Source organism: Drosophila sulfurigaster, chromosome X (genome assembly GCF_023558435.1).
Source record: "Drosophila sulfurigaster albostrigata strain 15112-1811.04 chromosome X, ASM2355843v2, whole genome shotgun sequence".
NCBI classification, from domain to species: Eukaryota; Metazoa; Arthropoda; class Insecta; order Diptera; family Drosophilidae; genus Drosophila; species Drosophila sulfurigaster.
In genome coordinates, this window is record NC_084885.1 from 6,826,768 (window position 1) to 6,952,178 (window position 125,411).

At 38.9% G+C, this 125,411-nt stretch overlaps 3 protein-coding genes across 3 annotated transcripts; 2 read left to right on the top strand and 1 right to left on the bottom strand.

Moving 5' to 3' along the window:
• Positions 1-220: 220 nt before the first annotated feature.
• LOC133847595 (uncharacterized) lies at positions 221-92,721 on the top strand. The gene is made up of 7 exons (XM_062282753.1): positions 221-1,084; positions 20,600-20,718; positions 38,563-38,648; positions 51,117-51,158; positions 74,684-74,810; positions 89,642-89,957; positions 90,034-92,721. Exons 6-7 carry the CDS (start codon positions 89,705-89,707, stop codon positions 91,494-91,496), a joined length of 1,716 nt encoding a protein of 571 aa, XP_062138737.1. The 5' UTR covers positions 221-1,084; positions 20,600-20,718; positions 38,563-38,648; positions 51,117-51,158; positions 74,684-74,810; positions 89,642-89,704; the 3' UTR covers positions 91,497-92,721.
• Positions 92,722-103,683: 10,962 nt separating this feature from the next.
• Positions 103,684-104,981, top strand: LOC133848458 (succinate--CoA ligase [ADP/GDP-forming] subunit alpha, mitochondrial). Its single transcript, XM_062284022.1, has one exon. The coding sequence runs from the start codon at positions 103,796-103,798 to the stop codon at positions 104,783-104,785; it is 990 nt and encodes a 329-aa protein (XP_062140006.1). The 5' UTR covers positions 103,684-103,795; the 3' UTR covers positions 104,786-104,981.
• Positions 104,982-116,231: 11,250 nt separating this feature from the next.
• On the bottom strand, positions 116,232-117,342 carry LOC133848456 (27 kDa glycoprotein). The gene has a single exon (XM_062284020.1). It carries the CDS (start codon positions 117,312-117,314, stop codon positions 116,358-116,360), a length of 957 nt encoding a protein of 318 aa, XP_062140004.1. The 5' UTR covers positions 117,315-117,342; the 3' UTR covers positions 116,232-116,357.
• Between the last annotated feature and the right edge of the window lie 8,069 nt (positions 117,343-125,411).

Here is a 125,411-nt window from a genome sequence, read left to right on the forward strand (position 1 = left end):
GATTATATTATATTTATAGCTAAGCTAAATTTATGAATTGCCAATGTTGAGCAACATTTGGACAACAAGTTTGCGTGCAGCACAAATCCACTGTTCAAAGTGGCGCGCCAGCAACATGTTGCGACAACAGAGCGCTGTTAGCGCTGAACTGTTGAGTTAACAGCGCGTCGTCAACGTAGCGAGTGTCTGTTAGTTGCTGATGTTAGTCTTTTGCCGGCATTCAAACCGAACGCGCGTGTTAACGTCCGTCGTTGCCGTTACTCAGCATTATTTTCCGTAAATGTTTCGCAGTTTGCGTAAAAATTAACTTGCGTTACTTTTGCGCGCGTGTTTACTTTTTTCCGTTGCTTTCGATTCCCTTGGTGTGTGTGCGAATGTAAAGCATTTTTTTGCTGTGAGCCTAACATTTAAAAATTGTTTGACTTGCCACAGCCACCAGGATACAAAAAAAAGTAACATACGTTTTTTTTTTACGTGTTTTTGCTCACACTTCTTTTTTTTTCGTTGGCAATCAAAACATAGTGCATAAATAATAATTCAAGTGCAAATTGTTGCTACACGTGAAGTGCTACGCACACGCATGCAAATAGTGTGTGTAAAAGAAAACCCAAAGCCAAAGGCAGCAACAGCCAATTTTTGATATAAAAAAATATATACCAAGTTGAAAGAAATTTAAAACCGGATTCAATACGGCAACAACAACACAAATTACAGCAGCAACAACAAATTGAACGTTGCCGCTACGCACACAGCAGCAGAGCAGCGACGCCAACGTAAGCGTACAACGTAAAACGTTAACGTTAACAACAACTATCCTCAGCCAGCATCCCGCGAGCAGCTGGCTTAGCCATTGTTGTTTTTTTAGTTGTAGCTGCGCTGTTCTGTTCTGTTGTTAGACACGACAGGCAGCAGAGCAAGCGCAACAGGAGCATATATATATATATAGAGAGAGAGAGAGAGAGAGCGAGAAGGAAAGAGAGCTCGATCTGTGGCTGTGCAAGAATTAGACGAAATTGAGTGAAGAGAGAGCGGCAGAAGTTCAAGTTGTGCGCAGAGCAGTAAAAGAAGAAAACGCAAAAAAAAGGTAAGTGCAATTGTATGTGTGTTATTTTTGTGTATGTGTGTGGGCAGCAGCTCTTGAAACTGATCGAGGATAGAAAAGGCAAAAGGAAATGCGTGTAAATAGTGTTTGGTAATTGTATTGAATGAGAACACTTGCAAATAAGATCTGAACAGAGCATAACAGCGGGAGACTGAGAAAGAGCGAGAAACATATGCGTGTGTGTGGGTTTTGTAAATCGCAACATATGCTTATTGAATATTTGTTCTCTCTTGGGAACAGTTTTATGCGCTACTTGGGCCACTTGATGAATGCCCTTTAAAGGGAGGGAACAGTGAGCACATGTCAGTAGATTAAGATCAAATCGATCAACTTCATAAATAGTACTATGAAAATAGGGAAAGTGACGTTTTTTTCTGCATGTGGCATGAAAAGCGAAAATGCTGTTGTTGTGCCAACAAAGAGACAAAAAGAAAAACACGTTGAAAGCAGTGCAAAAAACACACAGAAAAAAGCGTGTGGCCCAATGCTCTATTGGCCCGGCCCGGCCCGGCCCAGCTGAGACCTGACTTGTGTTGGCCCAGTCATAATTGTAAATCAATGGGAATATCGGTCAACATGTTTATGGTCAACAGCATTATTGGCAGGTGTCTGGTCAAATGGCGCCATAAAAACCGCTGACATAATGAGCTAAAAACCCTAAACAAGCAAGAAGAAGACACAGCACATTGCGCATAGAAAACTGAACAGATTTCTCGTTGGCATTGCACTCATTGCACATTTTGTCGTTGTTGTTGTTGTTGTTGTTGTTGTCTGTCTCTCTTTCTGTGTACCAATACCCTGTAGTTGTCAAATCATTCAAAGCGAGCATTATCATTCATCGTTGAAGTGAAAATATTTGGGTGTTAGCCTTGGCTGTGTATTTTAAGCTGATAACATCGAAGGCAGACTCCCAGATTAGTCGGAAAACATAAAAAAACATTAACAAATAAAAATATGTTAAGCTGTTATCGCTGCCGAACTGACCTTAGTCAAATTATGTTGTCTATTAAAAATATAGCTAATTGATTACGAAATTATTTAATAGCTATATTTTATAAATTCGTTTCGAGAGATTATCATAAATAATGCTGTGAAAATGAAAATCTAAGGGTATTTAACAATCGCTAATTCTATGTCGATTTTCATGGGTTCGGTCCATTTACGAGTTTGTTGCTATTATAATTATTATTATTATTATTATTGTTGCTGATGGAATGTAACACTTAACGGCTTTGCGTTAATTTCATACGAAAAATATTGGATCACCGAAAAGCTAAACATTGTATTCATATGGCTGGGAAGAGAGAGAGAAAGAGTTGACAACGAGAAATTCGCCGGCGTCTCTTAGAGGCGCTAATTAAATTAGCACCCCATGGCAAAGGGATAGAGAAAGGGAAAGGGCAAAAGGCGAAAGGAATGGAGCAGCAGCAGTAGTCAACAGTAAATTGGATTAATGCAGATATAAAGAGCGAGAGAGAGAGAGACGCGTAGAAAGTCAAAGCAGAAAGAGCAAAGAGAGTGACAGCAATGGAAGAGGAAGAAGGAGATGAGTAGTCAACACACAAAAAGAAAAATAGAAAAAAAAACACTGTAATAGCTTTTTGGTAGCACTTTTTATGATACGAATGTTGAGCATTGTTAACAAATAAATGTCCATAAATACTGATACACATTTAATTCACGACTAAATGCTTCACTTGACGAAGGAGAGCGGAAGGTAGAGAGGGACAGGGAGAGGGAGAGGGTCAAGCGCCGGCGTCAGAATGAAGATTCCATAATCGAAATACAAATAATTGTACCACCAAAGTTGTGTTTTCTCTTCTTTGGTCTCTTTGCACTCTTCACCGCTGTTTGTTATTGTTCTTTTGTTTCTTGTGTGTCCCTTTTTACGGGTCACGTTATCAATATTGTGATTAGAACTTTTTACTTTCGCTCTTTGTAATGGAAATGTTTTAATTTACCAAATCGAACAACAGAGGACGCGATGAAAATACTGGGAAGATGAAGAAGAACGTGGGAAGCATTTTTTTTTTTTTTTTTTTTTGTATTTTGCTTTAAATTTCAGGTGTCGTTATTTTAAGGAAAACTAAAGAAAATTGAAATGAAATCTTACGCTTGAAATTCATTGATCATTCGAAAGTCGAAAATGTTTGCTAATCTATCGAAAATCAATCGATCGCTTTGTCTGTTATTCGCTTCAGTGATTCGCAATTAGCAAATTTTGCTTGCGTATTTGATTATCGAGTGTTTATCGATTCGCATGCTAATCAAATTGATTGGACATATGTATGTTTTAATTTCATTTTTTGGTTTACGACCCAAGAGGTTATCGACAATCAATATACTACGTGCTACGTACGATAATATTGATAATGTTGTCGCTGTTATTCGGCATTATTCATGAAAAACCCGTTTTGTCCAATCATTCGTTTAATTGTTCGCGGTTTCTGGAGAATTAACGTTTAGTTACTTTGATTGCATGATATATTTTGATTTGCGCGATCAATTGTTTCGGTTTTTCAACATTTGATTTTTGGGCAAAAAAGAAAGTATAAATCTTGCATTGCAAAATGCAAAACCAAACCCCAAAACTCAAATATAGCAATAGCAAACCGCAAGCAACATCATTAACAACATCGTCTCCACTCCCTCGCGTCATGTTAACTAATTAAAAAGCTGGCAAAAAAAAAATAAAAATATAAATAAAATAATACACACAAACATGTTTAATCAGAAAATCGACGAAAAAAATAACAACTTGATGTCTTTTTGAGCATCTCCTCTCTGATTAATGTCTTTATGGTTGGCCAAGTTATTGGATTTGTTTATCTTCGTAGTTCGTAGTTCGTAGTTGGTTTGATCCGATAGTTTGGCAACAGCTGTCGATATAATGAGTAGTCATTGGACTTATCTCCCTTGATATCCCCAATCCCCACACACACGCCCCATTGAAAAGTGTCTGTGTGTGATTTTTATTCAATTTGTGGCATTTTGGCTAACGATACCGAGTTGATGATCGAATCTCATATTCATATTCAATTGTATTTTCTTTGCTTTGTTTCTAACTTTTCTTTCTTTTTTTTTTCGGGGCTACAATTTCGCAAAGTTTTCGGTGTGTAATTGAAGTGTTTTTTTTTTACTTTTTTTTTGTTTAAGAGACCCGGAAACAATAACGAGATACTCATTGCACTCACTTCTTTTTTTGGTTGTGTGTGTGTTTGCTAATGCTTATTAATGAGTCTCTCGACTTACTTTCGGAAATTGAACTACATTTTGAGCTTCACTTTCGATATATGTTTGAAATCGCTATTTGATCCATTTCTCATTATCGCACTTGAAAGTCAATCGTCAGCGTTTTTATGCTTTACTCGCTGATAACATGAATTTATTGATACGCTGTGAGTGTGTTTGTGTTTTCCGTCCTTAGATAAGATGACCATTGTGTGAAGTGGAAATGTATGTTGTATATTTAACAACTTTGTTCCCGTTCCATGCTCAGATCAACGCGGCTCAGCTCAGGTCTTTTTTTTTTTTTGTTTTTTGTGCCTAATCGTGTGAGCTTCACGCTCAGTTCTAATTCCCAGACCCCGAAAAAATAGAAAAACCAAACTGAACGGTGAAGAAAAAAAAAACTTGGCAACCGCAAAACCGAATTAAAAGCAAAAATGAATAAAAAAAAAAGACTACGAAGAGCAACAGAAACAAAAACAACAACAAAAAAGACATTTTTCGTTAGCTGATTTATTGTAAAATGTGCCTATTATCATTTTGGCTTGTTTCATTTTCATTTTCATTTTCTTAGTGCATTTTCAATTGTCTGACGTTGCATGGTTTTTGGCTCGAATAATTTTATATTTAGCTGCTGGCTTCTTGGCGATTTTTTGGTCTTTTTTTTTTTGCTTGCGCTTCTCTCGCGAAGCGCACGAAACGCATTCGATAAAACACAAGAAAAACCGAAAAAAAAGAAAAAGAAATAAAGACTAAATGAAAAACCGTTGAAATGAATGCATGGGGTTTCGTGTGGCACGATGTGAGAAGTGGCAACAAAGTAGAATGCAGAAGAGCTGCAAGGCGCGTTTTACTCTTATATATATATATATATAGAATTTGCGATTTTATATCCATTCTCATTCTGCAGTTGCGACAAACAAAAAACAAAGCAACTAGTATGCTATAGATACCCTGAAGTAATCTGAGGAAACCAGCTACTGAAGCTACTGAAATTATCTATCAAATATTGATAATTGAAAAATTAAATCCGTTTTGTGATATTTTTAAAGTATTCGTTTTTTTTTTTAAAGGCATACTTGATAAGTAATCTTATAATATTATTAGTATTTAAAATGTAATTCTAATTTTATCTTTTCACAATTGAGCTTTTAAATATATTTATTCATCCCATTCACTTATCAAAACTTGAATAGAAATTGATAATTATAAAATGAAATAATATTTCGCTGATAAATATTCTAATAATATTTTCTTGGTATTTAAAATATGACTCATAAGTAGTTTTATTATATTTTAGTATTGAAAATGGAATTCGAATTTAATTGAACTTATTGAAATTGTCCTATTAAATATTAAGTAACACAAAAAGTTAATTAAGTTTTAGTGTTTGTTTTATTTGGTATTTAAAAAGTAAGTCAAATTTTATCTTTTCAAAATTTAACATATTAATATAGTTAATCTAAACTTTACTTATCACAACTTTAGTCAAATAAACATAACATTTACTTATATTTAAAATTAGAAAATTAAATCATTTGTTGGCTTATATGATATTTCAGTATTATGATACTAGTATTTTAGTATTTAAATTGTCTGATAAGTAGTTTTATAATATTTTAGTATACAAAATGTAATTCAAAACACATCTTTTCCCAATGGAACTTCTAAACATATTTACTCTTATCTTAAACTTTATTTATCAAAACTTTAGCTATGTAAACTTTACTTTACTTTACTTATTTATATATGTATATTTAGAAAATTAAATCATTTTAGTATTAGAATACTAGTATTTTAGTATTTAAATTGTCTGATAAGTAGTTTTGCGATATGTTATTATACAAAATGTTATCTTTTTACAATTCAACTTAAAATACCTTAATTGTACGTCCATCAATGAACTTCCTGCTTCAATAAACTAAACGCTATATATAGATAGCATATCTGCAGCGATTTATCGATGTTTAAGATGCAGATTGAGTAGCAAACGAAAATAAACATTTACCAGCAAATTGAGGATGTGAGCACATTAACAGCCATCGATAACTTATAGAGCTAAAATGTGCAACAGAGTTCTTGGCGAAACAAGTTTCGCGAGCATCCTGCGAGTTGCCTCCTGGTGGCACTTTGCAAAAGTCCCCACATTCATCTGTCGTCAACTCTGCTGTTGTTCTGTCTGCCACATGCTTCCACCTCCTCCTCCACCTTCTTGTGCAACCCTTCGCTGAGTGAGGACACCAAGGAACAACTCTGGCGAGTTGCAAGTGCAACTCGTTTTTTTATTTGTGTAATTAAAATAATAATAATGCGGCGGCAACGTCTGCACGTGTGCGTCTCGAGTGGGCGTGGTAACCAAGAGGGGGCGGTGGAGTGGGGAAAACACTCTGTGGTTGGAGGTGTGAACAATTTGGTGGAACATGTGTGTGCCAGCAATTGCGGTTGCTTTTGCTGTTGTTGTTGTTGTTGCTGTCGATGGGATTGTTTTTTTGCTTTTGTTTGTTCTTGCATTTGACTTTTTCTTGTGTTGTTCTTTAGCATTCGTTGTTGTTGTTGTTGTTGTTGGCATTTCGAGTGCATTTAGAATGCAGCTTTAAAAGTATGCGAGTTCGTCTATTTATTTATTTCGTTGTTGTTTGATTTTTTTTTGTTTTTTTGTTGTTTTTGTTTTGGGGCTCGTCGACAGCTAAATTTATCGAAGTTCTGTCGAAAAAGCGTCAAGACATTTGCATTGAGATCACGACAACAAACAACAGAATTTGTTGGCGTCTTAAATCGTTTAATGTGTTTTTTATTTAATTGGAAATTGCTTAAGTAGAAAAGAGTTTAGTTCGATTGTAACTGAATTGTAAAAAATGTATTTAACAACATATTTTTAAAGCAATATTTTACTAATTTATTACATTCGATAAGTGTAAACTTTAAATCAGTTAAATCATGTCATAAATTCCATCATTAGAAATGCATCAGGATTGAATATCTTATTTTAAATTATTTTATGGCAAATAAATTATTAGAATCTTAATATCAATTTATAATGATTTATTTATGCAATGATTTACCTGATTTAATGTAATTAAATTCAAATTAACTTAAATATTTACATTTATCTAATCTAATCTGTAAAACCAAGTAATAGACTAGTAAAAATATTACTTTAAAACAAGTTCTGAGTTATATATCCAAGTTATTTAAATATAATCCATTCTCGTTGCCACTTTTACGCATCATTTCAATTGGAACTATCAATTTCACATTGTCTTCTGAACAATGCTTCAATGCTATTTGAGTTGCATGAACTTTCGGCACTTTCTTTGCCCCGTTGCCCCGTTAGAGCCGAGCAACCAGAGCAACAGCAACAGCAACAGCAACAGCAACAAGTGATTGACAGACTGCAATTTTTGCTGTTAACTGGGCTCAATTCTGGGCGCATGACAAGTTTGGTTGGTTGCTTGGTTGGTGGAGGCGCCTAGGAAAAGTGAATATGATGGATGAGAGGATGGGCTGGCAAAACCGGCAAAAGAAACCAAAGCTGCTGTTGCTCCAATCGCCAGCCAGTTGAAGAAGCAGTCAAGAAACCAAACCGACGAAAAAAAAAACGTAAATAAATATGCAAAGACAACCGGTTTCTAGTTGTTAGTTGTTGTTGTTGTTGTTGTGGTTGCTCGTGTTGTTCATGTTATCGTTGTTGTTGTTGTTGCTGCTGCTGTTGGTGTTGCTGTTGTGTATGCCTTAAACAAATTCCTGCAGCAGCAGCAGCTAAGCAGAGAATAAAGAAAAATCCCAATTTGAGGGTAGGCAAAACGTTGACGTTGAGGCGGGTGGCAGCGGCAGTCAACCAGCAAACATACAACGTGCAACAACAATAACAACAACAGTAAGGAGTGGAGATAGCAGACGACGCATGTTTTGGCCCAAAGACAAACACAACAACAACAACAACAGCAACAGCGACATGTGATGTTGAACGAGTTATGTGCAGCCAGAGGCTTCATCTTCATCATCATCATCATCATCATCGTCAGCAGCAACAGCAACATCATCATTATCATCGTCAGTCTGTGTCTGTGTGTGTGTGTGATGTTAATGAGAAGCACTCTTGAATTAATTCAGCGTTGCTGCTGCTATTGTACAGCTGCTGGCCATGTTGCATGTAGCACATGCAACGAAAGCCACAAAGAGAGTGAGCGATAACTTCATAGACACAGACACAGAGACAAAGCACGATAGAAAGCGCTGCAACTTGAAATAATAATGTTGATTCAAGAGCTGTCTTGCTTGCTTGCTGTTGTTGCCAACGATGCAACTTTTCCACCACAATTGAAGCGAAAAGCTGAAAAATCTTGCGCTTAAATGTTTCAGGGTCAGCAAAGAAAACATTTAAAACCAACAAAAAAATAAACATTCTTTTCTCTCGCGAGCGAAAGAACGAAAGAGAGAAAGATGGAGAGAGAGAGAGAGCTGCAGCCACATGTTGTCTGCAGCAAGAACAACTTTGGTGCAACAGACTCGTTTGGCAGTGCCACTTGCCATTCCTTTACTGCGGTTCCTATTGCCTGCGCATGAGTGGCCGACTGACTGCCTACGGGGCCGACCCAGGCGAGCTCGTTCCTCACACACTCAGCCACACAGATGCAGATACAGATACAAAAGTATATATATGTATGTATCTTGAACATGTGGAACAGGTACCCATCGAGTATTGCTGTTGTGCTGTTGTGGTTGCGCTTGGCGGGAGGATTTCAACTCAGTCTCTCGTTGCTGTTGCTGTTGCTGCTGCTGTTGTCGGTGGTTTCGTTTCTTTTCCTGTTTCGTTCCTGATGCTGTTACTCATTCTCTTTCTCTCTCTACCGCTCTTCGTCGCTGCCCCGTGTGGTGCATAGGTTTTTGTGGTTGCATGTCAGCTCTAGAGCACTGAAAGAAACAAAGTTCTGCAACAGCATTTATTTACTGAATTGTTTCGAGATGCTGCTGCCTGCTTCTGATGCTGCTCTCCAGCTACGTTGCTCCTCTGGCCATGTCAGCTAAATGGATTAACTGCAAATGAAACTGGCTTTAGAAATGACCTAATCCCCAATTGAATAGATGTTTCAACTATTTTCTACGTAAAAAGTAAAGCAACATTGCGTTGCCTCAACTACTTAAACTGATTAATATATTGCAATGCGAAAGTAAAGCACTAATTGTAGCTTAAGTGCATTAAAGTATTGCAAGTAAATTGAAACAGAAGAGTGTTCTGAATAATTGATATATTTCATTTTCATTTACTTGCAGCGACTATTGTAACTGTAAATATATTTTTAAAGTAAGATTGCAATATTATTAAATATAAATTTTTAATTATTAAAATAAATACATTTAAAAGAAAGTTTACATTTTAATAATATTGCAAACTTTCCTTAAAATTTATTTTTTTCAACACACCAGCACTCTGGTTAAATTATTTGCATTAATTGTGCTCTAATTTTTTGGATTTCTAATTGTCTTTCCTCTGTTTTTTTTTTCTTTTGGAAGTTAGAGACTTGTTTTCTTTTTTCACTATGTTGAACGGATTCTTTTCTTAAATTCATTTTAAAGATGACTTCTTTTTGACTAAATCTAATTATGTTTAACACAAAATATGCAATCTTATAATTTTTCATGAAAATAGAATAACCTTATTTGAATATTGAAAATTATTGATTTCCAATAGGTTTTATAATTTCTTGTCTGAAATTCTTTTCGAAGTTTAGCATAATTTTTTTTTTTATTATTAAATTGAAGTCTTTTGTTTTTGAAAAATTCGTACTTTGTGTTATATTTATTAAGCTTAGAACTTGGACTAATACTATTTATAATGTTGTGTTGATTTTATTTATTATTGAGATTGAAGATTATTTCTTTTTTGCAATTTCGTACTTTGCCAACGGGTTTTTTCCTTTTTAGCATTTGCTTGATGTACCTTAGGTACTCAGGGACTCAGCTTGGTATTAAGGCCTGGCTGGAATTGCATTTTGGTACAGCAAACGGAAATATTGTGTTGATCATTTTGCCATGTTGTCTGTCAATCCCCCGCTCCCCGCCTGAAAATGCTTTTGTGCCTTCTGGCTAAACGTTAAAGCTGAGCCAATATTTCCATCAAGCCAAGCACTCATCTCAATGCTGGTGACGCCCCCCAACCAACCAAAAAAAAAAAAGCAGCAAGAAGAAAAATAGAAAAACGTGAAAAGAACAACACAAAAATAGAACCTGGAGCGACAAACACAAAAAAAAGAACGTTTTGAAGGCAAATTGCCAAAAAGCTTTTTGCCAAGCGCTTTCGTGTGTTGCTGTTGTTGTTGCTGTGGTGCAGTCGCTTCAAGTGCAGCAGCAGCAGCAGCAGCAGCAGCAGCAGCAGCTTCATGCCTGTCAATGCGACACACGTCTCTGCCTCTCCCAATGGAGCCACCCACCCGTTTATGCAAATGCACGTGAAAATATTCAAAATATTTCAATTCTTTTTCGGCTGTTTTTTTTTTTTTTGGTTTTGTTGCGCCTCTCTCACATCGTTGTTGCTTTCAATTTCATGGCGTACTCTGTGAGACGCGAACAGGGAGCTGCCACCGATGTTGCTGCTGCCTAACTGCATGCTGCATGCTGCTCCCCAATTGTGCAGCTGCCCCTCCCCCTTCCCTCTCACGCCCCCGCCAATTCATCGTTTGCCGACATTTTTCGATTATTGCGCATACTTTCGCCTCCGTCGCGTTTGCGCTGCTGCTTGTTTTTTGTGTTTTTGTGTTTTGTTTTGGGGGCTCAAAATTTGTCAACGCCTGAAAAATGCAGCGACAGAGACAGCAATAGAGAAAGAGAGGGGAGTCAGTGCTGTGGCTCCCTCAACTGTGTGTGCAGAGCGAAACAAAAAAGCGAAGAAAGAAGCAGATTATATTGACAACGTCAACGTCGACAAACGACGAACGACGAACGACTGAGAGAAGGGATAAGCCAGTCACTGAGAGACAGAGAGAGCGAGAGAGAGAGGGAGACGGGGAGCTGCGGTAATGCAGGTTACTTCACTGGAACACCGAGGCTCGGTCTGAAGCGGCCTTTTGTGCAATGAAGCAAAACGGTTGACGCTTTTTGTCCGCTTCTTTGCGGCTTGCTTCGCTTGGTGCTTCTTTGAAACTGCGATGCCATGCGAATACACTTCTCTCTCTCTCTCTCTCTCTCTCTCTCCCTCTCTCTCTCCCTCACTCGTCACGTGGGCGGCTGCCACTGCACCCATGCAGCGCTTTAACTTGCAACACTCCCTTTGGTTACGAGCTTCGCCGCGTCTTTATGAAGTCGCACAGCCAACAGTTGACTTATTTACTCCTCTCGTCTCGTCTCGTCTGTGTTACTCTCTTGGTCTTGGCTTTGTTCGCACATCTTTTGTGTATGTGAAGTGAAAACTGCAGAGCCATCGATTAATGGTTACAAAATGCAATGAGTTTCATGTTTCCGTTCGCAGAAAATCAAATGAAAACGTTGTTCAAAGGAAACATTGAATGATCACAAATTTAAAGCTGCCATAAACTATTATTTAAAACTAAAATATCGCAGAGTTTAGTTAATAGACTCTTGAGAGTAAGAAGTAGGCAGATAGTCTATCGACGATCACTAAATAACACCTTGCTTATCGCTTAATCAGTGTGATTATTGCTTGCTGATGATCATTTAGTGCGATCGCATTTCATTCCGAGACACTAAGAGCTTCTTTAGCTAATTTATGGACAGTTGTTGCGGCTGCTTCCAACTAGGCTTTAAGATTAAGATAAGTAAGAACAAATCGATCAAACTGATCAATGAATAATTTATGGCCATCATCAGTGGCGATCACTTTGGCAGAGAACACTTAAATATATATATTTTAAGCCTCATTTAAGAGTGCTATCGATCACTTAAAGGCGATCGCACTTTGAATAGTATTGCCCCACAACCGATTCGAGAGCATTCGAAATTGAATAATCGATCGATTCGTATGCGTATTCGTATTCATTTTCGTATTCATTTGCAATCTTTGCACTTGGATCAAGATTCATATCGCATATCGCATAAGCGTTTGACCTCCAATTTACATACTTTTGATGTACGCATTTTGTTGTGCCGTCCTCCGGCTCAATTGCCCAATTACACTGACTGCGGATCTGCCCCAAAAAAAAAACTAAAATAATATGTATGTATTTTGGAATTGGCCAAGCAGCCACCCAAAAAGTATCTCTCGTATGAGTTTTGTTATTTCGTTGAAGACTTGGCTTAATTAACGCACGATCCGAGGCCGAATTTCATGTGTTGTTTGACCAACAGCCCAAAACGAAATACAACAAATAGAAAACGTAGCTGTATCTATATCTATGTATCTTCGTATCTTTATCCAATTATAAGGCAAACGCACTCATAAGTGTATCATTGAAAGCGTTTTCATTGTCTTTTTAGGCGCATGCATGCAGCAAATACAGCTACAGATGCGAAGATACGTACTTGTAGATACATAGATACATAGATGTTAAGCGTTGCACAAGCGACTGCTTCTTCAGCTTGATCATCATCATCATCATCGTGGTTGTTGTTATCTAGTTCATTTTCTTCTTCGACAATATTTCGTAGTCATAAAAGAAACTTTTACTTTTCGTTGCAAATAATGCAAAATAATTGGAGGAGCAGACAATGCCGACTGGCTGAGATTGCTGTTGTTGTTGTTTGTTTGTTTGTTGTTGTTGTTGTTGTTAACTATTGTGTTACCATTGTTGTTGGCACGACCCAAAACGTTTAATTTGTGGACAACAACGAAGACGACGACGACGACGACGACCAACTGCAATTGCCAGTTCGATTTTTGCAATGCAAAAATTGTAAGCAAACCAACCGCAACGCAACGAAGTCTTCTGTCCCCTCTTCTTGCCCCTCTTCTTATGCCTATTGCCATGCAATCCTCAAAGTTTGCTCTATAGGTACGGGGCAGGCATTTAAAGACAACAACAATGCCCCCAAGCCCGATGAAGACGAAGCAGTGTTTTTTTTTTTGATGTTGCTGCTGTTGTTGTTGTTGTATCGTAGCGTGCATCAACGTCGTCTTGCGGCACTCCTCTGTCTATGTCGCTGCCGCACGTTTGGGGCCTGGTTGCAACTTAACGCTCCTGCCGGCGAAATGTCAAAGTGACAAGCTTTTTATTTGCACAACAACAACTGCGACTGCAACTGCAACTGGAGCTGGAGGCGTGGGCGGTGGAGAGGAGAGTAAATGGCAGGGCCACCACATAATCTTTGCAGCTACTACGTAATTTGGCAGAGGCGGCAACCTTGCCGCGGTTCAGGAAACTAATCGAAAACAATTATCGATGTGTGGGGAAAACAATGCAAATCGATGAACGCTTTTGCTTGTTGGCCTTTTAACCAAGCCAACAAATAAACGAAAGAAGTTGCAGAAGGGAAGCTTTACAATTTGCTCTAATCGATAAATATTTCGAGTCGATGGAACTTCTTAAAAAGAAAAACGTCGCTATGCAAATCCACAAACGCTTTTGCGTGGCCCTTGAACGAATTAAAAAAACAAACCTGCAATAAAAGCAAAACAGCACTATACTATATCAAATGATAATACTGAAAAAATACTGAATCGAACTGAAAACTTTATTTTGGTATATTAATATACTAAAACATTGAAAATATATTATAGAATTAACGTAGCACAGCAGCCATATCTGGCGATATTATACCAAATAATAATACTAAAAAATACTTAATTATACCATAATATTTAATTGGTATATTTATATACTATTGTATTCAAGATATACCATAGAGTATTCAATCATACCAGATCCAATTGCAATCATAAACCGATTTCTTAAATAATTTCTACAATTTTTAATGCCTAGCATTAAAATTGCGCTTTTAATTCAATTTTTTGGATTAATAAAAATGTCGAATCGTTGGAAATGCTTGGAAAATAAAACTCGCTCAGATCTCGCGGTATTATACCAAAAGATAATACAGAAAAAATACTAAATTATACAATAATATATTTATATGTATACTATTACATTCACAATATACCATAGAGTATTAAATTATACCAAAACCGACTGAAGCCCTCTAAAAATATTTCTTAAATAACTTTTACAATTTTAATTTGCTTTTAATTCAATGTTTTTTGTGATTAATATGATGATAAATATGTCGAATCGATGGAAATGCTTGGAAAATAAAACTCGCTCAGATTTCCAGCGCAACGCATAACGGAAATATTTTTACTGCACAACAGCTAAGCGGCTTATCAGGAAAAGCAGCAGCAAACGACAACAGCGGCAGAGCAGAATAGTTTCCAAGCCGCGTTCAACGCAATTGCAGCCAAAAGGCAAACACTGATGAGAGGGGATGAGGAGGAGGAGGAGGAGGACACATAGCTGAGCGAGTGGCCGAATGTCCGATGGTCAGCAGAAGAACGATTTAGCACCGACAACAACAACGAAGGCGAAGGCGGCCAACATGCTTTTAACATTAATTCAACGTTTTGTATATGACTCGCTCTCTCTCTCTCTCTCTCTTTCACTCTCTTCTTTTGCTGTCTCTTTCTTGTGGTTGTGTTGCTTTGGCTGCGTGTAGCTACAAGATGTTTGTTTGCCCTGCTTATGAATAATTTGCATTGGACGTTTGTCAACGCTGGCAGAGCAAAGCAGAGCAGAGACTTAAAAGCTGAAGCTGAATCTGAATCTGAATCAGAAGCTAAGGCCCATTTTTCCCATTTTCCATTTCCCATTCGCCTTCCCTTTCTCTCTTTCTTTTTTGGCTACAATTATATTCAGCTGCGGCTGCGTTTTGTGGCTACCAAAAATGTTTCCTTTTTTTCTGGGTTCTTCTTCTTCCTCTTCTGTTTGTGTGTGGAATTGAGATTGGGATTGGGATTCGGATTTTGGTTTTGATAAATCGCTTTGAAATTTATTTTCGACCTCGAGTCAAGAGTGTCAGACATTTGTGGACTAAACCGGACTGTGATTCTATCAAATGTCTGGCTGGTCATTTGTCTGGCTAACAGTTCTTTTCTACTACATAGCTGTAGCCACGCCTTCGCCCACGTTCACGCCCATCACAGCTAGCTCAACTCAAATGTTGCCCTGTCAACCGGTTCAAAATCAGGTTTTCTCTCCCCTCCTTTTCCCCTTTCTTGCTTTAGCAGCCGGGCGAGTTTAGCTTTTCACTTGGCAAATTGTCCAGATTGTGTTTTATTTTTCATATTTGCCTTGTTTTTGTTTTTGTTTTTCCCCCCCTATTTTGCATACTATTATCAACTTGATAAGGGCAAATGAGGTTGCCATTTAATTTGTTTACAATTATGCATCGAGATGGAGATGGGGGAAAAAGGGATTAACGGGATTCGAGAATAGATTGCCGACCATTGGGCAGCCCATAAATAAGGCGGCAGTCCGCAAAGATGTCTTCAATAACAGTTACATAATGATTTAAACGGCAACCAGGCAAAACCCTAAACAGGCTCCCATTGGCACATCAACTAAATCGCCTACGCATGCTGCATGACAACAGATACAATATCTCAAAGATATTTTCTTTAGCTCCCCTCCCACTCCCACCACCAATGGCAAATAAGGAAATATCTATCAAAGGCAAAAAAGCTAAAAGACAAGCACAAAAAAAAAACGTGAAATGTTTTGGGAGGAAAAAGGTCCAAGACAATTTATAACAATTCCTTTTCATTTACATGGACACAGACATGGGATATGGCCACGCCCATTGTCGTAAAGTGGCTCGATATTTGCACTATTGAATACTTTATAAACGATTTTGCTGGGGCAATAATAAATGTGTTGGCGGTCACTGAGGGTAATAACAAATTGCCTAGATATGTTTTACAAGCTCATACTGCGATATTATTATTTTTATTTTTATTATCGAAAATGGAAATGTAAATGAAAAATACTTGAAAATCTGATTGCGCCCATCACAAGACACCAACCCACAAAAAAAAGGAGAAGAAGCACACTCCCAAAAGTCGAAACTCAAGGCCATTTTGTGTTCACGTGTGTGTGTGTGTGTGTGTGTGTGACCCTCATTCGATGTCCGATGGAGCAGAAAGGGAAAAAAGGGAACAACTTGCGATGCCAGCAGTCGAGAAGATAAACAGCCTTTGATTGTGTATTGTAATACCCTCGGAAAATGTGGGAAATGTATATTACCTTGATGACTTTTTACTATTAACTTTATTATTGAACTTTATGCCAATTTTGTTCATTTGTCTTGGATGAGTACAACCAACTTTTCATACAGTATTCTATCGCATAGAGTATTTGCAAGTCGATCACGCTCGCTTATCATTGTCTCACATGCTTGGGTCGGACTCTAGGGTGCTCGGGTCTTCGTTATCGCACCCAGCTCAGGGTCCATTCACTGTGAGCGAGACTTATGTGTGTGTGTGTGTGTGTGGTTTAGGTCCAGCAACTGGGGATCAGCCTTGTTTGTTATGTAATTGCATAAGTGTAAAACAGTACACAGGAAAAAGCAACCTTGGTAAAATCAAGAATGAAAAGCTTCAAATTAAAATAAAAAAAGATTAAATTTAATTTCTTTAAAATAAATCAACTATTTTGGCATAAATATAAAGTTTCATTTTTTTTTGTTAATTTTCAAATTAATTTAATTTACTTGCAATTGCCAAAAGATTTTATATCCTAACTGTTTAGAAGACATAGAGCCCAGGTAACATCGACAACACTAAATTTTTGGTGCAAACAATAGAGAAAGAAATTGACAACATTCGTTCTGTTTATAATCAGGCTTTTACTTTGTATCATACACTATATTTTATAGAGAAAATAAAACAAAAACAAAATAATTGATTTTAAGAAATTTTTGAACTTAAAAAATCTCAAATCTCAAAAACATTGATTGAAGATTGAAATCTGGTTTCAGGAAGTTGTTTAGATTGTAATCTGGTTAGAAGAAAGCCTTTTTTAATTCGAAAAGATTTAACACAATAGTTGCATTCTAGTTTTCTCTCTGTGTAAACAGAGCTTGCTTTCTACTGTTATGGGAATTGTGTTCATTGAATATAAATTGGATTTGTCCCCTACCCTTTAACGTGTAGAGAAATAAACAAAATCTATTCTATGTAATTACAATCTACGATAATTGCAGCGATGGTTGCTGGCATGTAATGATTTCGATTGTTATCGGCAATCGTTATCGATGTAATCGTGTCAAACACACACACACACATCAAAAATGGAAAGTTGCGTTAATTTCATCACTTCTCTGTTCCATATCATTCGCATTTATTAAACCCATTATTCGGTAGTCATTAGTCGACTTTTGTATCTGCTGTATCTGTTGTTGTTGTTTTTGTTGTTTCGGTTGTTATTTGCTTTTAGCGGTTTGCATTTTAAATGTTGACGTTGTTGCTTTTTGTCAGTTTATCACAAAATGCCGCCTAATCAATTTGCAGCACCCTTCCACCCGCTCTGCTTCTCTCCTCTCCTCTCCACTCCTCTCTTGATTCATTCATATGCCTCGCTGCATCGCATTCAACTTCAATCTCGTCCCCTGCAAATCACCCGCAGCGTATCATTGGGCCATGCGTCTGCTGATGCTGATGCTGCTGCTGCTGTGCTCGGCTGCAGTTTTAATTAAGTGTTTAATTAATGATGATGGTTCTGGGTTCATCGATGCCGATGCCGATGACGATGGCGATGACGATGGCGATGGCTGTGCCATTGGCATTGCCATTGACCACGTGATGTGGGCACAGTGGGCAGCCAACGAAATGCCAATGAGTTTTGCATACGTGAGTGCAATGAGATTAACAGATGAGATCGCCACTTTTGGCTAATATTATGATGATGAGTGCCCAATTGATTGACATGGCTCGAAAATAAAACAATCTGCTTATACAACTGTGTGTTGCAGTAATGAACTATTTAAATGTGCATTCAAATTGAATACAAATTTTATTAGGATAGTCTTAGTAGATTTGCCCGACAATCTGGTATATTTTGTCTTCTATGGTATATTTTGCATGTAGTATTATATTCATGTATCAATGTAGTACAAAATCGTTAAAAAAGCATTAATTGTTTTTTTAAATTTTTACGAAATCAACAATAGCAAAACACAAAATAATTTGAAGCATTTATGCTTTCAAATTCGAAATCCTTTAAAATGAATCAAGCTCCCTTTAAGCTGTAACAGTATATTATTGTTAAATCGATTATAAAGTCAAATCAAAGACGACTTAGAAATATCGAAATACTGCTACAAATCAAATTCAATGGAAAGATTTGCGTTACACGAGTGAAAAGTGAGTTTTTGTTTGAAATTTTCCCTCAGCTTGGGAGAGAGATAAAAAGCTGTGGCAGATAGGCCGAAAAATATGTGAAGTAGCTGCAGCAGCTGCCACACAACCTTGCCACACATATTCGACTTCATTTTGCAGCTGCATTAAAAACAAATGCAATTTTCACTTTTTATATGGCTCAGTGGCTCTATTGGCTGACTGCCTGACTGACTGACTGACTGGGCCAACTTGTAGACATATATAACACACACATAAACCGTATATGTATGTGTGTGTGTGTGTGTGTGTGCTCATGTTGTTTGTTTGTTTGTTTGCTTATCTGTTTGTTGGCGTTGTTTGCTTTCTGTGCGCACACGCTCCATTCGCAAACATTGCGCATACGCCGCGTTCGCAAAAGTAAAATTAAGAAGATGTCTGCGTGTGTTGCGTGCTTGTCTGTGTGTCTGTGTGTGTGTGTGAGTTCGCGGGGCTCTATGAAAATTGTGAAAAGCGTATTTGGAGCAGAAAATGTAATGTGTCTGTGCACCGCGAATGCACTTCGTTTCGTTTATGCCGCCCACCTTCAATCCTCGAATCCAACTTCTAATTTTTTTTGAGGCGCCACATTCATTATTTATGTGTGCATGAAATTTCATTTCATACGTTCATTTTTTTGCAATTAACGCAAAGCTTGTGCACATCATTCACGTGATGCTCTTTAAAGATACAAATTTTCCCGTTCACTCTGCTCCCCTGTCTCGCTCTCTTCATCGCATTTAGGCCCTGTTCCGTTGTTGCCGCAGACTGTCGTCGAGCAGCCGCTGTCGCTGTCGCGATCTCATCCCAATGCTAATCGCGATAAGATTGGAGCTACTCAAGTGCTGCTGCTTCACGTTATGCAAATAGATAAGATTATATAAATATATATAAGAAACACTAACAAAAAAAAAAACAAATCAAGGTCAGACAGTAGCTAGAAATTTCATAGACTTTGTTTTGTTTTTATACCCGCTACCCATTGACTAGAAGGGTATAACTTTGTGCCTCCAGGAAGGAGACATCTTCGACCCCATAAAGTCCTGCAAATTTGGTTGCGATCAGATACAAATATTATTGGAAAAACCCGTTTACTTGCTTTGGCTGACAATCTAGTATATTTTGCACTCAATGGTATAATTTCAATGTAGTACTATATAAAATATACCAAATACTATACATTTTTGGCGGTATATTAATTTGCTATATTTTAAAATTAATACCACACTGTTTTGCTTTTAATCACAACAGGTATTTCACAGTCGGGCACACTCGATTGTAGCTTTCTAACTTGTTTTTTTTTTTTTGTTGTTGATGTTTATGAATTGACGCTGATTTTTTTTATCAGACTTTCAGTTATTTTCGCGTATATAGTATTCTTGGATTGTTATTTTCGAATAAGATTTTGAAGATATGAGAGGTTGAGGTTTGCGATAAGATCGCGCAGAATTTTCCGTGGAAAATAACTTGAAAAGATTAGCGAGCTTTTATTATGATATGCGACGAAAACACTGATCAAATTGTGACTCAGAATGTGAGAATATACTGAATACTGAATAACTGATAATACAAATTTGAATTGAATTTAATAGTTGTCACAAATATTTGTCAAATAATTTGTCAAAGAGAATTGAAGTACGCTTAATTAATAATACAGATCATAGTTACAATGCTGAGATTAATGTTTTTCCCATTTGTTTGTTGGTTTTATTCCTTGACCCCAGCGACTCTATATCTGAATCTGAAGTAATTTTTGAGTTTCGTTGCGGCTTTTGCTACTCATTAGTCGAGTAGTTGAGCTGTTGTAAGTGCTCCTCTGATTAGTATCTCATTGAAGGCTGACAATAGAGAGCTTCGAGAGCTGTTGCAATATATAATTATAATTATCGTTAGTTGTTTGTTTATTTATTTCGAAACCGAAATTCAAATATCTAATATCGCTTGTCTTTTTACAGATCGTTAAGAGGGAAAAACTTGACAATATTTTACAAACGTCGTATATAACACCCAGGCTTGCATTAAACAATAGCAGCGACAACGAATAACAACGAGTTGCAGACGTGGCTAATTGCAAGTAAGTCGTCAAAAGTAATTTCTTTATAAAAAGCCACATTGTTATACGTAAGCTATATACAATATATATAGTATGTGTGTGTGTGTGTGTGTGTGTGTGTGTGTGGGGGCAGATAGACATCTCGCTGAGTTTCGGCATTGCCTTGGAAAGAAAGACAGCGACAACTAAAAGGAAAATGGCCAAGACTCTGAGGCAGCTGTTGCTGGCGGGCGGGCGGGCGTCGTGAAAATTTTCTTGCCATCGCCAACACTTCATGTAAATCGCATAACACGACACAGCCCAGCCAAGGCGATGGCGACAGCTTGCTTGACTAGCTCAAAGTCCAACAACAACAACAACAACTAAGCAGCAGCAGCAGCAGCAAGTCGTCTAACTTGTCAGATCGCGTGCCAAGAAATAATAATAAAGAAAAATCGTGTTACTTAGACTTGGGCCCAAGCAACAGCAGCAACAGCAACAGCCTCAGCACTTTATGCCTAATAATCATAATAACAACAACAACAACAACAACAACTGCAATTGCAAACCTTCTTCGAGTTTTATATGCATGCTATATCGTAGTATATATAGAATGAAATCATGCTGTGTGTTGAGTTGAGTTTCATTTTACTTTTTTTGTGTGTCATGCGCCTGCGTGCCGTCTAATTAGCGTGCACTGTAAAAATTCACTTGAATCACCCACTTGAATGGAGGTACTTGCGACTATGGCGATGACTTCAAATTACATCGCTTGACATTGCACTGCATCCGTTCATTCGTTCATTCGTTTATTCGTCTGTTCGTTCGTCATGCCAATGAACTGTCTAATATGGCCAATTAAGCAATGCTATTGACCATTGGCTAAATGCCAGGCCATGTGGCATCGTCATTGCAATCTAGCATCTAGCGCAAAATACTTCCAAGCAATTAAGTAATATAAGAATATAGTAGGTTCAAGACTGCACTTAAATCTTTATTTGCACGCTTTGCAATTTTTAAGAAGAAATTTAAACGAGCTTCAATTTGATTATTGCTCTTATTCAAATTTGATTCAAGAATTAAATCTTTGCATGCACTCTTAAAAATGATAGAGATGAATACAAGAATTTTGAATTTAAATTAAGCTTTAATGAAGTTATTGCTCTTATGTTAAAATGTATGCATTGTGAACTAAGCAATTTATTGAACAATTGTATCGGTTGAATAATGCAATTAAATCTTTATTTACATGCTTTGCAATTTAGAAAAAACAAAGCTTAAATTTGATTATTGCTCTTATTCACATTTGATTCAAGAATTAAATCTTTACATGCATGAATTTAAAGACTTGCAAAATAGATTTGTGAATGTAAATGAAGCTTAAATGAAGTCATTGTTTTTTATCCAATTTATTAAAGAACTACTTCTTGATTAGATAGGTTTAATCTAGGTTTAAGACTGTAATTGCAGGCTTTCAAATTGAATAGAATGTAAACAAAGCTTAAAGTTGATTAGTGCTCTTATTCTAATTTGATTGAACACTTAAATCTTTGCTTGCGTCCTTGAAATTTAAAGATCTGCAATTGGGAATTCTAATATGATGTGCAGCTTAATTGAAGATATTGCTCTTATTCACATTTTTTATTGATATTTATACAATTTTTGCACGCTTACAAATTGAAGATACTTTGAAGTCTTACATTTTTACAGATTTCTGCAATTAAATGAAGCTTAAATGAAGCTTGCTATTGAAAATGATTTGCTCTTTTAAGATTTGATTTGAATCGGCACAAGTTATTTCAGCGCTTTCTCAATAAACGCTAAAGAATTCTTGTATTTTCATGATAATTTGATTGCAACGCTAACAATTTCTTTTGGCATACTCGTAAATGCAAATTTCGAACATCAGTTTAATAAGCTTTTAATGTGCTTTTTAATGAGCTTTCGGATATGCAAGCACTGAAAATATTTCAAGCATAGTAGAAAACATTTTCTTTTTTTTGCTTTGCGTTTATGAGTAGAAAATATAGTACTATATATAGCATAGAGACGTTCTGTTGTTAAACCCATAATAATGTAACATGAACTCGTAATTGTTGCGTTTCACTTCATTTGAATTGTGCGTGACTGCAATTATGTGTGTGTGAGTGTGTGTTTGTGAGAGTGTGTGTGTGTGAATGAGAAGAAGCACGCGGTCAACTAATTGGCTATTAAATGACTACGGATAAGTGATTCACATACTATGTAGTATATACTACATAGTATATTGTGCATGTTTATATCAAGAATCGCAGATAAAGCTAATGACTTTTAAGTACCCGGTAGTTAATTGCCATTATTAAAACGCAGCCAGTGTCTAGATTATAAATCCATATTAATATGTGATTAATTTTGAATGGGATAGAAAGAACAAAAAAAACAAACAAAAAAACAAACAAACAAGTAAAGGGCATTTAAATAATTATTTAAACAATTTGACGTGGCATTTGGGTTTAATCTTTCAAGTTAATCTGCTTCGCTCTGTCGCATTGCTAATTAGTTTCTCAATGCGATCGCATTGTAGAAAACCTTTAATTAATCCGCGCGAAGACTTACAATAAAAACATTTGCCAACTATTGATATATAATTAGACTTAAGTTTTGTGTACAACCACCCTCCCCCACCCCCCTGAAATGCAAATCCGCTCAGTGAAACCGCAAAACGTAACCGCAAACCGGGCGCTTAAAACCCTTAGAGCCGCGGCATGCCCCATGTAGCAAGAACTACTTAGTGCCGTCGACAGTCGACAGACAGCACCTGTGCCTCTCTCAACTCAACTCAACTCAACTCGTAGCGTAGCTCAGCTCGCCAGTCAACCAAAAAGCCATTCAGAAACCCCAAAAACAACTTGCCACATAGAGAGAAGTTGCCTCGCGTTGCGTTGCGTTGCGTCGCGTCGCGTGGCCCGCAGACAACATGCTAATTAAAAGCTACTTTTGCCAGCCGCATTAATATACACAAAACAAAACACCGCAAAATTCATGTGTTGTTGTTGTGTCTGCATTGCCAGCGGATTAATGAACATTTACGAGGCGGCACAGGAGGACAAACGAGTGGCAGTCAGTTTGCCAGCTTGCCTGTGCCTCTGGATTCAATCCAATCGAGTCGTCTGTTTGTGTCCTTGTTGTCCTCGTTGACGTCGCTCAATGACAACAATTTGCATTTGTTTCATTTGAAATGTGTGTGTGTGCGATACAGTTGGGGGAAAGGGAGCGCTGTAACTTCTGTCTGGGGCCCCTTTCAAAACCGCAAACACTGAGGCCCCCAACAGGGCGCATGTGAGGTGTGAGTGTGTGTGTGTGTGTGTGAGGCAGTCTGGGGCCCAGGTTTGTGCCTGCTGCTGCTGCTGTTGGGGCGTCATTAAAAATGTCTTGATAGGTTTGTGGCTTTGATTTTCATGCGCTTGTAATGCAGACGGGGCATTGACAGCAGACCGAAGGATAAGGCTGAACACAAAGGACAACCGAGGCTTTTGCAAAATTATTTTCAAATCGACAAGAGAGAGAGAGAGAGAGAGAAAACGAACGAAAACAAACACTTTGAAAATCCACATAAAACAGCTGTCGAGTGGTGATTTAATGCAGCTGAGCGAACGCAAGGACACAAAAAAAAAAAAAACTTGGCACAGTGCGTAAAGTGTAAAGTGTAAAGCCTAACATAGTTGCATGTCCTTTATGCTTTCTTCTCCCTCTCGCCTCCTTTCTTTGGATTCAAAGTTTTTGACAGTCATAAATTTGCCTGCAACATGAATTCGACAGCGGCGTAAAGAAAAAAAAATATCGAAAATATTTTTCCTGTTTTCATACATTTTTCTTTTACTAGTTTTTATTTATTTATTCTTGTTCTTGTTTTTTTTTTTCTTCTGTTGTTTGTATCGCGCATAACTTTTGCTCTCACTGTGGATGCAACGGGCAACGGGCAGCGTGTGGCAAGCTGCAACTTTAAGTTGAAAATCTGTTAAGCGAAATGGCAACTTAGAGCGTCGTCGAAACTTTTGCTGCTCAGCTCTCTGATCGGTTGCAAGACTTGCGATGCCCTTTTCCACTTTTCCACTTTTCCTCTGGCCATTGATTGGTTGCTTGGTTGGCCACTTTGTTGATTTTAAATGTAGTCAAAACACAGCAGTCCATCACGAAGATGGACTCAACTTGTGCAATTGTTTATGTGTTGAACATGCAGATACTCTATAACAAATCATCGAATACAAATGTAATTTAACCTTTTTGGAAATCAAAGATTTTTTTGTTTATTAAAATGAATAGTACAAATCAAATGAAACAAATAAGAAAGCCACATTTTAAATAAAAGCAAAGTAGTGCGGTATTATTCTTACGAGATAATACCACAAAAAATACGAATATGCCAAATGTTGTATTTGATATATTGATATAGTACATTCAAAATATACCATACAAGATTATGAGAAACACAACTAAATTAAAATGTATTTTTATCATAAAAATTGCAAAATATGAATCATATTCGAAAAATCTCTTAAACGAAGAGAAACATGTAATTTTGTAGTAGCTTTCGATTAATTTATTATCGTTGTAGATAACATAGATATCTGAGCACATTCGTTCAATAAATGTTTGATTTTTTTTTGCATTAACTTCTTTGTTCAATTTAAGAAATTTCTTATTTGATATTATCATAAATATTTCTAATTCAAATCAATTATAACAAAAAATATTCTATTGCAGTTCTTTTAATAATTACAAATAAATATTCTACGCTGCTCTTGCACAAAACAAAATTTATTAAATTATTTCTAAGCCTTAAATTGATGAGTAAAGCTCTGACTTGCCAATAACGTGTAATTAAATAATCGATAACACAAAATTGAAAAAAAATGCATAATTGCAGATTGCAACACATTTTTGTGAAACATCTTGAAATGATTCTTGCAAAAGATTTCCAAACTAATTTGTGTGAAGCACTCGAGGGAGAGAATGAAAGCCAATTCAACTGCAACTGCGTCTTGCTTACTTTTACCTGTCTGTCAAACATACATATGTACATATGTTTATATATAGTATATCTTATTTCTGCTCTTTCACAACTCTTGACGTAGTTGTTCTTTATGCACATGGTACATATCATTTATTCAGGCCCTGTTGCCATTTGCTGCTGTGCTTCAAGTCGACTTAGCACAACTCAAACTCCAACTCCAATGCCAACTATTATGCTTGTCTCTCTCTCTTTCTCGACTGGTAGTCGACTCCGTACTTGGTGTGGTGCTTCCTTAATACGTTTAAAAATAAGTACACAAGGCGCTCGTTGCATGAATGGGAGGCTCAGCGCTATGCTACTTCAGCGTACAATGTTCCCCAGCTGAGGTTGCTTCAATGCCTCAATTGTTGTTGTGCTCCTTGTCGTCGTCGTCGTAGTCGTAGTCGTTGCTGCTGCTGCAGCAAATGCCATTGACTGCTTGAGTAATTGAAGCGCATCAGGATTTTGTCTGCTCTTCACTGCTCTGTTCTGCTCTGCTCTGTGCATAGCAGAATCAAAAGCAAAATGCATTCGATGTGCAACAGAGCGGCAACGCAAGCCGCCACCGTCGTCGCGTCTTGTGGCACACACACACAACTTTGAGGTTTCGTCAAATTAATAAGCTCGCCAGCTTTGATGATATTCCTGAGCTTGCTCTCTCTGATTAAATACTGCCAAATTAAGCTTACATATTGAATGCAAATATCAATTGAATGCACTTCCTTTTTATTTGTTAATAAAATATGATAAATGCCAAGTTTATAGCTGGCAACTGAAACTGTTTCCTTATTTACATTCAAAGAAGTTGAATTGAGAATCGATTCTGAATATCTTACGGTTTGTTTATTATTGCTACAATGTTATTTACTATCTGTAAATAGAATACAAATCATAGAAAGAGTATTAAGAATATTCCTTATTATTAAAAATCACAGCGCATATAGAAGTTTATTTAAAAATTGTTTCTGAATATCTTTCGTCCATTATTTTGCTACAATTTTATTTCATATAATATATAAAAACAATACAAATTAATAAATGAGTAGAACGATTTTTCTTATTGTATTAGTTGCTACAATTTTATTTTGTACAAAAATGAAAGAAAGAGCAATAACATAAGTTTATTCCTCGAATTTTTATTAAGAATCGTTTAACTTTTTAGTTTAATTTTTAGCTGACAACTGATAATGTTTCTTTTGCACATTTATTATTAATATGTTTAACAAATTGTTGCTGTTTTATTTTGTGCACATTGAAAGGAGATTAATTGTATGTTGATGCTTTGCTTTCAGCTCAATATCTTTCATCAATTATTTGTTATTATTGCACACACTCGACTTTTGCTTTACGCTAGCTGTAAATAATCGAGCTCTTAGAAAATGACACCTGACATACCACACACACACACACACACACATGCAGAGACGCACATAATTCAGAATTCGGAATTGGTCAGGCGAGGGCAGCCAACATGGAATCAATATTTATTCATGCTCCGATGCCATAAAACTTTAGATACAAACGGTAAACAATAAATGCCACAGTGTGAAGCGGCACACAAATGCACGTGGCTGCCTCTTGTGGGTTGCGGCTGTTGATGTTGCTGTTGTTGTTGTTGCTGCTGTTGTTGCTGTTGTTGCTGTTGCTGCTGTTGTTGCTGTTGCTGTGGTAGAAGCTTCAACTGTGACTGGGACTTTGGGCAGACAATGGACAACAACAATGCCACCGCAAACGTTTAAATAATCAATGAGTGTTGTCTGTGAATGTGTGTGTGAGTGTGTGTGTGGGTGTGTGGGTGGGAGAAATGTGTGTGAGTTGCTGCTGTTGCCGAAACCAGCAACTAGACAGTTGAATCCTTCGTTCGTTGTCGGCTGTCAGTTGATTGGTCTGCCCTATAGGCGGTGCTGTTCATTATTCATTTGTTATTATTTGCTTAGTGGCCAGTGTTGCCGTAAAACATACACACACACATACACAAGCACACACATACGGACACACACACACAGAGAACTCTTTGGCTTAGTGGCAAAATCATCAAATTGACATTAAAAATGCTGCGCATGAAACTGAAACGTTTTAAATTTGCCGTAAATCGAAATACACACACACACACACACACACAAAATCTGCAACAACTTTTCCCATTTCCCCAAACAGAGTTGCATAGCGTATCACGACGATCATGAAAGGTAATTTCGTTCAACATTGTTGCACACACTCACACACACACACGCATACGCACACAAAATGTGTTGCCTACTTTTTAGCGCTGCAATTGGCGGCGAAATGGCCAGAAGTAGAAAACGAGCCGGAGTCGGAGTCGGAGCCGGAGTGAAAGGTGGACAGTTGTCCGGCACTGTGTGAGACTTGATTAAAACGATGATGATAAAATCTAATTAAAAAAGTTGAACTTAAAATGTCAACTTAATTTACAAATGCCGCGCTTCTGTTGCTTGCTGCCACTTGAGTTTCGGTTTCAGTTTCATTTTCAGGTTGGCTGCCAAAACCCGTTCGACAGCACGTTTTTTTCTTTTTATGCTTTTTTGTTGTTGTTGTTGTGCCTTTTCACTTTCTTGTGGAATCGCAACGCAACGCAACGCAACGCAACGTTTTTGCACATTCCTTTTGCCCCCCTCTGACTGTCTGTCTTGCTGTCAGCACAAACATCCTAATTACCAAGTTTTTGCGCAAGTCTCAGCACTCATCAGACGACGGCAAAGACTCTCCGACTCAGTCGCCGACTGAGACGGGCAAATATGCGGCTGGATTCGTTTGGGGACGGGATGCGGTTCATTCATTTTCGTGGCGATGAGAAGGAGGGGGAGGAGGGGGAGGGCATGGCTCGTTGGGTCAGTCGAGCGATATTCGCCCTACTTTACATGTTTTGATGTTGTCGTCATCTTTGTTGTTGTTTTTGTTGCTGTCGACTAATTACGTTTGCGCCCATGGACAAGCGTCACCTAATGACCCAAAGCTGCCAACAATGGTAGATAAGAGTGAGACAGAGGGAGTGAGACGGAGAGAGAGAGAGGTAGAAAGAATCGGGCCAAGTCACGACGAGAAAGAAAACTTTTGCTCTACTGTGTTTTACGCACTTTTTGATGGCAAACCCTGCAACTTGGCCAAGTGCAAATGAGTTGTGCGTGCGCTATGCTGCCCTCCACCACCCTCCATCTCCTCCTCCTCCCGCCGAGTACATTTCTAATGACCTTCATTACATTGAGTGGCCCGATGCCGTTTCGCTCCGTTGACCCCCTCCCGCAACGCTCCGCACCAAACGTGTTTTTTGCCCTTTGGCCAGACAAAAGGCAGCGAGCGCCGCGCTGTACAAGAAAAGTGTGTGAATAGCTGGCGGTGGAAGGACGTATGAGTATCATCATCCTGTCGTTGAGAGCCAACTGAAGAGAGCTCACACACAAAGTGTTCTGGGGTTCTGGGGAAAGGGGAGGAAAGGGGGCGGGGCTGCTCGCACGAACGCCTTCGCTGAAGAAAATTGTAACAAGGCCTGAAGTAGTTTAGTTGGCTCTGACAACGTTACGATTTATCCTATAATAGTTGCTCTCATTGTCTTCTTGTTTTTTTTTTCTTTGCTTCTCTTTCATTTCTTCGACTTGTTTTTGCTTTTGCTTTTGCTTTTTTTTTTGCGCTGTGCAGTTTCCGACTAATAGCTTTGAAATGAGTTTCGCTTTTTGGACCCAGTTTGTTTGACTGTTGTTGGTCAGTTGTCGTTGTCGTTGTCGTTGTCGTTGTCGTCTCATAATGCAAACTTCATTAAAAAAAAGACAACATTAGCGATCACATAGTTTCAGTTGTTGGTCACACAGAGTCAAGCTCTTTAAGTGGAATAAATCATTATCATGAAGGTTTCAGAATAGACTTGCAATGAAATAAATAATGGGCAACTACGTATTATTACGTGCAGTATAAAATATATTTTGTACATTTTATTGAGAACTTTTTCCAATAGATTTTCTTTGCTGTTTAATTTGTATTCTTCAGCTTTCCTGTTCGGTGGTTGCATTATTAAGCAGACAGTCAATTTGATGGTGAGTGAATGCGATGGATGCACTTCGATTTCAAATGGCCTGTGATCAGCTGGAATAAAACTAGAAACTGTCGAATGTAAAATGCAAATGTCGCTTACACAGAGCAGAGCACATTGCTCATACGCCATGTGAACGTCCAGCTGTGCAGTTGTCTCGCTCTCCGTTACGCTCTCATTCTTCTTACACTACTTTGTCCCTCCATCCTTTTGTTTTGCTCTGTGTGAATTGGGTGCTCGTTGCTGTTGTTGTTGGTGTTGTTGTTGTTGTTCGTTGTTCGTTGCATCCTTTGGCTGAGGTCCATTTCCGAGCGTCGACCACTTTTCGTGGTCGTTTGAAGTTTTTATCCTTATTTATCTTCATAAAATATTCATGCACTTTGCTTTCGGTTGCTTTATATGCGACTATACACATGTCTGTGTATGTGTGCGTGTGTGTGTGTGTGTGTGTGTGTGTGTGTGTGTAAAGCCACTTGATGTTCAGCACTCTCAGAGCACTTTCCAGGTGCTTGGTTTGGTGCCGGTCAGTTGGGATTGCTCTCGGTTCTTCGTCTCCTCTCTCACCCTCGTGTTACTTTCATCTCTGGGCACTCTCGAATGCTTTGGCTGCTTTTCAATTAAAAATTGTTTTTCACTACATTTGAGTTGATTGATTTTTAATTGATTGCAATTGAGTAAAAAGGCAGGTCGAGACAAAGAGTGTGTGTGTGTGAGGGAGTTGAGTTTGGGGGCTCTTAAGAGCATCGCAAGCGCACAGCCAAGAAAATACTACACTTAAAACACACAACACAGAGCAAAGGTACAACGAATGAGCAAAAAGATGGATAGGGAAAACCTTTTAAGAGGCATCACTGAGCCAGCGAATAAGTTTCTTTTGCCGCAATGCTTATATATTATTGACGAGGCATTCGCCAGCTGGCAAAGCAGACTCATTCCAACCAATTGCCATCTGCATTCTCAGTCTGTTTCTCTTATCTTCCATCGTATCGCATCGCATAGTATCGCCTCGCATCTCATCTCCATATCTCTGTGCTCTTTCTTCCGCTTATCTCCTCAACAGAATGCAAATTGCATGGGTCACGTCTGCGGCTTTAGTGGCTCATAAATTCTTAACAAGGGTTTTGGGCATTTAGGTAAAAAATTAAAATAAAATGGGGAAATTTTTAAATGAAAATTAAAACTAAAACGAAATGTTGTTAAGTGAATTTTAATTTGCCGTAAACAAAAGGCAGGCTGTCTGTGTGTGTGTGTGTGTGTTGGGAGTGTGAATGTGTTGAAGTTTTTAAAAGCACGTGAATGGGGGCTCTGGGCACCGGATGTGCACAAGGGTTGAAACAGCGACAAACTTGTTCAAAGTTCGTAAAAAATACAAAACAAAAAAGCACATAGAAAACAAAACAACAACAGATTGTTGTTGGAAAGAGGTAACACAAGGTACAGAAGGTGGTTGCTACAATTCGAGAGTGTGGAATGGGGGGAGGGAGTCTGGTTGGACAACCCTTTGTGTGATGAAATATTAGCAACAAGCTGGCAAAATTGAAGTTATACAAACAAAGTAATAACAACCATCGGCTGACGCAAAAGCAAAAGCAAAGGCACCAGACACAGCGACAGAGGAGCGCTTGGGATTTAGCTCTTTCTCTCTCTCTCTCTCTTTCTCTCTCTGAGCTGGCTTAACGGGCCATCATCATTTACACACAATGCTCGAAAGCATTGGGAAACAGCCAGTCCTCATTCCCCCAAGAGGTGTCAACTGCGTGAAAGGTGCTTAATACATACGTGTGCCTGTGCGTGTGTGTGTGTGTGTGCTCAACATAAGCTGCCGCTGTAAATTTCCCTAACTGTCATCTCAAATTTGAATGCACAATGACAATCAATTTGGAGCAAAAATTGTAAATTGCCTGCGGTTATTATGATAAAGCTAAAGACGCTAAAAATTCAATACGATCCTGCTTTTTCAAATATAAAAAAAAAAGGAAAAAGAAAAAGAAATACTAATTCATAATAAATTGATACATGAAAAGCATGCATAAGCAAAAGAATCTCTTTCCAAAGATCAGTATAGCTCAGTGCGCTAAAAGTTCATTACGACTTATTAAGAATCAAAATAAAACCAAATATATACCAATCAACGTCAAAATTATAGAAAAAGACATACAAATACTTTTTAGAAATCATAATAAAATGAAGAAATATAAAAAAGATAAAGTTCGAAATAAAATGAATGCAATTCAAACCTTAAATAAAAAGACATACACACAAAATTCAGAAGCATCTTTCTTAAAATAAAAAGGAAATATCCAAAGGTAACTTCTTTGTTTCTAAATGCGCTACGAATTCATTATACTATACTGCATTTTAAAATCGAAATAAAATTAAAACTGAAAAAATAAAGTTAAGCACAAAATAATAGAAGAGAACAACAAATCTATTATAAAATTATATAAATAAAAGTCTAAAAGCACCTTTAAAATAGCAGTTCAATGTCACAATTCTGTGTGTTAAATTCGTGAGATATATTTCCCACACTTATGCTACATCATTATGGCCAAGATGTCAATGCAATTGATCTAATGCCTGAGCATCTATTGCACTTGACTTGTGCACTTGACACTTGAGCTTGAGCTTGAGATTGAGCCTCTCGCTTCCCCTTGATTTTGGGGCACGTCTATTTGGCTTTTGGCATATAACATTTGCATACATAAACGTAATCTTCTTATGGCATCTCGGACAGTTTTCGTTTTGTGTCTCGGCCGTACCACGTGTCGTATGAATGATACGCAAAATGAGTGCCACACTTGGCAACCGACCTAAACCGAAAAAGAAAAACAACTATAACAACGAGGTGTTGTTGCTGTGTGTGTGTGTGTGTAAAGTATGTGTCTGCTTGTCCTTGGCTGTCGCTGTTACCTGAAATTTATGGCAAAGCTGTCAATATGTGTGCGTGTGTGTCTGTCGAGTGTGTGTGTGTGTGTGTGTGTGAGTGCGTATATTTCTGTGATTTTGTTGTTGTCGTTGCTGTTTGCATTCCTTGCCCTGAATTATGAAAGTCGAGACCAGGCAGCTCCCCAGATAAGTTAGGGGACACATGTCTCTGTCTCTTTCCTCTGATTGTTGCTGCTGCTGTGTTGTTGTTGTTGTTGCTGTTGGAAAATTGTTTTTGAAATGGCTAACAAGCTATTAGCAAACAAACAAAGGGCTCTTCATGTTGATGACGATGAGTTTTTTTTTTTTTGTCATTTTCATTTTTGGGGAATGCTTTGCAGTGAGCGATTTTGAGGCAACGGATGACTTGGCACTGGCATCGACAGCTGTTGCATGCCACGCCCACAGCACGCCCACAGAGATCCTCACGCCCAACGATAAACGACATTTAAGCGATGTAAAAAGCAATGCTGGAGCGTAGCCTGAAGCATCAATCAACTACTACTGTGAAAAACAACAATTCATTATCAGCTTGACTGCTGGGAGACGTTCTTATTGTTGCTTGTGCTTTATACGACTATATGCTTTAGTTACCGAGCCATGTCACACCTAGCCAATGATTTATGACTCAACGCACGAGAAATCAAAAATGTGAGATGCCATTTAACTTGTTGTCTGCCTCTCAGATTTATGCTATATCAACGAACAACAACAACAGCAACAGCGCAAATAAATAGAAAGCAAAAAGGAGAACAGAAAAAAACTGTCAAAACATATCAAGCCACATGTTGCAACAAATTAAATTCATTTGCTCGAGCTGCCCGTATTCATAAATCAAGTGAACATAGTCCGTGCAGTTGCAAAGTAGGCAACAGTTTTGTTCGTCGTTGTTAGAGGCACGCGCATTACGCATACGCCACGTTGGCTGTGCATCGGCTGTAAAACTGCTGCACATCGAATGCGCAACAAATCGAATTTGGTTTGCCATAAGCTTTTAAATTCGCAAAATATAACAACAACAAAAAAAATACCAGAAAATATGAGAAAATGAAAATGTTACACACACACACACAGAGACGCATGTTAATCAGCGCTGTAAGCACACACATGGCAAACACGAAAATCAATTAATATTTTTAGCTTCTATTCGTGCTACTGCTGGAATACTCCATCTCTGCATCGTCTAGCTATTTCCTCCCCTTTTACGCCGACAGGCAAAAAATTTAATAAAAAGGCAAACAAGCGAACACATCAAGCAGCAAAAGCTAAGCAAAAACAATACAAAAGGTGCTTTCGCTCTATGTGCTGTGTATGTATGTGTATGTATGTATGTGTTCCTTTTGTTATTCCCCCAGCGTCGAGCACAACCCATGTTTGCCTGCTTTCTGCTCTGCTCAGCTCAGCTCTGGGCAACCACTTACAGTTTATTAGCCGCCTGCGTTTGCCTGCTTATTAAAAATCGCAAATGGTAAATGGTAAATGGCAAACTTCCCCCTGACCAAGGCAAGGCAAGGCGACAGTCAAGTCAAGTCGAGCTCTGCTGCTGATTATGAGCTTATGAGTCAGAGAGTCCAGAGCATTCAGCATCCTCTGCACTGTGTGGAGTCATTCACACACACACACACACACACATAGATACACCCACAAAACACACACCGCTGCTTATATGGCTTACCTTTCTGGGTGGCCGACAAAACAAATGACAACCCAAATTATTTTGACACCATTACCGAAAATGTTCACCACACACACACACACACACACACACATACGCTGGCATACAAAGCACACACTCAAGTGGCAAGCTAGACGCGAGGCGTGGCCTGGGGGCGATGAAGGCGTGGCAGACATGGCAACATATTGTGCCATGTTCTATGCAACAAGAACAACACGTCAGACATAGACTACTACAACAGCGACAGAGAAAGAGAGCGAAAGACAAGGAGAGCGAGAGAGAGAGAGAGAGAGACAGAAATGAGAACTCGCTCATGGAAATTGTTGGGGACGTTGCTTCTGTATGTCTGTTCTGTCTGTCTGTCTGTCTGTCTGACCGTCTGTTTGCTCGTCCGCCTGTCAGATTGTCCTTTTGTGGCTCCTGGTTGCCCCTTCCCTTCTTCCCCGACCACCCGCTCTCCACGTGGCCCGTCTGGCCGTCTGCTCGTGTTGTACGTGCGTGGCGCGCGTTCTGCTGCAAATTGCCAGTTAAAATTTCTGACATGTCAGCAAACGGCGACGGGGCAGCGACGCCAATTCACCATGGGACCGAACCCAGGCTAGCTGGCTGGACAGGATAGGACTGAACTGAACTGAACTGAAGCAGGATGTAACTGAGGATTATGCATGAATCGAGGCGAAACGACAAAATGCAATTCCGGGTGCCTCGACAAATTTTTAGGGGTCAACAATTATTGTGAATTCCTATTAGTATTCGTTGCTACCTGTATATATAGAGTAATACTATCGATAATCGATAAAAAATACTATCAACAAATATTTGTATTATCTTTCTTAAAGAAAAAAAACTCAGGATCAATTATTATAGATCAGCAACTTGGTTCAAATCAACAGAAATCGTAAAGAGTAGATAGAAATCGTGTAGTGTAGAAATTTGGTGTATTGTCGATAGTTGCTATCGATACGAAACCTAAAGTCATCTCTAAGCTAACTTAAGTGATAAGCCGATATATAATATTAACATCACATGCTTAAACTTTGATTCTTTTTATCAAGAATTAATAAATTTTTAACGATTTAAAATTTTTTCTCAATATGTTTATATTGTTTTGCTTTTGATAATATTACTTTGTTATTAAACAAGTCAAATACTATCGATTTTTACAATTTACTCTATACATATATCGATAAACATCACTAGCTGAGCTGCTGCACTCCATTGTGCTCTTGTGTGGATAGATGGCTGCCTGGTTAAGTGGTATCCAACCCAGGTATGCAGCAGAAGCAGAAGCGACGTAGGCAACGATAGCAACTGATGCTGCTGCAGAGGGGACAGAGAGAGAGCGAGAGAGAGGGAAGCAAGGCTTGGCAGCGGGTGTGTGACAGGAAATCAACAATGGCACGCTTTGTCATACGAAAAATGGATGACATGCAGCAGCAGCAGCAGCAAGAGGAGCGTAAAGAGTGGGAAGCCAACATTGAGAGAGTGGAGAATTGCTGACAGAGGAGTGAAAGCACAACATACTATTCAATAGATGTCCTATAGAGGAGGTCCTTTTAGTCCAGGGCTCGCTGACAGACTGCCTGTTAACAAGGGGGCAGAGAGCAGGCAGAAGGCAGCAGGCAGCAGGCAGTAGGCATTGACAAGATTCTAATTGAAAGGCTGATGACAGAGTTGCAACATTTTGTATAATATGTTGAGTGACCTGGGATAAAGGTGTTGCCTGCACTTTGTAACGTTGTGTCAATGTGTCCTTTGGCTTGTAGTTGATACCGTTGCAACAATGCTGCCTCAATGTATAACGTATAATTTGGACATGTTGTCTTCTACCTCTGCCCTCTTAGGCACAGATATTTGAATGGTTCAAAACTAATTGCTCAAATGTGCATACGGTGAGGAACATTAAATCCAAATAATATTGCATTGAATTCAATGGAATTGAATTTGAACATTACACATCAAGGTGTAAGTACTTTATGGTGATTTGTGATCTATTTGAGTGCTAAACAGCAGTGCCAGTGGCAGCAGTAGTTCATTAAATATTATCGATTGTCGACAATTACTTATGGTAATGAGTGGAGCTACATACAATTCGGGTTATGGTTTTTGGTTCCGGGCTCAGGCCAAGAGGTAATTTGTTGTCAACACATACGCCTGCGCACGGCCTTCAGCTACTAGCTAGCTATAAATAATAATAATTGAAATTGAAAACTAAATGCTGTGAGTATGAATTGTGAGTGTGCTGTGAGTACGAGCACAAACTACTCAATTCGTAGTCGAAATTCAAGGGCACATTCGATAAACACTACTCGAGGGTGCTAAAGAAAACGAAACGAATCGAAACGAAACGTGTTGAGGCCAAAACTGCATTCCAAAGTGTGTGAGTGTGTTTGAGGGTGAGGGTTAAACGCGAGGATGGCCATTGCATGACCCCCTCTCTCTCTCTCTCTCTCTCGGCTGCTGCTCAAGTATGCAAAGCACACATAAAAATAAAATAAATAAACACAACGGAAAAAAAGAAGAGAGAGAGAGAGAGGGAGAGAGAGACTTAAAACTCGGCGACTGAAAAATTGAATCGGAAAGCCGAAAAACCCAAAATAACGCGATCAAAATGCCATTGAAATGTCAGTTGGCCACGTTCGAGTGTCGAATTTTGGTTATAGCTTGGTTCAAGTTAGGTCATACAGCGTTTCAGGTGGGAATTTGTATATGAATACGAATACAAAATTTGAATCTGCATTTGGAATATTGGATTGAATGTTGTGTGACCAGCAGCAGCAAATCAAAATCTCTCTTGACTTTGGCCGGGGCGACAAACTGACAACACTGGCCAATTGACAAACGACAAACGACAATCGAGAAATGTCAATTGTGAATCGACAACTGAAGTGTGTGTGTGTGTGTGTGTTATATTTGAAGGCAGTTGGCAAAAATTAGTTGAACAGCTGACACTTGAACATGGCTAGATAAGAGATATTCATACATACGCTTTCCCACTCGAAGCTGCCACTTCACTTGAGAAGAGATTGTATCTAATCCGAATGTATCTTTCACTTGATATGCATATGAATGGCACACACACACACGCAGACACTCTCTATGCTAATTATTTGTCATATTAGACCATGTAAATCTCTCAATTTCACGACAATACAAATATCAAACAACGAAACCCAAAGGGGAGGAAATGGAACTGTTTTATCCATAACATTTTCGCTGTCGTTGTTGTTGTTGCTTGTGTATACCGGTTAGATATATGAAAGAAGGGTATTATAATGTAATGGAAATGTATCTAAATCACCTAAGGAAGCATATTTAATTTGTGGTATACACAATATACAGTTTTAATGATTACTGAATCTTATTAAAAAATTAGAAGTTAGTAAAAAATCTGGTTTTATTTGTACTTTATGGTATATTTGAAATGTAGTAGTATGTATATCGATATACTAAATATAGCTTTTAGTATATTTCATTATATTGTGGTATAATCATTTACGGGTTATGAGACTTTTGGTATATAACAGTATTTGAATTTGGTATATTTCAATGATAATACCGCTTTCACACAGCTTTTCATTTATTGAATAGGGCCATTGGGTATCTTACAGTCAAGCAGACTCAACTTTATCATTCTTACTGGTTTTGTTTTTATTGTTGGCTGTCACTGGGCGATTTGGCGCAAAACATTGATAAATGATGCGCTTGAAAATCCAACTAGACGCGCGTCTCACGCTTTAGCTCTTGCTCTCGACTTGACTCTATTCGATTGTCGGCATCCCTAACGCTAATTTTGTGTGACAAATTTCTCGAGCTACATGTCAATTCTTATGGATTGTTGTCCTGTGCACCACTCAAGTGCTCAGCGCTCAGTGCTCAGAGCTTTGCGCCTTGCTGCTGTCTATTCAATTTCGAGTGCCCCACTGGGGAGTCGACTGCCTTGATTGTGCCACTTAACTCTGTGTGAATGTGTGTGTGTGTCTTTGTGTATTTGTGTGTGGCACGCACATAATGCCAGCTTGACATGCAACTGTGGCATTTACTTTACTTTAGTGTTACGATTATAGTCCTCATCGTTGTCGTTGTCGTTGTTCTATGCAAATCTGTGGCCAAAAACACCTTCTTAGACGTAAATCCACAAATATTTATTTACGTATATTTTACTTTGATTAATGCTAATCTATTTTGCGTTTCCGCCGTTACTGTTTGCAGGGCTCTCTGGAAAATTAATGGTAATTTCATGCTGTCATTGCGCAAAAATCAACACGGCCCCAAAAGCGCCAGAACAAAGCATAAAGGTAGGTAATTAAAAGTCTATTAAGGATTGTGCCTCCTCCATCAAACCAACCAAGAACAAGAACACTCGACTGCTCCACTTCGAGTTACCATCAAAATTTCGCATGCTTAAAGCTTATAGACTTTTATAGTCTTAAAGAGGTGCGTCTTTTTGTTCAGTTTGAGAGTGTTGTTGTTGTTGTCTTTACTGATGTTGGTGAAATGTTTGCCAATGAAAATAAATTGGCGAGACAAGTGAATAAAAAGAACGAGCGAGCGACGTTCATGCTATTGAGGCAGAGCCAAAATTGAAAAGTTGTCGTTGGCATTACACAAAAAGCGAAAGAAAACCCAATCAGATCTTGAAGCTAATGTTGTACTTTACACAAGATTTAATTAATATCCACTCTCATTTGCATGCCAATGAATTTTGCGTCAGCCTACTAAGCTCCAAAGTTCCAAAGACTAAAAGGTTTTTCTTCTTACAGCATAGAAAATGACTTTTGCAAAATCAAAGTCGAAATTTGCTGACAAAATTCGAGTAATACAATTAGATGTGCCGAGTACAAAATGTGCTTTGACTTTAAAGGTGTTGAGTAGTTGTTGAAAAGGCAAACTACAAGTGAAGTGTACATTTCTATATTTATATTTCTATATGATATTCAAATAACTAACTTTGTTGCTTTTTGCGGCTTCTTGGCCATTCTCAATGTCAAATAGAAATAATAAACAAAAAAAAAAATAACATTAATCAGTGATTAAACATAACTCTGAGTTGGCTATCTTAGATCAAGTCAATCAATTGCGCGTCGTAGAAATAATAATAATAAAAATGAAAAAAAAAAAAGAAAAAAACTTCTAGCACAAACATTTCATTAGCATAATCTTGAGATGCCCATTGTTTCGACTGTGATTACATCATCTCGTGTATTTAAGTGCATATCATATCTCTTCATCGATCTTATATAAACTCTAAATGCTTTCTCTACCACTTTAGTAGTAGATCTAACATATGATATATAGTATTAGCTACTTCTTTAGACAAGAGCTTTAATTGAAATGCAGCTTAGCGCGTGCTTCAAGTTGTGCTATTGCATACCTCCTTCATCTGCGCTTATCTGATTTGTCATGGAGCCGACTCTAGTGCCCATTGCCTGGCGCTAATTAATTAGTTTTATGCGCATAATTAAATGTTATTCGCAACAACAGCCACAGCAGCAAAAGCAGCAGCAGCAGCAGCGACAGCGACAGCATAAATAAATAAATTTTTATTTGTTTTCGTCATGTTTGCACTTGCTGCTTGTGCTCATCGCAAAAGATACAAAACGATACAGCAACAACAACAACAATGAGAAACTGCCATTTTTCATAGATCTTGGCCAGGCCATAGATAATGGCCAGCAATTACGTCTTCCATCCGGCTGGGCGGGCGGCTCTCTGGCTGCTCTCTGGCCTGATGGAAACATCGTAATAATAATCATGAGCATAATCATCAAACTCATCATAATGATAATAATAATGATAGTTTTTGGTTAAATGTAGTCATAGTTCGCTGTCGTCGTCGTCGTTCGCTCATCTGCCGGAAGTGTTGTGGGGCATACGAAAAATGTTTCAGGTAATTGATGCCTTGATGCCCTGGCTTGGCCTGGCCTGGCTTGGACCTAACTTCAGTTTATTTTTGATTATTTGCTTTTCATGGTTAGTTGAAGTTAGTTTACTACACACACAGCAAATTTCTCAACAATTTGTTGGCTGATGTTTCTCGTTTTGTCGTTTTGTTTTCCGCAACTGTGAAAATTGTTTGCTGCCCTAAGATTGATTATACTTTTCGGGTTTTTTTCTGTTTTGGAGGGAGATTACGCGACGTATTGCGTTTGCAGCCGCAGCAGGAAATCAGGCAGCAAACTCTGTGTTGTTTTTTTTTTGGTTTTTTGGTTTTAATTATGAACGAGTCTTAAATATAATCGCATGATATCATCAATATACGCATTACCATTGCCATCATAGTTATTATTACCATTCAACCAAAAAAAAAAAAAAAAAATTGAATGACATGCGCAGAAACCAAAAACAAACACCATTGAGTATTTAACCAATCTATTAACAGAATCAAAACTGAACCCACATCAATTATGCAGCGAACCAATGGCATACTCGATTATTAACTTATTAATGTTTATATTGTGTATTAAAGACACAAATGAATAAACAAATGACAACTTTAAATCTGTGCATGCGTGTGAGTTGTGTTATCTCTGTTGAATGCATTATTTTTATAGATACGCAAACGTATAACTAGTGTTAATTTTGTATCCCCCTCTCTCGCTCGCTCTCTCTCTCGATTTTTTTTTTTTGTTATTTATATTCATTTGTTTTTTTATATCATTGTATCGCTGATGGATTTTTTTTTTTTTTTCAATCGTTCGCTTTGTTAATTGCGTTAAGCCCAAGTCAATTATCAAATATATACACAAGCCGCAAATGATCATCAACTACAGCATACTGATGATAATGACGAGGATGATGATGATTATAATGTTGTACAGTTGCCAGGTGGGGTGTTCACTGTACAGTGTGTACACACAGGAGAGGTGGAGAGGTCGTTGCCAGAGAGCCAGCCGACGGCTTGTTCAGATTTTTAATTATAATTTCATGACGTTAACGACTTTGCTTTTGCTTTTTTCTTTATAATAGTTGTGCTATTGTTTATTTGTTGCTGTAGTTGTCATTGTCGTGTTGCCGTTGACGCAGTTGACAAGGCGGCATTTTAATTTTTTTTTTCGTTTGTTGGTTTGCTGGTTGCTGCTGTTTTTTCCAGTAGCTGACATCATAAGTTGACCAAAGCAAATACAGAAATAGCAAAACGATAACCACATATGGACAATTGCAAAAAACGTTGTTCGATGCCAAGGAGCTGCTGGCAAAAAGATCCTAAATGGAATGCATCAGCATGCGATGATTAAGCTCGTCTGAGATAACATGATACATATAAATAAAAATACAGAACATGACTCAAGAGCGAAATGCATCCAAGTAAAGACACTCAAGAAATTTCTATGCAATGAATTGTATTTTTAGAAAACCAAAAGATTTCTCGATTCATTTGCTGGCAACGTAACAAAAAAAAAAACAAAAAGCGAGCTACAGCTACAGAGTTCAAAAGCCTTAGCTTGGGACCTAAGGACGTTGGCGGAAATCAATCAAATTACTGAACACACTCAGTGCAATGATCAAAACAGATAAAAGTTAATCTCGTGGTAGGGAAAGAGCCAAAGGAGGAGGAGAGGAGGTAACTGAAACTGAGCACTGAACACTGAACTGTGATCATGGGCAACAACCTTAAGCTTTAGCCACAAATCTGCGCCGCAAATCTCTTCGCTTGCTTTTGGCTATTCGAAGTTTGAAGTTTTTTGAACCCAAGCGGAAGTCTGAGCACTTATGACTCATTTGATGGATAGACAAGATCTCCACAAAGCACAGCACAGCACAGCACAAGGCACAAGGCACAAAACGTCGCCCAGCCTCATGAATGAGACAAACAATTTACAAAACTGACTTGTGATGATGCTTTTCATATTTTTCCATTATATTTCTATCATTTATCTATTTTTTTTATGTTGCTCCCTCTCTTTTGTGTATTTTGAGATATTTTTGGGGAAGAGAGTCGAGTGTGTATGTGGGCGGGAAATTTTCAGCCACTTCAACACTTCATTTAATAAATGTTGTAAACACGCACGAATTGAATTATTTATGCTTAGTTGTCATAAATTCATTTGGCAGCCTGACAGACACACTGACAGACAAGACCCACGCACCATATACCATCGAGGGGAGGTGTTTGGGGTCGTGAGGTGAGCTAGAGAACGCGAAGGAGGAGAAGTGGAAAGAACTGATCCGACACGCTCAACCTAGCAGACAGATGTGCGGCAATTAAGAGAGAGAGCGAGAGCATTGACTGACAATCGCATTCAAATGTCAAAGGCGCCTATTTTTAAGCTAACATGATTTACGACACCTCAACAAAGAAATGCAGACACCAAAAGAGAGCGGGAGAAGGAGAAAAGAATGTGTGAGAGAGAGAGAGAGTGGGGAAACTGTTTTCTGTAATTGGAAAATGCATTGCAGCTTGCCATAATGTTGGCAATTAAATTATGCGCCCTGTTTTTCGCTGACCCATTTCCCAGGGGCAAATGGCCAAAAGGCAGAAAAGCTCAAGATACAACGCAAGAGTGAGTGGGCGAATGAGTGAGTGAGTGAGTGAGAGAGAAAGGCATTACTGAGGCACTGGGCTAAAAGGATGCCTCAAGAACACAAACAAAACGTCGCTGAAATGAAAATGAAAATGGAATTAAGCACACACAACTTTTTGCCTAAGTATGTAGCAAATGTGCAACACAGCGAAAACTTTGTGTGCCTCTGCGTGAGTGTGTGTGTGTGTGTGTTTGCTGCACTCGTGAGATACTTGCCACACATGCCACAGCATGGCGCACGGCCAAGTTAAGTGAAGGAGAGCGAAACGTAACAACGCAACGCAACGCAAGCGATACGAAAACGAAACGAAACGAAGCGAAGTGCAAACAAAAAGTTCAAGTATCCTAACAGTGTGTCTTATGAGTGCTTTGTCTGATTGTGAGTGCATATGAGTGTGTGAATAAGTGTTTAAACAGTTACTCGTCGACTTGCTGCTGCCGCTTTTGGTGCTGCTCTTCTTGCTGCCACACACACACACACACACACTCTCACACACAACAAATTCACTTGCATTCTCATTGCAAGCAGCAAAAGTCTTTGGTCTGTGCTTGCTCTGTTTTCTGCCTTTTTTGCGGCCTTAAGTCAACTCAAGCTAAACTGGGCCGTTTATCTATAATGTTTATACGCTGTATACACACATATAAATACATACATATACTCATATTGCCCCACACTTGACTTGACTTTCAGCTCCAACTCTTCTTTTTTTTTCTCTCTCTTTCGCTGTGTATCTTTTTAGCTCACGCTCTTATCGAAAATTTGTTTACTTATCAAACTGAACTCTGAAGTTGTTTTTGCTTTATAAGAAGTTCGAACTCTTTATCAATTGGGCCAGGGCCAGGTGCTGGAAGCTGCAGTAGAATTATGTATTTATCTAGGATGTATCTTTTATTGTTGTGTTTGTCTAGGATACGTTTTTATTGTTTGCCTGGGATTACAACACATCAGTGTATTTTTGTAGCATTTTTTGCATTCATAAACCGATCACAAATGTGCCCCTCTTATTGTGCTGGCAAAACTACTATAAACAAGCTGTGAGCAAGACAAAGGCAATCAGTAGACGGGCACAAGAAGCTGCCACTGAAAGCGGCAGCGAATTAATCTCTCCTTCTCTCCGAGCACAAGAATGAGGCCGCCGGGAAGCATATGCTGCTCTGCTGCGTGCCGACAGGACTTTAATCATTGAGAGCAGAGCAGAGCCGAGCAGACGAGCCGCCTTAGCATGTCAGTGCCTCGATCCGCGTCACGGTCTCCGTCCGTCCGTCCGTCCGTCCGTCAGTCAACACGAATGTGTTTTGAATTATTGCGCTGTAAATTCAAAAAGGATGATGCGCCGTGCTACTCGAGCAGCAGCAGCAGCAGCAGCAGCGAATTCGCTTGGCAAAAATGGGCAAAACAAAAGGATATTGTGACAAGGATTTATTAGTGTGTCCTCCACGATGTACTGAGGGTAGCAGCAGCAGCAACAACAACAACAACAACAACAGCAGCAGCCAGTCAGTCTTGCCCCATTGTCTTGTCCCTTTTCTGCTCGTTGTCATTTTATGAATTTCAGGGTTGATTTGAGCCTGCACAACAAAACACAGAGAACCCGCTTTTCACTCTCTCTCTCTCTCTCTCTCTCTCTTCCTCTTTATCGCTATCTCCATCTCTGCTGTTGAGGGGGGTCAGTCGCGTTGCCCGCTCGAGTGTCAAAGCGCAATTATTGCTCATTGCAACGCACATACTCAGCTTCTGTTGTTGTTGTCCTGCGACGTCTGTTCTTTCACTGCTTTGCTGCGGCTCAGCTGCGATTTATTGCATTCAATCTGCTTTCCTCCTTTTCGACTGCACTTGGCTTTAATTACATAGAAGATTTTTATCTTGTGACAAATGTTTTGTTTTGTATTCGTCGAGGGAGTGCAGGTGGCTTAAATGAAGCATTACTAATTGAGAGCGCTGAGATCAGCTTTAAGGACAGCCAGACAACTCTTTCGACTAGAGAAAGACCCCCCAAAAGAAAGGAAAAACAAAAAATCATAGCGTGGCAACTTCAAAAAGGCCATTTGAGGCACGCGAGGCAGACGCCCCGAAAATCAAACCCTTAACTGGCAACACACAAAAACATTTGACTAATTTATTTAATGGCCTGGTTATTACACGAACATCCCGTTGAGTTGTGAAAGAGAGAGAGGGGAAAAAGGAAAGGGGGCATGAGCGCGGGATCCATTCGAAACCCATTGAAACCCCCACTTCACAACTCCCCCGGAAGCTGCTGCGTGCATTTACCAGGCATTGAATAATGGCCAAATCTGCTGCAAAAGTTTTATTGCACTTGCCAAATTAATTTGCCACAAAGTAAAAGTAGAAGGCGCCAAAAACCTTCTCCCTGCTCTTATTGTTGTTGTTGTTGTTGTTGCTGTTTGCTAATGTGGACTACTTGGCAATGGCAATGGAAATGGAAATGAAAATGGCATTGGCAAGGGAAATGGAAATGAGTATAGAAAGCACAAATAAAGAAACAACAACAACAACAGCAGCAGCAGCAGCAGCAAAAGTGTGGAAATGGTAGATGAAATCTGTTTTTTAGGGTGTCAGGGAAAGGGAGGCAATGGAATGAATCTCCATCCGCTCTTAAATGTGCGTTCATTAATTTAATTTTTCATTATGCAGCGGCAAATGAAAAGTGTCATAAGACCATTTTAGTGAAGCCCCCAAGACCAAAGACCCCCATAAACAAAAAGGCCACACGGCAAAGACGTTCAGTGGCGCTGAAAACAGTGAAAACCGAAAAACCTAAAACCCAAAACCGAAACACAAAATGAAAACGATGACTGGGGAGCACCTTTTATTTTAATATTTGGTCATTAAAAACAGTTTCCAGACTCACTAAGACGATGAAAATGTCGAAAGAGATCCGCAGCCGAACCCAAAAAAAAAAAAAAAAATAACAAAACCTCCATGACTTCAAAATTAGAGCAATCAAATGCGACTGCACAACCGTTAAATACCCACTAAATTGATTATGAATGCCGCACCCATTGATGAATGAATATAGGAAATGAAATAAATGAGTGCATCTCATTGTGATTTGGTTTTGACGTTTCTTAATGAAATAATAATAAAAGTGAATTAACCTTATTTACATAATTTTCTTTTAGAGATAGTTCATAATTTCACAAATAATTCATAATAATTGAGTAGTTACAAATAAAATATTGTACGTCATTTAATACACAATTGCTTTGCAGTCTCTTATTTAAATATTTCGCACAACAAATTGGAATTTTTTTTGTCAAATAATTGCTTTATTTTTAGTGAGTGGTCCCTTTTAGTGAAATTTATAGACACAGGGTATTATGAATCCAAGTCGACGACGTTTTTGATTTTACTTTTGTGCGCACACCTCTCTACAATACGAGACAAGAGTTTTTGTTTTTATGATGACAGAGCAAAATGCCGAGAAAAATGCGTTAAGGAAAAACAAATCGTTGCACACGGCAGCAGCAACAACAACAGCAACAACAACAACAACAACAACTACAGCAATAACCTTTAACGCCCCAACAATTAAGGCTAAACGCTTTTATAACATCAATTTTGGGAGGGTGGGCAGGAGGAACTGGAAGGGGGGCGGGACAGTCTGAAACTTTGCCCTCTGCAGTGGTAGATGTCAAAGGAGGCGGAGGGCTGGAAAGTCCTCAGATTAATGACACTGCGCGATTTTTACGATTGTTTCTTAAGTTACGCAGCAGCAGCAGCAACAAAAGCAGCAAAAAAAAAGTTACGACGCAATGCTCTGTTTTATTTTTTTTTTCCTTTTTGGATATATTTTTTTTTGCTGCTGCTGCTCTTGCCTGGAAATTTATGAAATTTTACCTTTTGGCCAAGCAATTTGCTCCATTTACATTCTTTATTAGCTGACGCCAAGTTAGCGGGGCTGAAAAGTTTTTCTCTCTTTATTTTCTTTTGGTGTTTTGTTGCCCAAAGAATTTCCTCATCGTATGCAAGTTACATAAAATCGCCATACAAAAGATTAAACCGACCAAAAGGTGGGGGGGGGGCATAACAAAGTTTTCATTCTTCTCAGGTAACTGGCGAGCTAAACGACCACCGAACACCAGAGGGGTACAACAAGAAGAAAGCTGAGCGATGGGAAAGGGGGGGCAAGGGAATGACAACAAATGCGAGTGATGGCAGTCAAATGAGTTGAATGGGAAAGGGGAGTGTGAGGTGAAAGGGGGGGGGGGAAACACTCGTCGCTCGCTAAATGGAAAATGGAAATGCAAACTTTGTCAATTTGTAGGTCATATATACTCGGTGTGGCATATGGATAAAATCTGTCAATGAAGTTGCAGGGCGAAAGCATTACGAAGTGCGAGAGAGAGGAGGAGATTGGGATAAATGTAGCTCAACTGTAAAATTAATTAAATAACTAGTTCGAAGAGAGAATGTCTGCTGCAGCTATTTATAAAGACAGAATGTGCAGAGGAGAATAATAATTAAAACATTAAGACTAATGAAGTATATTTAATAAATTATTTGAGAAACATGTTAGTATTAAATACAGTATTCAATAAAATTTTAGTATTTTGTATTTTTAAAAAATTATTGGTCGAAAATAAAACAACTTTATTTGTTTTAAGAAAATAAATTCATTGCTTAAGTCAATAGAAATAAAATACAAAAGTTGAAATTAAATTTGACAAAATTGAAAACAATTTCAATTAATTAATAATAAACGAAAGGAATAAGGCAAATAATACAAATTAATATTCGAAATATAAATAAATTAAAGAAAATAATAAAAGTTCTTGCTCTCAATGAGTTTAAATTATAATGATAAAAGATCGAAATTCTGTAAAAGTACATACATACATACATACATACATTTACAGTTATATAATAGAGCACTAATTATTCCCCTATTTCTTTGCTCATCGTATTAGCTGCACATTTTCACTGCCGATCATACTACTCCTCCATTTAGTAAGCTCTTCAGCCAGCTTATTGTTTTGCCGGCTCTGCAGCAAGATATTGTTATTATGCTGGCTGCAAGATTTGCAGTGGCTGCCCTAACTCAAAAGTGATTGCATTGCCGGGGTGGCACTTTAAGAGCATACTAGAGTTGCATGCCATATATATATATATACATATAAATATATATATATAACATAGATATATATGTATTTATTAAGGCTACAAGTCTCAGCTGTCTGCCCCTTTTGCGCCCTGCATCCACGTGGAGAATTTAATAAATTCATCATCTTTCATTTAGTTGCTGCATCGCAAGTCTGTTACATAGCTTGCCTCTCTTACCCCGCTCCTGTCTCGAAGTCAACGAAGGAAAATTATATAAATGTATGTAGCATAAAGAAGGGAAATCATAAGAAGAAAAGAAATGTATATAAAAAAAAAAACAAAAAAAAATTGAGAAAAAAATTATGAAAAGACGGAAAAAAATCTCGCAGACAACGTGCACTGAAGATGCGAAATTCGGAGTCAAAACCCCATGAATGGAGGGAGGTAGTGAGGGGGGGAGTGTAGATGGTAGATGGGTTGATGGGTTTGGATGACTTGGATGGGTTGGATGGGAGGTAGTGAGCTGTGTAGTTGTTTTGGAGGCGTGTCGGCGACGTCGGCATCGGAGTTGCCCAAAAAAAGCAAAAGCAAAATCGTGACTGTCATTTCAACGAAGCGGAGTTATTTTTCATGACAAAGCAGCCATGGAGGACTCTTCTCCTTGCCCTCCTCCCTCCTTGCACTCCTCCCACATTTCGCAGACACAGACGGCTCAGTGTGCTAGCGGTAAAGCAGATAATGGCAACATCGCCGAGGACAGTGGTGGAGAGTGATAGGTGCGGTGAGTGGCGGGTGAAAAGGGGGAGCAACAAAAAAAAAATAAAAGAAAAGAAAAGAGTGCAGAAGAAGAAGAAGATGGCAGGCAGGCAGGCTGGCTGAGCATTCCAGCGTTAAAATACCTTTTACTGGCACATTACCAGCGACGCGTTGTCCAATAGATCCCCCCTTGCCTCCCACACTCTCACTCGCTCTGAAAAAAAAGAAACCCACCATGCTCCCTTAGACGGCCAACGTAACTGCAGCGCAGTCAACGTCGACGGCGACGTTGCTGCGTTTTTCATGAAATTATTACGACTTTGGAAATGGGGTCGTACAAAATGTCGTTACGTTCCGTTCAGTGAAAGAGCAAGCAATAGTGAGAGAGAAAGAGAGAGAAAGAGAGAGAGAGAGAGAAAGAGAGAGTGAGAGTGAGAGAGAGAGAGAGAGCCTGCCGGTTTATTGTTGAAAATTTCTTGATTGTATCTGCGGAAAATGTTTGGAAATTGGTTAAAGTTGCAGCCATGATGCAAGCTGACAAGTCTTGTTCCTTTCCTTGTCTCTGTCTCTCTTTCTCTCTCTCTCTGATCTTCAATTAAGTGGAAAATAAAGAGAGAAACAGGAAGGGAGTGAAAGAGGTAGAGACTGCGTGTCGTATGTCGAGTTAGCAACATTCTCAGGCAACTTCTCAAATTTCTCAGCACGGCAATTGATGTTGGCTGCTGATGAACTGACCCACAAACAAGCAAAAATTGAAACCAAAACCAAAAATCAAAAACGAAACGAAACCAACAACAACAGCAAGAAAAAAAGCGTCTAGTCGCTGGCGAGAGATCTTTGTCGCAAAGCTCGTAAAGATCGCATTAAAATGCCATAAAAAGCGAGACATTACTTTTATTTTTTATAGTCTACCTGAATTGTGAGTATGCGTGTATGTACCGAAAAAAAAAATATGTGTATATATGCTCCATACTATGTATTACATTTTTCACTTTTCTCTGGGGTTTTGTATTTGTCACCGCGCTTTGGCTTTCTCATTGTCTCGCTGTCTCGCTAATGAAGTTTCTGCCCCCCATCATCAGCATCCAGCCATAGCATCGTTATGGCCATCATCATCATCACCATCATCAACATTGAGAATCTAATAAGCGTGAAATAATTGACATTTAAGCAAAGCGCACGCACATAGACAATGGCCAAGACACAACTGACGACCACTCTCTGGACATGACCATCCCATGACTCTTCACAATCTTCGCCTCCTCCTCTCTAAAACTGTTGAGCTGCTTCGCTTTGTAGGCCAACTCCGCGAGGCGACCAAGTTAAAGACGAAGACGCAGAGCAAACCAAACGATAAGTCGAGAATCATGACAGATGACCGCACGTACTCACTACGGAGTACATTTTACGTCTCACGAACGAAACGCAGTCGAAACTTGTACATAAAAAATATATATATATGTATGTATGTATAGCGGGAGGGAGGGGCATATGGAGAGACAGACTGCGATTCTTTGGGGCTACGTTTCTGGGTCATGAACCAAAAATGTAAAATAATGAGTTGGTTTTATAAAAATGTCGTCGTGCCAGCGATACAGCAGACAGGCGGACAGACAGACCGACGGACGGACAGACAGACAGACATACAGACGGACGGACAGCGAGACAGACCCATTCACTCCCTTCGCTTGCCTATTTTGTGGTTGTTGTTTCTATATAAACACAATATTTTTTGAGGTCTTGTCGATTTGCCAAACTGCTTTTTTTCCTTTGTTTTTTTTTGTTGGCATTCAACTGCGAGTGTCACCTGTGCGTGGGCGGGTGGATTGAGTGGGTGTTGGGGGAGAGGGAATGGGAATGGGGTAGATATGGAGCATGGAGCATGAAACATCTGTCAATGCGACACGTGATGTGTTTACTAAATTTTGCACACCCGCAAATTGTCGTTTAAAGTGTGATAGTTGGGTGCCAAGGTAATCAGATTAGATGCACAAATGATAGAGCTGACTTATAGTACATGATAAAAAAAAGAACAAAAAGAATGAAATATATTAAATGGCTCTTCCAACATTAGAAGTATTTGCTTAAAATTTCAATATTTCAAATTAATAGGAATATCATTTAATTCGAAAGCGTTTGCCATAAAATAATCTATCTTTACTTAGACAAAACCTGCTCTTGGCATCTTGAATTTTCGATACTATTCATTTGCATAACAAAACCAACAACGGTAAAAACAATTTCTTTAGCTTGTGAATAACTTATTTTCCAATGAATAAAATGCATATTAAAAAAAAATCGAAACGAAGATATTTGCAGCTCTAGCTTAAGTTCTTGAATCGCAAACACATGCTCATGCATAACTCTCATTTCTCACTCTCCAATTACATTCTCTTTCTCTCTCTTTGCTTTTCTCATTGCAGTCGCCGTTGCCGCCATCAGTGACCTCAACTCGTAAATGGTAAGTGCAAAATTGTCTGTAAAATGCATTTTAAACTCGCAATCACAACCCAGGGGGTGCAGAATGTGTGATAGGCAGGGAAAGAGCCTTCTCTATTTGCGTCGTTGTGCTACTGCAAAATGTTCCCCCTTTTGTGGGGAGAATTGTGCAAAGAATAAACACCCTCGCCTCGCCTCGCCTTGCCTCGCTTAGCCTCTCGCTCTCTCTCTCTCTCTAGACAACGCATCGTTGGCATCGTCGTGTGCACTGCCCTCGACCTTAACATCTAACGAATGGTCGGACACGCCCAACGCCTCGTAATGCGGCGCCAACTAAATTGCTTTGCAGCTCAACGTCGGGGGCAGCTTTACCTATAAACCAAAATGAATGTCTAAACGAGCAAAGGGAGTCGAGTTGTGTGCTACTGCAATATAAACGCCTGTGAATGCAAATAGATGCTATGCGATGCGATGCGATGCGATGCGATGAGCGAGCGTAGACAGATGTTTCGATGCGAGTATGCAAAAATTGCATGCTGACTGCAACCTCATCATCGTCATCGTCATCGTCATCGTCATCGTCATAGTCAGAAATAGCAACAGCAACGGCAACAAAACAGATGCCGTAGAGTAGCCGCCGGAAAATGCAATCGCCGGGAAAGTCGCAACAGAGAACACGAGCCAACGGTCAGCATGGAAGCTGCATTCACTCCACATCATTATCAACATCATCATCATCGTCGTCGTTAGTAGCGTGATCATTATTAAGCGTGCAACATTTTGTTTACCCCCATTAACTTTGACCACGCGCTAAATTCGCAGCCAGCAGCAGCAGCAGCAGCAGCAGCAGCTTCCCCATATTGGCCTGCTTTTCCTATTTTTATACCCGCTATCAAAAGGAGAGAAGGGTAACTATGTGTCGATGGGATATGAAGGAGCCATCTCCGAAGATAAACTTACAAGTCATTTAAGAATCAAATTGTATAAGGAAAAACTCCTTGCAGCTGTGGTTCACAATCAATGAGATATTTTTTATGAACTAGTACATCGATATACGAAATGTAAGTTTCGGTATTTTATGATGTTATTTCGATGTAATATATTTTAATATTCGATACTCAAAATATAGTTATTTTCAATTATTTTTGGAATTTTTTCAGAATATCAATTCAGTGTGTTGATTTTATGAAATGAAGATGATGAATATCGATAAATAAAAATTGACTTGTTTCATTTTATTCATTTGGTATACTTTACTCTTTTTTTTTATTGAAAATTGTTAGCGGGTATCTCAAAGTCGAGCTCACTCGACTGTCGCTTTCTTACTGGTTTTATTAGACTTTTCTAAAATGGGGCGAAAGTTGCGGTCCTTGCGTGCCGTGCTTATGTGATGAATCAATCCATCCCGACTATATGTGCAATTCTCAGTTCTCATTCAACTGACGTCATTGAACAGCCAACTGTGGCTAAATGAGTTAAACAGGCCCGAGATAACGGATGTCAGCGCAGCCCGAGCCCGAGCCGGAGCCGGAGCCAGAATTAACAAATTAACTTCGTCCACTTTGTGTGGCATGAACACTAACACAATTATCAAATACACCGGCAACTGCCAAAGGATTCGACATTGTGCTGTGTGCTGTTTAAAATGTGCTTGGAGCATGCGAAAAGCTCGTTAGTTTACAGCTTTAAGTGTAAGCTGCAACTGCAACAATGTAACTCTTTTTTTTATAGTACTTTGAGTACTTATAAAAAATAGCTCAAAGTTGCAGTTTACATGACTTGGATTAATCTGTAAACTAAAGCGATTAAAGGTAATCCATGATAGTTGAAACTTTAAAGTAGTATTTTATGAAAGCTTTGATTGCATTTTGGAAATTAAGCTTAGCTTTTTTCTATGTAAATTAAATCAAATTCTACCTTTCTAAAATATCCGTATAATTATGATTAAAAGTAGCTTAAATAGTTAAGTGAAAAACTACGTTTACTTTACTGTTGAATTAGTTTTAGCAATTTTAGTAATTTGCCAAGTTTTGCACTGCATTTTATGGCTAGTGTCATATCGAGCTAAGCTCAAATAATTCATATGCGTTGAAGTGTTTATGTTTGGCTTAAAATATTACGCGCAAAAGCCTAAAAACGTCGTCCTTCATTAGCGTCGACCGCTTTACCTCACTTTGCCTGCCACGTGCTGCAATTTAGACGCTGTTGCTGTTTAATTTGTTGCGGTAGCCGTTGCCGTTGCCGTTGCTGTGTCTGTTGTTTTAGCCATATTTGCACAACAGAAATACCAGGGCCATAAACATTGTGCGTCGTTGTCTTTAATATGCAATAAGCTGTGTTGTATTTGTTTACACAGCTCAACAAAATTCCAATGATTTTGTTTTTGCCTTTTTTTTCTCTCTCATAACTCATTGGCATTAAACATACCCCGCCGACCGACCCATTGCCCTCAACCCACAAATCACAAGCTCACAAAACGCACAACCCACAATCGGTCGGCCGACTTGCGACGCATTTTAAATCATGACATAAACACTTTCACACTTTTGGCGAAGAGCAAAAAAAAAAAGAAGAAGAAGATAAATATCCCATGCGATGCGACTTGGTAAATCGGGCCAGGCTAATGTGGTCAGGGCCAGAAGCAATTGCAGGCATATGAACTCATTAACAGCTTCACAAGAAACTCAACTGATATTTGATATGTGCTAACAGGCAACTGATAGCCGGATAGAGGCTTGTGTGTGTGTGTGTGTGTGACAAGCAATTAGTAATGCATTCGAAGGTTCATAGAATGTTAGATACACAGTACAATAGAGTTGAAGCAGTAGTAAAATAATCTAATCGGCTTTGCCAGCAAAAGACGAACGACAACCGGCGACCGACGCCCTTTTGCCCATCCTTTGTAGACAAATATTGTCGCAAGCTGCCAACGAAGACGACAACGACGACGACGACGACAACGATGAAGGCAAAGACGATATCGAGTATACGACGCGTCGTTTTGTAGCTAGAAGTAATCAGAACGGTAGAAAGACTTTGCTGTAAACCGAACTATGCAATTATTTGCACAACTAATAATTCACTTTAGTGTTTCAGTCAGTTCAAATATTGGTTAAGCTCAGTGTTTCCTCTCCGTCTATCTAGCTTGAAGGATGGATGACATAATGCAGCATGACTGTTGCCTTAGCTTATCACTGAGGCACACAATAGCACCACCAACAGCAGCAATAAACTGTGCAGTAAATAATCAGATGCACAACGTTTCCACTTTTTCTGTTTTCTGTTTTTTTTTTTTTTTTGTGTACTAAATATTGTATGCATACATTTTTTTATGTGCACTTTAAATTGTCATTAACATGAGTTCGCCAAATTTAGCAACTCTTATCTGAGGGGGAAAAAACACAAACATAAAATAAAGGCTGGTCGAACATTAAATACGCTTCCAACAATAAGCTAAAATTAACAACAAACGCGTTGAGTGATTTATTTTAGAGATACTGAGTAACTGCTTAAAAATACTTGTATTGTTTTATGCCTTAAAAGGATCTATAAGATACAAACGCTTGTAAATCAAAAGACTCCAACACAACAATGCCACAACACAGTTCACAGTTCTCGGTTCTCAGATCTGAGATCTAAAATCTTGGATCTTCGCATGCAAGTCATGATGATGCATTCGATGGGTGGCGAGGGAGGAGGGGACATTGGTGTTTTGTGGTCTCGTAAGATGCTTTTTATTGGGGTCTCTCTTCACATACACGATACGATGCACGTGTCGTCTCACACATTGTGTGTTTGTGTATATTTGGGATTTAAAATGTCAACAGCAATGTTGGCTAGAAGAACTCCATAAGCTGCTTACGTCTGTTGGCACTTTTTTTTTGGCCAGCCATACAACAACGGCCTTGAGAATCTGTTTTTTACTTTTTTTTGGCTTGTTTATTGCTTTGGCTAAGCGTTCAATTTCTGACAATGAGCACAAATTGAACGAACGAACGAACGTACAAACACTATAGCCCATTGATAGTAGCTGTAGAAGGTTTCCCCTTGATGATTTGCCGACGCGCTGAGCTGAGAACTTGAAAACGAAACGAGAAACAAAAACAAAAACAGACAACTCACATAAATATACATACTACTGCTTACTCATCATTATTCAATTGAATTGAATATGCCACACTAGAAGTTAAGTGCTGCTGCTGCGAATACATGCATTTCAATTAAGCTTTGATTCAATTCAATTTTTAGCATTTCGTTTTCAACAGTTGAACACATATTTCAACTTATGTCGAGCATTTCAATTAGTTTCAGTTTAATTTGCAAAAACAAAACAAAAATAAAACACACTTAAAGTTCAGCGTGCAACAACAGCAGTAAAAAAAAAAATGCATTTAGTGTGAGAGCTGTATAAACTTTAATTCATTTTCATTCATTTGCCTTATCCTTCACAGCAGCAGCAACAGCAACAGCAACAGCTGAGATCTTCAAAAGAAATCTGTGTTAACTGTTCCGCTTGATTGCCACTTTCAATCAGCGCAGAGCAGAGCAGAGTCTTAGACTCTTTCAATCAGTTTGAAGTTTAAGAGGAGGGCGTGGTCGTTGTGGTCGCCGGTCGCCGGTCGGTTTGCTCGTCATTCACCTTGGAAATCTTGAAATCTTGAAATGCACATTGAAGCGGAAAAACCAGTAATTAAATGGCTTCACTTGTTCGCTTTGTTTTTTCTACTTCTTTTGCTCTCTTTCTCACTGTCTCCAGCTCCTTAACACTAAACACTCAAGTAAAAACAACAGCAGCAAAAAAAAAATGTTGCTCCCGCCTGCCTTCTTGTTTTGTTTGTTTCTTATGTCGCCAGACGACAACAACAGCAACAACGACTACGACAACGACGATAGTCAAGTAGACAGACAAAACTAACCCGTCCAATTTGTAATTGAAACTTTCATTTTCATTTTTTCCACTTTTCGTTTTTGTTCACAGTTTTTTTTTGTTTTGTTTTTAAGTTGTAATGAAAAACCGGCGTTGTTGACAGACAGACGGGCAGACATTTGCTCAAGATCTGTGAATGTACATTTACTCCGACTAGTTCACGTAGTTAGCAGTTGACATTGCGAGCTGTGAACAACAAATATATTACTAAGTAAGAATAAATTTGCGCGAAAATAATTAAAATTCTTTAAATTTGTTATTTAATTTCAATATTTAATTTCAAAAATACTTTTTATAAGTATTTGCATTCCATTGCTTAACTTGAATTCTACAACTTAAATTTCGATTGCAGAATTTTATATTGAAATAAATAACATTTTGTTTTTAAGTTAGTAGTTTTGTTTTAAAAGGATATTTAATACATACCCTTTAATAATAAAATTTACAAAACTTTACTTAAATTCTCTAAATTCAATTTCGATTACAGAATTTTATGTTGGCGACATTTTTGAGATATTTATAATAAAATAACAAAAAAAATGTTACATAATAAATTCCATAAATTCAATTTCAGCTGCAGAATTTTATGTTAAAGTATTGGCAACATTTTAACTAGGTCACAAAAATGAGTTTAATTTTAATTTAAATTTTTGCTTTTTAAGTACTTTTTTGTGTGTAAAAATAATGCATGCATTTGTTTCCGTTGCAAATCAAATCTGTCTCGCAAAGTCTCACAATATTCACAACATTTTGATTGTTGCTCGTACTTATTTAATTTGAATATGTTTTTTTTTTTTTTTTTTTTTTTTTTGGTTTTGACTATATTTTATTAACACACGAATGTCAAAATAAAACAAGAGCAACAGCGACAGCAAACAGCGAGTAATAAAAGTAAAATGTACAAATTGCAATTATGTTGAAATTCAACAAAAGACAATGACTGCTGGTCGCAGTAGTAGTAAAAGCTTTGTCACATCAGCAACTATTTTTTTGTTGTTTTGTTTTTTTTTGAGAAAATTGCAATTGAAATTGAAACTTGCATTGAAGTGTTGTAGTGAAAATTGAGCATGGCAAAAATGACAAAAAATTGTTCGTGTTCGTTTGCAATATAAAATCCAGCATAATTTCGCATGTAAATCAAATGAAAAGTGAATGTATGAAAATTGTAGATGCAGATGCAGTGGCAAAAAGAAAGCGGATGAATTGAAATAAGCCTTAAATAATACTTTAGCTGACAGAGGGAGAAAGAGAGATAGTGAGAGAGAGAGAGAGAGACAGACTCCTCTTTATTTCACAAGAATTTCAATATCTGATTTTAGCATTTGAAATTTGAAATTTGATAAATTGAAGCAAGCAAATTGCTAATGCGATTAAATTGCGATTTAATTCCACTTTCTTATGGATGGAAATCAATGATGTGATATCTCTTCTGCTTTATGTTTGTCTATGTATGTGTGTATTTTTTCCGTGTTCCACCTGTGCTGTGCTGCCATTTACCTGTCCGTCCCTCCGCCCCCGCTCTTGGAAGTGTCAGACGTTAAGGCGAGTAAACAAATTGGCTTGAAATTTGATGAGTTTATGTCGCTTCCGTTGTGTCTCGCAAGGGTGCAAAAGTTGTGCAACCATCGCAAGACAGAGAGAGAGACAGAGAAAGAGAGAGAGAGAGAGAGCGAAGCGAGAGGAAGGGAAACTAATGAATGACATGCCATCCTAATGAATGACAAGAGACAACGTTGCCAGCTGCCATCTGCCATCTGCCAGTTAGCGGCTGTTACCTGTGTGTGTATACAAATCAATGGCTCAACCTGAACAAATGATGAAATACGATATTTGGCCGCATGGCCAACATCGTAGTTGATGTTGTAGTTGACGTTGCTTCGGCTGTTCGTTGTTCGTTGTTCGCTGTGGCAGCGTAAATAGCCGAGACATAAAATGCAGTTAGCGTAAATGAATCCCAAAACCAAACTAACGGTACCAATAGCGCACAACAACTCTCGTTTACACACTCACGTCAGGGGAAACGGCGGTGTCAACTTAAACTTGTCAGACGTCAGAAAGAAAATGAAGTACAATAAATAACGCATACGCCGCATAAGCCAACGTTCAATGATAAAAAATTGCCCGTAAATGAACACACAGCAATAAAAAAAAAAAATAATTAAAAATGCATTTTTCATTAAGGCATTAAAATGCACAAACACACACACACACACACACATGTAGTAAAATAGCATAAACGCAAACAATCAGACATTCACACACACACAGAGCGAGAGAGATACCGGGCCATTCATTTAATTCATTTATCTTGGGGGTTTGGCCCCGGCCAGTTCATTGATTACAACGTCTGCTGTCCGGTCGCTCTGTCGCTCGTTCGATCGGTTGGTTGGTTGGTTGGTTGAACGAGCTATTGCAATTGCCACAGCCAGGACATTCTCGCCTGCAGCCGCTTTTATGTCATTTGGAAATTATCATTAAAGCTCGTTGTGTGTGCTCGCCTATAGGTCGAGCAGCAAGCGAAGGCAACAGGAATAAAAAAAGGCAGAGAGTGAAAAAGGGGGGCTACAGCACAGATATGACCACTTCATTTTGCAAACAAACAGCAGCAACAACTACAACACAATAATAGCAGCAACAGAGGCAGCAGCAACAGCAACTTCAACTAGAGGCTTGCGGCTTGCGGCGCGTGACGGTCATTGAAACAATGCGCGAAAAAACGCGTGTAATTAAAACAATAAAAGGCAACAACTACAACAGCAGCAGCAGCTATAGCGGCAGCAAGAGAGCGAGAGCAAAATGTTCAGTTAAGTTTTAATTTTCACAAGTGTGAAAAATACTATTGAAAAGGCCGCCGCCGCACAAAGCGCGCCTCGGCAACGAGCCATTTCCGCCCGGCAGCGATAAAAACAACTCTGAAAAACTATAGAAAAAAGTTGGAAAAAAAAAGAAATATAAGAATACAACAATAACAACAACAACAACAACAGCAGCAGTAGCAGCAGCAGCAATAATAATAACAAGTGGCAGGCAGGCGGTATGAAGAGAATTTTTGCGCTCATGTCGCGGGCAGTTTGCTGAACTGATTGTGGTCAGAGTGTTAAATTATATGCCGTGTCTTGTACACCAGTTTTCATGCCATAATATCTGTACTTATATGTATATACTAGAGTACTCTGACATAGTAATGCCCGCTGCTGCTGCACATTGAGGGGGCTTAAGAAATCTGACACAAATTCCTGCACACGATCAATCGCGTTACACAAAAAAAAAAAAACGCCAACATGGCAAAGTTGTCACCAATCAACAGCGTGAGGGTTGCGGAAAGGAATTTGCACCAGAATTTATGGTTGTAATTTAAATTGAATGCAGCTTGAATTAAAATGCAACAAAAAAAAAACAGAAAAACAGATAAACTATTTAACATTTTGTAACAAGTTGAATGTAAATCAAATTCCTTGATTGTCCATTGATATCAAATTATAATACTGAAGTGTGAAAGAGTATTTCAATAAAAGAAGCTTAAAAATATATGAAAGCAAACACGTTAGCCAACTGCTTAATGGTTTTTAATTGGAAGTTAAACATAAACTTTGAACCAACCTTGATGCAAGCTGTTATGCAAGCGAATCAAAGTGTAACAATCGGAAATGAAATGAATGAATGAACGCAATAACAAATCATCTCATCTGTGGCAACTGTAAACAACGCGAGATCAATTAAATATTAATAAACTAACATGAATGCTAAGCGATTGTCGATCGCTTTAAGCTTCAACTTGATGGCTAAATTAGTGCAGTATTTAAGTTAAATATTGCGTTCGATTCAACGTTAGCTGAAAATGATCGCCATTGAAATGCATTGACTATGTGTAGAATTGAACATTGAAAAACACTTGCAAACATCAAATGGAGGAAGGTGGCAAGCAGTGGGGGGAAGGCACATTGCATTTGTGGCAAACACCAAATTGAGATTGCCAAAAAATCAAATAAAAAATCAAAATAAAAGTGAATGGCTTGGGCCAAAGTCGACGATTGTTTCTAAGCTGCCGAATGAAAGTGAAATGCGAGCAACACTTTTTTGTTGGTGCTTGACTGTTTGGCTGTTTTTTTTTTTTGGCTTGATTTGCGAGTCATTTTCGTAGCTGGCATCTTCGTTTTGGCGTTCCGCATTGTTTCGCTTATGCAATAAGCTTCGATCCCAATCCCAATCCCGTGACAATGATGTGTCACATTTTCGGGCTGCTGGTGGTGGCATCCACTTGAAGCATTCATTGTCTACAACTTTGGTAACTGTAACTGCAAATCGGAAATGAACAAATGGCAGAAATCAATTTTCATTTGCGAGCGAGATGACTGCAGTTTGTTAGTGTTGTTTTTGTTTTTTGCTGCTGTTGTTCAAGCAAAGTGAAGTAATCACAGTAAACAGTAAAGTAAATAAATAAACTGATGAGCGTTGGCTCTTCAAAAATATATACATCTATATATATATAAAAAAAAAACCAAGCTGAAGAAATGCCAATCATGCGCAATAATAACAACAACAGCAACAAAAAAGCAGCAGAACCAACAGCAAAAACAAACCCAAGATGATGATGACACGATGAGATGATGATGATGCTGATGATGGGAGCGGAGTTGAGTGGAGCGAACCAAAGACGTTGTTGTTAGGTAGAAGAGGAAGCGGAGGAGGCAACAACATGTCGAAAATCAATTTAATGCAGTACAATCAAAAGTTGAAATTGAACACAGTGTGCGGGTAGAGCAAAGTTGAAACAGCGCAACAAACAAATAAGCCATTTGCAACAACAACAACAACAATTGGAGCAGTTGCTTTTGATTAGTTGCATAACTGCGGTGCGAAGAATATGGCAGGATAGCGAAGCGAAGCTAGCGAGTGAACGTTGATGAACAACAACGAGTACGGATTATCATTGACACAATGAATTCGTAAATTGACCACTCATCCCAAAATGCGTTTAATCAATGCACACACGTTTCGCAATTGCTCGAATTGGTATCAAGTTCGTCGCCGTTTTGAAATCAATTAGACAATTGAAGGGCTTTCGAAATACAAAATGTGGGGACTACTTTGTGACTACTTTCAATTTAGTTGCTAAATACTTTGCCTCTAATCAAGTGCATCAAAATACAGTTTTGTTGGTTTGAATGGTGTTCGAGAGCTTTGCGCATATTGATTAACTTGAACAAGACAAGACACATTACATTCCCTCTTTCTCTCGCTCGCATTCGACGACCTTTCGTACGCTACGTTCGTATAAAAAATCTGTCATAAATTTGCATAAACACGCCATTATATGCGATTATCATAAACATATACAGACATACATGGTTGACCGCGCCAACGCCACCTTCACTTTCAACACACGCTGGTTGGTTCGTTGGTTTTTTTCGCTTTTTTTCTTTTTTTTTTGTGAAAATGTGTCAACAATTTGTTGGCCGGGTTGTTGGTCAAACAAGCCGCAACAACAGCAGCAGCCGCAGCAACGGCAGCAGCCAAAAATCTGTAAATATTTTTTATGCATTTTGTATGTGTGTGTGTGTCTGTATTTCCGGCTATCCGAGTGAATGTGATGTCAAGTGGGTAGATTGTGAAATGGAAATATGAGCAAGCGTCGCGTTATTCCCACACTTTGCCACGCCTCAACTCAGAGGCAGAGGTCAAGCTTATGCAACACACACAGCATCTTACAACTAGCATCAAAAATAAATCATAACCCCGAACAAACCGACGAGACAATGAGACAAGCAATTAGATATAATTAAAGCGTATTGAATTCAATTCACTTGAAGGCAATTAAACATTGACTTTTATGTGTGTGTGTGTGTGTGATGCCCAAAACTAATTAGCAATACAAACAACTAGTAATATTTGACGACTTGCCGGTTAATATCAATTCAATTTTATTAAGAGGAAACTTCTGCACAGACACACACGATACTATTTTCAGTGTATGATTAATGGCATGGAAAGTTACACGCGGGGATTGAGGGGGATTTTATTCCCGTTACAATAAACAGCTTTGGTCTGGTTGACGTTGCGTATGAGTAATCACTGAACGATTTCCGGAAATTGCCGTGCGACATTTATTTATTTTGTTGTCACTGCTCGCTGCCGCTTCGGCTTCGGCTGTTGTATTTTGGTCAAATTAGCAATTAATCGAAATAAATTAACACATTTAACGTACGCGACCCGTGCAGTGAAACGAGTGCTGGCCTGATTGCCCCCTGATTGTCTGTCTGGCCAAGAGTGCGAAATATGGTCGCATCGCATTAATAATATGCTAATGCCGCCCGCAGCTTCTGATTTATACGCACACACACACACACACACACACACTTTTATATTAATATATATGACGACTTTCAAAAAGTAACGCGAAATGATTTCGTCAACGACAAAACAGGCTTTGCAGAAAGACAAAACAAAAACAGCACAATCAGCAGCCAGGCCATATGTAAATACAAAAATTCCGAATTGTCTTTTTTCTTAACTAAAGAATGCGTCATAACATGATGCTCTCTTGCATAGCTGTTAATCTGTGCTGGGAATCTGGGGAATTACGTATCGTTTTCATCATCATTAATCAGACACAAGCGCGAGAAACTTATTTGTTTTGAGTAGGCTTGTTGTTTGTTATTTTAATCGGTATTGAGAGACTTCATAAATCCGAATGGGAACTGAGAAGTTCTCGAGAAGAATGAGATGAACAAATAATAGGGAAGAAAATTGGGAAAGAAAATAAATTATAATAAAAATAATAATCATAATAATATTAACAATTATAATAATAATACAGTAAGAAGGAAACAAAATTTATAAAGAAATTCAGTGAAGTAAGTCTACTTCTAAGCAATTGCACTTTAGCGAGATCAATGGCAAAGAAAATCGATTAAATGTACAAAATGGGATCAGAGCATAACTCAATTACATTCACAACAGTAATCTGTCTGTCGGTTTTGCTGAAGATTGTTTCGACGTCAGCTTAGACAAGTTAGTTAGTTGGCTGCAGTGTTCTGGTTTTGCCTTTGCTTTTGCAGTTTGCCATTGATTGCATTTGCCGTTATCGACGAAATACTACGGGATTATTATTATTATTATTCGAAAAGTGTGTGTGCGTGTGTTCGTGTATTGCATAGTTTGTGCTGTGGTCTGTTGCCGACCCATTTAAGCATCTGTTTCAACGTCTTCAATCAATTGATTGATTGATTATGAAAGCACTGCACACACACACACACAAACTGAGAGAGAGAAACACAAAGCATAATCAATGATGATGGCGAACGCAATGATCACAGTGATGATTATTATGATGATATATGAACTGTTACCATATTTATTTATTAATATTAAATAGCGGCAACGTCTGACGACGTCGACGATGGCAACGACGACGACGACGGCGACGACGGTCAAGCAACCAAGAGCAGCAGCAACAACAAAATTGTTATTAATGTTGACTTTAGTTGTATATATTTATATTTGCTCGCTTCGTTTCGTTTCGTTTGGTTTCATTTCTCTCTTCCTGCACGTTTGCATTCAACCAACTATATAGTATAATATTTTTTTGTTGTTGTTGTTGTTGCCATTTGCACTCGCAAACGGAAATGGCAATTTGAGCTTTGCAAATACGCTCTCTCGCATTCCCATTGAACCCACAATTTTATGCTCCCAAAAGTGAGTTCGATACTGCAATTAACTATTTAGTAATTAATTGGGCCTGCTGCTGTTGCTGTTGCTGCTGCATGGCAAATTACACACAATAATTTAGAATTGGCCACGTGTCAGATTATATCAAATATGACTCAAACGAGCCACAATAATTTTCAGTGTGTGTGCAGAACAATTCCAATTTATTCTAATTAAACACGTTTGTTGATAGCGCAGCATAATTTCAGTTATTTACGATTGGTTTTTCAATTGTTTTTCAGCTGGCCATCAATTTGTGTAGTCGCCTTATTAAGTTGTTAATTTTGCAAATGCAAAATCTCAATTAGTTTTTGCATTAAGTATACGTTCAAGCTTTGTGCTTATTAAGTATACGCATTGCCCACCATATTACGCATACGTCGGCAGCTAATCCACCTTTCTATAATATTTTGCAATCGTGTCACAGCACGCGCCCAAATCTCTATTATAGCCATATGTCAGACATTGAGTTTATTTACTCGCAAATTGAATTAACTGAATGCAGTTTCACCACCAGTCGCCTTGTTATAGTTTTTATTTATTTTTATTTTTTTTTTTAATCTACATTTTTTTCTTTCTACATGAGAGACCGGATTGAGTCAGCCGCCGACTGCGACTTCGACTTCGACTTCAACGTTGGCGTCAAATATGCGCAGCGCCGCTGACCGGCGTGTCGACCATGTGCCACTCGCTCGCTTGTTTGCTCGCCACACTGAGAAACCGGCTTGACACGTTGCCAAAGTTAGTTGTTGTATTTTTCATTTTATTTCATTTTTTTTTTTTCAAATGCCAATGGCTTTAGCTGGCTGGCTGGCTGACTGAGTGAGTAAGTGAGTGAGTGAGGTTTCGCAGGCAATTGTTAAACTTGAACTTGCCAGGCGATGCGTAGCCATGTGATGTATAATTTTTGTAGCCATGGGCGGGGGAAGGGGCGTGGATAGAAAAGCGGGATCAGTTTTGCCAGCGCGCCAGATTGCTGCTGCTGTTGCCTACCTGACCCATTGGCCAAATCTCTGGCATATCTGCATATGTATGTACGTAGTGTAAGATGTGTCAGGCAAATTGTGCCTGAAGAGCTCAGCGCAGAAGTTGTTGCCAAAGTTGAAGCTGTTCTCAGGTGTCGTTGCCAGTTGGTAGTTGCTACACCAATTGCCCACTCATCTCTCTACGCTCCCTGCCACCCAGTTGTGGTGGCAAGTTACCAGTTACCAGTTGTTGGCCGGCTCGTGAAAGTTCAGTTCAGTTTGGGGCGGGACTGGAGGGGCCAGGAAAACTTTCAAGTGCAGCTGCAAAAACTTGACATGCTCTGTGGCACAAAACTTCAAACAGATTCGTTAGATTTACTTGTCTGGCTGGTCTCTCTCTCTCTCTCCCTCTCTGTCTTTGGGGTGCTTCTTCGTCTTCGTTCGAAGCAATAGCAGCAGCAGCAGCACATTCAAAGCAAATACCATAAATGTTCACATTGACAGACATTGCCCATGGCCCCATTCAAGGATAAGCTGCTCTGAAAATTATTTGATAATAAATGTCAAATGCACAACCGCATTCAATTTAAGCGAGCTCAAACTCTTTAACGAATCCAAGAACTAGAACCACAAACAAACAAAAACACAAAACACAACTACTTACCGGTAGGCCAAAGGTAATAAGGTAAAGGTAGGTTCAGAGGCTCTATGAAAGTGGAATGAACTCGACTCGGTAGCTCTTGACTGACGAGGGAGCGAAAGAGCGAAAGTTGATATGCTCTTAAAGCTTTCGCATAAAGACATCGTTTTAGTGCCACGTAAAACTTTGCCATTTTTGGTTAGTAAAATGAAAAACAAAAAAAAACATTTATATTTATAAATACCAAAACAAAAACCCGTTGGCTAATAGACAAAAGAGCGGTGGTCGTGCGTCGCTATGTTGATCGATCCGTATGATGATGACGATGATGATGATGATGATCTTCACTTTTGGAAGACTTTCTTCCCCCAGCCAAGCGTTGAATGACCGATCCAAAATCCAAAAGCAAAACCAAAACAAAAATGAGCTCACTGCGAATTGAACTCAAATTGACTGAATGTCCAGTGATTAATTGTTTACAAGATTTGGCTTGAAATGGAAACTAAACAAAAGCCATCGACATTTGTTTTTTTCTGTGTTGTGTTTTCTGCTGAAATAAATATCAATGGAATTTTGAGTTATGCGCATAAACGCATGACTTTCATGTCTCTCTTTTATATATATATGTATATATCTCGTATTGCTTCGCATTTTGTCTTATACAATTCGAAGGAAGCAAACTGCAACCTCAGCAACATTTTAACCCAATGTTTTGCCATGTGTGGGCGGCGGCTTTTGTCATTGTTGATGCTGATGTTGCTGCTGAAGCGAAAGCTCAGAGCTCTACCATTAATATTCGTGATGAGCATTTTGTGGGCAAAAATCTGTGGCCAGTCGTGTGGCTTAAGAGCTTAAGTAATGGATTATTTTCTAATGTCAGCTACAGCTTCAGCTTCAGCTGTACTTTCATAAATTAACTAATTGCTTTAAATGCTTACTTTTACCAAAGCCAAGTGATTATGTTGTTGCCATTGTTGTTGTGCCCAACTAATACATTTAATTTGCAAATTATATGAACTCATTAAGACAATCTTAAACTATCAACATAACACCGAAAGCAAAGTGAAATTAACAATGTCTTTGTTGGCTATAAATATTTGTATTTTTATTGCGTATAAAAACACATTCTCTCTTAGCTCAAGGCGAGCAAAATATTTTTGTATGCCTCAAGAGACATTTTTCGTGAGCTTGAACTGTCAAACAAAAATATTTTAAAGTTAGTTGACTCCACTTCTCCACATCGCTGCCAAGTTCAGGGCAGACATTAAACAACAACATGAACAAGAACACTTGAAAGCAAACGCCCTTCAATTTGTTTTTTTTTTTTTTGCAACATTCTTTTTCGGATGCATTTGGCTGCACTCTAATTACATTTCAAGTGTGGCCATTGGCCAGACCCCGAGTGAGCAAACTTATCATCATCGTCGTCGTTTCCTTCTCATCATCAACAGCAACAACAACAACAACAACAACATCAGCATTGTAGACTTCGTCTCATCGTCATCGTCATCATCATGGCGATGATTGCTGCATACTTGAGCAATACACAAAAAGTAAAAATGAAGCAAAAAACACAAAAAATAAGGGGGCTAAACTCTTGACCAAAGACTCTTGTCTGTGCGCTCAAGCATAAGACTTTGTTTTCTAATTTGGCTTTAACCTTTGCCAAAGAGCAACTACCATTATCCATAGGGCGCTTTGGCAACGCCAGAGAGCAAGGCACATGGCAAGAAAACGAGAAATAGACACGCAAAAACCCAAAAAGCAGCCCAAAAAGTGGAGGTAATTGAACCATACTATGAGCATAACCTTGACTTAACCGTGGATTTTGAAACTCTGTGCCGCTTCGCTCGTCGCAACTTCCTCTTCACCTTTGGCACGTTTTATTTTATTTTTTCTGTTTTTTTTGACCCCCCCGGTCATTGCAGGTGCTTGAATGGAGCAGTGACACGCCCATTGAAAGTCGCAAAAAGCAAATGAAAAATTCGCGCATCATTTGTCATGAATTCGATTTAAGTTTGTTCGCAATTGCAATTGCAATTCCAGTTGCACTTCCAGTTGATCCTACGGCCAAAACTTTTGCCTCTTTCACTCGATTTGAAAGGACATCAGCCTTCAGCCATGGCCCAAAAAAAAAAAGAAAAGAAAGAAAAAGTTTTTTTTTTTCCTTATAGAGTACACAAATACTGTACATATAGTTATTTCATTTTCAACCAATGCATATTGCAAATAACTATTCGATGCCAGTGGGCGTCTGGTGACATCTGAACTGCTTTCGGCTATTTTAAATTGCCATTGAAACTGAAATCATTAATATGATATAATTCACTGCGCATTAAGATGCTTTTCGTAATCATTTTTATTTGAATTTACTTAAAGTGAAAAATTAAATGAATATGAAACCCAAGCTTTCATTTGATATTTCAATGTAAATATGAAAAGTTGATAGTAACGAGATTAATTTCATTTTGCCAAAAACTTTGAAATTACAGCTTAAATCTGTGCTCGGCTCGAAGATTATTTTGCTGACACTAAGTTGAGCTTCAATTATTTTTTAGTTTTGTAATTAAAAAGCTTTGCAAGCGTAATTAGCAAAGCTTTTAAGTAGCTTGTCAATGCGCTGGTGACTCGCATTTACAGCACTCCAAATTAATTCGATAGAAATGCCAAATATTCTTTGATATTGCCATTGAGGAGCGCTCAAATTGAATAATGTTTCGAAGGACATCAAAAGGAAAAGGCAAAAACGCTTAAAGGGGGATCGCACATAAAATGCAAATATTTAAAGTGATTTTTTTACTGCATCGATGCAAAATTGTGAATACTTAAAGCACATTTGGGTATTAATTGAAACGTTGCTCGAGAGTTCCTCTCAACTTGACATTAATCCGATCTGTCTGTCATTGTTTGTTTGTGTTTACTTTTGTTTTTGCTCTTTGCTGTTGTTGCAGTTATTGCTGTTGTTTTGTTATTGCTGCTGTTGTTGTCGTTGTTGTTGTTGCGACTATAAACGCAGAGTCGGCGGCGCGCACAGAGCAAAGTCAATGACACCTTGGGCCATAAAACTTCTCAGTTCCTGTTTGACATTTTGGGCTAATAAAGTTGGTTTCACATAGCCGTCCGCTATATGCATAACTCCCTGCGCTCTCCCCTTCCCTTTGGCCACCTCGTGTCGCCCTCGTTGGCAAGCATGCAACTTGCTCGCTTAACCACTCGAGTGCATTGCACTTGACCGCATCATAAATTTCGCCAGTCATTGCGAAAGGCCGTTGCAGTTTAGAGTTGTTGCCCCTATCCCCTTACCTCCCTCTCCTCTCTACCACTCTCCCCGCCCTTTGCCTTGGTCATGCTACGCCGCTTGCCGCTTGCTGTCAACTTTTAATTTGTTTTAAAAACTTTTTGATTGTTTCGCTTTTGTTGTTGTCGCTGCGTTTGCTGTTGCTGTTGCTGTTGCTTTTGCCTTTGCCTCTGTTGTTGCCGGCATGCAAATGTGCGCGCTCTCTGTCGTTGACGCTTCGCTTTGACTCTGCTGTTGGCGCCATGGCGTCTTCTTGGTCCACATCTTTGGTCTCCGGTTGCCGGTCGCTGGTCGCTGGTTGCCGGTCGGCAGTCTTCAGTTGCTCTGGGCATTCATTTGCAGTTGCTTGATTAAATTGTCTTGGCCTCAGCCACTCTGCTGGCGCTGCTGTATTTAAAGTTTTTAATTTCGTTTTATTGACACTGCCACTGGACTCTCAGTGGCTGCTGCCACACGACGGCCTAAAGCCATGTCGCTGTCGCTGTCCCGCAAATTGTCGCCATCATTGTTGCTACTGATGCTCCTTCGAATGATGTTTCTGCTGCTACCGCTGCTACCGTTCAAGCTAAAGCTGAAGCTGATGCTGTTCTTGACAGTTGCCTGACCCACACACAAAGCCAAGCAATACCCAACAGCAACAGCAACGGCAGCAGCAGCATCGCAAGCTGTGGCAGCAACCGGCAGCCGGCCAAGCTCAAAGGCAAGCAGCTGTCATTACGATTTCTCCTGCACGCACATCAAACGTACTCCAAAGAAGTACACACATATACTATATATGTATATATACATATATATATATATATATGTATTTATAGTTCGTGTTCAGCACGCACTCCAAGACAAAGTTGAATCCAAGCAGTGGCTGAAGTCGAAGTCGATGTCGCAGTCGAAGACGAAGACTTTGTGTTCACTTTGTTTTACCTGTGGCAGAGCTCGAAACACAAGTATTTGACAGCCTGGCTTTAAACTTAATTAATTAAACAGAATTAAATAAGATTCTTAACGTTTTTATTAATGGAGCTCAACTTGTTACTATAAGTTTAACAAGAATTAGTGTTTGTTTAGAGTGAAACAGGCATTTTATAAGGAAATCTATTATATCATTAAACTGAAGAATTAGTTTCAGAAATAAGAAAAAGAGCAGACTGTGTAATTTGCAAAGTATTTATTGAAATATAATTTCGTCTACTCCATTTACTTATATAAGAGAAATAATATAAAAATATATTAGGCTATTAACCCCTTAAAATTTGTATTATAATGAGACTTTAAATCATTTAATTCAACATTTTCAGGTTTAGAAAATTCCTAAAATTAGTAATGCAAAATGACAAACATATTAACTGCTTTTGCATTTTTAAATTAATCAATTGTCATATATAACATAATTAAAATTTATTTGCTGAACAGTTTGGGCGATTCAAAAGCGCCTAATAAGAATTGTTAATAAACCAAAATTATGCTAATCTATTTTGGATTGCAGTTCAGTTCAGTTGTGAAAAGGAACCTCTGTTTAGAGAGCTGCAAATGCAGTTAATAATTTAATTTGTTTGCTTTGCATAGGAAAACACTTTGGTTCATTTACAGCATTTGCTTATGAAAATGTGGAAAATCATTTGATTACCTAGCCGCACGTGGTAATGTTGCTGGTTGTTGGTTGCTGGTGTGTCGTAAGGACGGCAAACATATGCAAACGTGTGCTGAAAGCACCGTTAAGCACAGTCATTGCAGTTCACGGCAACACAGACACAAACACATACACACAACATCTGCAACAGCAGCAAGAAACTCGTGTAGATGCGGCGTCGGCAACAATATACGAATGTTGCTGACACAGCAAAGTTGCACGTGAATGTTGCTGTGGGCAGCATCAGCAACCATTTACACACACACACTGATGGCTCACTCACACTCATACGAAACATTACTCTGACAGCCAACACGCGTCAGCTGACGTTGCTGCAGGGACAACTTTTGCAATGTTGCTGCCACTGATGTTGCTGCTGCCATCGGTGTTGCTGTTGCCTCCGACTCGTCGTGAGTCAGCAACATGCGCGCCGCGTTGGCATTCTAATTTATTTATGTTAATGCAATAAAAACACTCAATTTGCTGCACATTCGAAATAAATTCTTGTTTCTCTTTTTCTCTCTCTCTCTTTCTATCCAGCTGCTGTTGCTGTTGTTGCATTGCGCATATTGGCAACGTTATCGCAACAGCAACAGCAGCAGGCAGGCAGGCAGTCAGCAGAAGCGACAGAAAAACATAGCTAACCTTGTTATTGTTATTTAATTTCACTTTTTGTTGATACTGTAGCCTGCTGTTGAAATTGTTCTTGTTGCTGTTGCTGCTATTGCTGCTGCTGCTGCTGTTGCTGTTACCGTTTTGCGTTGGCGTTTTTCGTGCTGGTTGTCTGTTTGTTCTCTTCGTTGGCGTTGTTGTTGCTGTTTTATGCTGGCCGCATGATTTACGTTGTTGGCGGCATTTTTTTCTGCTGCTGTTGCTGCCAGAGTTCTGCCTCTTGCAGTTGCTGCTGCTGCTGTTGCTGTTGCACCGTGGTTTGGTCAAGTGCTTGCGCCTGTTTGCTCGCTCGCTTCTCCGCTGGAGTAGTGTATTTGAAAATTGTACTAAAATGTAGTCTGAGTGGGGCAAGGTATTTCGAAATGGGTTGCAAGTGACGGCAGCCAAACAAAATGTCCAGGAAAATATGGCAGAACAATATCAAGAGTCGCATCTAAGTGAGTTAAGAATAAAAATAAATTAAAGCATATACATTTTTAGAAAACACATTTCTAGAAAGAAATTTTATAAAAAAAAAACTTGTTCAAGCATTTCAATATATGTTTATTTTACCTTATTATTTAGACATTTGAAAGCAAAGTAGTATAAATATAATATAAAATAAAACAATAAGATTTATATGGAATATACGTATGTATATAAAAAAACCTTTTGCAACAAGTTGTTGAAAATTTGGTAATTTCTTAATAAAAAATTGTAATAAAATATATGAATAATTGGATATAAAAAATATATCTAATCAAGTTGTTGAAAATTTGTGAATTTTTTAAAATGACAATTGAGTAAATAAAAAATATATCAAATCAAGTTCTTGACAATTTGGTAATTGCCAAAAAAATATATAACATTTTTTAAATCGAACTCTTGCCATTTTAGAAATGTGTGCCCACTGTGCATATAGTAGGTCTAGTTATATTTCGTTTGCTTGTATTTTGTATTATGGCAATGGCTGCGCCCACTTTCGAAGTTGCCACCGCCAAAAAGCAACTCGCTCGGTATGTGTGTGTGTGTGTGTGTGTGTGTGTGTGTGTGTGTGTGTGTGTGTGTGTGTGTGCGTCATTTGCATTTGTCATACGAATGGAAAAAAGCTGCTCGCTTTGCCCTGCGGTGGGGTAGAAGCAGAGGGAAGGGTATCTGTGGGTCGTGTTAGCTGCAACGCCAGCACAATTTACTTGCCTCAAACTCACTCTTCTTGGCGTCAGGTTCACAGCTCTTTAGCTGTGGCAGCCATAGAACTTGCGAATGTCTTTATTATTTGCACACTGAAAGTTTATAAACACGCCTATCCTTTTTTGTTGGGTTGCCCAGCTTTTTAATAAAGTCATTTTATTTACATTTGAGCTTTTGTCTTGTAATTTATTTACTTTTTTATGCCATTACATACATTTTCTACGAGTAGCTTGCATATTTGTTTTTTGTCGTCTACTCACATTGTTGTTGCTATTTGTTATTGCTGCTGTTGGTGTTGCTATTGTAACTGTTGCTGTTGCTGCCGGTAGCCGAAAACATTTTAAATGCCATTTTAATTATATTTGCTCTTTTGTGCGTTGGCTGGGCGTAAATTCCACTTGGCTTTGGTCGCTCACTGTGCAAGTTTTTCAATTAAAATGAAATAAAGCGACATAAATCAAGTCTTTCTATCCCTCTCTCTTTCTCTATCTCTGTCTGTCTGTCTGTCTTGTTCGTTCACTCACACATATGCACATAAAAAGACGCCTGACAGCAGCCACAACAACAACAACAACAACAACAACAGCAACAACGAGAGAGTCAATGGCAGTTGCTGGAAAAAACTGTTTTAAAACTAACAACCAACCGCAAGTAACTTCATTTGGCTCGAGGCGAACGCTGCGTATGAGCAATGTGTCGAGAACTACATGTAAAACGAACAGCATCACGCCCCTTTACACTCCCCTTATCCACCACAGAACGACGCACAGTCATTGCGAACACTTCAGTGTTGAAATCTAAAGTTGACTGACATTTGCAAGTAACTTGGACCGGAAAACCAAATGAAAATCGAAATGAAAATGAAAATGGAATGGAAATGGCAATTGCAATGAGATTTTGCCTGTGTGTAGAATATACTTTATATATATATAGTAGCATATGTTATATTGAAGGGCTTGAGGTTGCAACACACACACACACACACACACACGCAGAGGGACATTAATCAAAAACCCAAAATCGTTCAACAAAAGCAAAGGCAAGCCACAAGAATGAATGAGAGAGAAGGAGCGAGGGCAAGCAGAATATTCAAATTTATTTCAATTGTTTTATATGGCAGCCGAACAATTGAAATTTCGATTTATGAAATAACAAAACATAGTTCAATAAATAAATGTCAATCGAAACTAAAGATATATATAACTCTTATTTCTAGTTTTGTGGGCTTGGGTCAAGACATAACAGAGTAAGTCACCCAATAACCCAAATGTCTATAAACTGCGTTAAAGGCCATTTATTGACTGCGACGGCGGCTCGTGCCATTTCTGATGACAAGCGTTTATATGTGGGCAACGTAACTTGGCTCACACAAAACCACTCGAGCGTGGGGACAACTGCGTGACTGACTGCAGTAGTTTGTGTGCCACAGTTATCAGCGTCAATTGCAATTGTTTTTAATAATTCACTTTCACTTTTGCGCCCGCAGCGCGCAAAACACCACACACACCCAAAAAACCTTGAACCGTATTTTTATACCAGTTACCCGTAGGGTAGAAGGGTATTATAACTTTGTGTCAACGGTAAATATGCAGAAGGCGGCATTTCACCAGCATGAACAGTCGAGATGATATAACCATAATACGGGATATAACCATAATACTCAGAGACTATAAGAATCTTTGGTATATTATGTATTCTATAGTATATTATGAATGTTATAGTATATCTACATTTCAGCTTCGGTATATTTTAGTTCTTTATGTATTTTAAATTGATATATTTCAAAGTATATTTTGAATGTAGCGGTATATCTATGTGCACTTTCGGCACATTGTAGTATTTTTTGGTATGTTAATTTGGTATATTTTAATAACAATACCGTACCATTTTACTTTTATTAAAAATGGGTTACGCGTATCTCACAGTCGAGAACACTCGACTGCAGCTTTCTTACTTGTTATTTTGTTTCACCTAGCAACTGGCAACTGACAAGAAGCGACAACATCAAAAGTATATGTACCCCAAAGTCTGGGGCGGATGTTGCCAGTTAAAGCCGGTGGGCCAGGGATTTGGATTGGGATTCAGATTGGGCGGCCTTAGTCTTGCTTCAGCCTGTTGCCACTTGACTTTGGCCTCCATTTCTTTTGCTTTTCTTTTCTTTAATTTTTTTTTTTTGCATACGAATAGAGAACAAAGCGTTTATAGGTATGTGTGTGTGTGTGTGTGTGTGTGCAGTAAGTCTCCCTTTTTTTCAATTTTTATGCTCTTTTTTCTGTCGAGTCGCACACTTGAGACAGAGCAGAGCTTCCACGGCAGCAGCCACCGCAAAGGGCAAATAAAATTAATGAGCTTAGAGGTAAACCAAAAGCCAAAAGCCGATTTTAGACTACATTTTTTTTTTCTTCGGTTGTTGTTGCCTTTTGCTGCTGATGTATTTTGTTAAATTGTGTGTCGCCGTCGTTGTCGTTGTCTGGCGACGGCTTTAAAGCCGGAACAAAAGACTGTACTCTAACCAAACTCTATTTATTTTTTCTTCTCTTTGCAGCCACAACAACAAACGCTGTAAGCGCAACAACTACAACTACAACTACAACTATAACAAATAGTAATATCAACGTGCAGCAGCTGTCCTTGAAACAGCAAATTGGCAACTCTGCAGCGCATTTGTCCAGGTAAGCTTACCGCATTAGACGCAACAAAGAATGAGCTAGGTTCGAGTATTGAATATTAAACTGAAATGGCAACTAGTTTTCGTTTATTGATTATAATGAAAATAATACGCAGATGGACTTTTTCAACTTTTTTAAACGGAGACAGAGCATAGATAGAAAAAACTATTGTTACTGTTGATTATGAAGATGATTTATTTCATTTTTAGGCACATCAAATTTAGTTTCCAAACGTGCAATGACAATTATTGTTACAATTATTCCCTCTTTTTTACCATTTAGGTGCACTTTCTTGTGACGTTCGTCTAAAATGTTCCTAATCAGCTATTATCTGTGAACTATTCTCAAACATATTTTAAGCACTCGCAGCTTATTAGATTTCACTTATCAGTGCTGTACGTTCAAGACTAAACTCTCTCCTCTCTCTCTCTTTTTTAAAAGAACCCATCGTTTTTTTGTGTTTGCTGTATTTAATGTGAACTAGACGAATTTGGCTACTTTTTTAGAATTTTGCCAATCCATTTCCATTTAATTTGCTTAGCTCGTTTTCACGTTGCGCCATTTTCAGGCACTTTTTTTCGTTTGTTTGTTATTTGCTCCCCGATTGAAAATAAATTGCTGTTCTCTTCTCTCCACTGCTGTTCAATACACACACACATATCGACTGAAGCCTATGTACTTATTATATTTTAACTTGTTCAATGTGCCGTGCCAATTGTTGTTGTTGTCGTTTTCTTGTTCCTTTTTGGTCATTTTACTTGTGAAAGCAATGTTGTCCCCGCCCACAAACCACCTTCTTCATTTCTCTCTCTTTCTTTATCCCAGTGGCTGTCTCTGGGTCTCTGTGAGCTAACGTAATTCCTACTTATTTTTTGTATCAAGTGGCAGGTCCTGAAATGGCCAGCGGCGAGCACACAACAAGCCACACTCCCCCACAGCAACAACAGCAACAACAGCGGCAACAGCAACAGCAACATTAAGCGACTCGTTTTATCCTGCTGACTGAGCTTTCTGTTGGGGCAGACCCTGAAGCAAGTTCTCCTGGCCGGCTGGCTAACTGCCTTGCCTGCATTCCTCGCATGGCCTGGGCTTCGGCTTTGGCTTTGATTTTCATTTCATTGGCAAAGTTTAACCGGCCAAGAGATTTCACTGGATCCTCGACTCGGCTCGGCACGCTTTCGCATAATCGGGCGTATTATCTCAGTGCCCAACTCGCTTTTTTTTGCTACTGTTGTTGTTCTCTTGCCCACCCGTTTCATGCATCTAATTTATGTCCCATGGCCATCAAACCTGTGCAGAACGAAGGAGAACTACTAACTAAGCACAACGCTATTGCCTGGAATTCAGAGATGAGAAAAATATGCAGAAACAGAGCCGAGTGAAGGATATAGGGGAAGATAGAAATGAAAATGGAATTGAAGCTGGAACAGAAACACACCGCCAAATGCACTCATTAATTATGCAGCGAAAATCAACAAGAAAGACTCGCTGGACCTCACAAAAACCCAGCACATATGTGAATTCAGTTTAGAAAAACTGTGAGAGAGAGAGAGAAAAAGAAAGAGAGAGTGAAAGCACATATCGGACAAAGAAATAGACCTTGTAAACCTAAAATAGCACTTGCATTAATGCTCTCTAACCATTTTTGCACTGCGGGTGTAGAAAGTTCAAATAAACTAAATGCACTTTGCAATATTAGCTTCATTTGTTATAATAACTTTACTGAATCAGGTCAATATTATGTAATGTTTCTGTAAAACACAAATGTGATAACGCAAACAAGTTTCTTAGAAATGTATTTATCTAAATTGAATTCATTTGTTTTCCGTTTAGATCAATTAATTTTAACGTAACTTTTGTTCACAGTGTTTATCAGCGAAACGATAAGAGACAATATGAAATTTAAAGATTGTTTGTACTCCAAATATCAATTAGTGTAAATAAGTATTTGTTTACTACATTGCATTTTGTGTAGCATTTGCTAGTCGAGTCAAGTTTTAGTTGTTAAAATTTAGCCAGCTTTGTTTTGTTTTCATATTTTATTTATTTTTTGTTTTGTTTTTTTGGCTGTTTTTGTGTGTTGCGGCCACAAATCTGTTTAATGCTGCAGCCCCCTTAAACAACACACCCTTCGCTTGGGTTAGCCCTTTAGCTACCAGTCCATACCTTCAGTTTTGCAGCAGTAGAAGGCTGCCAGTTGCCACACAGCGTATGTTTTGTGCATTTGACTTTTATATGAACTAATTCATGAAAAATGCATGCCGCTTGTTGCCTGCTGCCTGCTGCTGCACCCTCTGCTGCTGCTGCTACCTCTAGCTGCCAGTTGCCTTGTTCCGCGTGCCCAACAAATGAAGAAAAACCGGCCACCATAAATCGTCGTCGTCGTCGACGTCGACGTCGTTGCCGTCTCCGAGTCCGAGTTGTCGACGTCGCTGTGCTGCACTGCATCAAACATACGAATGCGGCTGCAACGGCAATAGAGTGAATGTGAATGTGAATGGCAAATGTTGTATGTTGAATGTTGAATGTTGAATGTTGAATGTTGAATATGGGTTCTGGCTTTGTTCGTGTGGCAAATAATTAAATTAAGATTTTTATAGCTTAATTGGATGACTGTCGGGCGCCGCACATAGTTACCTGATGAATGACTGACTCGACTCCACTCGGCTTTGCTTGCTGACTGACTCTCGGGCATCCAGGCTGACAGCGCAGAGCGACTGGCAAAAAACATGGCCAGTTACATTTGCAAGTGAAAGGCAACAAGTTTTTTGTCTTCCATTTTCTTTTTTTTTTTTTTTTTGTTTTCGTGGGGGGAGGCAACCAAATAGCCATGGGGGTGGTGGTCTTAACCAGGTCTTAACCTGAACACAAGTCGAAGCTTAAAGACAGTTTAAGCCCCCGATTGCAAATTATTGAAATTGCAACTGCCGTTTAACTCGGATGTAGTGTCGCAATTCCGCATTTGATTAATGGATAAGATGATAAGAATTGAGTATTAAATTTGTAAAAGTTATTTCTATAGATTTTAATTGATTGTGCTGGTTTAAAATATGTTTCCACGTTTTTCTATATTGAATTTGTTATTTTGTATATTTGGTCTATACATTTATTTCACTTGTTTTGTATTCCTATTTGAATTTCTTAACTTTTGTAATATTTGCAATCAACTTATGATGTTTATATGTTTCTGCCGTTCTCTCTCTCTCTCTCTCTCTCTCTCTCTCTCTCATTGCACTACCGCTGGCTCTCTTGTGAGAGGCTAATGTGCCTTTCTATGCGCTTCTCACAGCAATTGCTCTTTCGGTTGTCGGTCGCATTGCTGCGGCTGCTCTTGTGGCTGCTTGTTGATGTTGCCAGTTAGTATGCCAGCTGTCTCTTGCCTCTTGTCTCTTGTGCTTGTGCTTGTGCTTGTGCTATGCATGCACTCAGCTAAGTAGTGCACATTGCTCGCTCATGTGCCACATTGCATTTGTTGCCCCAGGCCGTGGCATTTGTTGTTGTCGCTGCCTCTGCCGCTGCCGCTGTTGTTGGTTTATTTATATATTTTTCTTTTTGGGTTACCTGGCCACAGTTCAGAGCCAAACAAGCAAACCAACAAATGACTGCTGCAGCGCAATCTGCACAGAATCTAAGCTCACGACAACAACAACAACTCGACTGACTATGACAACAACGAGCAGCAGAGCAATCCTTGAACTTTTCGCATTTCCAATATGCATACAGGCGAGCACAAACCGTTAGCTCAAAGCGTTGCTTTAGCGGCTCATGACAGCTGTTTGCCGAGGGCCCAGGGTTGCATCTGCCTCTGCAGTTGCCTTTCATTAACATGCAGTGTGCCACAGTGACGTCGACGGCGACGGCGACGCGACTATGACGATGGCCAGGATGTGCAGCTAAGGATGGAGGACGACGACGACGACGGTTGCTGACGGCCATCAAATGCATAAATTCCACATGCAAATCGCTGGGCACAATGTGGGTGGTTTTGGGTTGCGCTGTGTTTCTGCTGCTGCTGTTGCTTTGTACCTCTTTTTTCTATAAGGTTTTCTTTGTTGCTGTTCTTAGTCTCTGTGTGTGTGTGTGTGTGTTGCCTACATTTTCATTTTCAAAGTAAGAACTCTTACAAAGCAACGGCGCAGTGAAAGGAAAACAGCCGATGTAAAATAGCCGACTGCTCCAAGAAGCAACAACAACCAACAGCTAACAACCAACAGACGATAGCAACAACAGCAACAGCAACAGCAAATATAACAGCAGCCAAAACCGACAAGCAACAAGCAACAACCAACAAAATGGCCACCCGTGGCGACGGCCTACAAAGTGTGCGCAGCAACAATGACAGCTAAACAAATTCTCTTGGCATACCCTACACTTATATAGGCCATCGGGTATGCCAAACTAAGAAACATAGAAGGAGTCCAAATTTCAAAAATATGTTACTATGTTAGTAGCAGTTACAATGAAATATTAATGAGGAAAAGCAGCGCGATTATCAAGACTATTTGATAGCTGAAATTATTACTTTATTTCCTTGGCAAAGGCAACGACTATTTGAACGTTTTAAAACTGACGCTAACAGCTGTTTCGTTCTTTAACTTCTATAAGTCAAGGAGTTATTAACACATCAATTAAAATGTTAGGTAAACAATTTAATATAATTCTTTACTCTTTTAAACCTCAGAGCATATATTCAAAGTTCTTCAACTGCGTAAAATAATATGCAAAAATATATTTTAAATATATATTAAAATTAAAACACTCCATAGTTCTATAATTTCGTAATGATATACTCGAAATACATTACAATTGAATCACTGATTGCTTTACTTTTCCCAGCTGCCCCCAGAGTAACTTTCTGTCGTGCATGTTGTGTAATATTTAAGCAACTTTGATGCTGTTCGTTGCCTTGCTGCGAGCGACAGGTGACAGTTTCACACTTTTCATTGTTTGCATTGACGAGTTTGCTTACATAATGCAGCAGCAGCAAGAGTGCTACGTTATTTGCTTACGTTACATGCGGCCGGTTACGTATGCTTACGTAGCTAACATACACAGTAGATATATAGTATGATGCTTAAAGCATATCTTTTGATTTTACATAAGTTTAAAGCTTGCTTGCATTGAGCACCTACTATTGACTTTTTGCTGGCACATTAAGCGTGCGCGTTGAACGTTGCTCGGTTGCATGGAACGCGGCATGCGGCATGTGCAAGGTTGTCTTCTATCAGAAATTGATGCGCCACAATTTTCTGGCTGTCTGCAATGAGCTTGAGCAGAGCTAAACTGCTGCTGTTCCTTCTGCTGTCTGTCTCTCAAAATGACTGACTGACTCGACTGCCTGATTGTCTGTCTGTCTGACTCTCTCTCGCTCTTTCGCTGGCGTTGTCAGCGCGTCTTGACAATTTCGGCAATGTGCGTTGAAGCATGCCACAACGTTGACGTCAACGTCGACGTCGACGTCGCGTTGCAGCATCCTTGGCGCATTGCAATCAAAGTCAGCGCAGTGACTGACAGCGGGACGAACTTACAGATACGCCGCTTTACGTTCTGTGCATGTCATTCAAATGCTGTTGACAACTCACAAGACGACGACGACATCTTTGCAACTGCCTCTGTCTCTGATTCCGTTGCAACAACAGCAACACCAACAACAACTGAGTGGCTGCCGCTTTGGGGATGCCAACCAGCTTTTGACTGCTTCCTTATGTTGTTAGCAGAAACGTGACAAGAAAATCAAACACGCAAAAATCTGCGACAACAACAACATCAGCAGCAACAACATTCGACTGCTGTTGCCGCCTTATGCCCATGATAACACTACTATATACTATATATACATACATAAATATATATACATATATATATATGTAGTTGTGCCAGGACTTAGGGCTGACTGTGTCAGCCACAAAACAAACCACAGCAAGCAAAAGGAAAAAAATTATCTAAACGAAGAAGATGGCAACTACAGAAGAGAGAGAGAGAGGGGAACAGTGGACGACATGTCTTGCAGTTAGTTAGCTGCATGTTTCTGTGGCATGCAGCAGCTCCAGCTCCAAAGCCAAAGCTAAACATTTCGTGTCGCATTTATAGACAACGTGCCGCTGTTTTTTTCTCTTCTTCCCTTCTCTTCTGCTTGAGCGTGGACTAAACGTTGATTTGCTTTTCGCCAAAATTGTTTCTCAATTCGTTGGCCAGCTCGTTTGCAAAGTCTGAGTGTGTGTGTGTGTGTGGTTGTTGTTGTTGTTGTGGTGTGCCATCTGTAAATTGGCATAATAAGTTGGCAGTCGCCGTTGCCAGATTCCAGGATGAACCGAGCCAAGCATGTGTGTGCGATGCAGATGCAGTTGCTGTTGCTGAGGCAACTGATTGATGTGCTGCTGCTCGAAAGGAGAGTTAAGGAAGAGTGTGTGTGTGTGTGTGTGTGTGTGTGTGTGTGTGTGTGTGTGTAACGAGGTGCATGCAACGTCAGCGTTAACATAAGTGAATTACGTGACGTGAGAGAGGTGCAACAATCAGCAACAAGGCAACAAATTAAGGCCAAGACTATCGCGTACGTAACGTATACTTAATATTTATGCGCGCAGGTGGCAAATATTTAAGGATTCATTTAGAGTAGCTAATGCTAAACGAGATGCAGTCGTTTATCCGCTTACAATGTGGCTAACAACGTGGCTTAAACGCGTATGCAAAATGCCATCGAAACACAATCGTTTAAAGGCCATAAAATTGCGTGTGTACAACTTGAGCTATATTGTATTTTATCATCTTCGTTTTTCTTTTTCGATTTTTCCATCGCTTCCTTAACGTGATATTAACATTTTGATTGGCAAGCATTTCCGTTGCGTGTGCGTGAGACTTCCCCAGCAACATGACATAAATATAGCTGCAAATACACACAGATACAGATACAAATACGGTTGCAGATACAGAGACAGATACAGTACTATAGATACAGCTACTGATAGAAGACAACACGAGTCGCGCTTGCCTCGCCCAAACATTTGTATTAACGATATTTTCTTTGTCTGTATGTGTGTTGTCAGTGGGCGTGGCCGTAGGGGAGGGGAGGGAAGGGGAGGCGGCGCAGTTTGCGCAATTTATATGGCGACTTTTTGTGCAGTTTTCAATTTGCATTTTTTGGCCAGCGACAGACGCCCGTTTCATGTCTTTTGACAATTTGCCGCATTGTTTGTTAATTGTTATACATTTTAAATCACTGACAACGATTGCAATGGTCGTCGTTGTTGCTGCGTGTTTTATTGTTGCTGCTACTGGAATTTATGAGATACTCGCCTATAATTCTTTACTTCTTTTTTCGTTGTTTTTGGCCTGCGGTATTCGTGTCTGTACTTGAACAAATAATCGACTGATTGCTCGATAACTTGTTCATTGGAATGGAGATTCAAAAATCCAACTGTCAAATGCAGCAAAGAAGGAAAAAGAACCTTTTTTTATATACGAGTTTGTAATTGAATTATTTATAATTAAATTTGACACAGAGTGTAATGTATCCGGTAGCAGTCGAGAGACGTCAAGTCAAAAGATAAAGATAGCAAATTTCATTTGCCAAAAAAAATGAGAGGAAAGCAACAACAACAGCAGGAACACAAAAAAAAAAAGTAAAGCGAAAATCAACTTTGGCGACATAACGAAGAATCATTTGCTATCAATCGAAAAGCAAAAAGCTGCAGGGGGCAAATCGAAATGCCAACGAGGGAGAAGGAAAATAGAGAGCAAAAGAGAGAGAGGAAGAGCGGGGAGAAGTTTAAAACGAACTTCTCACGACTTTGGCACGCACACGTACGCAAATAAAAGGATGTGATGCGAATTAAAAACGCAAGCTGCGGATACGGATACAGCATGAGATACAGCTCGAGATACAGATACAGATACAGTTAAAGATATGGATGCAAACATATGTACGTAGACAGTTAGATAGCTATGTGTGTGTGCATATGTTAAGCTGTTGTGCGTTGACGCATCCGTCAGATACATATATATCTGTATCTATATCTGTATGTGTGTAAGAAACGGTGGCACGCACGCTACTTAAGTTCATTTGCGCCACTTTGCGCCTGTGCATTTTAAGTGTGTGCGACTTTTTAATAAAAAAAATAGAAGTAGAAAAAACGCGCGGCGCCTTCACTTCAGCTCCAGTGAACTAGAAAGTTATGTTTGTGCGAGTGCAAGTGTGAGTGTGAGCGAGTGTTAGAGCTGTCAGCTACAGATGTATCTCAGTCGTTAAACGGCTGCTGCGTTTGTCCAATCCACAAACGGTTCACTGTGCCACTTCAACGAAAGAGGCAAAAGAGGCAAGAAGGCAAGCCAACAATTCCCCATTTTTGTATTCTCTGCTTTGGCCAAACGATTCTTTAGATGAAATATATGTACATATGTAGATAAGTGAATAGATGAATGAACGATACACACACACACACATACACACTCACATATTTAAGCGGTCATTGCTCATGTGGCTAAGACAATGGCCCAAAAGCTTATTGAAGTCGACAAGCGAATTCATTTCGCCAGAAACTCGCTGAGCTGATCGATAATAATACCGCGAACAACAATCGTAATTATGAGATTTTCGTCTCGCAGTTCTATAAATCTTTAATGTCCGCCTTGAGAAAGCAGCCATAAACGTAAACGTCGACGTAAAAACCAATCAATGTTAGCTGCTGTAAAGCCACCGCACATTGATCGATGATGATCTCTATATAGAGTTGATTTCAACAATCACAGCACAACATTAATGACTCAATCGTAAATTCCAATTCGAAACTTATTCACAATTTGTGTATGCAAAGAATTTTAATTGCAAACCCAAAAAACGGGTTTTAATTTCGCTGCTCATCATCATCAGCAGCAGCAGCTTCAGCCCCCCATTAGTTGGAATATATGTATTCATAAAATTTTTGACAAGCATTTATAGAAAATTATGCAAAACGTTTAATTGATTATACCAGCGGAAGCAATAAACTAATAAAGCTAAATTACTGACTGCATTTATTGATTTATCATTGCGCTGATTGTCGAAATATTGTTTTGGAAAAACGAATGCAAAAAATTCCAAGTGCAACACTCTCTCAACATTCACCAAGTGCAAAATGCTTCACACGATCTCTCTGTTGGCTCATTTTCGCTTCTTTTGCTCCTTTCCTTATTTTTGCTGGCATCTCTCATTTGGCCTCGAGCACTCGAGCTTTGTGTCTCAAAATAAACAATGAAACGCCTTTGTGTTTTGTATTTGTTGCACAGCTGCACAGCCGCAGCTGCAGCCTGTGGCAGACAGAGCTCCCTTGTTGGTTTAGTGCTGATGCTGCTCTTGCTGCTGCTGTTGCTGCTGTTTTTGTTGGTTCCCCCATGATAAGCTTTGATTATATGCCACACAGAGCAAACGAGCAAACGATCAACGCAGTTGACTGCGCTTAACTTGCAGCGCAAATTAAATGTGCAAAAAAACACAGAGCAGAGCGAACGATGGGAGGAGAAAATTCTATAAATATTTCTGGCGCGCAGAACAGAAGGCGTGAGGCAAACACATAACATAGAGGAGGGTCGTCGAGTGTGGTTGTGGTGCTGCAATTTGAGCAATGGGAAACTCTTGTCGAGTTTGTTTCCAATTCTCAGAAAACAGAAAATGCTCAACAATGCCTTGTGACATGCATTTCCTGTGCACTGCAGCGTTCTTGCTTGTTGTTGCGCTGCATTCGAATAGCTAAAGTATCTGCAAGATACACTCTGAGACTCGTTTGGTGGCTTTTGCGCGTGCGCAACACACACACACACACAGACACACACACACATTTCCGTTAGGCAAGTGGAGATCAATGGACGCTGCTAATCGAATCTCAAAAACTCGACTGCGAGCTGAGCATTCTTAATTGTTTAAACGCTACCCTGGGACACACGCATACACACATAGAGAGAGAGAAAAGAACGCGTCTAGAAAATTGTAAAAGTCATTGACGCTCATTGACCCAATTTGAAAGCGGACTGTGACTCTAAACTCTATGCTGCTTGTGCTGTCACTGTCCGTCCATTGACGTCTTGTTGTCCGTCTGCCAAATAGTTGAATAAGTAGTTGAATAGTTGGGCATCATTAAAAATGGATTTTTTTTTTTTGTTCGACGAGTTCTCGTTTTGTTTTCGTTTTTCTCTCCAACTCGGTGTCGATTGTCTTTTGGGACGTTTTGGGCGCGACACAGATTGCGGAACACACGCCACAAGCGGCGGTGGCGGTGGCAGCGACAGAGATCGAACCTGTTTTGCCTAGCAATTTTATATAGCGATAACAGCCAGCAGCAGCAACACAAGTACAATTCCAGCAGCTGCTGCTGATTCGCTGAATAATTTTTTATGGTAGCCCAAAAACAAAAAAAATATATATATAAAAAATAGAAGCAACGAAAAAAAAAATGGCATAACCGTAGCGAAGTGACCCAAATTAATGACGTCGCTTAGAACTGTGCTCGAAATATCTAAGCAGCGAGAAAGTCGAGTCGAAAAAGGGATTTTATATGTGTATATAGTAAATGCTAATGCCTGACATGTTCGAAATGGATTTGGGTTAAATACATTCTCCAGATCAAGCGACATTACTCCCCCTGATTAATGATCGACAGTTTGGGGTCCGCATTTCGACAGCTCCAGTTCGGAGATCAGAATCCATAAACAAGATGAAAAATAGAAACCACAACGAGTAACTGATTGCTATGCTTTCTTTATAACTGTTTCAATGCTTCGAACAATGCTTGATCTAGATTACTAAATGTTTCTCAAAATTGCTAAATTCACGCGAAGTACATAAATAGAAACTTTAGTAGATTGCTGTCCTCGAAATCTGAACTCTTTCTACAAAAGCGCAAATTGATTGATGAGCAACGCTCTTAATTTGGCTCAATCAATATTTATATTTGGAATATTGTCTGTGATAATTGAGTTTATATTGCCATTGCGCATGCTGCATAAAGAGATTAAACTGCACCTGTCGCAACATCCAATGAGGTCAACACGAAGTCTGACTCTCACTGCTGAATTAGAACTTGCAGCAAGGGAACTAGCAGCAAGAGCAGCAGCAGCAGATTGATCTTTGCTGCCACAACTGACTGATTGATTTAAAATCCTTGGCCCTAGAGGGAGCTAAAAAAGAGATGTAAGCGAATGGGGAAATTCAGCAAGTATTTGTATATGAAATTTAGTAAAGAAATAATACTATATATTGTATATTTTGTACTCTATGGTATATTTTAAATGTAATGGTATATCGATATACCAAATGTCAAATAGTATATTAATTTGATATATTTAAAAAAAAAAAAATTAAATACCATATATAGCTTTGGGTATATTTGTGGTATATTAATCTGCTCTTGTTCAAAAAGTGGGTAGAGGGTATCTTACAGTCGAGCACACTCTACTGTAGCTTTCTTTTATGTAGCTTAACTTTATGACAACAAATTACAAAATATATTTATATAGCACTACATAAATATGTTGATGACTCCATATGCCCCGAAATGTGGAGCAATTTTTATGTGGCCAGGGTATGGCGACTGTTGACTTTCGTTTCGAATGCAGTTCGGATGAGTTGAGTGCAAATCATCAGAGATTTATAACAACTTCAGGCACAACTACATACACACACACACACACACACACACAGAGAGAGCGATATAGCACATAGATAGGTAGTCTCTGCATATTTTACGAGACCTGCAGCCAACTCGAGCAGATGTTTGTTGCCAAAAAATATCCCAAAAAATAAAAGGGAAAAACAAAAATACGAGAAGTGAAACGAAACGAAGCCTGTTGAAAGCTTGTTGCAAAATATTTTGTATAATGTTCGCTAACTCTTCAACTGACTGTCTACATAGATGTGTGAATTTGCGTGTGCTCGTGTGTGTGTGCATTTTGTGTGTATGTTTGCTGGCAAAGTTTTTGCGGCGCATGCAAATGAAATGGAAAACACTTGAGCAAAAACTCTAAGCTGCTGGAATGCTGCAACCTGGCTTAGGGACTCTGTTCTCCACTTGTCTGTCTGTCTCTTGTCTCTCTCTCTGTTTGTGTGGAGGTGTTTTTACATTTTGCCTGATTTCGGGTTGTTGCACAAAGTTTTTGATTATGTAAAAATTGCATTAAAGCTGCGGGCGGCAAATGGCAACGGCAACGGCGACGGCAAAGAAGGATTTTAAGTGCCTGGCCTCGTTTGTGTGTTGCCTTTGCAAATGGCCAATCCCAGAGGCAGAGGCAGAGGCAAAGGCAATCATAATAGTGTCTCAGGTGTGCACAGAACACTCGCTAGGGTATTGCACAGTCGAGTGAGTGGCTGCCAGAGAGCAGAGGGCTAACAAACTGTTTAGTGGCCTGCAGGGGATGCTCTGCATGCTGCATGTTGGGTTGGGGAGTGGCCAAAGAAATGAACCAAACAAAAGGAGAGAGGTGGAGAGTGATGGAGACTTACACAAATGGACAACATGCTCGCAGCTACATACATCAATTGAAAGTGCACAAGAGACTGACAGACAGAGAGACACTCAGACAGCTGGACAAATGGAACGAGTCAAAAATGTCGCCCGTTTGTCTGCGAACTGGTGTGTGTCAGCCTCAATTGTCCATTGTCGTCCATTTGCCACAGACACTGCAATTTGCAGACAAAATTGAGCTATGAATGGAGAGCTGCCTGGTTGCCCAGCTGGCCCAGCTTTTGTTTATGGAGCTCGGTCAAAAAGCGCCTCGAGGCAGGTCAGTCGACAGACGGCTCGCCAGCTCTCGCACTTGCAACTGAATTGAAGCTCCATCATTGCGAAGTAGCAGCGAGTGTAAAGCTTTTGCAGTGTCATAAATATTACAGACCCACCAAAACACACACACACACACACACAGCCAACACCCATCAGCCATCACCCAACACATCTCCAAGCAGCAGCTAGAACATTACCAGCGGCAACGCCAATTTCATTTCCAACGCCACAGTCACAACGCCAACGCCAGCGCCAACATCGTGCGACAGGCGGCACACACAAAAGATGCAAAGCGTAGATAGACAAACAGATTGTCGCCCCAAGTGCAAGAGTGTCGTGTCAGAGCAAAAATGAGCCAGGCGAGTGCCTGAAGACTGCAGATGGTCTGTGGCTGCTGCTGCTGCTGCCACTGCGATGCGTGCAACTAGCAACCGCAATGTTGTCAATGCAGAGCACAGCAGCCCAAAGGCAAATGTGTAGGTGGGTGGGGGGTAGACGATAAGCATCGAGCTTAGTAACAAGACTCAATTGAAGACGATTGACCTGGGAAAAGCAAACAACAAACTTCAAATGCAGCAACTAATAATACATATTGCTCAATTCTATTTCAATTTTAAATACAAATCAATGAAGCTGCCAAGCGGCTAAACAGCAAATTTTTTCAAACAAAATTTAACAACATTTACATATAAGAATTGGCTACAACACAAAATATTGTAGGTCTCTAAAATTTCATATGATACTAATTTAAATTCATCATGTATTATGAACATTTAAGCAGTGGAACAAGTACATACATAAATATATGAATTTACAACACAAAATATAACTAGTAGACATTTAGTACAATAATAATCAATATTGATACTGATTGTAATTAAAATTTATATTTCATTTAACATCCATTAACCAGTTAATCAACTACATAAATCTAATAAACTTATGATAAATAATAACTAGTAAACATACATATGTCAATATCAATTTAAATTCTAACTAAATTCATATATTTTTATATAATATTATATATCAATCATTGAAGTGCTGAGCAATTACATAAATTTATTAACTCGAAATACAAAACATACCAAATAACAATAATAAACATTTATCTGCAACAGAAAATATTTTAATTGATTGATATTGATTATAAAACCAATTAGAATTCATATTTCATATAATTTGAAATGGCAAGTTGAGCAACTACATATATTATAATACTAGTAACTATTAGACTATTAGTTGAATATTGCGTATGACATTCACCTTTAATTTAATTTCAATCTATATTATTAGCAATAGAAGAATTGAACAAATACTACATCAATTTATTAAATGAAAGGATATTTATAAAGTGCTGTCTTAGCCGTATTCGATCAACGATATCAGTTCATATAGCGCTGTGTCTGTGCCTTCACAACGCCACAGTCTAAATCGATTGAATCGATGAATGATGCTAATATTAGAAGAATTTCAATTGATTGCCTCGCAAAAGGCTCGTTCACATTTGTCAGCCTAACCTTTCGATGAACCAACGCCGATAACTGGTCTCCTAACCCTCCCGCACTTATCGATTAGCCAACTGATTTACGAATCCGCAGCCACAACGGGTATGCAGAGTCTCTCACCCAATACAACCCAACACAACACAACACAACACAACACAACACAGCATAGAACACACACATTTTGTGGGGCGTTCGGATTGTTTTCCATTAGGGAAAAAGGGCAGATGGACGACTGTCGAGTGTCCAAAGGGCCCAAGGGTTCGGGTCTCCTTTGCCCAGCTGTGTGAGAAATATTACACGCAATTTTCAAGTTGACATTTTGCGTCTGGAAACGGAAATGGCAAAACGGTTTTGGCCGTCATATTAAAAATGAATGACGACATTTCATTAGCAGGAGACACAGAGGGAACGAGCGAACGAGAAGCATAAAATGGGCAACGCGCGTCGATAAGAAATGCAAAGCAATTTGCCAAACGCCAGCGTTTGAATTTTAGTTGCGGCAGCCTGAAAGTAGGCAGCAGTTTTTTTATGTATGCATATTGTTCAATGTCGTTTCCTACTTCCATTCTTCTTATTTTAGGCAAACGGAAGTGAGTGAGAGATACTGTTAGGAAGCTAGACGGACACAATCACAACAACAACAATGGCACACTCGAAGGTCATACTAAAGATACTGTTCTCGCTGTGCGTCTGGTCGTTTGTCATCATTGGACTGTTCAAGATGCATGGCACAAATCTGGTGCCTCAGGACTATCATCAGGTGCCGCAGGAATATCAACAGCTGCCAATTAACGGACGCAGTCTGCTACAAAAGGACATGCTACGCTATGCGGAAACCACATCAACGACCACCGATCATTTCGATCCCAGCGAGATACTCGTCGACAATCGCACAGGTAAATTGTGAACCAAAAAACATCTTCGAATATTTTTGCTTATGTTCTATATTCTTTTCACGTTTCGTTTTGGCAGCCATGGACGACGATCAGTTGGTGCGCGATGTCGAATCGCGGATACCATCGCTGCCCATTGCCTACTGGAGCAAGAACAAGAATTTTCTGCAACAGAAATCATCGACATGCGCCAAATACCCATCGATCTTTGAGCTGGAATTCAACAACATCTACTGGCAAACGTTGCGCACCTCGAACGGAACATTTCAACTATTTGGCGCCTACTACGACATTCGTCGCACCTCGCTGCTTGGCCCCACTGTGCGCATCTTGGGCATGATCGATCGCATCGAGCCGAAAGTGAAGACCTATTGCCAGTTTTGGTTCGATGGCCAAAAGGAGCCGTTCATTGTGAAGACATTCGAGTACAAGTACATTTGGTACAACAAATGGGGCAACTACAAGCAGGGCATCTATCAGCCATATTTGATTGCCTGCCAGATACCCAAACCCTTCCACGGCGTCGTTCCCAGCTCGGTGTCGATGGTGGAGAAGGAATGCGATACGGCAACCAATAATTTGCGTGTGATCTACAATCGGCCACCGGATGATCAGAAAAAGGGATTCGCGGTGTGCGTGAAAGGTTTGGATTTCCTCTACGATGATTTGAGTGTGCGACTAATTGAATGGATCGAAATGCTCAACATTTTGGGGGCGGACAAGATCTATTTCTATAATTTGCAAGTGCATCCGAATATCACTAAAGTGCTCAGTCATTACGAGCAGGAAGGCAAAGTGCAAGTGATTCCATTGACATTGCCGGGCGGTCAGCCAAATGTGCCTGGATTTCAGCATTTGTATTTGACCAAGAAAACGAATCACAAGCGACAGAACGAGGTGATACCCTACAACGATTGCCTATACAAGAATCTCTATCTGTACAATTATATTGCGTTGCTCGACATCGATGAGGTGATCATGCCCAAAGGAAATTCGGTGCTGTGGTCCGAGCTGATGGACAAAGTGCGTCCCGAATCGTTGAAAATCAAACCCGATGGCTATCACAGCTACAATTTCCGCAACGTCTACTTCCTCGACGATCAGCAGCACGAGCACGGCTGGCACAAGGATATACCCAAGTATATGCATATGCTGCAGCATGTGCATCGGGCCAAGAACTACACGAAACCCAATCAGTATGTGAAGTGCTTCCATGATCCCGAACGTGTCCTTACACTTCACAATCACTTTCCGCTGAGCTGTTTGGGGGGCGTATGCAAATCGTATCCGGTCGATACACAGGATGCACAGCTGCAGCATTATCGCGCCGATTGCGTCAAGACGCTGAAGAAGAGCTGCGAGGAGTATCGCGAGAATTCGGTGGAGGACAAAACGATTTGGAAGTACAAGGATGAGTTGATTAGACGCACGATTAAAACGCTCGAGACATTGGGTTTCTTTAGGCGCAGCGGCGGCCCTGGCTTTGGGGGCAGCAGCAGTGGTTTGGGCGGTGGCGCCACAACGCACTCGACGGAACGGTGATTCACACTGCTCGGCGGCTGGTCATGGCCATGGCAACCACCGTCGGTTCCGTTTGTGGATCCAGCGGTAGCGGCAGCCGGCGGCAATCTGGGCAACGAGGAGTTTTTCGTCTAGTGAGCGAGCTGATAAAAAAAAAAGACGACGACAGCTCGACGAGAGGTGGAACTAGCAAGCGATAGAGTTAAGGTTTGAGGGCGATTTCCTTGCCACATCACAAAAAAAAACAAAGCAAGTCAAACACAAACAAATCAAATGGAATGAAAAACACAAAAAAAGTAAAGATATGAAAATAACACTTGAACCCGTCCCCGCCCCTCTTAGCATAGAACTCGATTTGTTCAGTTTTTGTATTATAGGAAAAGAGTGTTTATGTTTTTTTTTATTTCATCTTCTTTTACCTTAACGATTATTATGATTTTTTGTAGTATTCCTACCATATAAATATTTAATTAGTTATTTTTCTATATACACTTACTTATCATATGCCTGTATCAACAACTATTATCTATACATACAACAACCCATACATATATATCTACTATATATACCATATATATATATAAATACGCACTTGGCTAGTGTATAAAACAAAAACGAAACAAGAGAAGCGAATGAAAACACTTTTGAAATTGTGCCTTCAACTTTAAATTGTAATTTTAGGGTTTTAAAGGCAGCGACTATCACATCAAGGTGTCGGAAAAGCTGCACTGAACAAAGCACTGTACTATACAGAGATACACACATACTTTCACACTCACTCACACACATTTAATCGTACTATAAATATAGACATTTAAAATCGTTTATATGCAGTTAGTTGTATGTAAGAATTCTTCACAAAAGACGTTACAAATTACAAGCCTTCTCTCTTTCTCTCTCTTTGAGTAATGGGAAAAGATAATGGAAATCACACTCATATACACACACACATACACTGACACACATTGAAGATAAAGATAAAATATAACAAAAAAAAACCTATACTAAGTTCAAGACTGATGATGTTTATTATATAATAATTAGATACAATTGCAAGAAATGAAACAAACAAAAATCGTGTGAAATTGAAACAAATTTTAAAAATTTATTTCAACACTGTGCGAAAGCCAAGCAAATTTCAATTGATATTATCGATTAGTTAGCATTGTTGTGGATTGCACTGCAATTAACTAAAATAAACAAAATATGGGGAAGAAAAATTAAACTAAAAAACATACAAAAAAAACCAAACACAAAGCCACTTCTAACTGTACTTAGCTAACGAATATCATTAAATGCTAAGCAATAAAAATAATAAATTGTCAACACAAAAAAAAAACAAAAAAACAACTGTAAATAGTTAAATTGTTTAAAATCAAAAAAAGATATAATAATAATTATAAATATATATATGAGTATGTTAAACAAAAACATCAAAAGAAAGAAAAAAAACATAAAAATTATATTGTAATAAATATCGAAACCAATCAGTTGCATCTACTAAATGTTGCAAGCTGCTCAATCAAACTATGTTTCAACTATTCACAATTTCCTTATAACTATTTTTTAAAGTTTTTTTTTTGTGTTTCGTCCTGTTCAATTCTGTCCTATAAATATAAGTTATGCATAGTTCTTTCTTTGTGTTTTGTATATAAATTGAAGCAACTGATAAAATATATGTATATCTATTTTTTGTACTCAATTTTCTAATAATTTCCTTATCAACACAATTTATTTTTATGATTATTTTAGCAGCTTAGTCAAATTGTTGGTATGAGATGAAAAAGTAAAACAAAAAACAAAAAAGATGAAACAAAACGAAAGTTGTTTAGATTTTGCATAAGCGTTGATTTTTGATGGGATGATGTCTAACAAACAGGTTGCAGATACTTAAACACTATTGCACTAGATCACATGGATCTTCGAAAGCAGATCTATCATTAAATTTAACTACTTATATATGCATGGAAATATAGGTATACACTTACATATATATATAATTATAATTATATATAGATATATAAATGTATTAATGTTAGTTGATAATTATATGATGGAACCCGAACCCAATTTTTTTTTGCCTAGCTAATAATAATTGATATGAAAACAAGTGATTGAAAAATAAAAATTTTAAAAATTGTAACTCGTTTATTTATTTTTATTTGTGATTCTATAACATGAATTGTAAGTAATAAATAATAAATCAGCTTTGTGGAAGCATTTGCATCTCATTAGGTAAAAAGGTACTTAAAGTTCTTAAGCTCTTTGCGTGAGCTTCGTTTCGAGACTTAGCCTTAAATATCTACCTATTAATGTGCATACTTGAAGGAGCTTAAAAAACAATCCGGGCATTAGTAACCCAATCCCTTCTCCTTTCAGTCCCAGTCGGCAGATATTTAATCGCGCTGGTGTCGCTTTCATTTAAGTAACCGGATGAGCTCTTTAGATGGCAACCCCTTTGACTCCACTCTGCTCTGTGCATTGACAGACTAATTGCCGCCGTTAGCTTAAAGTCTGTGATTTCAGGTTGCACTCGCACTCGGTCGAAAAATTCAGGCATGCAAACAAAATACGAAACACAGAGAGAGACACGCTTGGAGCAGAGGCACATGCACACGCTCACTTAAAGAGAACCCAAGAGTTTCTTCCACTTGAATGGTTGGCTCCAACCCAACATGAAGGGGGGAAGAGGCCAGCTTGGCATCCTTTTTGCTTACGCGCGCTTCGTCCAGTGTGGCGCAGAGAGACGTGAGATATAAAACTTCTAAGAATGTAAACAACAAAAGCATTTATTCTGGAGCATAAATGAATCCACTTACGCACAACTTGGCGGCGGGAACGCGCAGTCAGTGCTTCAGCAGCAGCAGCGAAACAAAAACAAGTAAGAAAGCTACAGTCGAGTGTACTCGACTCTGAGATACCCGCTACCCATTTTGAATAAAAGAAATATATTTTGCGGTATTTTTCTCGAAATATGCTGAATATACTGAAAAAAAATACTGAAAATATACCAAATGGTATGTTTGGTATATCGATATAGTACCGCATTCAAAATATACCATAGACGGCACAATATATCAGATTGTCAGCCAAGGCAAATTAGACTCCTAGTAAGTAGGCGTTTTTGCCCATACAAAAGTATTTCTTTAATAACTTCGACAATTTTTATCTGATCGCAACCAAATTTTCAGGAATCATAACAACTATAGTAGTTATAGTAACTCTAGCTTTAAAATTTCGCTTGTTATTCAATTTTTTTGATTTGCGGGGGCGGAAGTGGGCGTGGCAAATATTTGAAATAAACTTGATCTGCGTGCAAACATAACAAATGCTGTCGAAAAAAAAAATTATAGTTTTATCTCTTATAGTCTCTGAGATCTAGGTGTTCATACGGACGGACGGACAGACACACAGACGGACATGGCTATATCGTCTCGGCTGTTGACGCTGATCAAGAATATATATACTTTATAGGGTCGGAGATGCCTCCTTCTACCTGTTACATACATTTCCTGCCGGCACAAAGTTATAATACCCTTCTACCCTGTGGGTAGCGGGTATAACAAGGAATACCTTAAGCCACACACACACACACACACATAAACATAAACACACAGACAAAGAGAAAAGTTGCGCACATCATCAGGAAGCGTCGGAAGGAAGTCAAGTAAAAAAGTAAAGTTACAGGGTACGAAGCTGGTCGGTGTTTTCTTTCGACAGTGGGGGCACGACGGCAACCAAGGAGCCAAAGAAATTTGTATAAACGCAACTTAAGTGAGCATTAAACACGCTTCACTCGCCAGGAGGACTCGAGTCCTTTTTTTTGGGGGGGATGGGGGATGCGATGGGAAGAAGGCAACGTTTGGGCGCTTAACTTGGTTAATAAACATTACCAACACCACAAAAAACCATTTACGTGAACTATTAAAATTCCGCAGCATTTTAGTTGCCTTTGCCTTGTTTCACGATTATGTTTATTTATATGGCCACGCACACACACACACACACACACACACACACACACACACACAGACAGACTTTAACGCACTTCCCTTTCGGTGAGTCCTTGCCATAGAGATGAGAAGGCAAGCAACCCATTCGCTTCGGTTTTTGGGTTCGGTTTTGCATGTGCGTCAGTCAGTCTCAGTCGTTAAGTGAAATCTCATCGCTGCATGATGAGGCAGGTTTAAGTACACACGCAAAAGTCTATATATCCTTCTTCATATCCTTTTATGAATATGTACCTATTAAACTGCTTCGTGCCCCGTCTATCTAACACACCTCCAGCTAATGCCCACTCTCGCTCTCGCTCTCTCTCTCACTCTCTTTGAGTTTATGGTCCATGATTTTGGCTTCATTTTGTTGGCGAATTACACACCTCTGTCCATATCAGATCCTCTCAGCTACTTACTATATATTTATATGCACATCAGCAAATAGCACATTAATTATTGATAATATAATTTAGTGCGGTTCACTTGCTAAAACTTTTTGACAAAAAACTGTCCGACAAAATGTGGCCAACTAATTAAAATCTACTCTACTATACTAGTATATAGAGTGGAATCGGCGCTAGCTATTTATACATAATGCATGTGCATAAATCCAGACATTAAGCGCTTTGGCTTAAAAACTATGCAACATTAAAATGTGCAATTACGATGCAATTTCCATATATACGAGTACATACATATTTCCATGTGTGTGTGTGGTATTATGTTCGAGAGCCCAGCGGGAAACTATGGAAATGCTGCTTCTTGACCATTGCTTTATTTTAGAGTTGACCGGAGGCAATTAAAAATACATTTTCATTTTGCTCTTTGAGTACGTCAGAAAAACGTTTAGAATTTGAAGACGTCCGAGTATATGAATACATTTTCACTTCAGCAGGTTTTCAAAAGGCAACGTTGAACTGCAACTCAATTGTATTAAATAACAAAATCCTCACAATATGGCAAACATAGTTGTATTATATTTCTTCAAGTTAAGCAAGAATTTAATAATAAAACCTGAATATCATACATTAAATTAAGTTTGAATTCAACTAAATTCGACAGTTTTAAGCACAAGTACTATATTTATTTAAAAAGACAATCCATGCCAGCATATGTTAGTTGTTAATTAAAACAAAGATTGCGTATAAATATGGCGTTAATGGCGTTTTTCACACTGCATAAATTGCGGGTAATAAATGATTTTGCGCTTCTGTTAGGTTGGCAGGCATTTATACTTATTTATGCTCTTTACCCATAAAAAAATTACAATTGTAGAATTTTATATAAGAAGAAATACTTCTGTACGAGTATGGGCAAAAACGCTTACTAACAACCGGTCTTAGTTGATTTTGCTGAAAATATGGTATATAGTATTTTACACTCTGTGGTATATTTAGTATTTTGTACTACTATACCAATATACCAAATATAGCCTTTGGTATATTGTTAATATTTATGCATAAAGGGTTGGTATATTATAAAATGAATACCGCACTGTCTTGCTTTAATGGGTAGCAAGTATCTCACAATCGAGCACACTCAATTGTATATTTGTTTGTTTCTCTTTCTTTTCTTTTTTGTATGCGGAAAGAATTTGCTTTTGAAGCTCATAATAATTTGAGCCAATTGGAATTTTCAGAAAAGGAGCGAAAGCTTTAAAACTTGACTCGGTTTTAACATTTATTTTATGGGTGTTGTTGTAACCGCATTCACATGCTGAGCTAACCTAATCAAAACTGTACAAGTTTTGCAGCATCAATTATGTATTTCATTTTCATTTTCGCTTGCATTCAAATGTGCGCAAAGGTTTGATTTTAGGTGGGAAGCCAATCAACGTGCCAGTTAAAAACGGAAACTGCCAGTTAAACATTCAGCATGTTGGTCATAAGGATATACGTATACGTAATACGTATGTGCAAGGCTGCTCATAATTATGACACACACACATATATACTAACAGCTGCATATTGCGTGTGGTGCTTGATTTTTGGCAGCGCATAATACGCTTCTCTCTCTCCCGCTCTCTTTCGCTCTGTGTGTAACTGACCAAACAGCAAATGCTAATTGCATGTAAGTGTAGTAGTACACACACGCACACATATGCATATAATTGTGTGTGTGTGTGTATGTAAAAGGCAATGTGCATGCAAGTCGCGGCCTCAAACGTGGCTGCGTTTCGAATGCCTGCCGTCAATTCAAGTGGTTAACCCTACACTCATACTCACACACACACACACACACCCACACACCCATACATTCGTTCAATATTATGGCTCGCAATCTAATTAACCACACTGAGAGAAAGAGCAGGCAAGTGGAATTCAACCCGTCTAGTAACGTCTGATGCCTAATTCGTGCTACCAATATTTGCCACTCATTTCGGCCGCCACAGCATACGAGTTAAGTAGTCCTCAATTGCCTCTATGTGTGTGCCTGTGTGTGTGTGTGGGCGTATTCACATTTCCTTTGCATGTGTGAGAGAGACGGAGCCCACACATATGTACATACATACATACAAGCACAGACGATGCTTAATTGAGAACGGAATTCAGCGCTAATTTAATTCGTTTTGCCAGCCTTTGTGTCGTATACTCAATGTTCGGTGCTTGACTGGACTGTCCTTGTGGCCAGAGATTGGCTGTTTAGTGGATTTAAAGAGCTTATCCTTAACCAGGCAGCCAGGCAGTCAGGCAACGTCACAGTGACACAGTTTTTAGCCTTTTTCAGCCCAGGCTGTGTCAGGTCCTTGGCTGTCGATTAGTCAATTATAGACAAATGGCCGGGGAGTTGAGCGCGACCACGGCGCAATGTAAACAAGCCATCAATAGCAACGACAACGACGTCGGTCCAGCAGACTATTTGTATGTACAGCAGCGAAGAAACTGACACAGAGAAAAAACAACTAAAAGCGAAAAGCGAAACAGCGAAACAGCACAGAGAGAAATGGCCACAGCAAAAGAAAGGGGCCAGAGTGTGGACTCCGCCAGCCCGGTGTGGATGAGATAAAAGAATTATGCATAAGCAGCGGGGCACACACACAAAAAGGCACAAGCAGCCCACAACGCTGGGCACCCTGGGGCACAATGGACGGGCAACTGAGGCAGCAGCAAAGCAAAGTGTGCCGAGCACGAAACGGAAACCACAAAACACTGCAGAAATTTCAAAAGGAATACCAGTAAAAAGTGCAAATAGAAACGATGTACAAACTCAACTTGCTCAGTCGCCTGCTTGAATACTCTAGAAGAAGCTGTGAGAATTTATTTGTTAACTTAAAAATGTATTTATAATATTATTGATAAGAATAGAGAAACTAATTTAAAGTAATGAAATATTAATTCGTAGTTAATAAAAAGATTAAAGCAATAGCACTAGAACAGCATTTCGAAGCAGTTCGAAGTTTTACTAAAATTATATTTATTTAATAATAGTTAACACAACAATTTTAATTTGTACTTTGCATAATGAATAAAGCAAAAAAGATATAACTATATTACTAAATTAATATTTAATAAACATTAAAATTTAATTGAATAAACAAACTAATTAAAAAATATCACTACTACATAGAAAATAATTTAAAATAAACTTTTAAATAATTTTAAGCGCTTCTAGTGTTAATTTAAATGAAATACAGAAATTTAGCTGCTACAAAAACTTTTTCTCTATTTCCAAAGAGATACCTTTATTAAAAAATTAAACAAAACTTTACATTTATACTTAAAGAGAAAAATAAAACAATAGTAAATATTATAAACAAACTTGCCAAATTTTGAATTCTAATTTGAAATTGTATAAAATAGTAAGCAGTAAGTAGCTTCGGCATTACCCCATCGAAAGTTAGAGTATTTCCGCAGGTACATAATAATGGCAATATCTGAATATGTATAGCTTTTATTAAATTTGATTGTTATACGAATAATACATGCCATAACAACCACAATCACATTTCGCTTGCCAAGCTAACTAGATTGCAGCGCTGAGACTTCACGGAGAGCTGCGGATCATTACAGCAAGTTGATTTTATGAATTCATTTGCTGCAGCTGAAACTTTAAGCTGAACTTTTGCATTAGTTGATTAAGTAGATGGAAGTATGCAGTTTAAGAATCTGTTTAATTCAATTTCTGTTAGCCTTAAATCACCTGCTGCAATCGGTTTGTAAAAGCTCGTCACGAAATCTATTCTTGTATCTCATTAGAGAGTCAGCAGAGAGAGCTCGATTCAATATTGAGCCAAATAGAGTTAGGTGTGCGGCTCAGCTCATGTGGTTAGCAACCGACCAGCGTTACCTTTAAATAGATAGATAGGCAGATAGACACACACACACACACACACAAATACAGACACACACTCGCACAGAGAAAGACAAAAACATCTAGATACATTTGCAACGTAGCTGTCGTCCAAGTTTCCTTTTGCTGTGAAACAAATCCCAAACGGATATCGAGAAAAACAGTTTGGTGTCGGCCATTTGTTTAGATCTGGACCACGGCTAACCAAGAGTTGAAAGGGGGGCGAAGAGTGGGTAGGCAGGCGAGGAGACACGCGGATGCAACTGGAATACTGTTGGGCACATTGGCATTGGGTGCTTAGCGTCAACGTTAAGAGATAAACAAAAGTTTTGCAGCCATTGAATGTGCGACTAGTACAAGGACTACTACTACTACTACTACGAGAGTGGAGGCTGCAACTGAAGCTAAATCTGAATGGGTCGGGATATAGTCGGAACAACAAAAAGATGCCGAAAGAATGCAAAAGTTTAAATTGTGTCTGTGCCACAGGAACAAGGACAACCTGGTTCCCGGCTATGTGCAAGCAATGTAAGCAAAGAGCCAGGCAACGGAAATGCTGCACAGTGGAAGTAAACGCTATTGAATAGTGTGAAAAGTGAGAGCTTGCTAGTATTACCTTTTAATAAATGAAAAAGAATACTTTCACGAAATTTAAATACATATTTCATATGCGAACAAATCTCTTTCCTGCACTTAAATGAACCAACTGCAACTAATGCTGATTTGGCAAATGCTTTTCACTTTGTGTCACTTGTCAATCAAATGCCATAAATTGAATGTCAAAAATGTACGTCGTGTTTGTGTGTGCGTGTGTTTTAAAATGATTTCGCAATTGATAATTGAGCCCATGGTGTGAGCCTGATAATCGCCACCACAAAAAACGGGCAGCAAGTCATCCCACAGTTGTTTCTATTGCACAGCTCGCTCTTGCTGTGGACTCTGCTCATTTTGGGGCTGCAGCAACCACACGATTTCCGCTAAATGCCAGCTAGAAAATAGATGCTGGCATTGGCAGCAAAAAGCAAGCAACGACAACACGATTCCCCCCCACCAACGATCCAGCCAGCAAGCCAGGCAGCCAGCCATTTGGCCATCCCTTTTTCGGCCATTATTGTGTTAACGCCTGTTCACCCAGCCCCTTCCACCACTCACTCCACCATTTTGCCTCTTGCCACTTGCCACTTGCTCATATCCCGACTTTCAGGCTGCCATCAAAACAAACAAAAGCAAAATCTAGTTAATTGGGTAAAATGCTGTGCGGAAATTGAAAGCAAAAGCACAAACAGCGGCTGTTCGAGCGAGAGCGGAGAGGAAAAGAAGGAGAGAGTGCTACCAAATGTTGCAAGCAGATGCATGGCCATCACCGTTTTGCAGCAGCGGAAATTCTGCCACCCCCGATCAGCAGCCTTTTCACTGCTCCGTTTCCCAAAATGCAATAAATATCTAAATTGCTGCATGGCTTTCGCCATTCGCCGTATTCACAATTCGCAATTCGCATTGCAGTCGCATTTTCGTATTTCGTATTTTGCATTTTGCATTTTGACTGTGGCCATGGCTAACTATATACGGCATACATGGCCATTGTTCATCGATTTATGCAAATTTCTGCTCACATTTTATCAATAAACAATAATAAATTAAAATCAACAATCACTGGGCATAGCTGCTCGTTTTGCGGACCCAGGCGCCAAATTGAAAACGAAATTCATAAATGCTCCATTGTCAACGGGCCCCAAACCAATTGCCAAAGGGGAAATTGTCAACCACCAACTGTGAACTAGTAAAAACAAATGGTCAACAAAAATTGAAGACATAATCTATAACTTAGTTCGACTAACAAATACCTAAAAATATGAATACTTTATTTTAATAGCATTTTATATTCAATTACTTCATAAATCTTTAGATGAAAAAAATAACATTTTATGCAGGTTTAGCAACTAACAGGCTAATTGAAAAGCTCCCGACATTACACATAGATTACGATATAATCAGTGTACCACTCTTGAAGGGGAATAATGTTGAATAAAGAAAAGAATGTTGCCAACAAATCGTGATTTATATTAAATATGATAGGCCTGGGACTTTTCAATCGGACTGTTATGTGTCGCTTATTGTAGTAAAAGAATAGTTTGTAGCTTTGTACATTCCATTTAGAATGTAAAGACTTTAAAGATGTAGTAGCTAAATTTATCAAAAGAAATCTATTAACAGGGAGTGCTGTAAAATTCTATGCATATATTATCAGAGAGTTTCTTTATCAATATAAATGTTATAATTTAATATACCCAAGACAAGCTGTCAACAAATATATTGCAACTTAGTGACTATTCCATTACCAAACAGTGGGGAAGAAATGTAAATAAGCAAACGGGGAAAAGAATCATGAACATAAATAAACGGTTTGCATTCTTTATTATTCTCACTAATTTTAAGCATTAGTCACACTTAAGTTTTGCTTTCATTTTCATGGTTGAACGCACTCAACTTGACGTATTTATTTTCATCAAAATATATACATATGTATATTCGAATATATTTATGTCAGGTGTTTTTTATTATATTCACGTACTAATGTTGATTTTTAATTTTAAGCACACAGCAATGCAAATTCTTTTCAACATGACCTAAATTTGATGTAATTAAATAATGCATATTGTTTTCAAATAAAACATCGACGGGTTTTTTTTATATATATAAATATATGTATATTCAAATACTTTAGAGCAGCAACAATTTATATTGTTATCTTTTCACTCGAGCAGCTTTAATTGCGTATCAATTGTGATAATATTAAAGCTGAAATGAGCTTTAAATACTCTCTTTAGAAATTTGCATAGAAACGAGAATTTAATTTCGCTGCAAGCATTTAATTTTGACATTGACAAACAAGTTGTAGAGTTCAGTTCTTAATATAGATTAATTGCAATTTACACTTGAGTAATGGAAAGTGAGCCAAAGAAGAGTTTGAATACGCCAAAAGCAAAAGACAAGAATACCGCATAAATATTTAAGTAGGCCACCAGAAAATAAGAAGTGAGCTGAAAATGTGTAAAAAGAATATAAACTATGAGCAAAGTAAAAGGTGCTGCCAAAGTTTGCTATTAGATTGGATTTTTTTTTTTTTTTTGTGTCTGTTTTCTGCTTCTGGTTTCGGTTGGGGGCCAGTTTTGCATACTTTTGTGCGGGGCACATGGGAAATTTGCATTTTCCATTTCACGGCAGGCGTTCGCATCAAATGGAAAGCACCAACCCAAAAACGCGGCAGCCAATGAATGAATGGATGAATGAATGGCCAAGTGAGTCAGTGAATCAGTCAGTGAGGGAGTGGAGGAAGGTGATAGAGATGATGCTGTAGACGAGCGACTCAGTGAAAAGCAACAACAGCAATCCGATGATTTATTACACTTTTGATGTTATTGATATTTTATTTGTGTGCGATGAAGTAATTTAGTGGCACGGCAGACTGCAACCTGGAATTGCAACCTGCAATCGGCAAAAACAATGGCAACGTCAGAAGGAAACTACCAGCAACCTGATCCCAAGGAAAAGCCAAACGTTGCCTCGCCTATGATTTATTCTGACAGTGGAAAGTTATGCACACACTCAAGCACACACTAAGATATTTGTGGAGGCAGCAACTGGAGAAGCCATGTGGGATCTTTGGATTATCAGTCGAAGTCAATTGATATCAAAAGTGAAAGCTGAGTGCCTTAAACTTTTATGTCTTTAATCTGCAAGGCGCACACACGATAAAAAAATATACAAATATTTATACATTGAACACTTTTATTACACTTCTTGAACCTAAAAATTGTGAAAGGTATTCCAAAGTAAAAAAGCAAAATCTAATTCAATAAAGTCCAGCATCAAAGCAACCTGTGTGTTTGTTCAACTTCTCAGCTCGCTTCTCTCATTTCTCAGCTCATTTTTGTGTAACACACTGTTTCGGCAACACATTTCGATAGCTCGAAACAAAATCTCAGAATATACTTAAAGTAGATAAAAAAAAGCCGCGTAAAAAGAACATTTACAATGTCGTACACTAGCCGGTGCATTCAACGCTTAGCTCAGTCGACGCACAAGCTAATGCGCAGCAAGTCCGACTATTCGAAGACCATTTGCAATCTGAAGATCAACAAGAACACAAAAGTGATGGTGCAGGGATTCACTGGCAAACATGGTACTTTCCACTCCGAAGAATCCCTCAAGTATGGCACACAAATCGTCGGTGGTGTGTCGCCCAATAAAGGTGGCACCAAGCATCTGGACAAACCGGTCTTCAAGGATGTAAAGGAAGCGGTCAAAGAACTGAAACCCGATGCTACAGCAATTTTCATACCTCCCCCCACGGCTGCCGAGGGCATTTGTGCAGCCATTGAGAACGAGATCGGTCTGATTGTGGTCATCACCGAAGGCATTCCCCAGGTGGATATGGTGCGTATCATGCAGATGCTCAATAGCCAGGAGAAGAGTCGCCTCCTGGGTCCCAACTGTCCGGGCATCATCTCGCCGGAGCAGTGCAAGATCGGCATAATGCCCGGCGATATACACAAGCGTGGCATGATCGGCATTGTGTCGCGATCTGGCACGCTCACCTACGAGGCAGTGCATCAGACGACGGCGGCGGGATTGGGCCAAACTCTGTGCATTGGCTGCGGCGGTGATCCATTCAACGGCACCAGTTTCATTGATGCTCTCAAGATCTTTCTGCACGACAAGGAGACTAAGGGCATTATACTAATTGGTGAGATTGGCGGCTCCGCCGAGGAGGATGCTGCTGAATTCCTCAAGACCGAAAATGCTGGCTGCGAAGCCAAGCCTGTGGTCGCCTTTATAGCTGGCCAGACAGCGCCACCAGGACGACGCATGGGACATGCGGGTGCCATCATCTCGGGGGGCAAGGGTGCGGCCAAGGATAAGGTGAAGGCTCTGGAGGCTGCTGGCGTCGTTGTGGCCAACAATCCATGTCACATGGGCAAGATACTGCACCAGGAGATGGTTAAGCGCAAGCTGGTCAAGTAGAGAAGAGGTACGCACAATGGCATATATAATAAACAAATACGATAGATAGGAAAGCTTGCTCTTGGAAGTTTATAATGTTCTTTTTTGGCACTTATAAAATTTATTGCTTTTGCCAATTTTTGCTACCCACAAGCATTTCAATAGTTTAATCAGAAATTGTCATTTAAATGGTATTAAAATTGCGATCAATAAGAAAGTTTTTTTTTTATTTTTATTACTATTTAAATTTATACATATTACTGTAGGCTTACTTTATATAAATCTATATTTTGAATATAACAGACTAAATTTCATATAAAGTTTTTAGAATTTGCATAAATACTACCACTCTTAGGGATAGAGAGGAAGGTCAAGAGGATGGAGTCTTTTTAGACGACGGGGATGCAAGCTATTATCAAGTATAACTTTAGGTTAAATTTGTTGCAATTCTTCTTTAGCAAATATAATCGTTTATATTAAATATATGTGTTATTATATTTCAGTTTTTGTTGAAACAAATCTAAAGTGATTGGCTTGACATTGATTAAACCCTTCTGTGGATATAGTTTTATATATGAATTGTCCTTTAAACACTTTTTTTGTGCTTCAACTCTTCAATCCTTTTGCGCTTCCTCGTCTATTCTTATATGTGTTTCTTTATAAAGCCTGTCTTGTCTATTTCAGATATATTTTTGTACTTTCTATTTCATTTATTGTTTCAGTTATTTATCACAATTTGTTCTTTCTTGGTTTTAAATTATTTTGCTTTCTCAATAATTACTGACAGAATTTAACCATCAAAACCATTTCAATCAATTGAAAGAAACTTCACAACAATTGTATGTAAAACTACTAAAATTTTTTTTTTTTAAATACAATGCAACACTTTGTGGAAACTATCGATGCTTATCGATAAAGCAAACACGTTTACCAACACTACGCTCGAGACTTACACGTCAGCCTCTCTTCGTTTCGTTTGGATAATCAACTAAGTGCCTACAAGGGAATACTCATAGTTACTCACAGTTAGATGCAGTTATCGATAAGCAAAGGCACAAACACTGACTTGCACTTTTATGGGTCAACGAGGTGTGGACTCGAATCATTATTGCCACTATTCCATAGCACATGCTACATACTCGTTCTCTTTATAGAATGATATGGTCCTGGACGCCCGGCAATTGCATGACTTTCATTTGCTTTAACGCCAAGTTAAAGGCAGAAAGCTAATTTTGTTACCGTGTTGCTTTCAGTTGTTCTGTTGTTGTTTATTGTTGTTGAATTGCTGTTGTTGTTGCGGGGGTGTTGCATTTGTTTACCCTGTTGCGGTGCGATTGCCGCTGCCAATGCCACTGTGCCACATTGTGCCGCACTGCCATGCTGCATGTCATGTCGTGCCACCATTTTTCCATGTTTTGCCTAACTGTTGGCTATAAACTAATTACCACACATTCGTTTTTTTTTTGTTTTTTTGCTCTACTCAGCTTGTTTGTTGCTTTCTTGGCAGCTTGCTAGCGAGTTGTTTGTAGTTGTTTCGCTGTTTGTTTATTGTTGTTTGTTTGTTGGTGTTACTTTTCTGTTGTCTGCCAGCAATTATGTAGATAATTGACGTCACACGCGGCGTATGCGCAACATTTCGCGATGCTGTCAACTGGCAGCTGCTCTCCGTTACTCCCGGCCAACTACTTGACAAATATTTAAATCATTTGATGTCGGGCAAAATTCAGGTGTTTGCACAAGCCTCGCCTCGTCTCGTCTCGTACTTCTCTGTCTGTCTTCTCTTCTGCGCATAATTTAACTAAAAGCAATTCAAAATCAGCCCAGCAAAGTCAGAGGCAGTAGCAGCAGCAACAGCACTGAGGGAAGCCAAGTGCAGCCAGGCTTCAACAACTGTTAAATGCCAGGAGCCATGTAGCAGCCACGCCCCTCAAAGAGCGAGACAAGTGAGTCTCGCCTCCATCTCCAGAAACACACACACTGCAAGGCAAAAAGTTCTTTCGCTTGCCAACTCCTTTTCCCTCTCCCTCTTTCTCCCTCTCTCTCTCTGTCTCGCTTTCTGTCTCGAGCCTTAAAGTATTTGCCTGGTTTCTTTTGCCAGCTGCTTAGGTGTCAACGCTGCACTTGAGCTACGTGTATTTTTGTGAGTTATTTCTTTTTCAAAGCAATGTGCCAAATGCCACAGCACACACAGGGCACACACAGTCAGACAGAAAGACAGACAGTTGAAAAGCGAGAGAGAGAGAGAGCGATTGAGTGAGTGAAAGAGACAGTCAGTCAGTCATTCAGTCAGTTTTCCAGCAAGTGGCGCACTTCTATGACCAAGCTGCCAGCACAAATGCATTTTCCTTATTAAAAATCCATGTGTGTGCCAAGTCTCGTTCCTTGGTGTGTATATTTATTCTATTTAAATCATACTCGCTGTGTGTATTTGTGTGTGTGTGTGTGAAAATCACTCTTCACTTTTCATTTGGAAAAGTCGAAACTTAATTGCAAAGTGGACAATGAGCACATTTTACCATGTGCCCTTTCTCTATTATCCTCTTAAGTCATCCCAGAGATAATGCTATTCAAGTGTCTCGGCGAGTGCCGCAATAAGATGCCAACGACAGCAGGAGGAGGAGGCAACGTGACAGCCCACCGACCGCAGCAGCAACAGTGAAAAGCAATTAAAATAAAAAAGAAAGTAAGGTATGTACAATTGCTGCTGCTTACACTCCTCCTCAATCGACAACGAGTAAATTGCTCTTGTGCCCTTCTTCTTCTTCACGCAATCGATTCGATTTTTGGTTTTCAAAGACTTTACAAACGTTGGCACTTGTTGTAGGTCGACTAAGTGCTTCTTGTGGTTGCTAATCGTGTTCGCCGAAACCGCCGAAACCAAGGTGGTTGATTAAATGCCAAAATAGAGCCCGAAAACATTGGAAACATTTTGTAATGCCAGCATTTAAAGCAAATTCAATTTATTACATAAAAGTGTAAAGTTAAAAAACAAAAGCATTCTTAAATTTTATCAATTTATTAGCAATTCTTTAGAATAGTTTCCACAAAAAAAAAAAAAAAATAATAATAATAAAATAAAAAACAAATAAGAAAGTTACAGTAGAGTGTACTCGACAGTGAGATACCCGCTTCCCATTTTGATTAAAAGCAAAACAGTGCAAAATAAATATATTCCAAAAATACTGAAAATTTACAAATACCATATAGTATTGGTATTATACAATATATTCCAAATAAAACATTTAAAATATACCATAGAGTGCTAAATATACCAGATTGTGAGTCAAAGCTACTTAGACCCTTAGTCTCTAAAATCTGTATCGACTGGGTTATCGACACTGATCTAGAAGATACATACTTTATTAGGTTGCCTAGCTATAATACCCCTTTACCGTATGGTTAGTGGGTATAAAAAGTAAAGCCAATCGAGTGACACACAAGGTTTTGTACAATTTATGGGCTGTCATTGTGGCATCAGAGGAGGCGAGGAGGCGAGTAGCCACAATTTGACAAGCATTTATTAGACCGCCGCACACACATCAAACAAATTGAAAACTAAGCCTTCGAGCTAAACTAACTGCCAACACATCGAACAAGAAGGCCCAAAAGGAAGCGAACAGAGAGCAAAAATGAGAAAGGCAAATGAAGGAAAAGGATGCGGTGCGGTGCGGTGGTGAGTTGTGTCAAATGCAAACAAAACCCCAAAATGTTGCATTTAATTGCAACTATTGGAAAGTTTTACCGCTTTTTCTTGCTGCTGCAACCCAAATGTTGATATAACAATCGCAACCACATTTTTGTTCGAAAAGCCAAATTGGTTTATTTTCTTGCTAAATTCGGGTAGCACGTTGTCACCCTAAAAAAAATAGATGAAGGAATACAAGCTGGCCACTGGGCAGCAAATTCGAAATACTAGCGCGTTTAAACTGTTTCAACTGTCTGCAGGATATCAAGATAGAGAGAGAGAGAGAAAGAGAGGGGAATCATGCACAGCTAGTCGAAACAATTTCTGTCAATTTATGCAGAACATGCTGCACACATTGAGACACAGAGAAAGAGAGAGAAGTAGGTCTTGGCCTCGTTTATTATACTCGATACTGACAGAATGGAAGGGTATTCGACTGGCTGAAGGAATCATCTCCGACCTTATCAATTATATGTGCTTGATCAACACCCGAGACTATATAACCATGTCCATCTGTACGTCTGTCTGGACTCACTATACAAAATCGTTGCAATCAGTAAGTTAAGATAAGGCGAAATTCTGCTAGCATTCGGATTAGTTTAGTATTAGTTGGTATATTAATTCGTTGTATTTAAAGAATAATACCACGCTGTCTTGCTTTTATTGGAAATGTGTAGCGGGTGTCTCACAGTTGAGCACACTCGACTGTAGCTCTCTTACTTGGTCTTTTTTTTATTTTGGCTCAATCGATGGGTGAACTAAGCTAACCAAGCAAGCCCATCACAGATACATTTGCTCAACGTTTATTTTGTATTCCATTTTTGCTGCAAATGCAAACAAATGAAATGCTACACGTTCCACGTGCCACACACAAGCAGACCGAATGGAACAGAGCAGAGAATATAAACTCCTGCTGTAATTGGGTGAAATATTGAGGGAGGGAGGGAGGTAGGTAGGTAACTTTGGGTTTTAGCTGTCACTGAATCGACAATTATGACAATTGAGATTTTATCTGTACAAGTTTTCGATGGCAAATGATAACCAATGTTGTTTTCAATGATTACTAATGATTTCCAATGTGTTATGCAATGAAGTTTACCACAATTTGCATCTCATTGTGTGTATTCGGGCTTTGAATATTTCACATGATTTAATGTGCACACATACACACACAATACGTGTAAATTGGCAATAGAACACGTAAATAAAGAGAATCGAGTAAAATTTAAGCAAATCTTTACACTTGGCGTTGAGGGTAATTCTCTGACTCTTTGGTGAGAATTTGTCTCCTTTCAGCTGAATGTCAGCTGCAAACTATGCAAATTTACCAGCACATGGTTAAAAGCTGTCAACTTTTATGCTTAGCGCGCAAATAATTAGAAAAGTTCGTTGACTGCTGACCACAAAAAGCCCCAAAAACAACAACAATAACTGCCAGCAAAGAGAAGGATAACAATAACAATGACAGCGACAGCGGTGATGACTAAAAGCAAAACATCATGTGTGAGAGGAATTCAATTAAATATGCAAAAACAAATCTAACATTAAAAAAAAATAAAACAGCAAAAACCTTAATACAAATATTATATCACAATATTTTGCACTGTGAAATACCCTGTTGAAAAGCAAGAAATTTCAATTTATTTTCAATCTAAATTTAAAAGACTTTTTGCATCAAGTGAAGTATTAAATTATTACCTATTTAATAACTGAAGTATTTATTGAAAACCTGGTAGTGAAGACACCTCTTGGTCCATTTTGGTACACAGGGTAAAAAAAGGAAAAGTTAAACATCGCGCGTTTTAATAGTTGCCCGGGTTGTTGGGTATTGGATTAGGGACGCTTGTGGCTGCGAACTTCACTGTCGCAATTAATAAAGTTTGTGTCGAACAAAAAACCACTAAAACTACAAAATAATCTAAAAAACCAAAACAAAAAAATAAATAAACATGACAACAAAACAAATAAACAACAACAAAAAGCATCGCAATTCTGTTGAAAATTTTTGCAATTTTGTGGGGAAAAAATTGCTGACATTGCGTATACGCCACATGCGACAGTTAACCAGTCCCCAGGCAGTTGCTCGTCAAGTGTCTATGCATAATTTTTAGACATGAAACTTACCCACAACAGCAAGCATCATCCACTATACCCTGTTTGACAGTTACGCCCTAAATGCCGGAAAGCAGCGCAGTTTAAAGAGTATGTAGAAGGCTTTCACATGCGCATGTATGTATGTAGTTGAAGAGCTGAACTCTTACTTGCTTTGGCACCCACCCGGAGAGCTGGGTGTCAAATTGACAAACCGCAGTTTTAATATGCAGTTTTAATCAAGTTTAAAAGAGCCAGTTGAATGCTAATGACACGAGCTTAAAGTGGCTCTTCAACCCATTTAACATTGCATTTCACGCAGCTAATTGAAGCTGAGTTGCAGTTGGTTAGCTGCAACACAAGTAAATTAATTAAATAAAAGCTCTCTCTACTCACCAGAATATATATACCTAATATTAGATTTAATTAGTATTCTGTGAACAACAACATATAAAATATAAATAAAATGCGAGTATTCTACTTCGCTGCCCCAAAAAGTATGCTATGTTTTTTTTGCAGATTTGCAATACGAAAGCAAATAAAACAATCTATATGTAAATCCGTTTATAAATAGCAGTAATTAAGATGCAGTAGACTCGTTCAGTGAATAGTAATTAAGAATACTAAATGCTAACCGAAGGCCGAGAACATCGAATATGCATGTGCAATTACTATGCTAAAATTACATTTTTTTTTTTGCAGCACTTAATTATAGATGAAGTAATCTGTTAAGAAGCATTTGATGTAGGTTTGCCTTTTTTTCAAACATAAGTTACTGCACATTTGCAGATGACCATTGCGTTTGTTACGTCAGTTTTTTGTTTTGTTGTTAAGCGCGAGATGGAAACAAGAAGTGGCAAAGTTGCAAAGTGCATTGGTTACTGTGGCAATAACACTCAGACTTTGTGGCATGCTGAGACTCTGCGGTTTTTATGCTCCACTAAAAACCGCTATCCAAAAGCCGAATGAGCGTCTGACTGTCTGTCAAGGAGGCAAGGAAGCGTGTGTGTGTGTGTGTGTGTGTTTGTTGAGGTGTTTGGGCAAAAGTTTTGTCGACATCTTAATTTCTCACTTGTAAATTGAGCTGCGCCAGCAACCGCAAATTAGACCCCAAAGTATACGTACTTTGTGGATGCCAAATAAAGCCACACACACACACACACACATATATCTATATAGCAGAACGTTGGCGAAGCCACAGAGCAGTGTATATACAATCGACACACAGACATTCATGCGTAAAACCAACATGCACACACGCATCTATGTGTGCGTGTGTGTAAGTATGTGTGTGTGTGTGTGTGTGTACTCACAATGTATAACAACAAAGTTGAAGTGTGCGACGTGCAGGATAAGTCGAGTCAAGGGACATTTGATACCAATGGACCAAGACCCCAGTGTCGATACTTTTACTTCAGCGAACTGACCAAATGCATGCCAAAAAGGGAAAGGGAGACAAAGGGGAAGCTCAGAGAGAAGGAAAAAGTGAAGCCGATAACAACATTGATTGAAATTGAAACTTGGCTGCCGGTCCACGCTCTGCGCTTTGCTCAATTCTCTATTTTCTATGTGCGCTGCGATGTTGCCTTTGTTTAACAAGCTTAAGCTTAAGTTCTAAGAGCAGCACAGATAAGTTTTTAGAAAGTAGACGATAATTATCGATATCCCATAAATAAAGCATGCTATCATTTTTGATATGGTTTGTTTGGGCTTACGGAAATTAAAAATGCATTTCAAATATTATAGAATGTTGATCCACTTTTATATATTCCAATATAGAAAATATATTTGTAAGTTTCATCTATAAATTCTTGTGCTATTCGTCACCTATGTATTTTACGGAAGCATTTAAGCATTTGTAACAATCACTTTAAACATTTGAAGTACTATGAATACTTTATGCCTAATCACCATGTAAAGCGCATTTCGCAAGTCCATCGATAGCTTATCAATGGGTTAAGAGGTTCCGCAACCAAGCGATTAGGCAATTATCGAGTAAGCTGCAGTCTGGCTGCCGACAAGATTGAAGTGCTTAGGTTAAAGAACTGTCAATGGGTTTTCCTTTTTGTTTTTCGTTATGTTAGATGCAGCAAAACATTCAGTGAAATTTCCCAGCAGAGCGTCTGCATGGAGTCTTTGTCTTTAGCATACAATCACACACACACACACACACGCACGCACGCAGACATTGATACACACGCTTACATTCACAACACTCACGCATACGTGCAACATTTTGTGGCAGGCAACGGCGTCGCGTCTTTCACACCGCACACGTAGACAAACATTTGCAAATGAGCGTTGAAGCGTGGGACAGCGAGACGCCGCAGCCGCCTCAGGTGGCAACGGTTAGCTTCCCACTTGGGTGCCTGCCACAATCCCTTTTCTGCTCCCTCTCTCTCACTCTATCTCCCTCTCGCTCTTAGCTGTAATGTGTGCACAATTAGAGTCGGGTTGCAGCAGCCAAATTGAAATATTTAATTAAATTTTGGCAAATGCCACGCATCGTTTAGAACAAGCGTATTACAAGGAGAGAGAATTTAGTCGAGAGCTGTCTGCCTAACACACACACACACACCACGCACACACACATGCACACCTCTTATGCAACTTTAAGTCTTAAGTCTTGCCCCACCCCATACTGAGCCAATAATTTGGCCAATGACGTGCAATTATTTGGCCAGCCAAGTTCTAAGACAACAACAACAACAACAACTCCAACACACTCGGCAACTTGCCCCCAATTTAGATGGCAACTCGCATAGCTCGCGTAGCACGTAGCAAAGTTTGTCTGCCCTCCCAAGAATGCCAAGTTGTAGCTGACACTGACACAGACTAAGGCAGCAGCAGCAGCAGCAGCAGTTGCAGCTGTAGTTGCAGTTGCAGTTGCAGCTGAAGTTCCACTTTTCTAGTTGAAGGCAAAGTCGAATGATTCATGGCCGCTGCAATTTAGCTGCCAACTCGCCAAAAGTACCGGAAACGCATTCATTTTCCGCATTTTTCACATCAATAATAAAGTGCCAGCAACCATCGCGTCGCGTCGCGTCGCCTCGCATCGGTCTCTTTGCAACTTGCAACTGCCACAAGCGAAAGAGAGAACATTCAATAGAAGTCCGCACAGTCTGCAAGCCTAATTAAGTTTATAACATTTATGACTTGTTAGCTCGGCGCCAAAACAGTTGACTAACTAACTAACTAACCAACTCTGAGCAAAGTGAGCAAACTGAGCGAAACTCGGCAACTAACTGCTGCTGCTTCTACTTCTGCTGCTGCTGCTGCTGCTGCTGGAAACAGCTGCAACTTGGCCCCGGAACTCAACTGATTGCCATTTCTGATTGCCAACGCGTTCGCACTCTCTCTCACTCTATTTCAATTGCCCTGAAATATGATGAATAGTCGCAACTGAAAACTGAACTCATTTGATTAGCAATTGGCAAAAAGCAAAAGCAAATATTATGAAATTTCTAGTGCGAATGCATTTTTTACTTTACCTGTTCATAAACACAGCTCTACGGCTTTAATCATCTAAACTGTAAACTTCCCCAACTACATAGCATATAGAAAAGAGATAAAAAAGCTGCGTACCTAAGCTCGGCTAAGCCAAGTTAAAGTCTATTCATTTCACGCATCGTCTGTGTTGTCCAAAAAAATGTCATTCGCATTCTCATTCTCATCGTCGTCTCGTCATCGTCCAGCGCGGCGTATTGAAGTCCTTTGCAGCCTGCGGAAACGATGACAGTTGCGTTTTTTTCAGATTTACGAGTATACGCAATTTTTTATGATTTACGAGGCGAGACGAAAGAGCTTCTCCACCGAAAAAAAAAGAACAGAGAAACAAAAACACAACACAAGACACAAGAAAGTCATTTGAGGTAATCTTTGGCAAATCAATTTGCTGGCCAAAATGAAACTTAAGCGCTGCTGCTGCTTTCTTAACTCCTTCGCCTGCGACTAAACCTTTTCAACTTTCAATCTGGTTGCAGCCGAAGCAGCTGCGTAAAAGCTGAAGCAACACGCTCCACGCTCAACAATAAACCAGAACCTAGAACCCAGAACTCATTGTTTTGCCAGGGCAAGAGCGCTGCTGCTGATAAGGCGTCGAGCCAGTCAGCAATCCAAGTGGACAGACAGCTGACCCGGGCTGCTAACTGCCCGATAAGCACAATGCAATATGCCTCGTGGCTCTCGCTCTGGCTCGGGCTGTGGCTGTGTCTGTGGCTGTGGCTATGGCTGCCTTTCATATTTCCGAGTCGACTCCGTGTTTATGCAGGCGCTGTGGAACTTAACACTTTTGGCACTTTCTGCATTTACTCGTCTGAGAGCGAAGCCGTTAAGCGGCTTATGAGTGGACAGACGAGAAGAAGCGAAGTGATGCGAGTATAATGAAAACCCACTTACAGTTAATAACATTTAAAACAAAATTACAATTAACTCATTTACAATGCACTAATTATGCTATACGAATATTGTTTTTGAGTTAAGCGCCTTACTCGCTTTCGAGTAGCTGTGCAACATTTTATTTAATGTGATATTAAAAACAGGAAATGAGTAGCCGGATGATTAAACGCCGAAAATTGTTGCTATTCATAATCGCAAAAAGCGCATTTGCATTTACTTAGAATTTAACACTTGCTTATATCAAAACTGTACAAAAATTGTATTTAAGTAATGCGATATTAAAAACAGGAAATAAGAAGCCAGCAGATAATTAAAACACCCAAAATTGTTGCTATTCATAATCGCAAAAAGTACATTTGCATTTACTCATAATTCAACGCTTGTTAATATCAGAATTGTACAAAAAATTCAACAAACTCTTGCTTCAAAAAAACGCCAATTAAATTATAGCAAACGTTTTAAATGAAAATTTAACAACATTTTTTGCTATACACCAAATGTACTTTAATTTTCTTTAATTGTATATATACATATATATTGTATATACATATATAAACAACAAATTAAAGAACGCTACTGAATAATATCACAATTCTACACAAATTTCCATTTTCTCAAAAATCTTAAATACAAAGTAAATTAAGTTTTGTTCTACACATTTGTTGAAATTTAATTGGAAATAATGTCATGTGTGTAAATAAAGATTGCTGCTGAATAGTATCAACAATAAAACAAGTTCCAATATATATATAAAACAAATTCTAATAAACATTAACATTTTCGTGTTAAGTTTTTAAATGCGAATTAAAGATCTTTTTGCATTACACTTTTAGGCAAATTTAATTGTACTTTAATCTCCATTAATTGTGTTATTGGAAAATGAAAGAGAGTTGCTGAATATTACAAAACTTTTGCAAATTTTTTACGTTAAATATTGTGAAATTATAACGAATTTGTAAATGCCAATTGAAGCAAGTTTTGATCTATACTTTGAGGCAAATTTTAATTGTACTTTAATTTTCCATAATTTTTATATTAGTATCACATAAACAATATTAAAAACTCACTGAATAATATAACAATTGGTCAAAAATTTCAATAATCTTTTGACCAACATTTTTATGTTAAATTTTTAAATGTGAATTTAAGATGTTTTTGCACTACACTTTAATTAATATTATTTAATTGCGAAATTAGATGACCTTAAGTGGGGAAAGCTAAACACAAAGGATTTTGATTGAAATTATCAAAAATCATGCCACACTTCAAAAAAAAAGTCCCAACTGCTTAGAATACTCTTCATTATCAGATTGACATGTTTATTTGCATTCGTAGTTCGGTGATTAACAACAACAAAAAAATAAGAAAAAAAAATATATATATGTATGTATATATAATATTTAGTCAGCTGAGCGCAGATCAAACAGTGCGAAGAACTAAGGCTAGAGGAAGAGCGAGGGTGGCAGCTGCAGTTGCCACCGAGCTGACTGATGCCCCAGCGCGGAGAGAGAGCGGCTCGCTCTCACGTGTCTCCCGATTGATGCTCTGCTGGCAGTTGGACTCTTTGCGGACATAGCGGAACATCGACTCGACAATGTTGCTGGGCGTGATGTTCTCGCACTTCTCCAGATGCCCTAGCACACACGTCTCGAAGTTATGCAGATCGAGGCACTTTTTGGAGTCTAGGACCAACTCGGGCAACTCCAGCTTCGTGATATTCAGCTCACTGGGCAGATAGTGACCGAAATTGGTCTGGAAGCAGTTGCCAATGTTATCCCTGTGCTCCTCGAAGCATTCGGGTCCCTGCTCGGCAATGAACAGGGCAATCTGATCGCCATTCTTGAAGCACACAAAGTCCAGCAGTTTGCCCACAATGCGCTTCATCATTGCATTGTGATTGCGCTCCTCGCGTGTCAAACACGGTAACAGCGCGTCATTGAAGTCGTTCAGACACCGCGTCATATTCGGCAAACGCAGACAGTAGCGCTCGAAGACGACATCGAGATCACCTTTGGGCTTGGCATCCTCCACCTCGTCGAGCATGGCGGTGACATTCACCAGCCCGGAGACACATTGATACAATGTGCCCGCCGCCTGTTCGATATTTCCACTCAATTTGCCGGCATCGACTTGATTCCCGGGCAATCCGGAGTTGGCCTTCTCGCACTTTTGGCGCAGCAAACGCTGCAGATCGGCGACTGACACATTCGAAGTGCTGTAGCCAGCGGGCAGATATTGTGCGCCAAGCTCGTTGAAATCCTTGATGTTCGACGGATCCTTGGGGAACTGCAGTTGAGCCGCGCTCAGCGTGCTGAAGGCCGCGATCAATAAAAATAACGCTAAAGTGCGACGTGTTTCGTTCAGCGTTGACTCCATGACTGGCGGAACGTGAGTGCATGTGCCTGGCAGATGTGTGTTAAGTCGGGTAGTATATCGACACAGCGACGAGCGACGAGCGACAGTCATCCTTATCTTATCACACTTTCATATGCCGAGCTGACCCAATGCGGAGCAGCCGATTAACACACAGCGGTCAATGTACGAGATTATCGTTGTTCCAAGGCGCCCAGAGTCTCGCTGTGTGTGTGTGTGTGTGTGTGTGTGTTGAATTTGGCTACAACAAACAAACAATTAATCAAAGCAAACAGAAACCAAAAAAAAAATTGTTGAAGCATTTGCTGAGAGCTCAGACAAAGAGAGAGAGAGAGAGCGAGAAGACTTCATTTGAAGTTGCGGCTGAGCTCTCGCATAAATCCTTAAAGCGGAAATAGTTGCAACAGTCGAAAGAAACAGTCATAGTGGTAATAAATATCAAGCCTAAATATATAAATTAATATTGAATGCATATAATATATAATATTATATTTACAGAGCAAACTCTTCAAATAACATTTTATTAAAATTTTGAACAAAACTTATCAACTTATTCATATACTTCCTATTGTGTTGTGATATTTTCATTTCGAACGCAAATATTTGTTCTTAAACAAAATGAAATGCATAACTCTGTTCGGCTGATAAGCGTGTTTATTGTTTATTGAACTTGTCTGACCCAAAAAAAAGGAAATAAAAGTGTAACAATTGAGAATAGATGCAGTTGAAAGCTAGTCGAGTCGAACAGAAACACACAACAAGCGATTGACCTCAGACTATGAACCCGATTAAGTCCAATATATGATAACAATCACACTGACACCTCCCCCCCTGCCATTGCGAGATTGTGGCATTCAAATCGAGACTCTGCACACATAATTTAACTGTGGCTGATTAGGTAATTAAGCGTTTAATCAGCTAGACATGTACGAATTTTGATAAGTTTCTGCCCTGCCATTGACACACTGTGCAGACCCCAAAAACGAAGGTGAAGTTTTGCTAGCAACAGCTGCTAGCTGCTGCTGCAACCAACAACGAAAAACAAAGCAAAACATGGCAGCAAAAACCAAAAAAAATGCTAACAATTTATCTTCGTTTGTAGCGGAAGTTGCAGCGCAATAAACAACACAGCAAACGGCAGAAGGCGTTCAGTATACAGTGCAGAGCACAGAAAAGGAGGCGTGGCTCGTGGAAACATAGGGTGCATTACACAAAGAATTTTTGGCTAGAAATAATACAGAAAATTACAGCTAACTGCGCCTCGAGACGCACCGCGGTGAGGAGCAGAAGCAGCAATGGGGAAAAGGAAAAGGAAAATAGGGAAACAAGGAACAGGAATGAAAACGGGAAGAAGTGAAATGAAGCGCATGAAAAGGATTCTAAAAAATGATGGCAATTAATTGTTGCTGCTGCTCTCTGTTCTTGATGTTGCTCCGAGTGGGAGTGGCAGCCACAGTATTAGGCAACGAAGGAGATGCAGCACAGCATGGAGCGAATGTAGACGCTTTAACTAGTTGCCAACAATTAGTGCGCTTGCATTTCACGGAAAGCGCAAATTTACATTTATCAAATGCTGAGACACCCATCGGATGCAAGTGTTGCAGCAACGGGTTGCAGCAAGAGCTGGTTACCCAAAATAAAAATATATATTACTTGAAAACTCTTTTTCACAACCGATCAGACAAAAAACTCTGCAAAACAACAGCTTAATAAAAACAATAGTTTTATTATTATTATCAGTACAACATTACTATTATATATTATTAAATAAATGCATTCCAAATAAATTCATGTTAGAAAATCAATTTTTCAAATAAAGATCTGTTTACCTTTGAATGAGCTTAATTGCAAAGCAAAACTAAGCTAATCAAATAGACACTTGTCTTAAAATGATAAAGCATGTGTTTGACTTCGATAAGGTTTTATTGTTGTGTGCAGTCTCGCGATGCATTTGTAATAAATTCTAAACTTAACATCAAAATCGTAATCAAATTTAAAGAAATTATTGTCGGATCAAAACTAAAGTGTTTACTGAAATTGAAATCAGTATGCAAAGACAAAAGTTGTAAACATGGTTGAAAACAATGGGAAGCCAAACAGTCTCACAGAAGAAGACCTGCTGTCGTTGACAATAAGAGTAATCAAAATTGATTAAAGTTTATATACCCTGTAATTTCATTGCGGTCAGATAAAAAGTATAAGTTATTTAAGAAATACTTTTGTATGCGTAAAAAACAACTACTTAATACAATCTAATAAATAGAATACGGTATTTTATCAATATACTAAATGTAGCAATTGGTATATTTTGAGTATTTTTGTGGTATTTTAATTAAATTAATTCAAAATAGTTAGCGAGCAATACTCTCACTCGACAGGTATGTTAGTTTCAAGATTATTGATACCTTTGTACAAAAGTGAAAAAAAACCTCTACAAATAAATTGTGCTTCTTTTTAGTAATGAAATAAAAACGTAACGGCCAAGTAATTATCCTACAGTAAGTAAATTAATACAAAAAAAAAGATATATAAACTGTGGGTTTGATGTGTTTTTGTGGCGTGGGCGCCACACGTACTTTAGCCTGGGTAATGTCATAATTTTAATGCTCAACTTGCAGCATAATTGGCATGAAGCATGAAGTTTTGCCAGCTCCCTCTTGGCCATTGCCCCAACAAACGGTTATTTCGGAAGTGCGGCCAACTAATTGCAGCTGCCAATAAATTGCAACTGTTTAGCAGCACTTGCTGTTGCAGTTGCAGTCGACAGCGACGCCGGCGTCGCCATTTGCCAATTGCTTTTTCAACGTTTCCGTTTCCGTTTTTGCTGTGTGCGTGTGATGCTATTTAGACGTTGTTGATGTCGATGTCGATGACGATGAGGATGCTGATGATGATCATTTGCCAAATGAGCTTGTTGTATTGTTGAGCATGTGTGTGTGTGTGTGCTTAGTAAATGTAACCGTGTATGTGTATATCTGTGTTCACTTCAATGCAAATATTTCATTTTCATAATCAGAATGCTGCATGAGCGACAAATTGAGGCGTGTGCAGGGAAGCGAGCCCATTATACACACACACACACATACACGTGTGTATCGCGAATGATTGTGTGTGTGTGTGCATTGTAAATTACACACAGATATACATGCACTTGCTTGCATATAGAGAGGCTCTTTAAACATTGATTCGCAAGGTCTGTGGCTTAACAACAAAAGCACAAACTGTGCGCAATTAATTAACTACAATTATGTATAAACTTGCCACACATACACACTCAAATACGGACACACAACTTGCAAGTCCTTTGATGTATTTAATCGGTAGCAATTCCATATTTTTGATTCTCTCTCTCTCTTTCTGTCTCTGTTGACGACAATTAAATTTAATATTCAATGTTATAGCCGTTACACTTTGTGTGTTTGATGATCATCGTATGGATGATTAGACCAAATTCATTCAGCCAAACGACTGACTCAATGACTGTCGAACTCACTCACTATTGGTCCAATGCAATCGAGAGAGAGAGCTCCTTTGACGATACCCTTATCGTTTGGTTCGAAATGACAGCTGGAACAGCTGAAATCCATTAAGGAGCGCATTGCAATTAAATTGAATGCAAACCGCAAACACAAATTCCAAATAGCAAATGGCAAATGGCAAATGGTAAATGCGGCAAATGGATTGAAAATTTGTTTGGCTATCCGCAACCAATTGTCGCATGTGTAGACAAAAACAAAAAAAAAAAAACAAAAAAATAACGAAATGTTGGCATTTTGCACAAGGGGCTTAATAGATGGGGGCACAGAAGAGTCTGTGGTTTGGTTGAGTTGCAGTTGTCGTCGGAGTTGAACTTGGAGTTGTAGTTGTTATTATTGTTGCATTGGAAGTCGCAGCTGCAATTGCTGCTTTCTACACATGAAAAAAAGTGCAATAACTAAAACCAAAACCGCAACAAACTTTTTACCACTAGAAAAGAATTTATTCGCATGGACTGCAACGACTAAGTGATGTTCTATAAATGGCAGAAAATTGTAAAACTCAATTTCAAATTAGTTAGATACAAAATGGAAATAATCTCTTAACCCAAAGTGGCTTAACAAATTCATAAAGAGTATCTGCCGCTCAAAAAGAAATGCAAATGTTTAACCCAAACTGAGAGCGAGAGTTAACAGCACACATTCAACTTGATTGTGTTTGTAGCCCCGGTGCATTGTGTTCACGATGCTTGAGTGCGCGTGACACGAAAAGGGATCAAAATCAGAATCAATAAACTGACGAACATTGTGTCAAAAGATAGTCAACCAGTCAGTCGGCAGCACCCGCAACTATGAAAAACAATTGCATTTCACTGTCTGGCTGACAAACTGTCTGACAGTCTGACTAGCAGTCGGACAGACAGACGGACGGACAGCAACTTGAAAATACTCGCAATACAAGAGAGAGAGAGAGAGAGGGGAGAGGCAAAGTGTTTCACGTTCACGTTCACGTCCACGCTTCATGTCCTTGTCCGTGCTCGTGTTCATGTCCGTGTCCATGTCGTCGTCGTCGTCGCCGTCGTCGTGTCGCAATGTGAATGCAGCTTGCAACAATGGCAACACAATGGCAGCGCATGTGTCAAATGCCATACAACTTGATATCTGACAAATTGCATGGATTTTTCGCTGATGCAGTTTCCCAACAGCAACCAACAACAACAGCAGCAACAAAAGGGAATCGGCAACAACAACAACAACAGCAACAGCAACTGCAAAAAAAGAAAACCGAAAACAAAAGCAATAACAATGCGGCAGTCAATGGCAATCATTATATCGACGCCATCGTCATCGTCACTTTGATGTCGGACCATGGACAACATTTCTGTGTCGCCACCGGCTGATCATCATCATGGTGGTGGCAGTAAGCACATTGAATCAGTTGCTTACACAATGTTTACAATTTGGCGACCCGTCGATAGGTGTCAAGCACAAACACATTGACCCAATCGATGATTATGATGGTGACTCTCATGTTGTGTTCGCCATGTTTGTTTGCCGCCTGTTGTTGTTGTTGTTTTCGTTGATGTCGTTTCACTCGCCGCTGTCATTGCTCCACTTCTCCACTTCTGCTGCTGCAATTGAGTGCGGCATACACAAGCATTTAGCTCAAACAGCTCGTATCGGGTCGTGTCGTGTTGTTCTCTGCTCCATCAACATTGATTTGAGTTCTCATCACAGCCGGCAGCCTCCAGCTAGCGCCCCCAAAAGTATGCAACACAAATGACACAAGCACAGTTTTGGCTTTGAAGTGACCCGACGAATAACTACAGCAACAGCAACAACAAGAACAATAACAGCAACTCATTGAGCAGATCACTTTTAGCCAACTATGCAATCGTTTTTGGGACCTTTTCAAAGAATTTCATACACCTATTTTCATAGCCAAAATTCAAATCAGAGCACAAGCACACAAAGAGTAAAGCATAGCAACTTTGTTTATTTGAATTTGCATATGAAGCATTCAAAACGGAAAAAAGTAACATTAAAGTATTTGAAATATGACCTCAATGGAAAAGAAGCAAACGTTTCAAAGCTAGAATTTGCTGTTGACTCTTCAAAGCAAATTGATTGATTGACACCATAAATTGAAATACGCAGTAAAAATATAATGGTATTAAATACGGAAACTTGTTGATTGAAAATTGAAATGCGGAAAGTATTATTTAAATATTTGTGAAGTACAAATATCAACAGCAAATTATAAGGTACATAAATTCTTAACTATATCTCTGTATTAAGTAAATTTTTGTTAAATTACTATTACAAAAGCTTAAAGAATTTATTTCTCCATGTCTTAATGCCCATCAAGTTCTATAATCGAAAGTTGGGTCGTCAAACTAAGCTCAACTGGATAGCATTAACAAATGCATTGTGTAGCAGTAGTTTGATCATATCGCACACTCACAGTGAGCAAATGCTGTTTGATTTTTGAGGGTCATAAATCAAGTTTTGTTGTGTGTTTCGTTTGGCATTGTATTGAAAGTGAACATGAAACATTTTGTACCCATTTCAATGCCAATCGTTTGACTGCTGGCCGCACAGATAAAGTCAAATTATATGTGCATTTTATGGCTTTAGTCATAGCCATCGCCATCGCCATAGCCATAGAGGTAGCCCCAAAAAAACAGTCAGTTGTGAATTGAAACGTTAAGAGAACCCTGAAACAGGTTGTCTTTTTATGGCTAACAGGAATCGCAAGAGCTCAGCGCATTGACAGTGGATGGTTTCGTTGTGCTACTTTTTGTAAAGGTACGAAAATATTCCTCTGAATATATGTGTTTGTGTGTGTGAGTGTGTGAATATACATGCGTATGGATTCTGACATCAAAGAAAGCCCGCAGAATATGCGAATGAATGCTCGTGCTTGTGCATTACACTACTCACTGTCGATATTCACAACGCATTCACCACTCACAACAGGAGAGGATTATAAAATAATGTGCATAAGTTCATAATAGTTCCACTAACTAAGCATACCAAAGGCTGACAAATTGCATTTTCTATGTATGTTTTTTTCGTAATTGAATTTCAATTCAAATGTAATTTGAAATATGCCAATTAGAGCTGGAATCAATTTGCATGAGAGACAAGCAAACAAATTGTTTGCAAAGCTTGAGAATGTTGCCAGCGTTATCTGCAAATTAAAACAAATTTAATTCAATTAATGGCTATCGACTTGTTAGTTGGCAATAAATCAAGTAATGAACATTTGATTCGAACTTAATTGCACTCTCAACTGAATTGTGAAAAGGAGTATATGATAGTCAAGCACATGGTTGCTGGGTTATGCCTCTGTTTTTTCTGCGATACTCTCTGGAGTTTTTCATGTTGATTGGGTTTGAATACTCGCTCGACCTAGACGACGATGGATGCATGTGTGTGTGGGCCACGAGCCAGCGAGCTATTCATCGGCTTTTCTTTTTGGGTTTTGTTCGAAATTCAATGAATTTGAGGAATACACAAATCTGAAGAGCGAAGTCAGCTGCGTCTTTGACACAGTCAGGCAAAATAGACAAACAAGCAAACAGAAGGCAACAGCGGGTGAGGAGAGAAATGTATGGTATGCCAGGCATTGCTGTTATATGTATGTATGTAGTATATGTATGGGCAGCCCTCTGAGTCGTAGCACAAACATGTTTGCATTTCAAATTCAAGCGCGCACAGTTCTTTTCATTGTATCCAAGCCTGCTATACGAAATTGCATGGGTACACACACACACACACACAGGGAGAGTGAGATAGATAAATGTATGTATGCGCATATTGAGAGCAAAGAGGTAAAGAGACTGGCAGCGGATACCCGTCGAGTGACTATGTGACTGAGTGACTGAGTGACTGACTCGCTGAGTGTCTGGCACAGCCTGCCATCATGTTTGCTCCTGTAAATTGAGCACAACCTACACCAGCAGTCTTTGCTATGTGGATGGCGGGTGACGTGAGTTTATTAACGTTTGGTTTGGTATCCAGCCAGCATTTTTGACTCGACTCAATGACAGCAAACATTTACATTCTGCATGTTGTCAGCGCCAAAATTCTCTCTGCCCACCTTTTTCGCTTTTGCCCTTTCACTTTCGCATTGGTTGCGCGACATTGTGGTTCTCAATTTTGATTTGCTTGCCAACATTTTCTATTGTTACATTTGCACCTTTTTCCAAATTTTTCTTTCTTCCGTTCCCCATTTTTGTGCTGCCTGTCAATTGATAAGATTGTGTTTTTAAGCCGCTCTCGACCATAATCTATCCAATATTTATTCAAGAATCAGTCAAGCGGCAAGCTAAGCTAATCCCATCAACAATAACAACTTTGTAATCAAAAACAAGTTTTAAATGAAATTTTCATTGCCACTGAATCAGAACATCAATCAATTTTGCAATGCAGACTTTTAGGGTGCAAAATAAACTGATTCATTTTAGTGGAATGGTAGTGAAACTCAGTTGAGGCGAGGCTAAGCTTACTGAACTTAAAACTATATGAATCTCAGAATTTCAATCCGATTACAATAGATATTTTATTGTGCATACTTTTAGAGTGTAAGATACACTGATCCACATTCGAGTGTGAAACT

Bases quoted from the DNA above. Each gene is read 5' to 3' on its own strand.
- LOC133847595 (XM_062282753.1), top strand. From the start codon at position 89,705: ATGGCACACTCGAAGGTCATACTAAAGATACTGTTCTCGCTGTGCGTC. The intron at 89,958-90,033 runs GTAAATTGTGAA...TCGTTTTGGCAG, and splicing joins ACTCGTCGACAATCGCACAG to CCATGGACGACGATCAGTTG.
- LOC133848458 (XM_062284022.1), top strand. From the start codon at position 103,796: ATGTCGTACACTAGCCGGTGCATTCAACGCTTAGCTCAGTCGACGCAC.
- LOC133848456 (XM_062284020.1), bottom strand. From the start codon at position 117,314: ATGGAGTCAACGCTGAACGAAACACGTCGCACTTTAGCGTTATTTTTA.